The sequence below is a fragment of the Xenopus tropicalis genome, chromosome 10 (assembly GCF_000004195.4).
Source record: "Xenopus tropicalis strain Nigerian chromosome 10, UCB_Xtro_10.0, whole genome shotgun sequence".
Classification (NCBI taxonomy): domain Eukaryota; kingdom Metazoa; phylum Chordata; class Amphibia; order Anura; family Pipidae; genus Xenopus; species Xenopus tropicalis.
Genome location: NC_030686.2, coordinates 18,688,866 through 18,795,753, shown reverse-complemented (window position 1 = coordinate 18,795,753; position 106,888 = coordinate 18,688,866). Strand labels below are relative to the sequence as shown.

The following is a 106,888-nucleotide window of genomic DNA, read 5'->3' as shown; positions in this document are numbered from 1 at the left end:
GGAAAAAAGGAGAAAAGGCACAGGTTACATAGCAGATAACAGATAAGTTCTGTAGAATACAATAGTGTTTTATCTGTTATCTGCTATGTGCCTGTGCCTTTTCTCCTTTGAATGTCTGCCCCCATGGCTACACAGCAGCTTATTTATATAAATTATAGTAGACTTTCTGAAGTAAACACACAACTTTTACCAGTGCAGGGCAGCAGCACATTATATTTTAGTTAGTTTTATAAACTTTCATTTTTTGGTGTTACTGTTCCTTTAATATTTACTGAGTCTGGGCTACAGAGATAAAATATAGTTGCTAGCCTAGAATAATCAACTTTCACTGACAGTATCTATGTTGGCTCATAAGGTGTTTTGGCAGTTTTAACATCCTGTTAACTGGCTCTGCCTTAACCACTGGGCCAGGAGAGCATCCAACCAGTTCTCATCTATTATTCACTCTCATTATTACCTTTTCACCTGGCGTTCCTATCTCAGCCCAACAGCTTTATGGGTCTGTGCCCTATATAAACCCATTTCCTGCATCACTTTCCTGCCTCAGCATTCTGTAAGGGATTTGGGGAACGTCACTGCTGGCAGGTCTATCAGGCAAGGGATGGTTATTGTTACCACACAGGAACAGGATGAAGCAGATGGAGAGACAGGACAAGGCAGGAGATGGACAGAGCAGAAGTAGAGACAGGACAACAAGAGATCTTCTGATCTATACACTTACATATATTAGTATAACAATTGCCTTGCCAAAAACTCATCCAAGCCCCACTTAAAGGCATTAACAGAATCTGCCATTACAACATTACTAGGAAGGGCATTCCAGAACCTCACTGTGAAAAACCTCCTACACTGCTTCAAATGACAGTTCCGTTCCTATAATCTATCGGGGTGGCTTCTGGTGCGCTGATCTTTTCTATGGGAAAAAAACACACCCCCTATCTGCCTATAATCCCCTGTAATGTAGTAATAATGAGAGTAGTCTCTCGCAAAAATCCTTAATTCCCACGGCCAGAGTCTGCGCAGTTCTCTTCTCACTCCCCTCTTCTAATCCCCTTCCCATAAGAATTCATTTAACTCACCCCCCCGCCCTTAGAAATGTGTAATCTGAGCTATAACGGCTATAACTACAGCAGGAAGCTATGAAGACCAAGCTAAAATGGCAGCTGCAATCTTAAACAAACAGAGAAAGCTTCTAGGGCAGTTGAAGTATTCAGGTATGGTAATACTTTCTGCAGAATAAATATAGCATTTTAGGTGGCACTAATAAGGTGAATCTATTGGCAGTAAAATTCAAAAATGACTTTCCTTCTCCTTTAAGGACTGGAGCCCAAAACTACACTGCATGCTCAAGGTGAGGCCTTAGCAGAAGTTTAGGGTTATGCTTCCGGTGTAATGGTTTTCATGTGAAAATACTTCCATAAATGTCACTTTTATTGGGTTCATAACGTTTTTGTTGAAACTGTGTCACAGAGGTGTAGCTTCACTTCTGTGGTAATTTGTACCATCTGTTTGTTTATCCTCAGATACAATAATGTCTCCACCTACAACCCACTGGTGTGTTTTTAACTTGTAACTATTGGTGAGCAAATTTTTTTCTTCTGCATTTTGCCATTGGCAAATTGGCTCGCGAAACTTCCGTGAAAATTCTTCCCAGAAAAATTTGCTGCGCGTAAAAAAAATTTGTTGCGTGTCAAATTGCCCACGGTCACATCAAAAAAGGGCACGGTCGAGTCAAAATTGGGTGCGGGCGTTAAATAAAAAAGGTGCAGGCATTTTCCAGTGAATTTGTAAGCTTAGCAATGAATGAAAAGATGTAACCATTCCCCCACCCCAACTGGCACAGATTGTCAAGTGCTTTCTCTCAGTTGGCCATGTCAGTTCTCTTGGACTTCCCTCATTGAGGATTTTAAATGGTGCTACAAGAGTTCTAGGGTTATATCAGACCTCAGTGGAAGTTAAAGGGGACATATTGGTTAAATGGGAAAAACCCTAATTTTGTAGGCAATTATGAATAATATATGGTGCTGGTTTCCCTTTGTGTTAAAAATTAATCCTCTCTGTAAAAATTGCCCCTTTATTGGAGCTCCCTATAGATCCTATCACTTCTCCATCCAGTGTGAAATGGAGAGTGGGCATGTCCTAACGGTCCCTGCCAGAAGCACAGTAGGAGGGGGAAAGCCAATCACAGCCCTGCACTCACACAAGCACAGACAGGCTTCAGTTCCCTATCAGGTCAGCCTAGCTGCTGATTGGTTCCTATCCTACAGCGCAGTGTATGGAGGGCCGCCGGCTCCCCAGCTCATGCAGAGAATTCAGCCAGCAGGAAGTGGAACGGATGGGCGGGGCTAGTGGGGTTTTTGTGGAATTTCACAACTTTTTAAGCACAATCCTTCTATATCTAGAAGAGTATAATTCACTGGTACATTCATAATTTTTATAGGATATGTCTCCTTTAAGGAAGAGGGATCCTAAGAAAGAGGACTAGCTGGTTGTAGGCTAGATCCTAGGGTTTGGGTTAGCTGGTGGAACAGCCTGAGGTTCCACCAAGGAGAATGCTTCATTAACTTATTTACTCCTTGCTGTTTTATAACAATTCCCATTTCCAGCCATGAAACTTGAAAACTTAGCACCTGCCTCAATGAGATTCATGGTTTCAGATAAGAACCCCCATAATACTTTCAAAGGAGCCATTGTAATTGGCTGGTGAATGTACTACCCCCAAGGGTTTTAAACACTGGAGAATTTCCTACCCCACAGTTGAACTGAAGAAGCCACTCAGATGAGTGGTGAAATGTTTCCTAGAATACTCAGTAAGTCCGGTTGCTTTAGACCTATCACTGCTACATAACACTCTCATATATTCTGGAGCTCAGTAATGCAAAATTGCTCCCACTACCCCCACCCCCAACCCAGCTAGGGAAATTTTTCTAGCTACACCTGTCTAGTGCTATCAGTGACCAGCTTAACCCATTTGTGTCTTGTGACACCCACACTAATATTCTATATTGTTGAGCATAGTGACCCTGCCCCACATCAAAAAATTATAGTCAAAAACCTGAAGTGTGTTTCATCCATTACTGCTAGGCAATCCTTTCTCCATTTTTCTTACTTCAGAGTAAGTGATTACTTTAGTCTGTCACTAAGTCGTTTTGTAAGACAATGCAACATCCTAAAATAAATTATCTATGTGACAGTAAACAGCCTGGGTATAAAATGAGCAAAAGTCCTGAGTAATCTGTTTTAATATGAAGCTTGCCAGGTGGGTATGTGACCAAACTAGTTTTAAGGTTTCTATGCAGCTGTTTCCCTGTTTGAGGGCACTGTGCCATTAATTGGATTTGTCATCAGATTCTACAGGAAAAAAATGTTGCCTTTTAATTGTGAATCCAGACCCAGAATTCCCTCAAACTTATCCTGAAAAGGAGTGATTCCCCTGGAGCAAGTGTGTGAGAGTATCAAGCCCACCTATATATCTTCCAAACCAGCCTACGGTGGCACAATTTCAGGGGTGGCATGCCACCCAACCACATCTCCTGCCTAATTTCTACATACCCTGAGGAATGGGCAATCATCTCCGGCTCACAGTGCAAATCACATTGACTCCCGGTACTACTACAGGAGCCATCGCAGGCAGGATAAGACCCTGCAGAATGTGCAGCCTAAACCGGAGAATAAGCACGTACTGCCTTACAGGGTCTGGCCTTGTTCCTAACCTCAAGGGAGCTTGCTTAGCAACATCCTAAAGAAGTACTGTTGTTCAGCTATGGTACTATACTACGGATCATAGAGCTACAGGGCAGGAGTATCACTCTGCAATATTAGAACTTGATGAGAAGTTCTAATGTGATCCTATAAACTAATAAAAGTGATGAGCTTCATCCCTCCAGGCAACTTTACTGCCATAATTCCCATGAGTCAGAATTTGGCATGGCATCTGCACTAAAAATCTCTAAATCTTGTGTGTGTAGTGAGTAGACAATTTAGAATAGCTGCAGTTGTTTTGAAAAGGAATATGATACTTATTGACTTGAGAATATACTAATGATGCCATTATTGCATAATTATCTACCAGTGCAATTCTGGGACAAGTTGGAACTTAGAGAACCATGCCTGGAGCTGTTTGGTGGAGAAGTACTGTATAATGAAGAATAGAAACTGTTGCTGTTATAAAGTCCCTTGTGATAGTTGGGGGGGTGAGGGCAAATTCATTACCATGGTTATGAAAACAAATGCCAACAATGCCATAGTTACAGAGAACTATATGCAGTCAAGGTTGTAGGGCACTGATGCAGTTCAATACAGTAGACAGAGTAGATATTTAAAGACAGATGACCAAAGGGCTTGACATTTAGTCCTATGGCACACTAGACATTATTACTGCTACAGTTATGAAGAACAGCCATGTCACAACAGTTTTCCCTGCCCCGCATTGTTTTCCATTTAAAACAAGCTAAAAAGTTCCAGGGTGATCCCAACTGAGAAGGATCTGGGGTTTTTTGTAGATAACAAGTTGTCTAATTCCAGGCAATATCATCCGGTGGCTACTAAAGCAAATAAAGTGCTGTCTTGTATAAAAAAGGGCATTGACTCAAGGGATGAAAATATAATTTTGCCTCCTTATAGGTCCCTGGTAAGGCCTCACCTTGAGTATGCGGTGCAGTTTTGGGCTCCAGTCCTTAAGGATATTAATGAGCTGGAGAGAGTGCAGAGACGTGCAACTAAACTGGTAAAGGGGATGGAAGATTTAAGCTATGAGGTTGTGGAATGCCCTTCCTAGTGATGTGGTAATGGCAGATTCTGTTAATGCCTTTAAGAGGGGCCTGGATGAGTTCTTGAACAATCAGAATATCCAAGGCTATTGTGATACTAATATCTACAGTTAGTATTAATGTTTGTATATATAGTTTATGTATGTGAGTGTATAGATACAGTAGGTCAGTATAGGTTTGTGGGTGCTGGGTTTACTTTGAAGGGTTGAACTTGATGGACTCTGGTCTTTTTTCAACTCTATCACATTCACATACTATTTGAAATTTTATCAGGAGAAGCTTAAAGGGGTGGTTCACATTCAGGTTAACTCTTAGTATATTATAGAATGGCCTATTCTTAGCCATGAAGTTTTCAATTGATCTTTGTTTTTTATTGTTTTTGAATATTTTGCCTTTCTTATCTGACTCTTTCCATCTTTCAAATGGAGGTCACTGACCCCAGAAGACAAAAACCTATTCCTCTGTGAGACTACAATGTTATTGTTATTTTGTATTACTTATCTTTCTATTTAGGCCCTCCTCTATATATATTCCTGAACCCTGGCAACCGGATAGCTGCTGAAATTCCAAAATGGAGAGCTGCTGAACAAAAAGTTAAATACTTCAAAAACTGCAAATCATTTTAATGCAAATTGTCTCAGGATAGTGCTCTCCACATCATACTAACAGTTAATTTAAAGGTAAACAACCCCTTTAACTGCACTCACTGCACTAGCAATGTGCCCCCCCAACCCCTAAAAAAATAATCCCAGACAGGTGGTTTTCGAATGGTTGCTCATTAGTTAGAACTGCAGGTTGCAGAATTGTTATTCTGGTTGTTTTAATCATGACCAAGGAGTATATGGACATTTGTTCTTCTTGTGGGTTCTCTTCTACAGTTCAAAAGTGTCGACTACATGGAACGAATGACAACACTGCAAACAAAGCAATTTGCCGATGTTATACAAAACATTTAACACCACAAAATAGAGGTTAACCTTGATAAAATCCAATACATATCCATAACCCAATATCATAAAATCCAATACATTATATATAATCCAATACATACATAATCCAATGTCATAAAATCCAATACATAATGTATTGTCATAAAATCATAATAATCTGCTGTAAAAGTTGCTGATTAATTTGGCCATAAGCATGTGAATACGTGTGCTCACGTGTGAAATAAGCTCCAGTGGGCCAGGGATGAATGTAAATGATTGACTTCCCTTCAAAGCACTCCCCTATTGCTGGTGCTGTATAGAGGGCAGATGAAATAGCTAACTATACATTTTACCTACTCACCTATAACCTACCCTAACATTACAAGTAGCTGAGAAGGTGCCATAAAGATTTTGCATTTTTTTTGTTCAGAGAGTAATTCAGTTGCGCACGTAGAAACTGCATGCCTGAAAATAGACATGGTAAATACTCTAACTCACACACATTAAAGGGGAACGCCACCAAAACACAACTTACACTTTTTGAGAAGTGCAGACAGTGGTGTACAGTACATACATGGCACCGGGCCCCCCGCAGAAAGATCCTTTTAGAGATGGCTGCCTGTTCTAGAAAATGTGAAGTAATTGTGACTGAGTAAATATTTGATTAGGTGAGCCAAAAGTGTGGCGTTTTTACTAAACAATAGGAGGACTATTGGGCAGTATGCTTTTTAAATTTTGACTTGCATTCTCCTTTAAGGTAGGAGAGTGGCTGGGGAGGGGAAATTTCTATAGCCATAGAGGAAGCTTCCTAATAGTTCCACTGAATGTGCAGAATTGAAAGATTCACTCAAAAAGATCAGAGTTTTTAGTAATATCACTGATATGTCCCTATAAATGGAAGGTATGCTGATTTTATATTTATCTGGAGATGCCCATTATAATATTTTGCCCCCCCAGGGAATCACTTATTCTAGGTCTGGCCTGGAAAACAACCCATAATATAGCAGTGCTTTACTGGAATACATAATCAGGTGAAAATTCCATTGTGGGAAATATAAACATCAAGCCACCTACAACAAAATCTCTATTTGCCAATGGAGCACAGACGTATTACCCCACCAAATGATCACACTATGACTACCACTTCCTTTTAATCTTAAACGGGTGACTCACCTTTAAGTTAACATTTAGTATTTTATAGAATGGCTGATTCTTAGCAACCTTTTAACTGGTCTTCATTTCTTATTTTTTAAATATTTGCCTATTTCTTCTAACTCTTTCCAGCAGCCAAAAATGATTGCTATTTAAGGCTATAATTTTATTGGTATTGTTACTTATTAATTATCTTTCAGTTCAGGCCCTCTCCTATTCATATTCCAGTCTCTCATTCAAACCACTGCCTGGTTGCTAGGGTAATTAGAGTCTAGCAACAGATACATGCTGACCAATTGCAAATTGTCTCAAGCTCAATGTCATACTAAAAGTAAATTTTATGGTGAACAACCCCTTTAAGTCACTCCTAAGTTTGGTCTGAAAGCGTTCCCATGATAAAAAAGCTCCAAAGTCAGCAAACCAGTTATAAACTCAGAAATCAGGTTATGTCGACTCCTGTTGCTCCACCTTGTTTTGTTTTACACATTTTTTATCCAGCCGGTAAGGAAGCTGACAGCCACCTAGAAATCTGCTTGCGGAAAGCCATAAATTCCAAAAACAAACAAGACATCGAAAGGATAAAAACAGCAGCGAGAGAGGAAGCGCAGGGTGCAAGGAAAGGAAGCCGAGCAAGCAAGGACAGGAGGAAGAGGAGGCAAGGATAAAGGCAGAAAGAAGAGCCGAGGCAGGTAGAGCAACATACGATGACTGCAGGTTTGTATTGCACTGTAGGCAGAAATGAGAAACAACAGCAATAACCCACTCTCCTGGGCCAATTACTTATGTTACAATAGAGCAATAGAGAATGTGATATCTCTTACAGACAGGTGGATAACTTCAGCATGTTATATCAGCGACCATGCTTAACAATAGCAAGCCTTGGCAGATGTATCTAAGTGGTTAGGGGAATCATTTTCTTGGCTAGTTACTTCTCTTAACAATGAAGTTAACTTTTAGTATGTTATAGAATGGTCAGTTCTAAGTAACTTTTCAACTGGGTTTTTTTTTTTTTTAATTATTTGCTTTCCTCTTCCGGCTCTTTTCGGCTTTCAAAACAAGAGGGTCAGAAGACTATTGCTCTGTGAGACTACAATTTCATAATTATTATTACTTTTTATTATTGATCTTTTTTATTTAGGCCCTCTCCTAGTCATATTCCAGTTTCTCATTCAAAGCACTGCCTGGTTGCTAGGGTAATTTGGACCCTAGCAACAATCTGGCTGCTAAAATTCCAAGCTGAAAAGTTTACTGAAAAAATAGCAAAATAATTTAAAAAAACAGAAATAATAAAAAATGAAAATCATTTGAAAATTGTATTAGAATAGCACTCAGGTTAAAGGTTGATTTAAATGTGAACAACCCCTTTAAGGATCTATGGATCCAAAGCATCGAAAAAGAGTATAAGGAGTATAGGCAGGCATAAGTAAAGCATTCAGCAGACAGGCAAAATTATTTTTCCACTGAAATAAAATGATGCCCACGTGCACCATGGACATTATTTGGTTGAACAGCAAATTCAACTAAATACTAGAACTAAGTACGGGGCTTATATTGGTCTACATGTGCGCAGTGGGCCCTGACTGCAGCCTAAAGGAGGCAGTAAAAATGTAAAAAATTGACCTAGGAAGCAAACTACTTATTTTCACAGTAAATCTCAGTGTAAGAGACTTCAGAACTTCTGTAATGCCACCTTAAAGGGGAACTCCACCTAAACACAACTTAAGCTTTTTGATGTCAACAAGGAAAGGAACATCACAGTGAAATGCATTGTGGGTTATATAGTATCTGCATGCTGCCTGTAAGCTGTGGAGAAGTTGTTACAATTTGTAAAATTAAAGTTTTAGTCCCTCCTCCCCTTCCAAGATTTCAAATTATGCAGAAAGAGAAAAACTGTTTTACCGCTGGATTTCAGCAAACAAAAATGGTATTTTTTCATACTTTTTGAAGGAACAGATTACAGTGATTGGTATATTGGGGGTTTCAGTGTTGTATGGGGCTCTTTAATAAATTTTTGTATGGATGCCGGAGTCCCCTTAAATTCAGATCTTTCAGCTCATCTTTACTATCTAGCCATGAGTCTAGGTCACTTTAAATTGAAAAGTGCTTGTCGTTTTATTAATTTTGTAATAATTACGTGGGAGCGGGCAAAAGACCAAGAACCAGTACAGTATGCCCTGGTATGCCCAGGCTAGCCCTATCTATCTCTGCAAGGTGACTTGCTACTACTACTTGTGAGAAAGAGACTCCACACTTGATAAAAAGTGTCACAAATAATTTTCCTAGCCTTTCATCAGGGGAGGAAATAAATAGCATCTACACATTTATAAACCTGTTGCTTGCAGCAAAGTAGGTAACCGTAGAACAGAGTATAAATATGGGATACGTTATCTGGAAACTCCTTATCCAGAAAGTTCAGAAATAAGGCCATGTCTCATACACTCCATTATAAGCTATCATTAATTCTTATTGGAGGCAAACCAATCCTATTGGGTTTAATTAATGTATAAACATTATTTTAGTAGACTTATGGTATGGAGATCCAAATTACAGAAAGATCCTGTATCCAGAAAACCCCAGGTCCCAAGTATTCTGGATAACAGACCCAATACCTGTACAACAGAGTGAGAGTACAGAAGAATACAGTAGAACAGCAAGGACTACATTATATAGAGTATAATAGGGTGTAGTACTGTGGAGCAGTTACAAGTAGGGCAAAAAAAGAACACATAAGAGTACAGTAAAGAAGCAAAGAGTAGAAAGAGTACAACATTACTACATCCAATATTCCCCATTGAATGAAACAGAGAATAGTCCTTGGAGGAGCAATTAGATATACTAAACAGCTTCTTACCTCCCAAATGGTGAAAAACAACTACGTTCTAGTAATACATGCATTACAGCTATTGCTGTTAGAATGAGCTGCTCTGGACAGCAGTGTACTGAGAAAGAGCGGGAAAGTATTTGGAGGAGCTTTCACCCCCCCCCCCCCCCCCCCAACTGCTTATACATTTTTCCAAATTGGGAAAACCGGGCAGGTAGTTTTGACCCTGACAGCCCTACCGAAAACCGGACTGTCCGGGTCAAAACTGGACAGCTGGCACAGTCACTGTTTATTGGGCTGGAGGGGGGCTGTTTGGGCCTCTGTGTACTTGAAATGCCTTCCCCGGGCCCCGCATCCCGTTCATGGGAGCTGCTTTCCCTACATTTATGCCACCAGCTCTGGGAGTCTTGCGTGCCTAGAAAGGCCTATTTGTTAACGAATGCATGATATAATGAGATGCCGGAACTTGATACAACAATAACCATGACCGACTTTCTTTTTGGTTTCTCTTGCAAAATAACAGAGATTGCATATTCAGATTTTCAAATCAAAAGAAATAATAAAGCCCACCATACAGATGAAACTGGGGACAGACGCCTATTTATTAGAAGAGGACAACCGTTTTTTATCACCGTTCACTTCAAAACAAGGGGCTTTCAGCCAGGACAGGACAATGTCATTTTCCTTGTGGAAACAGGCAAGTTAATGCAATTAAAATTTCCAGGGATTCACTCAAAATGCTTGCTAAATCTTGAAATGTATAGACTAAGGTTGCCACCTCTCCTGCCCAGCAACTCCGAGCAGGGAGGACGTGACGTCACGTCACCTGCTTCTGTATTGCCTGTATATACCCAAGGGCCAATAATCATATGCAAAATATATGCCTAAAGCAGTGCTTAATTACATAATTAGTTGGGGCCGATTCACTAAAGGTCGATAAAACGAGCACTATTTATAGCATGCGGTAAAAATGTTATCACTTCTTATTTTTTGCGACTTAATGCTCACTAAAAGGACACTTGTCATAACTAAAGCTGGCCATACACGTGGCGATCCGACGATGTTTCGTACGACCATCGGTCGCACGAAACATCGTCAGATCCGCCACACACCATTCAGGGCTGAATCGGCAGGTAAGGAGGTAGAAACAATAGGATTTCTACCTCCTTCTGCCGATTCAGCTCTGAAGGGAGAATTTTGGTCAGGCGCCTTCTATGGCGCCCGATCAAAATTTTCTAACTTGGCCGATCAGCGAGCCGACCGATTTCAGCAGCTTCCTGCGATATCGGTCGGCTCGCTGACATGCCATACACGCACCGATTATCGTACGAAACGAGGTTTCGTACGATAATATCGGTGCGTGTATGGCCACCTTTAGAAGCAATGTTGTTTGCGTTATTTAACTTGCGATGTGCGATTTTCTTGCGTTATTTCTGCCGCGTGCGTTATTTGCCGCCACACACGATATATTTCGGCACGTACAATATTTAGCGCACGATATTACGCACGTAACCATTACTTTCTGAAAACTACTGTTCTGAAAATGACCATTTCCCTGAAAACTGGCGGCTGCATCACTCTAGGGCCAACACATACTTGAAAAAATCCCACTGCAAACTCCATGTTGTGTTGCCAAAACCATAGGAACTGCAATGTTGTTTAAGTACCGCCTGCCCCAAGTAGGTGTTAATATTCGCATAGATTAAAGTAATATTTTGCGCGTTTAACGCTTCATATGTGTTTGCGAATCATGAGTTAGTACTATTTCTATTCGCTAATTAACGCAATGCGTTAGAAATAACACTTGTGCGTTTTTTTGTGCATGCGATATGCGTCTTAACGCATGCGAAATTACTTTGATGAATCGGTACTTATTTATCGCATGCTTTTTTAAAAAAAGCATGCGATAAGCATTATCGACTTTAAGTGAATCAGCCCCATTAAGTCATTGAGAAGTTGTCTTCTCTTCATTTCAAAGGTTTGAACTCTGATTTAAAGACTTACCCCTTTATGTAATAAAATACACTAACAGGGTTGGACTGGGCCGCCGGGACTCCAGGAAAAATCCTGGTGGGCCCCGGCGGCCCAGACATGACCCTTGCTGGCACTCCCCCTGCCTGACTGCTCCTCCCCTGACGCGTTAAATTTACACGTCCTGGGGGGAGGATGTCAGGTGCGGGGCCCTGCGAGGGGGGTTAGGGGGGCCCCTCGGGGGGGAGTTAGGGGACGCGCCAGGCGAGGGGCCCCGGTGGGCCCTTCACCCCCCAGTCCGACCCTGTACACTAAGGGGCTGATTTACTAATCCACGAATCCAAATCCCGAATGGGAAAAAATCAGATTGGAAACGAACATTTTACGACTTTTCCGTATTTTTTGTGTTTTTTTCGTCGCCGCCACGACTTTTTCGTGAATTGACGCAACTTTTTCGTAGCCGTTACGACTTGCGCGCATTGTCGTGACTTTTTCGTAGCCGTTACGACTTGCGCGAATTGTCGTGACTTTTTTGTATTGAGCGGTAGTAAACGGCTGGCAAACCTTTCCGATTTTTTCGTGACGGCTACAAAAAAGTTGCGACAATTCGCACAAGTCGTAACGGCTATAAAAAAGTCACGACGGCGACGAAAAAAACGCATTTGGACGCTTTCGATCCGTTCGTGGATTAGTAAATCGGCCCCTAAGTTTGCCCAGGAGCAGTAATCCATAGCAAACAATAAGATGCTTGCTTTTAAACAGGTGACCAGAAAATGCTCCCTGCTGATTGATTGCTATGTCTTTTATTACATTACCCCATATTTGCTTTACCTCTAGATAGGGTTGCAGCTTCCCTACGTTAATGTTATGGGAAGGGAAATCTTTTAACACCTGTACTGAACTTTACCTAATATTTTGTCAATGCTTTTGTAATGCAAGGACCCTGGCCTGACGAATCCTCTGGAACAAAAGCCATATTCCCTTTATCAAAGGCTTTAAACAAAACAATGTGGAGTGCCACACTGGAGAACAATGGAGCCAACTCTATGGTCCTTGCCATGCTTTCTCCCCATACTGCTATCATTGGACAGTATCAACTAAAGATGCAAATTAGCAGTGGGACAAAAACCACCAACTACAATCTGGGGACATTTGTGTTACTGTTCAACCCTTGGTGTGCAGGTACATTTTTTATTCATTCATTAATTGACTCTGATAAAATTGTTGTTGAGCAGAAAGAGGTCATTAAAGGGAAACTCCATCCAAACACTATTTAAGTTCTTAGAAAAGTAAACATTATTTCAAGCAACTTGCGCCTTTTTTTATGATTTAATGTAATAATATTGTTTGGAACAGTTCCCTAAGCCTGGCCCCCTGTTCTCCTGCTGATCTGGCTGACTACTTTGAGACTCAATAAAATGTAACAGTAGTCGGCTATTCTCAGCCTGCCTTTAGCCTGCGTCCTCCAAATCCCACAATTACCTGCACACATGATGTCAATAAGGAAAGGAACATCACAGTGCAGTGCATTGTGGGTTATGTACTGTAGTTCCTGCATACTGTTTGTTACAGTTAGTAACATCAAGGTTTTAGTCCCTCCTCCTCTGCCAGGATTTCAAATTATGCAGATAGAGAAGAACTGTTTTGCAGATAGATTTCAGCATATAAAAATGGCATTTTTTCGGATTACAGTGATGGGTATATTAGGAGTTTCTGTGTTGTGTGGGACTCTTTAACAAATTTTGGTTCAGAAACTGGAGTTCCCCTTTAATGTTGTTTTAACGAAAAGGAATCTGCATGCTACTGTATTGTATATTATGTTTGGGATTCAACACATAACCTTGTTTCCAGAAAGCAATGCAAATCTCTGCTCACAGCAAGGGAAGCATGCAGAATTTCAGAAAAGATAAATACTCTTTACATTCTTACAAAACATGCAGTATTTACATTTTATTTTTCTCGTCGCACCTACTATTTGCAATTTCCATTTGTTTATTCAAACACCAGTCAGGGAAGAGATTTTTGCACATTTAATAACCCAAAAGCATAACTTGTTAAACAGCAAAATACATTCGCTAAGCAAATTTCTAAGCGATCAGACACACAGTCCCAAACTAGAAATATGGAGGTATGATTTTCCTGTATGATGTAATCTGCCTGTAATATTGATTCTATGCATGCATCATACTGGGCTTAGGGGCAGTTCAGAGAACCAATAAGTGAGAGCTTGCACTGTGCCCATTGTGGTGGCCAACACTAGCAGGTATAGATAGTCTAAGGCAGGGGTCCCCAAACTTTATTATCCATATGCAACATTTAAATATACAAAAAAAAGGTGGGGTGCAATGCAAGTGTGAAAAAGTTGCTAGGGGGTGACCAATAAGGACTGTGATTGGTTATTTGGCAGCCCAATGTGGACTGGCACACTACAGAAGAATCTGTTTATATATATCTGTAATATAACTACTGACGCGTGGGTCACTCGGGAGAAGATTCAAAAGAGACTTGAAAATGTAAAGGTAAATAAAGGTCCAGGACCAGATGGGATTCATCCCAGGGTATTAAATGAGCTGAGCGCTGTGATTGCCAAACCTCTTCATTTAATTTTTCAGGATTCGTTGAGGTCTGGCATGGTGCCGAGAGACTGGCGGATTGCTAATGTGGTGCCGTTATTTAAAAAGGGTTACCGTTCTCAGCCTGAAAACTATAGGCCTGTTAGTCTGTCATCAGTAGTAGGAAAGCTTTTGGAAGGGGTAATAAGGGATAGGGTACTTGAATACATTGCAAATTCAAATATTATAAGCATGGTTTTATGCGTAACAGATTTTGCCAGACGAATTAAGTCGCCTTTTATGAGGAGGTGAGCAGGAACCGCGATGCTGGAATGGCAGTTGATGTCATCTATAGATTTTGCTAAAGCGTTTGATACAGAACCTCACAGAAGGTTAATGATCAAATTGAGGAATATTGGCCTAGAACATAATATTTGTAATTGGATAGAGAACTGGCTGAAGGATAGATTACAAAGAGTGGTGGTAAATGGAACATTTTCTAATTGGGTCAGTGTTTTTAGTGGAGTACTGCAGGGGTCAGTCCTTGGTCCTTTTCTTTTTAACTTGTTTATTAATGACCTGGAGGGGGGTATAGAAAGTAGTGTTTCTATTTTTGCACTAAATTGTGCAAAACTATAAGTTCCATGCAGGATGCTGCCGCTTTGCAGAGAGATTTGACAAAATTGGAAAACTGGGCAGCAAATTGGAAAATGAGGTTCAGTGTTGATAAGTGCAAAGTTATGCACTTTGGTAGAAATAATATAAACGCGAACTATCTACTAAATGGTAGTGTGTTGGGGGTAGTTTGTCTGTAAAAAAGGCGCTTGTGAGGGGACATGATTACTCTATACATAGAGGGGATTATAGGCAGATAGGGGATGTTCTTTTTTTCCCCATAAAAACGATCAACGCACCAGAGGCCCCCCCTTTAGATTAGAGGAACAGAGTCTCCATTTGAAGCAGCGTAGGTGGTTTTTCACGGTGAGGGCAGTGAGGTTGGGGAATGCCCTTCCTAGTGATGTAGTAATGGCAGATTCTGTTAATGCAGGGATGAGTTCTTGAACAAGCATAGTATCCAAGACTATTGTGATACTAATATCTATAGTTAGTATTGTTGTTGGTATATACAGTATAGTTTATGTATGTGAGTGTATAGATTGGTAAGTATAGGTTTGTGGGTGCTGGGTTTACTTGGAAGGGTTAAACTTGATGGAGTCTGGTCTTTTTTCAACCCTATGTAATTATGTAACTATATGTCAGAGCCAAACCACCATGGTCTCCTCTGCATTTCTGAAACCATGAGTTGGCCCTTTTCTTAGTAAATATGCCTGTTAATTCATTAGCTACATAAAATTGTGCTGTTTTCCCTTTCTGTCTCCCACCCTTTTTATAACAACCCTATTTGCTGATGAAAACAAAATTCCTTGGTAATAAAATGATTTCTCACTACCATTACTTGATTCATCTGTCCGCAAAAAGTTTTATACAGAAACTCTCTTGTCTCAACTTGATAGATGATGATGTGTTCATGGGAAATGAAGCAGAAAGGCAGGAGTATGTCATAAACGATTATGGATTTGTTTATCAAGGAAACCATAACTGGATAATCCCCTGCGCTTGGAACTTTGGACAGGTTAGTCTATTTCTAGGAATTAAAGAACTCCCTATTGTAAAATATAAGTATATAACACACACAAACCACGAATATCCTGTAAATGTGATGTAATCAGTTATAATCACTGCTTAGTGATGTAATATGTGTCACATGACTACATATATATAAATAATGTAGCCCCTGTTGCAAAATACAAGGATATTAGGAGCCCTTAATATGGTTATAGAACTCCGTGATGACTTGTATTTTACAATTATCATTAAGGCACCAGGATAAGTGATTTTGGTCATTGAAGGGTCTATATATACTAAATAAAGTAACCCCTATTTTAAAAAGTCAATGAAATGCATGGTAACTTCTAATTTCCTTTTATTATGCTATGGGGGGAAGTATATCATTTTTTATAATGTACAATGACACCAATCACAAAGCAGTGATAGCCAATGTATGGTGGCCAAATAATAAACATAAAAATAAAATAAATTGGTATAAATTCTCTCAAAGTGATCCTCTGCACACTTGTGCTGTTTACATTAATATTCTATTTTTACTGGTTTCTGATATGTTAGCAGTTTTATACTCCTGGGCAGGCTTTCAGCTTAACAGCTCTTTGAAGGCCCAGTGTATAAGCGACCTTATATATGCATTTTCTATGGACTTACTGTATTCAGTTAACCCTACTGTTGTTGACAAAAAAATAGCAGTCAAAAAACATTAAAAATGGAAAAAAAAACAAATGCGTGCTAGCACTTTTCCCCTGGTCATATTTTTCATAGACTGGCAGTGTTGGATTCGGATTCCAGGGGCTCACCAGAAAAACTCAGACCACAGGCCCACTTCCAGACAATTTTTCTTTCTCTCATCATTCAACCTTTTTATTCTCCTAATCTCTTTTTCTAATCTCTTTTTTTATATACTATAATCAATTCTTCCATCTATTTAGCCCCTTTGTTCCCATGCCGAAATAGGCAATGGCCATGAAATAGGCCAAATGGGTAGAAGCAGGAGGGCCCACTGACATGTGGGCCCATCAGGAGTTTTCCTGGTATCCTGGAGGGCCAGTCTGGCACTGTAGATTGGTACCTATCTGCCAAGTTGTTTTTTTTTCCTTGGAAAAAGTGCCCAAACCCAAGTGATTTGGTCCAACAGTCTAATTCTCCTTCAGATGTGGCTTTTTATTAGTAGATCAATACGTAGATCAAAAGAACTATAACGTTAAAAAGGACATGAGCAGAAATGCCCAGGAAGGCTGATTTAAAAAAAGCAGAATTTAAAAAAAGGCTGAATATGCCAACACTGTGTTTATAAAAATGTTCCCAAAATATCACACTAATAAATTAATTGTTTCGTTTTAGTTTGAAGATGACATTGTGGATATTAGCCTAAAGATTTTAGACAAGAATTTAAACTACATTCAAGATTCATTTAAAGATTTAAAAAATAGGAATAACCCTGTGTATATCAGCAGAGTCATCTGTGCTATGGTAAGTGCCCTGTTAAAGGAGAATAAATGTTTGATTGTGGCCAACTGTGGCCAGGTGGGTTGGACCTAAAGAGAATGGGGTTGGCATGATGAGAATATACTGACAGGCTTGCTTATCCAGGGAGTTGAATGAGCGGATCTCAAATGAAAAAGGAAGGGGTACCGGTTTCGTACAGGTTTAGTTGATGATCTTCTGCATGTTTAGCAACAGTAGACCATATTTTCCATTCAGACTGTGGTCTGTGGAAATCTGCCTTGTAGTGGTCCCAACATGGAGAGATTTCGGAGCAGGATTGAACATGTAGTTCCATAGGCAGTTTATGCATAAAAAAGAAACACTGCTTTATAAAAAAAAAGTAGCATGAAACAACATGTCAACAATGGCTCATTTCCTTCCACTAAGTGCAATTGTGGTCTCAAGGTTTTCCCACAACCAGTTGCGTGAAAGTCCTATTCATTTAATAAGAATTTTTGTCTCTTAAAGTTACCAGGAGCGGCTTTTCCCTGCCCCTGGTAATTTGCGAGCTGCCAACTGATGTGAGTTTCTCAACTTGCCTCATGGCTGCAGTGCCCCTGGGTACTTGCATCAAAAGGCGCTCCTTGCACTTCTGCATAGTTGCACCCTGCACTGCTCTGTTCATCCTGCCCCCTCTTGTGAATTGAGCACAGCGCCCATATTGATGCAGGGGAACTTTGAAGCTACCAACACTTCTGAAGGTGGCAATAGCTACAGGGTTTAAAGAGCAGCCTGCTTCAGTCGACACAGCACACTTGCAATCAAGACTTTTCACCCAATACGCTTTAAAGTGCAAGTGTAACGGTGCAATGGCTACTTTCCATGCAGAACATAACATTGATGCAGTACGTAAAGAGCACTTTCAGACACAATCAGTATGTTTTTTTACCCCCAATTAAGCATTTTTTTCCCCATAATTGTTTCAGTTGCAAGGGGATATTACACCAGACACAATTGCAGCCAATGCATTAATATTGACACCCTCTCAATTTGACACATCAGCAGATGGCATTTCCGTGTTCTGCGTGAGAGTGCTGTGTGCCCAGTTCTTCTGGTGCATCTGCTTTGGTCAGTGTGCGATCTGTGGGGCTACCACCTGAATTGGAGGTGGTGGTAGCCAGACTGGCAATCTGTGGATTTTGTCAAGAGCCAGAAGGGCTGCTGTAAGATGCCATAGGCAGTCACTATTTAGTGGGCTGGTGGGGGGCTGTTTGGGCTTCTGTGTACTTAAAATGCCAGGGCCTATTGTGACTCCCAGTCCAGATCTGGTGGTAGCTCCAGGGCTCCCCTGCATTAGTAAGTGCAGCAGCACTTGACTACAAAAGTGCAAGGAGTAGATGTTATGAAATGGGGATTTTACACAACTGACTGCCAGAAATTTGTGAGCCTGTGATCATAAATGACCCCTATGGTTTTTGCACACTGAGCTGGCACTACTTTGCTCAAGTTTCACCAAAAAAATCTGAAAAAGGAGGTACATTTTTTCATTTGATATTAGATATATATAATATACAGTTTGGTAATTTCCCTATATCCTTATAAACGGTGCTTGGTGACATCATGAGTTATAATCAGAGCTTAGTGATGTAATTTCTGTCACATGACTCAATAAAACTTGTATATTATAATAAAGTACCCCCTGTTGTAAAACATGAGGATATTAGAAGTCACTTTGGAGTTTTATGACCTGTATAAAACCCTGTATAGGGTTATCAAAACATACACATCAAACAAACCTGAGGTCTATACCGGCTTAAACTCTGTTTACCAAGGCCAAAGTTTACCCCTGGTCCAATAATCCCCAGCACCCAATCAGCAGGTAGCTTTTACTGTTCTGTTTCAGGTACAGTTCATTTCTGTGGATTACCTTGAACCTTGCCCCTGTTATACAATTCCTTAATAATTATTGCCCTGAAAATAAGGATTTGACATCACCATGGTTACTCAGCAACTTGGCATTAGGGTTTGCACACAAAATTCTTTCTGCCTTTATAGACCAATAAAAGGTTTAAAAAAAGACCTGAGCAGATTTTTCCTTTCCTTTGCCATGTGTTTGTTCTGCCCCGCACATTGCTAGCCAAGGCTGTAATGCTTCCACAGTATCATCTTCTGCTTATTATGGGCACGGGAAATGGAATAATAATTAAAGAGCTCACATCCATCTGTAATTTCATTTGAGCTAAAAGTGCAACCAATTTCCTAATGCAGAATCATTAGCACCACCATGTGTGTACAATGCTCTAAAGACCCCAAAAAAGTAACCCGAAAGAGCCTTTGGGGAAGCTTAAAACTCCAGGGTTCTTCTGAATGAAAAACAATGGCTCAGTTTGTTTGGCGACCTCCCTTAAATACAGTGGTTAAACTTTGACCCCAGGTTGGAGCTGGTCTTTACCAAAAAATACACTGGTTTGAGTATGGGATCGGTTATCCGAAAAACCCGTAATCCAGAAAGTTACAGGAAGGTAATCTCCCATTGACTCCATTATGAGCCAATAATTTTAACTTTTAAAAATGATTTCCTTTTTCCTCTGTAATAATAAAACACCTTGATCCCAACTAGATATAATTAATGCAATTAAGGAAGAAAGAAAGAAGATCAAAACACTGAACCACCCACAGCTGTATTAGTTCTTAGACTCAGACCAAGTTAAAACTTAACCTTTAATTAACCATGAAAATATATCAAATAGTTAAAAGTAAGGGGTACAGCTCGGTGACACACTGAGGTGCCCACACTAGCACTCTGTGCCTGGTTTAGGGAGAGGAGCGGGGGGAGAAGAGTAAATGTGGGATTAGCTATACCTGTGCTGGTTTGAACGACGCACCACCCACCAACATCGTTTAGGACCACCACGCACCCTTTACCAGACCATACCCTCTTCCCCTCTCCCACACCATCAACACCCACGGCGCTTCAACACCTGCCTACCCAGCTAGGTTAAAATAAGTGCCTGACGCACATTTTGCTCAGTAAGCCCAAGCTTTTTCAAAGGCATTAAAGTCAGGCGGATTATGGGGAAAATTAAATAGACAAAGGACTGCCCCCCTAGTTTGAACAGACCAATCATACTTGCCCCTGGGAACCCACCCCAGAAAGTATCATACTCAGTGCCACCCCCCCCCCCCCCCCCACCTCCTTTCCACTCTGTATGTGTATACTGAGTAGCATCTCCAGGGAGACGTTAAAAACAGGTGCGGCACTACAGGGTTTCCGGCCTCACGTCTTCCTAGCAACGCCTCTCCCAGCACGAGCGCTAAGCTCCTCTCAAGCAGGCGCGCCACTACAGGAGAACTAGCTTTGCGTCTCAATCGCAGCGCTTCTCCCCATGCAAGAGTTCTGCTCCCAATGTATAGTTATAATTACTTTTAATAAATCTAGACACAGGCATTAATTCAATATGGGAATTAAAAAGATTGTCTATATGGGATCATGGTATTGAGATAACCATTACTCTATATTTCAATATAAGCATCGTAAATTACAGGGAGTGCTATAGGGAAATATATCACAAGGCATAAGAGATTTAAATCATAGTCAGTCAGATACAGTATTTCCTTAGGCACAAGTTTCAGATAAAAACATTGGGGGTAATGCTCTCATTTAAGCCCCCAGATCCACGTGTGTTCATGAGAAAGATCCACTCACTCTCCTTTCTCAACAAAACTGTTTCTAAATCTCCGCCTCTAATCCCCATGGAGATATGTGATAAACCCATAGCTCTCAATTCCATACTGCTATTCATGATGGCATTCGTAAAAGTGTCTGCTGACAGGTGGTAGTTTTTTTTATGTGCCTTTACCAAATCAGAGGCATTGTCAGTACTAGAAATATGCTCCAGTACTCTCTGTTTAAAAGCCCGATAGGTCTTTCCTATATATATCTTATCACATGGGCACCTGAGCATATAAATGACTCCTTCAGTCCTACAGGTAAAGTGTTGTTTGATCTTATGTACAGCACCAAATCTGTCTGTTAACTGGCATAGATTAAACATGTATTTGCAGGCCCTACATTTGCCACAAGCATGTGTCCCATTCGGGGTCCTGTTAGTCGGTGGCTTGTTCCTACCCAAAAACTCCTGGCCAATGGCAGGAACTAGAGCTGGATCAGTCTGCAATACATGCCAGTGTCGAACGAGAATCTGTTGTATCGAATGCCATTGATTGTTGAAAGTTCCAATAAAGCGTATTTAAGGAGTGGATTCACCTTTGTTCGGTAGCAGATTAGTATGGGGTGTACAGATTGCACGGGAATATGCCCTATTGATCACGTTATGGCTATAGCCCCTATCCAACAACCGAGCTTTCAATTCACCTGCTCTCTGTTTGAATATATCTTGAGCAATTCCGCCGCAACCTTAAATATATAATTAACCCTTATTGGAGGCAAAACAATGCTATTGGCTTTATTTAATGTTTAAATGATTTTTTAGTAGACTTAAGGTATGGGGATCCAAATTACGGAAAGATCCCTTATCTGGAAAACCCCAGATCCTGAGCATTCTGGATAACAGGCCCTATACCTCTACTATTCAGTTGAGCATCATGATCTTTTGTCCTGATCTATGTGTGCTAGTCTACTCTGCATGCAAGTGGTGGGGGACACTGGATGCACTCAATGGGATAGTATCTTGAGCAAGTGTCAGCCCAGGGTTTGAGCTGCAGAGGCCCCTCACTCCTTGTCTCAAACCCCACCTCCCCCATGTGCCACCTCATCATGTACCTCCACTTGTTAAAACCTTCACCGCACACTGATCCACCCATTTTGGGCATGCAACTAGCCTGAGGCAACAGAGCTCATGATGACTGGAGCCTATGGGCTTTTCTCCCAATAAAGCCTTAGCCTAACAAGTTGGCACCCCCAGTGATTAACTTTATTTTGTCCTTTAAGTCTTAAGTACCAGAAATCACTGGAGTTTTAATATTTTAATATTGCAGTTAAAATTGGGATGGGATGCTTTTGGAAGTAATTTTTACTTGAAGTTCTTAAATCTGACTGTTTTGCCAACTTGACTGTCCCTTCTCAGCCTGTCAGATATAGCTTCTAATGCTAACGGACTGCTGCACAAATATGGCAGCCCCCTCATAGAGAAACTTGGGTGACCAGATAGGTAATGTAAAAGCATCAGGCAACAGTTTAATTCTGTTGTCAGTATCTCTTGAAGGACTGGAGCCCAAAACTGCACAGCATACTCAAGGTGAGGTCTAGCCATGCAGCCAGTGTATCGGTCACTTGGGCGTTTCTGGTGTCTACTACATGACCATAAGCACGGTGGGATATTCACCTTTGCTTAAGAGTCACAGTATGCCATTTCCGAAAGTTGTATATGTCTATAATAAGATAACAGAAAAAACAGACACTTCCAGGACAAGTTTTGATTTTTGGATAAATGTTTTGGACTTATAGATGATTTATTAGCAACCAATTCAATTGTCATTTTATATCCATTATTAAGACAAGTATTAAGGACTAACGACCATATTGTATGTGGTCAACAGCAAACCCACAAATACATGAGGCTGCACCTCTGTGCTGTGATTCAGCCAGCTGGTTTGCATACAGTAGGTGAACCCTTTTATAGGGATGGCCCGGAGTAGTAGAAAATACTGTGAAAGATAGATTAGAATTGGACCAAGGAATATCATGAAAAACAAATTGCCAGATGTGTATTTACATTGGGATGCTACTCTTCATTCTGTTACTTTTCTGCTGCTGTTCATTCTCTATTTTATTATAGATCAACAGTAATGATGACAATGGGGTGTTACAAGGAAACTGGTCTGGGGACTATACAAATGGTGTCTCCCCATCTGCCTGGAATGGAAGCATACTCATTTTGAGACAATGGTATAAAAGTGACTGTCAACCTGTGAAATATGGACAGTGCTGGGTATTTGCCGCTGTTATGTGCACAGGTAAGTGAACTGTATTAAGACGGGGGGGTGTAGGAAATAACTCAGAATAGACCAATGGCGATATATTAATGATATGTTTTTAAAATGTCCCCAGTTTCTTGGGGCCACAGTATAAAGAACCATGTTTCAAGAGTTTCCCTACTCTTCTCTCTGTTCCTCTCACATTCCTAGTGATGAGATGTTTAGGAATCCCTGCCCGGGTTGTGACCAACTTTGACTCGGCTCACGACACCGACCAGAACCTGCTAATTGATGAATACTATGATACAACTGGAAAGAAATTAAGTAAAGAAACTAAAGACAGCATTTGGTGAGATATCAGTTTCCTAACAGGGTAAAATTAAAGTCTGTCCTGGGGAAATGCAGATCTATGAACAGTCATCACATGTTAATGGTTCTTGGCCCCTCATATCTTCATTTTTGTATTTTCTATTCATATAGGTCAGTCAGGTGACTTCAAATCTGCTTGCGCTGAACATATTTTATGCCTATTGTTTTAATCAAAAAAATATATGGTTGTTATTTCTTCAGCTAAACAGGGAAATAAAAGCTACTCCATGTAAGCATTTAAGAAATATAAGTCAGAGGGGACAGAAGCTGCATTAAATAAATATATACATTATAACAAGTGTTGTAAAATAGCAATCCGGAAGGCAAAGATAGAAAATGAGGAGTGCATTGTGGCAGACACCAAAACTAACACCAAAAAGTTTTTTAAGTATATTAATAGTAAAAAGATGCAGGTTGAGGGTGTGGCCCCATTGAGTTATAGTAACAATATGGTTACAGCAGATACAGAAAAGGCAAATGTACTAAACCAGTTCTTTTCTTCTGTGTATACAGTAGAGGAGCCAGAGTGCCAAGTCCCACCCAATAGCTTCACTGTTGCCTCAGCTCCAACTACACAGTGGTTGACACAGGATATGGTGCATAAAGGGTTACACAAGATTAATGTGAACAAGGCACCTGGGCCAGATGGAATACACCCTCGGGTACTGAGAGAGCTAGGGGCAGAATTACAGTGGCCTCTGTTTCTGATATTCCCAGACTTTTATCTGGTATGGTACCTATGGATTGAAGGAAAGCTAATGTAATTCCTATATTTAAAAACGGATTATGATCTCAGCCTGGCAATTATAGGCCAGATTGTAGATAATAAACTTGGCTGTAGCAAGCATGCCAGGAAGCAGCTGCAAGGGCAAACAAGATTTTGAGCTGTATTTGGTCCACAAAGGCCCCATCTAGAATATGCCATGCAGTTTTAGTCTCCATTTCTCAAACAGGACATTATTGAATTAGGGAGGTTACAGAGAAGGGTAACGAAGCTGGTAAAGGGTATGGAGAGTTTGGTTATGAAGAAAGACTGGCCAAATTAGTGTTGGTGTAGGAAATAACTCAGTGAAACAGTGCTCGCTGATACATTAGATAACTTTAAGAAGGGGTTGGATGGCTTTTTAGCAAATGAGGGAATACAGGGGTATGGGAGATAGCTCTCAGTACAAGTGAGGGAATACAGGGTTATGGGAGATAGCTCTCAGTACAAGTGAGGGAATACAGGGTTATGGGAGATAGCTCTTAGTACAAGTTGATCCTGGGACTGGTCTGATTGCCATCTTGAAGTCAGGAGGGAATTTTGTCCCCTCTGCTGCAAATTAAGGTGGCCATACACGCACCGATATTATCGTACGAAACCTCGTTTCGTACGATAATCGGTGCGTGTATGGCATGTCGGCGAGTTGACCGATATCGCAGGAAGCTGCCGATATCGGACGACTCGCCGATCGGACAAGTTTGAAAATTTTGATCGGGCGCCATAGAAGGCGCCTGACCAAAATTCTCCCTTCAGAGCTGAATCGGCAGAAGGAGGTAGAAATCCTATTGTTTCTACCTCCTTACCTGCCGATTCAGTCCTGAATGGTGTGTGGCGGATCGCCACGTGTATGGCCACCTTTAGAGAGGCTTCAGATGGGGTTTTTTGCCTTCCTCTGGATCAACTAGAAGTTAGGCAGGTTATTTATGGGCATCAGTGTTGGACTTGATTGATGTCTTTTATCAACCTAACTTACTACGTTACTATGTATGTTTGGTCCTTGTAAGGTAGATAATTAGATTCCAATAATAAACTCCTTCTAACAAACAGTCACATCAAAGAGGGACTGGAGGGAGGGGGTATATACTGGTAATCTGTTTATCTACCTTGCAAGATAAACATGGGGGCAGGTTTATCAAAATGAGAGTTTAGAGGATAATACATTAAAACTCACACACATTCTCTTCATTCCTATGGGATTTTGAGAAGCATATTTATGATTTGTTGAACTCTATTACCCATTGATAAACACACTTTTAAAAATCCCATAGGAATAAATAGAACGTTTTTATGTTAGGCTCTAAACTCACATTTTGAAAAATTAGCCCCATGGAGTAGATTTAGGTTCCCGGTTTGCCCTGTTTAGCTCAAGGAGTTCTAAAAACATTGATTTTTCCTGATTTAAACATTAGGCAAAAAGTATGTTCCACACAAACCCTATTCATTTAACTCATGTTGGACAAGAGGGTATACTGCCCCTTTAACTATCATTGTTATAAATCATTGTTGCTTAAAGTTACCTTCTACCTGGCAGAAAGTCAGGACTTTTCTAGTAACCACTATGGGAAGTAAAATGGAACCACAATATACAGATCAGTCCATCTTTGACATCGTCGGCCTGCCATACTGACCCTCTGACCTGTTTTGGCTACATGATAACATCCTGGTGGTCTGCCCTGCCTCTGAACCAGACTCTAAAAAAAGTTTTATAACCATTTTTTTCCCAGAACTGCCACTTCTGTTTTAGAGACACCCTCAAAATTTAGAAAAAAAAATGATTATCAGATGTTCATTTTCCTGTAAACAAAGGAGAGTGATACATACATGTTTTCTATACCACACGTATTCCCAGTAGACCACAGGATTACACAATCCCAGGTACCTTCTCTACCTGTGCCACCTCCCGTGTGGTCTACATAATAATGTGCACTAAGGGGGAGATTTACTAATCCACGAACGGTCCGTAGGCGTCCGAATGCTTTTTTTGTGTAATGATTGGTTGCGACTTTTTCGTAGGTTCCGCGACTTTTTCGTCGCCGTCGCAACTTTTTCGTATATTTTCTGCGACTCTTTCGTCGCCGTTGCGAAAAAATCGGATTGGTTTTTCCACCGTTTACAATTGCTCAATACGAAAAAATCGCGACGGCGACGAAATAGTCACGCAAAATACGATAAAGTTGCGGCGGCAACGAAAAAGTCGCGACAAATACGAATTTCTTTTGTGCAAAGAATGATATACTAGTATAGGTTTCTGTACAATATATATATTAGTATTTTCCACTTGATTTTGATAAAAGGGAGTTCAGAGTCCAGAAATCTTATTACAGGTATAGGATCCCTTATCAGGAAACCCGTTATCCAGAAAGCTCCGAATTACGGAGAGCCTGTCTCCCATAGACTCCATTTTAATCAAATAGTTCAGAATTTTAAAACTGATTTCCTTTTTCTCTGTAGAAATAAAACAGCATCTTGTACTTGATCCCATCTAAGATATAAATAATCCTTATTAGAGCCAAAACAATCCTATTGTGTTTAATTACTGTTTTATTGATTTTTTTAGTAGACTTAAGGTATGAAGATCCAAAGTACAGAAAGACCCCTTATCCGGAATACCCTCGATCCCGAGCATTCTGGATAACGGGTCCTATACCTGTATTAATAGATATTTTGACATTAAAGGTAATTTCATTAATTTTGTTTTTGGGTTTTCTCTCTAATTAAAATGACCACTGACGGTTCATATTTCTTATCTGGACACCCTTTTAACCCCTCACTTGTAACTGCTTTAAAATGTATGACTCCCTCAGTCTATTTTCTTTTGTGGAAACAATGATATACTAGTACAGTATAGGTTTAGTATTTTCCACTTGATTTTGATAAAAGGGAGTTCAGAGTCCAGAAATCTTATTATTAATAGATATTTTGACATTAAAGGTAACACATATATGAGACTTTCATTCATTTTGTTTTTGGTTTTTTTGAGGGCAAAAATACATGATATATAATTTATCATAAAGAAACCTTAATTTGTCTTTTAGGAACTTCCATGTGTGGTGTGAATGTTGGATGGCACGTAGAGACTTACCTCCAGGATACGGAGGGTGGCAGGTGCTTGACCCCACTCCACAGGAGGCAAGCAATGGTAAGGGTCAGAGAAAACTATAAGTTCCTCAAAAACATTTAATTTATGGGTACCTCTTGGACTGTTGCCAATCCCCACTTACCCCCCAGCATGAACATATCTTTTCCTGCTATACCAGAGAGAGTTACACTTGATGTGATCCAAATCATTCTCCATTCCCTTAGGGATCTTTGTCTGTGGTCCTGCTTCAGTTAAAGCTATCCGAGAGGGAGACATACACCTCAACTATGATGCTCCATTTGTCTTTGCCATGGTGAATGCAGACTGTGTGTCCTGGATAGTCAGCACAAAAGGAAAAGAGAAGTATCACTGTGATCCGCATTTAGTTGGAACCCAAATTAGCACAAAACGTGCCGGCAGTGATGAGCGTGAAGATCTGACCCATCAATATAAGTATGAAGAAGGTATTAATGGCTAACTGAGCTGGATTACTCAGTGTAGAAAGGAGTTGCCACTTCCTGTGTCAGATACATAAATTACAGCATACCCCACTAGTTAATGAATACCTCCCAGCAATTTAGGTAATGCCCTGTTATCTGCCCTTTTTATGTCCCTCTTTGCCACCAGCATGTCAAAGACTCGGTTCTTTCCAGTTATCCAAACTCTATTGGTCCTCCAGTTCAGGTCTGTCCCAGAGTAGTCAAGACAAGTGAGATGTATTCAAGTGGCACCAGATGGCAAATGTCCTGGGAGAGCACACTTCCTGGTCATGCGTTTTTATTTAAAACACAAAATCTGGAGGAACAGCAACATGACAGAACTGATCAATTAATTGCCCTTTAAGGCTGCTTGGTATTAGGATGTTGCGTGCAACTCTCAGCCCCTTGTAATCCAATATCTTGGTTTGATGGAAAGCTGCTTGTGGTATGTGACCCACATAGAAAACACTGCCATAAAGATACCTTGCATGGTGTACCTATATTTATTAATCTAGAGTATATTCCTAGGAGATCATAGTTCCCTGTTTATAAAACATTGACTATTTTTTACTCTTCTCGACTCTTGACAACAAGAATTCTCCATGTCCCTTCAAATTTAGAAACAGCTGAAGAAAGGAAAGCGTTTGAGAAGGCCATCAGCCGACTGCACAAGGGAGGTGCGATTCCAAACATCAATGAGAGTGAGCATATGAATGGAGCTAATGGAACATCAGCCAATGGTATCACTCCTTCCCCTGATGAATCTTCTAGATACACACCTCAAAATGAAAATTCAAATCTTAATAGCCCCCTGAGAGAGGCTTTACTGTTGTTAAAGTTTAAATTGACCGAATCTCCCCAGCTTGGAGAAACCATCAGTTTGGTGTTACTGGCTGGAAATATGGTCTCCACTGCCAAAACCTTAAAGTTGTCCTTGAGTGCCCAGGCTATGAAACATGATGGCAAACCAGCTCAGCAGTTCTGGAGGGACTCTATGTATGTGGAACTTGGGCCACATGAAGGTAAACTGATGTGTTTTATTTGTTTCTTTCAAATTACTATTATAATATTGACAGTTTATAACGTTGACAATTTATTCTCAGCACAAACTAACAGCCTTTGGATAGTCATAGAACTGCCAAAGTCTCTATGTAAGGTCACCATTCCATTTATTCCCTTTCAGCTGACTCAGGAGAATGAAGTAGGTGGAGTTAAGAGGTTGAGAGCTCCTCCCACCAGCTCTACATAGCCTGTGCTATGTGACAAAATAAAAAGGAGGGAAATGTAAAGAACTGGATTGAAGATTAAGATCAAAACATACTTTTCACTCCCACAGTGATGTACCATTACCTCACATTAGGTATATACATACACAAGAGAAATAGAATCCATTTGTCGATGAGTTGGACTTATCTTGATATTAGAATATTGTTTTTTACGGTGTGTCTACAGACATTATTTTGATATTATTATCAAAATATTTGATATAAAAAATATTTGATATTGATATTTCTTCCCACTGTATTCAAATGGCAAGGCTAACTAAGGTTCTCTTTATTTTTAAAAATTCACATTGTTTCACAGACCCATGAGTGTACATTGAACACATAACTTATAATTTATTGCAGCCCAGCACAATAGTCATGGATCTCTTGTACACAAACGCAGGTGCCACTTAAATATGGCAGACCAATGTATTACATTTTGGGTGGTGTCCCCCCAAACCCCATTACATGTCTTAATACCCAAAGAACTTTCTTGGGGTCATTCACAAAAGAAATTAGCACAATGGAGATCACTTGACATAGTCCATCTAAGCATCCATGCTCCTGTGCTTCCATATGAGAGCAAATTGAGTCCATCCTGAAGGTGTGCAAGTGACCCTTGGGAATCCTGAAGCTACCATGACCCTGGAGAAAGCAACAGCTCCAGGGTTCCCACAGTAGGTTAGCTCAATAGGTTAATCATTCTCATACCCGCTAAATTGGATGCAAGCACCCTTTTCAACACATGCTTCATAAGTGATGCAACCTTAAGTCTGAAAATGTTTGATGCATCTTAACCCTACTCTTTGGAGTAGGAAGTAAAGTTGGAAGTGACCCTTTCTTTCTCTACTCTTCAGCCAATGTTTAATCATATTGTAGTGGGAAATGCATAAAAATGTGAGACTGGTATTGTTAAAGAGCTGTAGGAAGGTAATTTGTCTCCAATGTTCTTTTATACAGAGAAATGGCTTTTGTTCAAAATCCCTTATGCAAAATATGGACCCTCCCTAGAAGACAACCATTTGATCCGATTTATTGCCGTTGGAGAACAAAACATTACCTGGGAGAAGGTTCTAGTGGAAAAAGATGTTAACTTGGCTTTACCTGCAGTGGTTATTAATGTAAGTTTTTGTTGTTGTGTTGTCATATATCTACTGCTCCTGAAGGGACTGATCCACAAAATAATGAGATAATTGCATGATATAAAGTGAAATCAGACTAGAAAGATTTCTGATTGTAGAACTGGGGGTTCTTGCTATGTGTCATATTACAAAAAATTAATTCAAATATGATATCACCTCAAGTCAAAGGAGGATTTCCTTGCTTTTTGCATCAGGTGTATTTAAAATAGAAAATTAAGGTCACCAACAGTATTGTGAACATGTTGTTCCCAACCCCTTTGATGTTGCTTCCAGTGGCCTCAAAGTAGGCAGCCATTTTTAAATCTCTGGCTTGAAGGCACGTTTTGGAAGCACGCAGATACAGTTTTAAACTAAGCAAAGCTCACAAGTGCTCACAAGTTATATTAGGTGAACCTTGTATTTGCACAACTTTGGTGATCCATGTGCAGCCCAGGAAGCCATGGAAGAATGTGTAAGTCCTGGCCCAAAAAAACTTTTACTGGATGTAAAGCATCCTATTAGCAGACACAGTTCATTCTACCTAAAGTCTGCTTGAAGGATTTTATGTTAAATAATAAAGCAAAAAATGCCAACTAAAGAGAACACCAATAAATTCCATGCAAATGTTCAAGGTATTGTAGTAGGTTAAGAAGCATGGAGGAAACTTAAGATGAAGTAACTGTGCACCCTTGGCTGAGTTGGTGGGTTAGATGTATGGGGGTAACTGATCTAATCTGTGGCTCTGATACCAGCATCAGCTTGCTTGGAGTTTTTTGGACTTTTAGACTGCCCCGTTTGCAGTCCAACATTTGACTGGGCTCCCATTTTGCCTCATGACAAGGTTACAGGTACAGTATATGAAAACTTTCTATGAGTGGGCCCGTGCATAGGGTCGCATCTATATGGAACCTATATGTTAGAGAGAATAAATATCTAAAATAAATTCCCCAGCTCACTGCCAGATACTTGCTGCTAAATTCAGCGGCAGAGCTGGTGCCTGCGCAGGACAATAGGTGCATGTACAGGACAAATGTGCCATCTGTGCGTATTGTGTGGAAAAAGGGGTACAATGAGGTCTGTTGCCTAGGAAAGCACTGGACCTAAATACAGCCCTGGTATTAGGGAGTATCCATAGCAGCAAATCAGCATGAACCTCTAATATAAATTATGGTCTGGGGCCTCCTAACTTTTGTATGGAACCTCCCTAGGGCATTTAGCCTCACAGTTTAGAACCCTCTACCCTAGAGCCAGTGGTATAACTATATGTTACCCAGCAAATTCATTTTAGAGACCCCCCCAAACTATATACAGTATATAGATATTTTGAAATTGGTTTGCTTTGCTTGGCAGCCCTGCAGCCTCAAGGTCTGCTTCTCCTATATTTAAGACTCTGCCTTAAGGTGGCCACACACATGGTGATTTCTTTCCAATCTTTCGTGCGACCATCGGTCCACACTCCACAGATGTTCAGGGCTGAATCGTCAGATATGGAGGTAGAAACAATAGGATTTCTACCTCCTTCTGCCGATTCAGAAGTAGATTTTGCTCAGGCGTCTTCAATGGTGCCTGATCAAAATCTTTTAACCTGCCTGATCAGCGAGTCGACCGATATCTGCAGTCTTCTGCGATATCGGTCACCTCGAGGTTTTGTACGATATCATTGGTGCGTGTATGGCCAGCTTTAGAGCCATTAGCAAAGTTCAGACGAGAACTATTGTTATGGTCTGTAATCTAAAATATATTACTTTTATTACCATGTAAATAATTCTATTGTGTTATAATCCAAATTCAGGATATATAAGCACCCAGTGGTAACAACAGATTCTATGGTTCCAAATCTCAATTTGATCTTTGCCACTCAATGTGGTTACCGGCAGCATATTGCACAGTGAGATCAAACCGAAATTACACTAAGAGGGTTAAATATAAAAGAGATAATTTTTCCTTTTTACAGTTTGCACATATTTTCAAGATGGTTCCAATTTACAAATGATTCCCAGATTTAAAAACATACAATTGAAATACTAGAACAGCAAGCTAAATTGGCAATAACAAGTGCATTGTTGAAAAATTAAAATTAACCTACCTAACATTTTGCCAGAACTGTAAATATAACCAGCAGCAATGAGGTCAAAATTACCTAGCGCCACCAGGTGGTTTAACATGTGAAAGGCATGCAGGCGTGTGTTCAGAGGTTTTTTTTTTTGTTAACAACAGAGATATAAAAAATTTTTGGCAGTCGGTGTCAGTGACTCCTATTTGAGACCTATTGAAAACTTGCTAAGAATAGGACATTCTATAACATACTAAAAGTGAATTCGAAGGTGAACCACCCTTTAAGTGACACTTCTGTATTGATCTGTGAGGCTACAATTTTATTAATAGTGGTGCTTTTTCTTACTTCTCTTTCTCTTCAGTCCCCCTTTTATTTATATTTCAGTCTCTCATAAAAGCCAGTGCCTGGTTGCTAGGGTAAATTGGATATTGTCCATAAGGGTCAAGAAGGGAGCATGCAAGGGGGTGGGCAGAGGCTGAATGTGGGTGGAGCAGGGTCAAGGCATGACCAAAATGCCCCAGATTGCTTTGGATCCAGGTTAGCATATCTGGATAATCCGCTTTCTATCAGCAGTTCTAACTAGAAGCTTGCAGAAAACAAGGCCTAGTTACCCAAGTGGCAATTACATCACTATGGGTATGACCAAACAGGTGAAAACTGGATATAGATAATGCAGTTTCCTAATACCTGTATAGATAACAGTTAACAGTTAACCTAGGTATAACCCCCTGTAAGTGCAATTCAAACATAAAGACATAAGCACAATGAGCCTCTCATTCTCCTTATATTTCTAGTTTCTTGAACTTGCTGTTGTGGACAAGACATGTAAAGCGGAGCTCTCCTTTTCTAACCCCATTAATGAGGCGATACATGACTGTCAGATCCTGATTCAGGGCAGCGGATTGCTGAAAAAACAAGTAAAATTAAAGTAAGTGCACATTACTAATAAGGCAACATAGAGCTCACAGTATTCATATTAATGAAATATAGTTATACTGAACTTGGGGTTCCAAAAATTCCTGGATCCAGTTTGAAGTAGAACATGGGGTTAGTTTTAGACCCCTTACACATATGCAGGGCCTCACCTAGGTACAGTAGGTGGAGGGTGGTGCATCGGGCTTTGTGGTGCAAACTAAACAACTATATGGTGGTTCTTGTTGGTACTAAGACTGATCTAAAAGCCTTTGGCTCCAAAAGCAATCCAACATAGGTTGTAGCCCTGCTACCTTACCCCGTTATAAATAAATATTCACCCTCAAGCCCAAAGATGAGCCAAGAGACTAAATAATAATAAATGCACTCCTTTTTGTGCCTTGAAACTCAAGGGTCACATAGTCTCTTAGTCTTAAGACTTTGCCATAGATGACAGTAGCTCAGGACTAAGGCTACCTACATTTCTCCCCCAACCAGGGCACAAAAACTTTGTATTTTTGAAAACATTTTTTACATCTTTATTCAGTAGTTAACACAACATTTTAAATAGGGCCCTGTTAGTTAATTCTACAGTGAATCCAACTCAACTTCTTCAGTGAGGTTTGTCCTCTATTGTTTTATTGTTTGACATTTAGCATGGGCACCATGAAGCCAGGACAGAAGGCAGTGGTGGCGTTTGAGTTTGTTCCATGGAAAGTGGGCTACAAGCAGCTACAGGTGAACATCAGCAGCAACCGCTTCAAGGGACTCAAAGGTTTTAAGAGTGTGGTGGTTAAACCTTGAGCCTGGGCATCATGAACTTTTTGAAGGAACCATGATGGAGGTCTAAATGAAGATACTGAAGTGTAAGCAACTGAACACATTAAAGGAAACAAATGTCTTGGCGGAAGGAATTCATGAATACTACATACATGTGTCTATCTTTACAAGGAGGGAAACTTCTCAGTAAGAAGCTGGAAAACCAATGGGAATGTAACCAACATTTTAAGGTGTTAACAAGACTGTTGTTGACTCGACTCCGGATATTTCATTTGGGCTTTACCTCCTTAGCTCCTGTACATCTCTACACAGTTTTATGGGGGGGGGGGGGGTTATTGTAAAGATATGGGGCCACTTATCCAGACTCCTCATGGGGCCATTTGTCCAGACTCCTCATGGGGCCAATTGTCCAGAAGCCTCATGGGGCCACTTGTCCAGAAGCCTCATGATTTGACGCCTACTAGATAAGAGGTTTTCCTGGATTTTGGAGTCTGTTTAACATACTATTTAACTGGCACACCAGGCAGGGCAGCAACCGTCCACTGCTTCCACCTCACTTTAGTCTTTTGTCAAAAGGGGGAGAGAACTTGCAATCTACTCCCAGATTTTTCTGGATTAGGGAGCCCTTCCAATCCCAGGACACCGGATAAAGGTCCCATACCTGTATTAATCATTTTATGTAAGTAGATTAAATGTTACTAGAAAAAGTTGATTGAACTGATTTCTTTAAATGTACTCATTTTTAAATTAAAACATTTTTAAAAGAATGTCAGAGTTGTGTGTATATATATATATAAGCAGGTGACATACAGGGAAAGAGAAATGTCAGCCAGCTTCTGAACCAAAATTTGTTAAAGAGCCCCACACGACACAGAAACCCCTAATATACAGTATATACCTGTCACTATAATCTGTTCCTTCAAAATGTTTAAATAAAAATCAATTTTACATGTGAAATCCAGTTGCAAAACAGTTCTTTACTCTCTGAATTTGAAATCCCAATGTTGTAATGGCAGATTCTGTTAGTGCCTATAAGAGGGGCCTGGATGAGTTCTTGAACAAGCATAGTATCCAAGGCTATTGTGATATTGATATCTACAGTTAGTATTAATGTTGGTATATATAGTTTATGTATGTGAGTGTATAGATAGGTCAGTATAGGTTTATGTGTTCTGGGTTTGAAGGGTTGAACTTGATGGACTCTGGTCTATTTTCAGCTCTATGTAACTATATGTATGGAAGGGGAGGAGGGACTAAAACATTGATATTAGAAATTGTAACAACTTCTCTACAGCTTATAGACAGCATGCAGGAAATACATAACCCACAACTCATTGCACTGTGATGTTCCTTACCTTATTGACATCATGTGTGCAAGGAATTGTGGGATTTGGTTGAAGGAGGACTACTGTTACATTTTATTTGAGTCTCAAAGTAGTCAGCCAGATCAGCAGAACAGGGGGCCAGCAAAAATGCCAGTGCCCCGGTAGGCTAGTTTCACTTGGTTCTCTGCTTCTGGATTCCATGCAGATAATGGGTCACCTGTTTGTACAGCTATGAATCTGCTTTTGTATATGGGGTAGGGGACACTCTTCTGGTGAACCATTATGACTGATGAAGACTTCAGGCAGAGAATGCTTGAAAGGTTTATTTTCAGGAATATACTGTAAATCAGCCTTATCTATATGGCATATTTTCCCTTGAAATAGATGTAAGTGGTACTGCAATACAAATAATAGAGCTCTTGATAACAAACCTGCTTAGTTCTTCACATATAATTAGTCATCTTTAGAATTCATAAGAGAGCATTTAAGAGAATCCCCTGTGACACAGTTTTTTTTCAAAACGGCACTCCCGCCAGTTTCTCGCTCGGAGGGACGCAGGCCCAAAGGGAGGACTCCTTTTTTAAAGATAACAGGGTGTGAGTAACAGATAAGGGATTCTCTGAAGGCATCATAGTTTGTCAGGGAACAAGCACAGAAGCTACTAACGGACAGGGAAGGAAGGTCATTTCACTGATCGAGTTTACAGAATGGGGATTATAAATATGCATGGTAAGTACAATATCCTGATGCATTTGAAGTTCAGTTACATGGCTGGTTATTGCCTGCACATATTTACTTCTTATAAGGGTTATATTTAGCTGGAGGGTGCGCCAGGGTGCACCAGAATGTTTTTGGCTCCATTATCTATATTAAGTAGGAACATCTAGTTAGTTGTTTTCAGCTGTTCTTGACCTACACCCCATGGCACCCTCATTATCTTTCATCTGTCATGTCACCCCCTCTGTATTTGCTCACTCACGTTCCAAGAGGCTCTAATTCCAACTACTACTATAGCCACCAACGCTCTCTCCCTACAATGCCTGCTATCCCACAGCCACAGTCCCTTCCCAGAGGCTATTATCCGACTGCTACTATAGGCACCATCTCTCCCTACTATAGCTGCTATCCCACAGCCACAGTCCCTTCCCAGAGGCTATTATCCCCCCACTGCTACTATAGGCACCATCTATCCCTACTATACCTGCTATCCCACAGCCACAGTCCCTTCCCAGAGGCTATTATCCCCCCACTGCTACTATAGGCACCATCTCTCCCTACTATACCTACTATCCCACAGCCACAGTCCCTTCCCAGAGGCTATTATCCCACTACTACTATAGGCACCATCTCTCCCTACTATACCTGCTATCTCACAGCCACAGTCCCTTCCCAGAGGCTATTATCCCCCCACTGCTAATATAGGCTTCATCTCTCCCTACTATACCTGCTATCCCACAGCCCCAGTCCCTTCCCAGAGGCTATTATCCCCCCACTGCTACTATAGGAACCATCTCTCCCTACTATACCTGCTATCCCACAGCCACAGTCCCTTCCCAGAGGCTATTATCCCCCCACTGCTACTATAGGCTTCATCTCTCCCTACTATACCTGCTATCCCACAGCCACAGTCCCTTCCCAGAGGCTATTATCCCCCCACTGCTACTATAGGAACCATCTCTCCCTACTATACCTGCTATCCCACAGCCACAGTCCCTTCCCAGAGGCTATTATCCCCCCACTGCTACTATAGGCTTCATCTCTCCCTACTATACCTGCTATCCCACAGCCACAGTCCCTTCCCAGAGGATATTATCCCCCCACTGCTACTATAGGAACCATCTCTCCCTACTATACCTACTATCCCACAGCCACAGTCCCTTCCCAGAGGCTATTATCCCACTACTACTATAGGCACCATCTCTCCCTACTATACCTGCTATCCCACAGCCAGTTCCTTCCCAGAGGCTATTATCCCACTACTACTATAGGCACCATCTCTCCCTACTATACCTGCTATCCCACAGCCACAATCTCTTCCCAGAGGCTATTATCCCACTGCTACTATAGGCACCATCTCTCCCTACTATACCTACTATCCCACAGCCACAGTCCCTTCCCAGAGGCTATTATCCCCCAACTGCTACTATAGGCACCATCTCTCCCTACTATACCTGCTATCCCAAAGCCACAGTCCCTTCCCAGAGGCTATTATCCCACTGCTACTATAGGCACCATCTCTCCCTACTATACCTGCTATCCCACAGCCGCAGTCCCTTCCCAGAGGCTATTATCCCACTGCTACTATAGGCACCATCTCTCCCTACTATACCTGCTATCCCACAGCCGCAGTCCCTTCCCAGAGGCTATTATCCCACTGCTACTATAGGCACCATCTCTCCCTACTATACCTGCTATCCCACAGCCACAGTCCCTTCCCAGAGGCTATTATTCCACTGCTACTATAGGTACCATCTCTCCCTACTATACCTGCTATCCCACAGCCACTGTCCCTTCCCAGAGGCTATTATCCCACTGCTACTATAGGCACCATCTCTCCCTACTATACCTGCTATCCCACAGCCACAGTCCCTTCCCAGAGGCTATTATCCCCCCACTGCTACTATAGGCACCATCTCTCCCTACTATACCTGCTATCCCACAGCCACAGTCCCTTCCCAGAGGCTATTATCCCCCCACTGCTACTATAGGCACCATCTCTCCCTACTATACCTGCTATCCCACAGCCACAGTCCCTTCCCAGAGGCTATTATCCCACTGCTACTATAGGTACCATCTCTCCCTACTATACCTGCTATCCCACAGCCACTGTCCCTTCCCAGAGGCTATTATCCCCCACTGCTACTATATGTACCATCTCTCCCTACTATACCTGCTATCCCACAGCCACAGTCCCTTCCCAGAGGCTATTATCCCACTGCTACTATAGGTACCATCTCTCCCTACTATACCTGCTATCCCACAGCCACTGTCCCTTCCCAGAGGCTATTATCCCCCACTGCTACTATAGGTACCATCTCTCCCTACTATACCTGCTATCCCACAGCCACAGTCCCTTCCCAGAGGCTATTATCCCAACCCCTAGAGTGTACTATTACAGGTGCTGTACCTATCACTGTGTAAATACCTAATTCATAGGGTCCCTTTCCGCAACTTTTACTAAAGGAATGGTTTCTTTAGGATATACTCCTTTGTGCCCCAGACACCACAAAAGTATCCACCCTGTTCAGCAGATGAAGGCTGAAGCGGATTTGTTACGCGCTCCAATTTATTTTATTAAAGGGAAACACCAGCTTCTTTTTCTCCAAAATTTGTTATAGGGCCCCACATAACACAGAAATCCCTAATGTACCTATCACTGTAATCTGTTCCTTCAAAAAGTAGGAATAAACACCATTTTATTTGCTGAAATCCAGCTGCAAAACAGTTCTTCTCTTTCTGCATCATTTGACAGACAGAATACAGACAGAATAAAGGAACTACATAACCCACAATGCATTGCACTATGATGTTCCTTTCCTTATTGACATCACGTGTGCAGGGGATTGTGGGATTTAGAGGATGCAGGCTAAGGGCAGGCTGAGGATAGTCAACTACTGTTTTTATTTTTTCAAATTAAAAATCATGAAAATACTGCATATTTTTTAATTGATGTATATTGCAAAGTTGTTTAAAATTATGTTTACTTTTCAAAAAGTATAAGGTGTGTTTGGGTGGAGTTCTACGTTAAAACACAAACCAGGAAAAGACACATTCTCATCAAGTTCAACCTTTATGTCTAAATTAAACCTGCTTAACTGCTAGTTCTAATCCTGAGAATCCTAAAAACCCATATAAAGGCTTTCCAATTGGCTTCAAAGGGGGAACATTAAAAAAGACTTATTTTCAGTAGCCCTATATCTTCCAATCGCTTCTTAAAACATCTTAAAGATTTAGTATATCTGCCCCTACAACCGCTACAAGGAGAAGGCCACAACTTCACAGCGCTTACTGGAAAAAACCCTTTTCATATTAAGATGGAACCTCCTTTCTTCAAATATGAATGGATGCCCTTATGTCTGCTGGAAGGACCTACTGGTGAGTAAAGCATCAGAGATTTATTGTATCATCCCCTTATCTATATTTATACATAGTTATCATATATCCACTTAAGCTCCCCTTTTCAGTGTAAACAACCCCAACTTGGCCAGTGTTTCCTCATAAATAGACTTTCAACTTCCTTAGTTCAAAGGGAACTCCACCCAAACACAACTTAAGCTTTTTGAAAAATTAACATAATTTTAAGCAACTTTGTTATATACACAATAAATATGCAGTCTTCTCATGATTTTAAATGTAATAATATGGTTTGGAACAGTTACCTAAGCCCCTGTTCTCCTGCTGATCTGGCTGACTACTTTGAGACTCAAAAATAAATGTTACAGTAGTCAACTGTCCTTCAGCCTGCATCCTCCAAATCCAACAATTCTCTGTGCACTTGATGTTAATAAGGAAAGGAACATTACAGTGCAATGCATTGTGGGTTATGTAGTTCCTGCATTCTGTCTATAAGCCATGGAGAAGTTGTTACAATTAGTAACATTAATGTTTTAGTCCCTCCTCCCCTGCCAGGATTTCAAATGATGCAGAAAGAGAAGAACTGTTTTGCAGCTGGATTTCAGCATATAAAATGGTATTTATTCCTACATTTTGAAGGAACAGACTACAATAATAGGTATATTAGGGGTTTGTGTGCTGTGTTGGGCTCTTTAACAAATTTTGGTTTTAAACCTGGAGTTCCCCTTTAAATAAAAAAACTGCATGCAGGGGATCAGGGTAAAACAAATCAGGAAAGATTTTTTCCCCCTCTAAAGGTCCCCATACACGGGCCGATAGTAGCTGCCGATATCGGTCCCTTGGACCGATTCGGCAGCTAATCGGCCCGTGTATGGGCAGAACCGAGCGGCCTGGCCGACCGATATCTGGCCTGAAATTGGCCAGATCTCGATCGCCCAGGTTAGAAAATCCAGTCAGATCAGGGACCGCATCGGGTCGTTGATGCGGTCCCTGAACCGACTGCCCCATGGCCGCAAATGTGATCCCCAGGGCCAAACGACATCGCCAAGCGAGTGGATCTTATAGTGTATGGAGACCGTAAGACCTAAGGCAAACTGAAAAGGCTTCAGATCTGGACCAGCTAATGGTAAAGCAGGTTTCACTTATACACAAATTTGAATCTGACAGATGTGTGTCAGGAAGGTTGCCTAATTCATTGCAGGAAGGTTGCCTGATTCATTTTCTTGCACTGGGACCTTTCAGTGCAGTATTTTGATTTGTAAAAGACACTTCCTTTTAATCATGATATATTGGGATATGTGGACTGCAACTGGAATACAATGTAATAGTGATCATTATATCAGAAAGGCTCATATTTTAGTGATATCATATAATATACCATATTAGTCAATCTCTTGAATCTTTTTTTGCCTTAAAGATCTGCCGTTTGTAACATGTGACCTTCAAGTGTCAAAAAACAACAAGAACCACCATACTATTGATTTGAGCAAAGAAAATCATCTTTTCCTTAGAAGAGGGCAGGAATTCACCATAACCCTGAGATTCCACAGTCCAACACGGCTCCACTATAAGCAGCTGGAAGGGATCACCCTCACTACAAAGACAGGTGAGACAAAACAGATAATAGCAAGACATTAGGGTGATTTTTGAGAGTTCAGGAGATATAGTAAAACTATGGTTGACACCTGTCCAGACAATTTTTGGAAGGGCAGGACTCTCCAAAAATTGACGAGGCAATCGGTCAATCCCTAATCACCACATCACAGCCCTGTGATGTCACCAACCCACCCCATGACATCCCCGCTTGGATTTACGCCCACTGAAAGGTGGCAACCCTAATTAAAACATTCACAATCACGTGGACGCACGGTGGCATTCACTTTCAATGGCTCACTTACTATGAGTACTGGTGCAAGCGTTGGATGAACAACCATGCCTGGCTGAGATGTGCAGGGCGACATAGTACAGACAAAACATTTTTGGGTTATAGTTCAGCACAAATAATCAGAAGTATACAGCTGCGGATTCCAGGTGTCTGTGAGCCACCCCAACAGTGACACTTGAGAAAGGGCTCTGCCGGAAACATGTAGTGTGCTGACACTGCCATTAAATTCACTGCAGTTTTCAAATGCTGCCTGGAGCTGTTTGATTCCTTTTTGCCTTTTGATCAGGGCTACATAGTGCCTTGTGTTTTCTGGGGTTCCTTTCTTGCTCCTCTTAAGTTAATTGAAAGGAAGTAGAATGCCATGTGTTGCCTCACCTGTATACAACAATGGAAGCAGATTCCAGAGATGGGTGCAACACCTTGCATCTGTTAGGGGCATTGTAGTCAAAAGCAGGGCAATTTGTGAGTGTTCTTTTGCACATTTGCGCTTCTTGCCCACCAGTAGTTCTCCCATTGCACCTTACATCCACATCAAGATAGATGCTCACAATGAGTCTCTTCTTAAAAATGTTTCTAGAATGCACCATTTTTTTGTGTCCTGTATATAAGTAATTAGCAAATAATGTACATAAACATATAAACATAAACATTTACAACAAATTACCTGTTGTTACTGTAGGACCCAACCCATCCAAGAAAAATGGAACCAAGAACAGTTTTCCAATATCCAGCCTTAGCGATAATAAATTTTGGAGTGCAAAGGTTGTTGATGCTCAGCAGGGATTATGGACACTATCCATCACCACTCCTGCAAGTGCCATCATTGGAAATTATACTCTTTCACTTAAATCTAAAAAGCCAACTTCACTTTCTCAAGATTTAGGAAGATTCATGCTTCTTTTCAACCCTTGGTGTAAAGGTAAGTGCTTCTGTGTCAGGGACTGGGCAGTAAACAGACCAAGCACACTAAAACTCTATGTATATGATAGACAAACACACAGTGCAAACCATAGTTTACACAGTCTTGTTGCTCATAAGCTGTCCTACTAAGTTTTTGCATGCATGCCATTATATTGTCTATGTTTAGTTTACATAACTAAACCTGTGACCCCATATTTGCTGCTTTATGTCCCTGTAAACATTATGATAGGACAACACATAAAATTCTCAGAACTGTGGGAACAACCTAGCTCAAAGGAAACAATGCATGATAAACAAGATCTACTTCATTAGATTTCTGACCCCACTTTGCTGCTTTATGTCCTTTTAGGGATTAGGATGGGATGCAAAATAAACAAAATGTCAGGATAGTGGGAAAAATCTAGGTCAAATGTAACAATTTGTAGTACCAGAGGTCTTACCTAGTCTATCTAGGTCTCCAGTCTTGGGTTGACTCATCTCTAACTACAAAGTTCTCTTTCTCTTTTGCTTTTTTTTTTGTTTACTACCATTAGATGATCCTGTGTTTCTACACAATGAAGGGCAGAGGCAGGAATATGTCCTCAATGAGGATGGCATCATCTATATGGGCACGGAGAGCTGCATTCAGCAACATCCCTGGCATTTTGGGCAGGTGGGATTTGCTTTCAGCATATGCATTTTTCATATTATGAGTAGTTTCGGACCACAATACCCAGACTAAGTCCCCATGAGTGCATAGACAACTCTCTTTATTCATTGGACAGTCTATCTCAGTTGCTACAACCTAGGATTATTGTTCTCCCTTGTCAATAGAACATTACAAATCTAAATCTATAATTTACAACATTGCTGACCTCACCATTGGCTTTTGTCTTCCTCTCCCAAATCCCATTGGCACCATCATTCATAAATTTACAAAGGTACTAGATTTAAAAGTCAATTTATCAGCTGACACTGATGAAAATACCTAAAAACAGGTAATTAACAAGATGACCCTCTTAAACAATAACAAAAAGTCTGGATTCATCTCCAGCATGAAAATATCATCTTAGTACATCTGTTTTATTGTGCAGTTTGAATATGAAATTGCTGATGTCTGCATCAAACTTCTGGACATGAACCCAAAATACCAGAAGGTTCCAAAGAATGAATATCTTAACAGGAATGATCCCATTTATGTGAGCAGGGTTCTTGGTGACATGGTAAGAAAGAAAGAACTTGTATGTTTGTAGTTCTGGTCTGTGTTGGAGACATTTTATAGCTGTGTCTCCAATCCGCAGATAAGTAGAAAAGATGAGGAGGACCGAGTAGCCTTCATGGTAGAGAACAGAAGACCTTCCTATGGCTTGATAAGCAGTGTTCCAATCCTACAGAAGTGGTTCCAGAATGAATTCAAAACTGTCTATGGTCACCACTGGGTGTTTGCTGCAGTGCTGTGCACAGGTAAGTCTTTAGCTGTATAGAATGCGCATACATGAGTTTCCATTGGGGTCGGAAAATAAGGGCATATTTACAGTAATTAAAGCACAATAACTCCTAGGCCTTTTTACATTCGAACAGCAAGAGGGCCATTTACTAACAGTCAGATTTTCTTTTTTTATCCGGTTTTATAACAATAAAAGTTGCCGAAAAAATATCTTGACTTCGAGATTTACTATGTGACAAAACTGCAACAATTCTGTATCCAAAATTACACCATCTAAAACTTGTCGAGCTCATGTAGAAGTCAATGGCAGATGTCCCCCCAATTGGAAGATCTGTCTATGCTAAACAACTTTAGAGGTTTGGGGATTTTTGACATTTGTCTTTGTGTGACAATACAAAAAAATTGCAGTTATCATGCGACAAGTTGAAAAAGTTTCGTTTTTTGTGACTTTTCCATGACTTCTTCACCACACATGCTTTTCCAGTTTAGATTTTTTGATGAATGTCAGGCATGTGTTATAAACATGCACCCAAATTGTAGGGAATGTCAGGTACCACTATGAGTCAGACAGTAACTAGCCTCCCCTGCGCTTCCCACTGAACCCCAACACTGGATATAGGTACAGTAACAGGCCCAGCTGAAGAATAGCAGGAGTGCTGTAAATACCTATGTATAGGAGTCTTTTACTACAGGTAGGTACGCAATAGCAGGAAACTGGATATAGAAAAAGGAAGCCAAAGGATAAACTGAAGAATAGTCAGGAAACAAGCCGTAATCAGAAGTCCAAGGATCAGATGTTCAGAAACACTCAGTGTCAATCAAAGACGATCACCTCGCACTGGAGTGTAGGCCTCGGCATCTCTTTACACTAGATGCGCATGCGTCCGAAACCGCACGAGTGCGTGCGTACGCATGCTCAAACGTGGGCTTGCGTTGGAACGTGCTCACGTGAACACTTACGCGTGTGAGTATTAACATGCAGGCACTTAATAGCGAACTTGTGAGAGCGTGATTTAACACGCATGCGCCAAGCCTTGGCCGAAGACGAACTCTGACAGGGAATGCTTTTGACAGAATTTTTTTTTATAATTCCTGAGATATAAATGGTTTCATAGTCTTTATGGAATTATCCACTTAGAGTAGGGGAAAATCTGTCAGTGACTCACAGCATGAGAGGGTTGGTTGCAGCTGGAAAAAAGTTAGGTTGAAGAATTCTGAATACATAGCTAAAAGCAAACATAAAAATAAAAACTATTTGTGAAACTGATTTAATTAAGATCTACTACGGTTAGTGGATATTTTATACAACATTTCTACAGATTTATCAGATTGTTGCTTTCAAATAGCTGACCAGGAAATGCTATATTCTGATTGGTTGTTGTGAGTTACTAGACACCCAGCAAACTTGTCACTCTTCATTACACTGCCCTGTTCAGAATATTTTCATGACTTTTTAAAGGGGAACTCCATCTAAACACAACTTTGAAGAGTAAACATAATTTCAAGCAATATACATCAATTAAAAAAATATGCAGCCTTTTAATAATTTTTAATGTAATAATATGGTTTGGAACAATTACCTAAGCCTGGTCCCCTGTTCCCCTGCTGATCTGGCTGACTACTTTGAGACTGAAAAATATAATGTAACAGTAGTAAAATGTCCTCAGCCTGCCTTCAGCCTGCATCCTCCAAATCCATCCCCTGCACACATGATGTCAATAAGGAAAGGAACATTGTAGTGCAATGCATTGGGGGTTAAGTTATTCCTGCATGCTGTTTGTAAGCTGCAAAGAAATTGTTACAATTAGTAACATCAGTGTTTTAGTCCCATCTCCCCTGCCAGGATTTCAAATGATGCAGAAAGAGAAGAACTTTTACAGCTGGATTTCAGCATATAAAAATAGTATTTATGCACTTTTTGAACAGATTACAGTTATTGGTATATTAGGTGTCTCTGTTTTAACAAATGTTGGTTTGGAAGCTAGAGTTCCCCTTTAATGAGTAGATTATATGTGATTTGTTTAAAAGTGCTCCGTTGCCTTGGAATTCCCACTCGACTCGTTACGAATTATAACTCAGCCTACGACACAAATAGGACCTTGCAAAAGGAAATCTACTACGATGAGAAAGGAGCACGCATTCACAGAGCAAGGAGTGATAGCATCTGGTAATGTGCAAAAGTGAACTACTGCTGCGGTTTAATCTTGTTTTAGATTATCTGGTTTTACTGGTGGTGGGGTTCTGAGCTAAAAAAGACTTAGGGAACGGTCATTATTCAGGGTACTATTGTGCAACCTATGGCCCAATAGTAGCTGTTGAACAAGAACTCCAAATACCCACGACATACTTCAGCAGTCAAGGTGGGCACCAGTATGCCTCACTTTCGTGTTCTAATATACCTGCAGTGTTGTGAGAGCCTTTTACATGTCTAGCATATTTCACCCTCCTGCAAGCTCAACTAATGGACTCTAATAATGAAGGTGCCTTTACTAAGAAAGCACGCTCTGGTGAGCCTAGAACTTTCATAGACAACATCCCACTTCAGCTTCACTGGGTATAAGAATGTTACGACCTGAACCTGCATTCTGCCACCCCAGTCCACCTTAGTGTTGTCTTTTATTCACCCTAGAAGTTATAATAGCTCATTCTAGTATGATACCCAGCCCATTGCCATGGGTAGACCGGTTAATGAAGCAAATATTGTTATCCTACAGGAACTTCCACGTGTGGAATGAATGTTGGATGGAAAGGAGGGATCTGTCCCCAGAATACAATGGATGGCAAGTCCTTGATGCCACAGCACAGCTGAAATCCAGTGGTAATATTTTCTGTAAAGCCTTAATAACTATATTAGTCAGTATAAAATGAGGTGGCTGTGATCTACACGTTGTATAAAACATGTTCTATGTTTATGTTTCATGAGAAGGCCATTAATAATGTGAGTTCTTCCTGCACACTATTCTATTTTTAGAGGCACTGTGTGTCAGCGGTCCAGCCCCCATGAGAGCTATTAAAGAAGGTCACGTGGATCTGAATTATAACGTAGACCTGATCTTCTCTAAGTTAGTAACAGACAACATGGTGTGGGTGCGGAACCCAAAATGTTTCAGTAAGGTGCTCTGTTGGGCCAGACATGTGGGAGACAGCATCAGCACCAAAAGTGTTGGGAGTGACATGCAAGAGGACCTTGTCCATCATTATAAATACCCAAAAGGTATGTGACTAATTTGAACCAGGTCCGAATTTCCCCCATATAAAATACAGTTGCTGACATCCTTAGCAGCCTATATCTCCAGCCACTGGTTCTCCAGTGGTTTTGGACTTGGACACCTCCTAAAATTTCCCAAAAGTTCTGCAATAAGAGCAGTGGTTGAAAGGATGGCAAATCCATACTTGAACAGTGGAGACATTAGATGTCTTTATCAAAAACTACCTTGCACTATTAATGTGTGATTGCTCTTCTCATTGACAGGTTCAGCAGAAGAAACAGAAGTGTTGAGAATTGTCACACAGACAATGCTAAAAAACCACCAGGTCAAAGACAGCAAAGAGACTTCCCTTAGTCCTGCCACAGTGTCCATATCCTCACAGAACCTCCAGATGTATGGAGAAGACATTCACTTTAAGGTGACAGTGGCCAATGTGAGTTGGGAGGAGAGGGACTTCAAGATGTTAGTGGGAGCCCAGCCTGTGCATGATCATGGCTTCACTCAAGCACAATTCTGGAAAGAAGAGTTCGCTTTTCACTTCAAACCATATGAAGGTAAAGGCAGAAAAAAAACACCAAACATAAAGTGGCCACAGGCATTGTATGTAAGGAGTCATCTAAATAGAGACATAGAGAGAGAGGTAATAGTACAAGTTTCATTACCAATGAATTTACCACAGACTTTTAATCTAGTCATTGAAACCTATAATTGAAAATCCAGTAAGAACCAAATTGCACAGATTTAGCTGTGAAACCCTAAATGTGATGATGTCACAACCAGAATTCCAGCTTTTGTCTATGTGCGCATGGGGTACCTGACAACAGATCTATTATACACATTATTGTATTTCCACCAGAGCAGTCTTTCCCCTTAGTGGGTGCAATAACCCATAGCAACCAATACGATTTTGTGATGTTCATGAGGTGACCAGCCAGTGCTTCCTGCTGATTGGTTGCTATTGGTAATAAGACCAGTAGAAAACTGTGTACCTTTCATTACAATTGCACATCAATGATACTGAATCATCGTCTTTCCAGTATAGTGGGGTCCACATGGTCATCATGAGGCACTTACACTACAGAAAAGTTGCTTTGATTGCTCCATTTTTATCAAATGTCTTAAATTTGCCATAACAGTCCCAACAAGTAGAATGAAAAAGAAATGGGGTTTACAGGATAATTGGGTGGTGAGTAGATAATGCTATAATTGGGCAGGGTCAGGTTAGATCATGGACATGGCCTACAGTATATGGCATGGCAAATATACATTCTTCCTGTTGACAAGGACATATTATATTGTTATAATATTGTTGTTATTATATATATATATATATTATATATAACATGTTCCAGGTTGCTTTACAAAAATGATTCTTCATTCGCATCATTCCTTGTCAGTGGAGCTTACAGTTCAAGTCTCACTTTCACACCAATTGTGGTCAATTTTTTAACATGCCAGTATGTTTTAGGAGCATGGAAGTTAGAGACCACCTGTGTCCATACCCACCTACCCGCATACTTATACCCAACCCACCCCCAATGTAAGCAGCACATAAACCATATGTAACAGCACATAAACTGTTAGTGACGTAATGTGACCAGGATCACGCTCACTGCATGCAAAGCCTGTTGCTGTATATTTTGTATGGTCACCCACTGAACAATTACATTATTTTGCCTTATAATTCCTTGAAAGGCATGCATAATGGTGACTAACTTTGCCTTTAGCTGAATAAAATTGCAAATGAAACATTGATGTGGCTCATAAATGATTCTTCTTCTATTGTTATATGGAGAACAGAGACCACAAAAAAAGGATCTGGGCCTTTAAATGCCACACAATTTAAGGCAATTCATAATCATTGCTATATTCTCCTTTCAGGATGTAATCTTTCCATCCATTTGGACCACTCTTCCTACGAGGCCTGCCTCCTAGACAATAACCTGCTTCGGATCACTGCTTTGGTTAAGGATCCCACTTGTGAGAATGATAATGTGGCTTTGGCAGAGCAAGATATGACCATCTGCAAGCCCTGCCTGTCTGTTCAGGTGAGAAACTGCAATCACAAAACCTGTAAGGGAAGGGAGTGAGGGTCCCTCTCTTGCTGATCTGGCTGACTACTTTAAGAAGCAAATAAAATGTAACAGTAGTCGCAAGTAGACTGTCCTCAGCCTGCATTCTCCAAATCCCACAATTCCCTGCACACATGAATTCAATAAGGGAAGGAACAGCACAGTGCATTATGGGTTATGCAGTTTCTACATGCTGTCTGTAAGCTGTGGAGAAGTTGTTACAATTTGTAACATCAATCAGGGGGCGGTGCTGCCATGAGGCGAGTTGAGACACTCGCCTCAGGCGGCAGCACCGGACAAGTTACCGGCGGAGACCAATAGCCACTCCTGGTAACTTAAAGAAATTACGATTTTTGAATCAGAATTTTGGCTGTTCTAGTGCAGAGAGCCCTATTGTGCTCTCTGCACTAGTGATGTGGCCCCCCTCTGACACAGCAAAGCTATGTGCCATGTTAGCGAGGTGAAGGCGTCACTAACTTCACTGTTTCAGGCGGCAAGGACCCCTGAGGCAGCTCTTACATCAATGTTTTAGTCCCTCCTCCCCTGCCAGGATTTCAAATGAGGCAGAAAGAGAAAAAACGTTTTGCAGCTGGATTTCAGCATATAAAATTGGTATTTATTCATACTTTTGAAGGAACAGATTACAAAGATATGTATATTAGGGGTTTCTGTGTTGTGTGGGGCTCTTTAACAAATTTTGTTCAGAAGTCAGAGTTCCCCTTCAATAGTTTACTTTTTTTCAACACACTTCCATATTGCCAAATAAATACTACTGAACGGACCTTTAACTCTGTAGGTCAAATAAGTATTTTCTCTTCTACCTAATCTCCCTCCCTCCCTCCCTATGACCTATGTAAAATGCAACGCATGTATAGTCTGCCTGCTTTTAAATTAGCTAAGTTTTAGTATTCCCAAAAGAATCACACAGAACCTCATTTACTCATTGGATGGGTGAAAAACAAGAATTAACCCTTACCAGTGCTAGAAGAAACCTTAACAAAACCTGACCTTTGGTTAAAAAAAGTTTTTACTCTACACAATATGGCCAAAAGTATCCAGATTCCTGCCCACCCAACGTGTCATTTCCAAGGTGGCCCTCTCTTTTGCTCTTTGGTGGAACATTGTTGGTGGGATTTGTTTCCATTCACGTGAGGTTGGGCCCTCATGGCAATCAGGCCTGGCACACAGTAGGGTTGCCACTTGTCTTGGTTTTTACCCGGACAGTATGATTTTTGGCTGTCGAAGTGAAAACTGCCTGCCCGGATTTTAAAATTAGGAAATCGGAAGTAGGACTTTTAAGTGAATGCTGCAGCTTTCAGCCAATCACTGATTGGCACATCATAACCCCGCCCCTTGATGTCATGATCTTGCACTGAAACATAATCTGCCCAGTTCCTTGCTCTGACTCCAGAGTCACAAATGCTGGCAACCCTAGCACGCAGTCACAGTCATTCTAATTCATTATTATTATTATTATTATTATTAACATTAATTTATAAGGTGCCAAGATATTCCGCAGCGCTGTACAACAGGTGGGTTACATACATTGGACATACAGAGTAACATATAAAGCAACCAATAACCGATACAGGAGGCAAGAGAGCCCTGCCCAAAAGAGCTTACAATCTACAAGGAGAAAGGGTTGAGACACAAGGTGTGGGAATGGGCAAGATCGGAGTTAAACAATATGAGATATGTGGCACGAGTTATTGCTTTTATCAGTACACTGAGGTTTTGTTAAACTAATTAGGGTAAGCTTCTCTAAATAAATGTGTTTGTAGAGATCTTTTGAAGGCAGAGAGATTGGTAGAAAGTCTGACAGTTTGTGGGAGCAAATTCCAGAGAAGGGGGGCAGCCCTTGCAAAGTCTTGAATGCGAGTGTGTGAGGAGGGAATGAGAGAGGAGTTGAGGAGCAGGTCAGTAAAGGAGCGTAACAAGCGGGTTGGATGGTACCTAGAGATAAGTTCAGAGATGTAGGGTGGGGCAGAGTTATGGGCTGCTTTGAATGTAAAAGTCATAAGTTTGAATTTTATCCTGGATGGTAGGGGAAGCCAATGCAGGGATTGGCAGAGTGGCACAGCAGAGGAGGAGCGGTTGGAGAGGTGTATGAGCCTGGCAGCAGTATTCATTATGGATTGGAGAGAGGGCAGTCTTTGGAGGGGAAGGCCAATTAGCAGCGATTTACAGTAGTCCAGGTGAGATATGATAAGAGAGTGAATACAAATTTTGGCAGCATCTTGGGTGATAAATGATCGTATTTTGGAAATATTTCTTAGGTGAAAATGACATGATTTGATAAGTGATTGGATATGAGGATTGAGAAGAACAGGGCAGAATCAAGGGGGGGATAACCTTGGGGGATAACCCCAAGGCACCGGGCCTGGGAAGATGGGGTGATGGTAGAGGTGTTGACAGTAATAGATACATCGGGAGCAATGTGGGTGTTGGATGGGGGAAAGAGAACCAATTCAGTCTTAGAGAGGTTTTATTTAAGGTAACGTTGGGACATCCAAGTGGAGAGGCAGGAAGAGACACGAGCTAAAAGCTCTGGGTTGAGATTAGGAGAGGAAATATAGATCTGAGTATCATCAGCACAGAGGTGGTACTGAAAGCCAAAAGAATTGATTAGTTTGCCAAGTAAGGAAGTGTAGATAAAAAATAGTAAGGGGCCCAGGACAGAGCCTTGAGGAACCCCGATGGAAAGAAGCAAGGGAGAAGACGATGCTCCATTGTAAGAGACTCTGAAGGATCGATCTGAGAGATAAGACGAAAACCAGGATAAGGCAGTGTCACGAAGGCCAAGAGAGCGGAGAGACTGGAGGAGAAAAGGGTGATCCACAGTGTCAAAATCAGCTGAGAGACCGAGAAGTATAAGTAGCGAGTAGTGGTTTTTGGCTTTAGCTGATAAGAGGTCATTAGTTAGTCAGGTTAAAGCAGTTTCGGTGGAGGATCCAGCAGGTTATTGTCAGAGAGGAATAGCGCCAGTCGGTTGTAAACTAGTTGTAAACAAGTAGTGTGGAGATGAATGGGAGCAGAGAGATAGGTCGTGGTTACTAAGATTGGAGGGGTCAAGGGAGGGTTTTTTCAGAATAGAAATTACATGCGCATGTTTCAGTTGGGAGGGAAAGATTTCAGTAGAGAGCGAGAGATTAAATAGATGAGTTAAGGCTTTGATAAGACTGGGGTTGGCATTGCATAGAAGTTTGGAAGGAATGGGATCAAGTGGGCAGGTAGTAAGGTGAGAGGAAGCCAGTGCAAGTTTTTTTAAAGAGGGAGTTAATGAGTGCAGTAGTTTTTTTTAGCTTGGAGGAGGGTGGTATTGTAGGAGACTAGAGCAGATTTGTAGTTTCAGAAATCTGATTCTGACCTGGATTTGCGCCAGCGGCGCTCAAATGGACGTGACTGTCTTTGGAGGGCTTTGGTATGAGCAGTGTGCCAGGGTTAGAGTGGTTTGGGCCTCGTTCGTTTAGTCTTGGCAGGAACAAGCTCATGAAGGGCAGTGGTGAAAACTGATTCTCTTTGGACCTTGCTTTGTCCATGGGGGGGGGGGGCGTTATTAAACTGAATGACAAGAAAGCTTTTCCCGAATTGTTGCCACAAAGTAGGAAGCACAAAATAGTCAATAATGTTATTTTACTGTAGCCTTAAGAATTGCTTTTTAATACCAAGGGACCAGGTCACAACCATAACAGCCCTAGACTATTATTCATCCTCCAACAATGGAAGCATCATGCATTTAGGCAGGTAGTGTTCTCTTGGCATTGGCAGTGGGATGAAGCAACTGGTGGTCAGTGTGGATATGAGAATTTGGAGGCAATGCGCAGAGGGACCTGTACCAAATATTGAACCGAGGTCTAAATACATCCCAGGAGTCTGCAGCTACATTGTACAGAACACTATGGGTCAGACAGGATTTGGGCTAGTCTGTAAGTAAGTTCTTAATTGCTCTTTAGAAGGAAGTTGGTGCCTGAATGATAAGCTGGTGAACTCTCCTGGACAACAGTAACATCGGAGAAGACCTCCCAGATTATGGATGTCCACTGGCAAGGGCATTCTGAATAAATTGACTCTCAAGAGCATTCATTTAGTTAAGTGATTTTGCTTCTCCCTCTTCAGGCCCCAAGAGTCAGCTTGCAGTACCAACCCATGACGGCCATGATCCATTTCACAAATCCTTCAGAAAAGACACTGTTGGAATGTGTGTTAAGAGCATCAGGGAAAGGGCTCCTGCACAGTGAGAGACAGTATCGGTAAGTAGGAAATACTTAACCTCTGCCTTTATCTCTGCCAAGGGAATATGCATGTTTCTAACTCTACATAAGCATTTGAAGCTGCAGAATGTTCCAGGGGAAGAACAAGACATTGGTGACCCCACGTTTTTAGCACCATGGGCCACGACTGGTGGCTCACAGATGTGACAATGTGGACCCCATTCTACTTGTCAGCAGGGCCAACCAGGGGATCCAAGTGACTGTTGGGCTAATAACTGTGAGCCACAGGTGGTAGAGCCTGGCTTAGTAGTTTGGAGCACCCTGATTACTAATGGTGGCCCTGTACACAATGAAAATATCTTTTTTGCTTGCAGGTGTGGGAATGTGGCACCAAGAGGAACATTGCGTTATCCAATCACATTCACCCCAACGCAGGTTGGGCCCAGGAGACTGTACGTTCAGCTAGAGTGCAGCATATTCAGAAATATAATCGGCTTTCATCAGTTTGAGGTCCTTCCAGCCAACATCCAAGAATGTCAGTAAAGTGTTATGACTCTTGTTGCTAAATGACTAATTAGCAAGTATTAGGCCAAAACTAGTATCTTCTAAATCTTCCTATACATATTTGCTATACCATATAGTATAGTCTGTATACCTATTATACACTAATTGCAAATTGTAATTGATTCTGAGATTGAAAACTGTTTAAAATGATTTCTAACGCAGTGATTTTATTTTTGGTAGGGTCCAACGAGCACTGGCAGGTATTCCAGAAGGCTTCTGAAAGCACTCGTGCCGTTGGCCATATGGATCCCGTTCTCTCACTCGACATCCAATTAGAAGAGTCGGTCTTCTATGGGCAAGATGTCACCATTAAAGTGCAATTATCCAATCACAGCAAGACCAAGAAAGACATATGCCTCATTCTGTATGCTCAGTATGTGCACAGAAATGGGAACTTCTGCCCCAACTTTTGGAAACAAGAACATACTATTTCCCTACAAGCACACGAGGGTAAGAACATACTGTACAGGTTATTTATTGTAAGTATGACTAGAACTAGAATAAATAATACACATCTAACCTTCCCTCACTATTGTTTGGTCCAGAAAAAACAGTCTTTACCTGTATTATACCCTCGGAGTATGGAGAATTCCAGTGGGAGAGCAACCTAATCAGACTCACTGGCTTAGCAAAGGATGTGACCAGCATGATCTCGGCCAGCAGGCACGTGACTTTGTACAAACCCAACCTTTGCATTCAGGTAAGCAGTGGTAGTCACATGATATAAGGGCATTGTCCCATGCATATTCAAATAACATCAAGGTAAATGCAATTCTAGCAATCTCCATGTTTTATAACCAGAATGTGATTTTTCCGTTAATGCCAGTGTCAGTGCAGTCTCCAGGGGGAGTTGCATTGAAATTGACAGTTGCGCTGGTACTTTTAGCACTCAAAAAAAAAAGTGGTTTTAGGTGCGACTGACTGCGGGGAAAAGCACATTGCATTGGTGGACATAAATGAGCCATTTTATCTTCTTGTTATTTTTATCTGTAGATGCAGACGGAGGCACTGCAATACCAACAGATCACATCCATAATCAGCATCACAAACCCAATACAGGAGACTTTAGAGGACTGTGTGCTGACAGTGTCTGGGGAAAGCCTTATATACAGGGAAAGACTATACAGGTGGGTTATTCTCCTCCCAGTCAGAGCTCTAAAATTCAACTGTCAGAATTGTTCCTTTTTAAACCTAAATGCTTGTTCTTTCAACAGGCAGTTTGGGCTTTAAATAGAACGTAAATGCCTGAGTGGATGATGGGTTGCAGAATTTACAATGCTGAAGAATTTCTGTTTTGTGGGGCTATTAAATATAATTACTGGGGAAGAGCACAAGGTGCCATTGGCTGAAAAACCCCATTTAATGCAAATGACTTCCTATATTGGAACATCCTATTCTATCAATGGGAAAACATGGTACACTAGCATAATGCAGCTATACTGGACCCAACTACCTCTTGGCCTAAACCAATTAGTAAGTGCATTGAAGTCTGTAGTACAGACAAGCTCAACAGATTAGCTTTTTGGACTAGTACTAGAAGTATGTAGGACACAACATAGGAATATGTCCCAGAGCAGTAACAATAGAAACCATTTAGCCCTTTGCTTTTATCATTATATTTGAACAAGACTGTTCCAAGCTAAATCCTGATTGGTCATTGCTATGGGTTACTATACTGCTGCAGATTTACAAATGGATGCTTGTAACAATAAAACCATGAACATCTTCTTTTGACTACAGCTGCAAAAACATTGACCCGGGCAGCACAGAGGCTTTCAAAATCCGATTTGCTCCGACGCAAACTGGGCCCCTGAAATTTCAAGTAAGATTTGACTGCAAACAGTTCTGTGATGTGAGGAGGAGCCAAGAAGTGGGGGTCCTGCCTTGTACAAATCCATTTTTAAGTGGGTAGTGTTGCCCACAGTATTGCCATATTACAGACCAGATCACTTGAAAATTCAGGAACACATCTTATAAATACTTTGAAAATAAACTGCAATCCATTCAGTCCTGCTAGCTGGATTTTTTTAGACATGTCCCTGTATTTTAAAGTGATCTGGTCACTCTATATCTAACTGCTGTTAAAGTGCTGCGCCTATACTTCATCAACTAGAAAGCTTGCCTGTGCTGTTTTTCTTTTTATAACTGCATCATTTATGTTTTTAACGTGGTTGTATATTTTATATGTGATACTTATTTCTCTGTGTGCCTACCTTTACTGCACTGCTGTACACAATGTTCTGCAAACTGGCAGCATTGCCTATGGCTAAAGCCCCGATTACCAAGAAATAAAGCAGCTTTTGATTCATTCCACAACTATATTTTTAGTATTACATTTTTTTCAATTGCAGCTTTTTTAAGTCTGGCCACCTTTTATTTCTTTTAATACCGGCCTATGGGTCAGAGGTGTAGGCAGGATGTAACATGGGGTGGGGCAATGTCACAGGGCAGGAAAATTGGTAGAGTGGGCAGGGGAAATGGCAGAGTGGGTGGGATATAGGCAAGTCTGTACTTATAAAGAGTATATAGCTGAAAGCGTCAGGGGATTTGTACGGCATTACACCAGCTGGATTAGTACTAGTTCTGGCGCTCTCCTGCTCATCTTCCGGTCATTTACACCCTACTGCCTGGTTGCTAGGGTCAGTGGCTAGCAAACTAAGAAACTGAGAGTTGCAGAACAAAATCCAAAAAAGTTTTAGAAAAACTGCAAACAAACAATCCTTACAGTAACATTGCCTACATCATGTGTAAACTTACTCCCATTTTATGATGACACAGACCATCACTTCTTAGCAGGATTATTATAGGTTACAGGATAGTGCTAACCCCAGTAATGTGACTTTATCTGGAAGCCTATTTCTTTAGATTATGGTTCACCACACCCAGACTTGTATTATCCATACACATCCTATTTACTTTGTCACAAATATCTATATGTGCATTACAATAGACAATAACCCCCCCTCCCTTGAAGGGCAGTTTCTACTTTATTACTGAAACAAAATGAATGTGTGCTCACAACCAGCCGGACACACCTACAGTGCAGTGCCACTACACAGTAAGATTTGCTTGTTTGGTGAGGTCGCCAAACGAGCAAATCTTTCCCTCGATGTGCTATGTGGGTGGGCGATAAATTGGAGTGAGTGCGACATCAATGAGCTGATGCGGTCCCTGATCCAATGAAAATTCAAGCCTGTCTGATTGACATTTGGCCAATTTTAGGCCAGATATCTGTTGGGGAAGCCTGTTGAAGGGCCCCAAAAGATGGACAGATAAGCTGCTGAGTCTTAAAATCCTAAATCAGCAGCTGAAATCTATGGCAACCTTAAGACCTGTACCTTACTAACATATCCTTTTCAAGAGAATGTCAACATGTTTCCATTAGAGTCACATTTCTGCTTTTTTCAGGTTTCTCATTTATTGCAGTATATTTGCCCAGATGCTTTCTACATGCAAGAATCACTCAAGTGATATATACACAAACACTCGCCCATACACTCACATCCACCATGCATAAGATTTATGGCTTGCGCCAACAAGCTGATGATTTTACATTTTTCATTGAATTTTAGGGTGACCTGTCCCCTAGTGTGAAATAAACTAGGGTTTCCCCAAGTCCCAGATTTAGCCAAATCCACGCCTTTTATTTATTTAAAAAAAAAAAAACTATATAAAGTAAAAAATGAAGACCAGTTGAAAAGTTGCTAAGAATAGACTATTCTGTAACATATTAAAAGGTAACCTAAAGGTGAGCCACCCCTTTAACAGTAGTACCAAAAAATGAAAAATGTTTTAAAATAATTCAAATATAATGTACTGTCTCCCTGCACTGGTAAACGTGTTTGCTTCCAAAATCCTTCAATAGTTTATTATATAAAGGAGAAAAGAGATAAGATGTATAGATTCCCATTGTATTTTATAGAACCAATTTATTATCAGCTATATAAACTGTGCTTTTTCTCCTTTTTTCAATTTGAGTAGCTTCCCCCATAGCTACACAACAGCTTTGTTTATATAAACTATAGAAGGACTTTTGAATCAAACACAACTTTTTACAAGTGCAGGGCAATAGTTCATTATATTTTAATTACTTTAAACCAGTGCTGTTTTCTGGCCTACATGGTGGAGGGCCAATAATAGAATCCAGTTTGGACCACTCCCCTTCCTTAAACAGCACCTATTTCAAACCATACCAATGTTATCACAAGAGCTTTTAAGAATATACCCACATTAATATTGGTAACGCAGAAAAATCAAAATGATTGGTGCTCACTATAGGGATATCACCTATCATTAATATGTGAAAGAATGGATGTCATATTATGACACACACTTAAATCCATATACCTCCTCCTCCCCTGTGGATAGCATAGCAACCCCCAACACATAATTAGGGACCATATAATGGGTAGGACAGGCAGAGCATGGCACACACAGGCAGAGCCCCATACTAGACCTGCCCTACCCTGCCTGTGTGCCATACTAGACCTGCCCTACCCTGCCTGTGTGCCATACTAGACCTGCCCTACCCAGCCTGTGTGTGCCATACTAGGCCTGTCCTACCCAGCCTATGTGTTCCATACTATGCTTGCCCTATCCTGCCTATGTGTGCCATACTCTGCCTGCCCTATGCTGCCTGTGTGTGTCATACACACAGGCAGCATAGGCAGGCAGTACATACAGTGACACTGCTCCTAAAGTTTGTGACGGTGTGAATAGGTGAACAATCTGAGCCTAAGGTGTGAACAATTCAGGGGGTGATCAATGCAGAGAGACGTGTGAACAGTACAGGGGATTACATGTTTAAACAATACAGGGGATTACAGCCTGAATCTGAGGTGTAGACAATGCAGGGGGCCAGTTAACCTCAATACTGCTACCATTTAAAGATTACACAAAGGTAAGCAGTCACAGCAACCAGACAGGTTGCGGTTGGATAGCACTGCTTTAAATCATTTTAATTTTTTGGTGTTTAGCAGACAGACTTGGCTTGCATGTATGAAGCCCATAAAAACTTTAACTTCTACCCCACCCTCCCAAAGAAAGGTAGAGTTTCTAGACACAGCACACAGTAAAGCTGGAAAATATAAAGCTATAATTCTGAGTCATATATGATAAAGCCCAAGCCACCTCGGCATGAACCCTCCTAGCAGGTTCTTTGGCAAATACAGAATGTTCAGTTTCTCTGCCGTACATGAGAACCCTGGCCTTCTGTTTTGCTCTACTATTCATGTCATTGCATATAAGGCAAACAAACTGGATTGCATTGATTGGAACTAGAGACCATTCCATCGGGCACCATGACTAATATTCAAGCAGGGAAGCTTTATAGGTTTAGCTGATCCATCATTAAATTCTAAAGTCATTTCTGCCAGTCAGTAGTTCTTGTTCCCTAAGAAGGTAGGGCACATGTATATTTGTTCCTTTCGCAGCAGTAAATGTTCACTTTACATCAGGACCACAAAGCAACAAATCCAGACGGCAATGTAAGTGTATCACTTAAAAAGTACATTTAAATGTTTCAGAGGGCTCCCTGCGTCAAGTTCTTTGTCTTCTCCATATTGTGGTCAACAGCGCTATCAAGGAACTGAACCCAGGCTGACTCTGTGTCAGGACAAACATGGCTGGACCTGAAGGACAGACATATGAATCATCATTATTTAGATTTTCCTATACCTCATTAAACTCTGGCTGCCTTAAACTCATCTCTGTCACCATAATCTATACCCTTACTCTGATTGGCCTTTTCTCAGTACAATACTAATCACTGGTGAAGCTGAAGGAGTGCATGGCGATTTCTCAAGTATCAGGGGCTGCAGCAGCTCTGGTCACATATAACAGCGATATGAACCCAAAGACCTTCCATAGTAAAATGTACATGTAACAGCAAACTATCATGCCGCGCTTGTACCATATTTTCAGTGCCCTATTTTCTTCTACTTACTATGTCCACTTATCAGAGTTACATATTTCTAACTACAGGGGTTTAGTTTTCTTTCCGTTTTCTTTTGTTTTGTTTTTGGGTATGACACAAAAAAACACTGCAAAAACTCAAATAATTTGGTATTTACCAATAACCATAATAAGGTGCAATATGAGGCATCTCCATTTTGTTTGGTTGCAAAAAACAAATGGACAATCTGCCACAGACAGTAACTATTTATTGGGCTGGAGGGGTCTGTTTGGGCCTCTGTGTACTAGAAATGCCAAAGCCTAACTTGAATCCCAGGCCTGGCACCTGTCCATGGTGCAACCATTTTGTGGAAAAAGGGAAGGGTTACACTTGCAGAAAATGTTCATCAGCAGCTTTGTGGCTCACCTTTTCCTTCCCAACTTTATATCTGTCTGCCATTAAAGGAGAAGGAAAGGCTAAGTCACTTGGGGGGTGCCAATATGTTAGGCACCCCCAAGTGACTTTAATCGCTTACCTTTTACCCGGGGCTGGTGCCCCTGTTAGAAGAAAAACGCACCAGCCCAGGGTAGCTGCAAGCGTGCTCTCCTCTTCCTTCTTCACACGCATGCACAGTAGAGTGAAAAGCCGAACTTTAACAAAAAAAGTCGGCTTTTCACTCTACTACACATGCGTCAGCCCAGGGATTTTGACACAGAAGGAAGCGCTCACTGCAGGTGATTAAAGTGATTAAAGTCACTTGGGGGTGCACATTTTGGCACCCCCCAAGTGACTTAGCCTTTCCTTCTCCTTTAACTTTGCCAGGCAGCAAGTAATAGTGTAGTAGTGCAACAGAGGAGTAAGTGCACAGATTGCACACTCTTGCCTTTAGATAGCAAACTCCTTGCCCTAACTCTGTAAAGCTACAACTCTATTACAGCCAATTCAACTTGGCTGTAAAGCTACAACTAAATTCCAGCCCACTTAGTTCTCCACCCTCACTCATATCTGTTGATTTAACTTACTTGTTGGTTATGTTCTGCCAGATTTTCCCAAAATTGCTTTCCCCATGCCACCCCATTCTGTACATGCTTTGCTAAAAAAAAGGGATTCCATCTGTTGATTACACAAACCTTGTGATGCTGAAAACTTTTTTCAGTACAGAAGATAACTTTGCAGCCTGTCAAAATACAATAGACAAAAGCAAATGAAATATGTTGAAAAAGACAGATTTAGAACATAAAAGAAAAGCCAAAAGTGGACTTACATTAAGGCGTACAGTTGCATGGTTCATTGGAGGGTACAAGCTCAGTGCCAGCTCATCAACACTGTAAGGAAAATCCATAGAGGATGAGAAACAGTAACTGCCAGCAGTGGGTTTTAGGAAACAGATGAACATAAGCTCCAAAGCCTCTAGTCAGATGCCATATAACGGACTATAAATTGTACAGTCTTTTAAAATGGAATTCAATAGGCTTACTCTATATGACAGATAGTCATATAGTTGAATTGAAATTGTACATTCTTTTAAAACTGAATTCAATTGGCTTACTAAGAAAGAAAGAAAATTAATATCTCAAAACACCTAAAGGAGTGGTTTCACCTTTAAGTTAATTTTTAGTATGTTTTAGAAAGGTCCATTCTAAGCAACTTTTCAATTGGTCTTCATTATTTATTTGTTATAGTTTTTTAATTATTTGCATTATTTTTCTAACTCTTTGCAGCTTTTAAATGGGGGTCATTGACCCTGGCAGCCAGAAAACTATTGTTGCGTGAGGCTACAGTTTTACTGTTATTGTTTCTTTTTATAACTGTTTTTTTGTATTCAGGTCCTCTCCAATTCACATACCAGTCTCTCATTCAAACCACTCCCTGGTTGCTAAGGTAATTTGGACCATAGCAACCAGAAAGCTACTAAACCCCCAAACTGGAGAGCTACCAAACAAAAATTGAAATAATTAAAAAACTACACATAATAAAAAATGAAGACTAATTGCAAAATGTCTCAGATTAGCACTAAATCATACTAAAAGCTAACTCAAATGTGAAAAACCCCTTTAAGGGGTTATGTAATAAAAGGCACTAAGTTTGCTCAGGAGCAGTAACCTATAGCTATGGGTTACTGGGTAAACTAGGAAACAAATATGGGTAGAAATGTTATATTTTATATACTGAACTTACTGCACCAGCCTAAAGTTTAAGAAACTCTGCTACAGTAATGATTCAGGCCTTCAAAGTTGTGCAAAGGGAGTAATTATGTTGGATTCTATTACGAGTGTCAGTGACACTGCACATACTCAGTGTGCTCTGGGCAGCTGTTGCGAAGCTAAGCATAGGGGTTGTCACAAATCATGCAGCAGAAAAGGAGGTTTGATGTCTTAGACACTGATACAGCTGGGCTGATTATTAATAATGGTATATTGTGAATGATAGCAGCACAGAGCATGTGCTGTGAATCAGTAGAAAAGAAGAAGGGGAGCTACTGAAGGCATCATCAAATTTACAGATTGTCTGCTAAAGGGATTCCGTTGCCTTTGGCTGGTAAAGAACACCATAACATAATGTACAGTATTTCTAGTCTATTCTTGGTTAAGCTTTAGTTCTCCTTTAAAGCCTATTCCATTTATATTCATCTATATGGTAACAGTTGCTAGTCACTGAATGTTGTTTAATGGACCCATAATGATGATACTGGATACTGAAATGCCTAGCAAAATATCTGATTATCTATATCACATGTGACTTTGTTTAAGATACTATAAACAGAATGGTATGTGAAGCCAGTTGTTACCTAGGGCTGACCTCCAGAGTGACATCCACCAGGTCATCTAGCTGGGCCACATGCTCTGCTGTGTCGGCTTTCCCATGAGCTTTTATGGCCCCAAGAATTTTTTTCAGGCAGGCTTTGGATGCTTTCATGAGGCCAAGGCAGGGAGCCATGAGCCTACGATCTTCCTCTGACCAATATGTGTCCTGATTTCCACGTGCACCAACCTCATCATCCTCTGGGATATCGCTGAATGGATCCTCCCCATCTGCTTGAGCCTGAGTAGGCACACAGGGAATGTGGGATAAGAAAGAGGATAGAGACATAATTAAAATATGTAAGATTACCAAAAATCACAAGGATTTAGAGATTTTCCTGAACTAAAGTCTATTACTACAATCAACCATCACTGAATTTATACCATTACACAAGGCTGCTATATGTGCCATAATATTACCAAGTAGGAAAAATGCTTGCAGAAGAGGGGACTGTATTACCTGTTCCACTTCCTCTATGGCATCCTTAACAACATCTAGGTACCCTGATACTGTCACCTGCACTGCAGCAAGGTTATCTGTAAAACAGAAAGGAGCACATTAACAAGAGCTTTTGCTCCTTTCAGTGAATAAAAGTTGTGAAGAATTGGTGTACTATGAGGTGCTTAAGCGCCTGAGTTTTTGTACTGACTGTAGTTGGTAAAAGGGGAAGCTTTTGCCAGATCTACCCTGCAGTCACCTCTAAGCTGGTTAACTGTTGTGCCACCTGAAGGCAACATGCTCTCACTGCATGCTTACAAACACCTAGCAGTGAAAAAATTAGGGGACACAGTGCCAATTGGCTTTAAACCTTTTACAGCATGACAATGTAGGACATGACAAAGTAGTCCATTAAAGTTCTAGTCCCTTACAATGAGGCCCAATACAATATTGCTGATTATCAGTGCATATCATGGCACTTAGAATCGCTGTGCTGTACTCTTGCTCATGAGGTGGATCAACAGTCCTCGATTAATAGACACTGAAAGAATACAGATGGAAAGGTGAAAAGATATTTCTATATATGATGGCAAACCTTTAGGAAGTTTTTCCCACTGGTCACATGCCTCCCATACACTGCCTGTGGATACCAGCTGTGCCTGTGACAGACTGAGAGGATATCAGGAGTCAGAAAGAGAAGAGACAGTGAATAGAAACAAATGTAAAATAAAATACAAATGTATGGGTATGGGAAGCATTATGAATACAAAATTAAAATAGTGGTACCTCTGAATACGGGAGCTTAGGATGACTTCTGCAAGTTGGATGGTACCCTCTATAATGTCTGCCACGGCCTCTCGCACTGTTTTACGCAAGGTGATACCTAGACAAGAGTAAAGATTTAGGGTTCAATGATGGACCATTTGCTCTGTGGGCAGTGTGGTTAGGGAATGCCCTTTGTGAGTAATGTGATCGCAGATTCTGGGATACTACAATCTACAATTAGTTTTGATGTTGGTATATATATATATATATATCCTGATGACGATCCTGTGGTGATCGAAACGTGTATATGGTATGCTGAAATAAATCACTGACCTGATTGATGCTGTAGCTGTGAGTGCTTTCTACTGTTGAGTTTGATATATATATATATATATACACACACACAAAGTGCAGAATGGAGAGCACACCAAACAAGTTTTTTACAATACCTGGGTGCCAGAGCAGCAGTAGTAGAATAGCAATAGAAAGTGTCAGCACTCTTCAGGATTTCCACAATCGTTTTTTAAGGACAGCAATGGGTTTATGTGTATGTATGCACATCATTATTTATAAAGCACTACTTATGTACGCAGTGCTGTACAGCAGAATAGATTAATACAGGGGGTTATTAAAATAATAGAATCAAAGAGACAAGAGGATGGAGGTCCCTGCCCCGTAGAGCTTACAAACTAAATGTGTGCTGGGGTTTGCTTTGAAGGGTTAAATTGATGGACTTTGGTCTTTTTTCAACCCAACTGAACTATGAAAAACTCCATACAAATTACCAAAGAATGGCTGATAAACCTTGAATATACGGACTGCTGAGAAATCACACCGTACCAGATACTAGTCCAGGACACTGCTTCTCACCTTGTTCCTTTGGGAGAGAATAGTACACAGTGGCATCTGCTAAGATAGCATTGAGAAGTCCATCACATAGCTTCTGGCTGCCCTGGGGTAAGGGAAATAGGGTGAAATAAGTTATGTGTTATCCTGAATAAAGATTTCACATAGACCGTTTGTCTGTATGGGATATCACTTACCTCTTCTGAAGGCAGAGGTGGTTTCAAAAAAGCCAAACTCAGCTTTGTCGCTTCTTGAGATGTTGCTTTAATTGAATGTCCTATGAAAAATATAGGAAATAACTGTAAGAGACACAAATAATATGTATATAGCAATTTCCTCACTTCTATACTTTGGGGGACTCAAAGATCTTGAAGAATAAGAGTATAAGAATATTAAAAAAATAAGTGGTGCTTTTTTTAAGCACTTTTGCAATTTACATTAATTATTTCTTTCTTTCAGTTTCAGAAGTTTTTATTACCTACCAATATAATGAATTTTGTAACAGCAGCACCACCTGCTGGTCAGTTCCTGTAACTGTAAGTCAAGGAGATTTTCCTGTACAGTTACAGGAACTTTTTGCATTTTTTTTTTTTTAAGGCTCACAAACCCTTAAAGAGGATTTCCAACAAGTTCGCCTTCCCAGGTGCATGCCAGGAGATCAAGGGGACATTTAATTCATCTTTTTTGACCAGAATGACCCCGCCACCCACCCGACCCCTTCCCCCAAGCACGTGTAAATTAAACTTACTTTCAGTGCAATAAGTAATGACCTTGTCATTTGCATTATCTGCAGCGATTCCCTAAGCACTGGAAAATATATCATAATGTGTATTTTTTTTTTGTGTAAGACACTTGTGGAATGTGTCAGTGTTTACAGGGAATAAATGTTGAACAGATGTTCTGGAGATGATACAGAACCACACCTCGCAGCCTACTGCTGATAGCAGAAGGCTCCTACAGACAGTCAATGACAGAGGCAGTAGATATATAATTCTGCTGCCTTTCTAGAGTGCAGTGCCCTCTGTACACAAAAGAAAAAGCATTTACTCTCTCTATAAACTTAAACTAAAGCAGAAGGCGCATCCCTGTGTCACACTGTACAAAGCTACTTCAACCAATCATGTACAGGCACTACATAACAAATGGAAAATTCCTAGCAGACAATTTCTGTTTTTTATTCCATCATAACGTTACAAGCCTTGTGTCAGTTACTTACCCAGTGTTCCCCAGAAATGCTGTGCATTGAATTTCTCACTCTCTCTGGGTTCTCCATCTACAGAAACAAGGCAAGAGCACTCAGTCTCACTCTTAGGGGCACATTTACTAATCCACGAACGTCCGAAAAGCGTCCGAATGCGTTTGTTTCGTAATGATCGGTATTTTGCGACTTTTTTGAGCGCTCAATACGAAGTCGTAATGGCTATGAAAAAGTCGCGACAATTCACGAAAGTCGTAATGGCTATGAAAAAGTCGCAACAATTCACAAAAGTCATAATGGCTATGAAAAAGTCGCGATAATTCAAAAAAGTCATAATGGCTATGAAAAAGTTGCGACAATTCACGAAAGTCATAATGGCTATGAAAAAGTCGCGACAATTCACGAAAGTCATAATGGCTATGAAAAAGGCGCAATAATTCACAAAAGTCATAATGGCTATGAAAAAGTCGCGACAATTCACGAAAGTCATAATGGCTATGAAAAAGTCGCGATAATTCACAAAAGTCGTAACGGCTACGAAAAAGTCGCAAAAAATACGAAAAAGTCGCAAAAAATATGAAAAAGCCGCAAAATGTTTGTTTTCCAATCCAAATTTTTCGGATACGTGGATTAGTAAATCAGCCCCTTAGTCTGGACCTGAGATCTATCCTTATATTCACCATAGGCTCATACATCATATATTCCCAACAAAACAGACATATTCATTAAAGAGAATCTAAATTCAATATCTAACTGCCCCCATGAAATTCTGGCTGTCCCTTAAGGGATTATTATTATTATAATATCATAATTAGCCTCTTTTATAATTAAACCAGGATTTTGCATAAGCTTGAATAGAGTTTTGGTATTTTTACCCGGTCAGATCAGATGGATCGAGTTCATTTACAGCCCTTGCCATACATACAACATAGGTCATGAAATGAATTCCTGAAGAAAAATGACCAATTCAACCCCTCCAACTTTACTATTTGGACAGTGTGTTTCTAACGTCCCTATATGTTGTTAGACTACAATTCTCAGAATATAATTAAGGGTTAATACACTCTATAAGCGTTAATCCCTTTTAATTCAGATATATAGTGCTACCAATGCCGCCTCCAGCATATATACATCGGAACAATATGCCAAGGTGAAAATGTACTTAATATTTGGTTTCAATGTTGACATCCCTTATATATGTGAATACACTCCCTCAACTAGGGAAGCCAATCTTTCTGCTCTGCTTCATAATTGACTCCGGCTGCGCAATGTAATGCTGTCGACCTACAACTCCCACTTTCATATAACGCAGCAACAAGTAAAACCCAGCTGGTGTCACACTGTCGAGACCTTAAAAGTGTACAGGTGAGTGACTGTCTTTGTAATCACCTCGAAGCTTCCCCAGCACTACTCTTAGATTTTCCGCCAGGTTCCTGATCGACTCCATTTTCGGCGGACCCAACACCGCGAGTCTGCTGTAGCAGGACGAGACTGTGACAGCGTTGCACCAGAGCGCCACTTCCGGTAAGGAAAAGCTTGTAAACTTCCGGCACAGTTACATCGCTTTCTCTTCTCCGGTTGTATAAGCAGAAACTAAGCTCTGAAGCGAAGCGCATAATAAAAAAAACATTGAAACTAAAATGACGCATCTTTTGCTTGACTTCTAATAGATAAAACTAAGAATATGCATTTTTTCGAAGAAAAAGACGCCGAACATAGTCCCCTTTGCAGTAAAAATGAAGCTTGGTGCTAATTTTAATTGAGGTTAATAAAGTGATAAAGATAATTACCAGTCACTAGTTATTAGTGCAGACTTGGCCCTGGCAGCATGCCAACCTCGGGCCTGAGCCTTCCCACAAATCTAGGTCTTAAACTACATGATTGCCTTTTATCCTATACAAATTATGAATGTACCAGTGAATTATACTCCTCTAGATATAGAAGGATTATGCTTAAAAATGTTGTGTTTCTGACTGATTTATTGAGAAATTCCACAAAAACCCCACTGGCCCCGCCCATCTGCATACCTCCCAACATTTGAAAAACGAAAAGAGGGACAAAAAGATTTGGCGCACGCAGCGCGGCAATTTTGTGGCCACGTCCCAATTAACACACCCCATGTTTTTCTAAAAATACTCCTTTGTGCTATACCCTTATACTGTACTACCTAAGGAAAACAAAATAGCAACTCCTACATATAAAATACAAATATAGAGAGAAGGCAGTCAGTTATAAGTGAGTTATAACTATCTACCAGTTTTGCCCCCCCACACAGGGGAGACAGTACCCCCCATACACAGTGCCCCCCAGGTCCCCCATAGACAGTACCCCCCATAGAAAGTGCCCCCACTTTACCCCATAGACAGTGCCTCCAATTTCCCCCAGACAGTACCCCTCATACACAGAGCCCCCCATACACAGTACCCTTTATACACAGAGCCCCCCCATACACAGTGCCCTTCATACACAGTGCCCTTCATACACAGAGCCCCCCATACACAGTGACCCCATACACAGTACCCTTTATACACAGTGCCCTTCATACACAGAACCCCCCATACACAGTTCCCCCCATACACAGTACCCTTTATACACAGAGCCCCCCATACACAGTGCCCCCCCATACACAGTGCCCCCCATACACAGTACCCTTCATACACAAAGCCCCCCATACACAGTGCCCTTCATACACAGAGCCCCCCATACACAGAGCCCCCCATACACAGTGCCCTTCATACACAGTCGGAGCGCTCAGCTTAAGCCCTCTCATCCCGCTATCGCGGATCGCTCTATGAATGTCCCGCATTTCCGTAATCTATTACGGAATTGCGGGACATTCAGGGAACTATCCGGGACAGCGGGATGCGCTATAAAAAGCGGGACTGTCCCGCTCAAAGCGGGACAGTTGGGGGGTATGCATCTGTTCCACTTCCTGCTGGCTGAATTCTCTGGATGTGCAGGGGAGCCGGCGGCCCTCCATACACTGCGCTGTAGGATAGGAACCAATCAGCAGCTAGGCTGACCTGATAGGGAACTGAAGCCGGTCTTTGCTTGTGTGAGTGCAGGGCTATGATTGGCTATCCCCCTCCTACTGTGCTTCTGGCAGGGACCATTAGGACACGCCCACTCTTCATTTCAGACTGGAAGGAGAAGTGATAGGATCTATAGGGAGCTCCAATAAAGGGGCCATTGTTACAGATAGGGTTAATGTTTAGCCCAAAGTGAAACCAGCACCATATATTATTCATAATTGCCTACTAAATTAGCGTTTTTTCCCATTTATCCAATATGTCTCCTTTAAAGAATCTTCATTATAGTGTGGCAATAAAGAGATCTGAATATTTCTTACAGTTTACTGGGGAATTATAAAAATGAACACAAATCAAACAAATCCAAAAGTAATCAGTTTTATTTGCTCACAGAACATGTACAGTAAAATCAATAAGAAAACATTAATGGCTTTAAAAAATTTGCCTTACTTAAAGTGCCTGCCATGGACTGGCTATTGGTTAAAATCAGGTTCTGATAGAATTAACTTTGCAAGGTGCATAGACGCAAAATGCAGAGTCTGCAATATATTAATGTTCTTTATGCTATACAAATCCTAAAATCAACATACCGTAGCAACCAATAACCAACCCTTAAAAACCAACTCGGCGGTTATGATTAAATAAGTCATGGTTAGCTTGAATCACAATTTTTATTTGGTGGCTGTTACTTATTAAGGTTTTCATTCGGAAATTTAGCTTCAGCTGAAAAGCTTAAAAGATAAGGTTGTGTTCTATGAAACAGTTTATTAGATAGATGCACCCGAGACGATAGTATAAGAGACATCATTGCACTTTAGAGGAGGACTAAATCAAATATTGCTAGCAATGCTGTACTTTATATAGTGCACTTGCTGCACCAGCCCACAGCACAGATTCCACATCTCTATAACAGTAATCATCCAGGCCTTCAAAGTTGTGTACAGGAGCTCCCCATTTTGGATTCTGTTAGTTCAATGACCTGTATGGGAATCCTCTGTGATTTTACAATAGGGGGTACATTATTCACTTTATACACTCACCTAAAGGATTATTAGGAACACCATACTAATACCCTTCTCTGACCTCTAGCATCAACAAGGCATTTTCGCCCACAGGACTGCCGCATACTGGATGTTTTTCCCTTTTTACACCATTCTTTGTAAACATTAGAAATGGTTGTGCGTGAAAATCCCAGTAACTGAGCAGATTGTGAAATACTCAGACCGGCCCGTCTGGCACTAACAACCATGCCACGCTCAAAATTGCTTAAATCACCTTTCTTTCCCATTCTGACATTCAGTTTGGAGTTCAGGAGATTTTCTTGACCAGGACCACACCCCTAAATGCATTGAAGCAACTGCCATGTGATTGGTTGATTAGATAATTGCATTAATGAGAAATTGAACAGGTGTTCCTAATAAACCTTTAGGTGAGCGTATATGTGTGTCATCTATCTATATATATATATATATATATATTATATATTCTTTTTGTAAACAGGTACTTAGGGTAACTGACTTCCTTTCCCAAAAAAATCCATCATTACTGGGGAAAGAGTCTGCTCAGTTCTCTCCTCTCTCCCTCCCTTAAGAATACATAAATCTCACTCCCCCCACCCTTAGAAATGTGTGATCAGAGCTACAAAGGCTAGACTGCAAACAGCAAGCCATGAACACCAAGCTAAAATGGTAGCTGCAATCAGAGAAAGATCCCTCGGCTCTTTAATCAGGTATGATAAAGTCTTGTGCAGAATAAATATAGTGTTCTAGGTGGTACTAATATGGCAACTCTATTATCAAAATGACTTTCCTTCAAAAGGGTAAAATGTGGATAATGGATAAGGCTCAAGCTTATTGATTATTTACTGAGCAGAACCTACTTAAGGTAAGGATTACACAAACTGAGAAGGTACAAATAATGTAAGAATGTAAGAGATCCCACCAAAAAGTCCTTATTTAATCAATAATTTCATAATTTTTATTCCATACCTTTTAACGGTCCTGGTTTAGGTTGATCAGGGCGGGGGAAGTTTTTCTGGGATTGTTTTCCTCATAATCTAGCTGTTTTAACAATACACATTTTTATACTATCTAAAATGGATACTTTAACCCAAATGTAACATTTTGCATTATGAAAGCAAAGCTAATTCTAAGCAAATTTCAAACATACATTTACAGAATAGTCTCAGTGATATTAAAGTTACTTTTAAATGAACTCCTATTAAAAACACTATCTTTCCCTTGTTATTCTCTCCCCTGCTTATCCTGACTACAAGTACTATTGAAACACTGTTTAAGTAGCCTGGTCCCATGTAACCAAGACTCCAAAGTTGGAGGACAAATTACTACAGGTATGGGACTTGTTATCCAGAATGCTTGGGACCCAAGGTCTTCTGTAATTTGGATCTCCATACTACTAAAAAGACATTTAAACCCTATAGGAATAATTATACCTTAGTTGGGATCAAGTACAAGGTACTGTTTTATTATCACAGAGAAAAGGACATAATTTCTGAAAATTATAATTATTTGTTTAAAATAGAGTCTATGGGAGATGGCCTTCCTGTAATGGGATAATGAGTTTTCTAGATAACAGGTCTTGTACCTGTATTTTGATTCAATATTACCAGCCCTGCAAAGAGTAACAACTCTGATTTAAATAGGAATCACAGGTTGCCTGGTGCATTTTATTACTTATTCTAATGCAATCTATCGTTAAATCGGTTCTTTAGCTGTTCCTATCTGTTCCAAATTAATCCAAGTAACTACAAATACAGTCCAGTCAAAATATTTCAGCCAGCACAACAAGCAAAGTGCAAGCAGGGCTTAGCCCTTGCGTGTTTATTCAAAATTCAACGTTTCGGGGGCGTACCCCTTCGTCAGGCATGACGAAGGGGTACGCCCCCGAAACGTTGCATTTTGAATAAACATGCAAGGGCTAAGCCCTGCTTGCACTTTACTTGTTGTGCTGGCTGAAATATTTTGACCGGACTGTGTGGAGAGTGCCGACTCTCTAGGCTGTGCACCAAGTAGTAATTCTCTGGAGGAGGTAAGGGTGTGCTGGTGTAAATATTTTTCCTATTTTAACTACAAATACAGGCCAGTAGGAATTTATTTTTCTTAGTTACGGTATCTTATTATTCAGTAGTCTTGCATTTGGCTGTTGAACTTTCAGTTCAGTTCCAAGTTGTCCAGTTCTCTTTGCAATTCTTCGAAATTCATCATGTTATTTGCAGTATCAGACCAAGCTGCATGACGTGCTCCATCCATTTCAGGGGCCAGACGGTTTGTACGGTGAAGGTTATGCTGTGTGCCACCTATGATCTCCTTACATTCGGGACATTTAGACTGCTCCATTGCTCCTCCACATTCTGTTATGACATACACATGGTTATTGGGACATTTGAACCAGTGACCTTGCTGCAGTCCAATAGCCTTTACAATCATAATCCGCTCATCCTCGCTTATCCCAAGACCAGAGCATGGAAGGTTCTTCTCCAGCTCCTTCAGCTTACCCTTTACTAACTGCTCATCCTCCTGGGTGAACCTTTTGTTTCCTTCTAAAATTTTCCTTAAAAGCTCTATTTCATTTTGATTTTCAGGGCTAATTCTCCAGGCTGACTTGCATCTGGCAAGCAGTTCCAAGAGGAAAGTGAAACGTCTGAGTTCGTTTTGCAGGTCCAAGACCTCTTGTTTGGTGAAGGAGGATCTGGTTCTCCCCACCCAGCCCTTAATTTCTAGCAGACGATTTTTAAGTTGGGCTTTCTCTTTCTCATCTACTTTATGTATGTTAGAAAAGAGTTCTGCTAACTTTTTATAAAACCAAGAAGTGTTCTCCAGTTTGAACAGTTCCCTAAGCGATATGTCTGAGTTTTCCAAAGCCAGCTTCAGATCAAGATATTCCACAGAAAGTGTTCTCCTAAACTGAACCATCTGTTGCAAAGAATCTTTTAGTCTTTGCTGAGTTTCTGCCCTTTCATATTCTGGACCCTGTATTTTTTTCTTGACTTGCTCGATCTCATCCAGAGTTCTGTTAATAAATGTGCCATATCGCAGATTTTTTCTGATAGGGACCTGACATTTAGGGCACACCTTAAGCTTGATATTGATTCCTTCTTGGGACAAATTATTTGTTGTCATATAGTGATCCATGCCCGATCTTTCAAAGATATGACCACAGTCTTCTAGTTGTATGAAACAAGCATTAGGCTCTTCCTCAGTACCAAAGAAGATTTGTGTTATCTCTTCCGTATCGCATGCACGACATTTTGAAGGGCATGGCTCTCCACATAGTCCAATACAGGTGTGTCCACACTTTAGTTTCTTAGCACAGGCAACATCACAGGGTGGGCGATCACATGGCTCGGAGCATAGTTTTCCACACGTGTAGTGCTCACATTTCCAATCGCAGGGCTCCATGCACGGGGTGCATCTTTCTCCACATTTCTTTTTGCATTGACTGTGAATGCAACGGTTCCGACACACCCTGTTGCAGGGAGGACACTCATTTGTGCATGGCTCCTGGCATGGATGCGAGCAGATTAGAAGACGCTTGCATGGGTGACGGCAGGTAACATGGAACCGTCCCTGAGTACATGAGTGACAGTTACCAGGACATTTGTGTCCACAGCTCAGTGTTGCATGGCAAGGTTTTCTGCATTGCACTGGCATTCCAAATTCTATATCACGTTTTTTCCAGCACTTAATTTTCTGAATGTGCCCACATTTTAGTTCTGCTTCGACATCCTGTATGCAGTGGTCTTCACATTCTTCTCCACAGAGTTTGCCACACTGATGACCACAACTCAGGAACTTGGTACAGGGTATTTCACAGCAGAAGGTTCTAACTGGGATGCTACATGGCACCATTTGCACATGCCCACACAATGGCATATTCTTTGGTACCAACTCCATGCATGGCCCACAGGGTTTAAAGCATGTTTTTTTGCACCGGTGTCCCTCCTCACAGAGTATCTTTTGGCAAGGCTTATTGCATTGATACTCTTTGTGCTCAGGGTCATAGGGGTGGCACACGCGGGTGCAAACATGTCCACAGTCCAGCCTGAATTCACACTTCTTAGTGCAGCCCCCTTCAGGCACCTTTTTGAAGTCATCAGCAGTTCTAACTGGGGTGCGCACATCTGGGTGGTTCTGGCAACAAAGCATAAGGCAATCACCGATTTGATTCCTTTGTCGCAAAGTAAGGTTGATGCAGCTCCATAAATTCACTTTTCCCAGCATTCCCATGTTGCCAATACAGAAAAGTCCTTTCTTTGCCCTGGAGAGTGCCACACAAATTCGATTAGAGATTTGAAGAAAGCCAACTCTTCCCTCTTTATTGCTGCGTACCAGCGAAAGGAGGATTATATCATTCTCTTCACCTTGGTACTTGTCCACCACATGCACCTTCACACCAGAGAACTTTTTGGCAGGCATAAGCTTGCGGAGGCAGAAGAGCTGGCCTGTGTATGTGGTGAGGATGGTGATCTGAGATGGCTTATACTCCTGGCAGAGAAAGTACTTGCAGAGTTCAACTATGAATTTAGCCTCGTGCATGTTTTGATGACTTTTTCCATCTTTTATTTCTTGCTCTAAAAAGTTGTGTTCCACAAAGAAAAGATTGGTGGAGACTCCCTGAAAAACAGAGAGGAATGTTATTATCTAGAGAATCTACCTGGTTCCATTTAAGCAACCCACATTCACCCAGCCCCAAACATGACCAAATATTCTGTCAAGTTTTTCTAAAGCATTATTATTTTGTAATTCCTTTCTGTGCTTTTCTTCAGTACCAGCTTTTAAAAGAGTCCCTCTATTACTTTTACATCCATCCCTGCAAGTATATGGCTTCAGTTCCCTATCATGTCAGCACTGCACATCCAAAGAATTCAGCCAGCAGGAAGTGGAACAGATGGGTGGGACTATTAGGGTTTCTGGAGAAGTTTTCAATAAATAAGTCTAAAACACAACTTTTTTAAGCACAATTTCCATTGAAATGACAAAACTTGAACTTTTTGAAAAGTAAACATAATTTCAAGAAACCTTGCAATATATGTCAATTAAAAAAGATGCAGTCTTTTCATAATTTTTAATGTAATAATATGATTTGGAACAGTAACTTAAGCCTGATCCCTTGTTCTCCTGCTGATCTGGCTGACTACTTTGAGACTCAAAAAAAATTTAACAGTAGTCGATTGTCCTCCATTGGCCTGCATCCTCCAATTCCCCGCGCATGTGATGTCAATAAGGAAAGCAGCATCACAGTACAATACATTGTGGGTTATGTAGTTCCTGCATGCTGTCTATAAACTGTGGAGAAGTTATTACAATCTGTAAAATCACAGGATTTTAAATGCTGTAGCTGGATTTAAGAATATAAAATTAGTATTTATTCATACTCTTTGAAGGAACAGATTACAGTGATAGGTATATTAGGGGTTTCTGTGTTGTGTGGGGCTCTTTAACATATTATTGTTTGGAAGCCAGAGTTCCAGGGTATAATGCACAAGCACATTCTGGTTTTTTACAAAATTTGCCTACTGCCCAATTTAAATTAAAAGTGATGTTTCCCTTGGTGGGAATGTTTCTCACCTTGATGCTTTCATAATTGAGCACAGATGGGTGATTGTCCAGTTCTTTGTAGATGTGAGGAGTGAGGAGCCGAGCGATCTCAGGCCGCATGCGATGCTGGAGGGACATAAAGGGTTCATTGTTGGTACTAATCCTTAAACAAAGACATAGAACCAGGGAGACGAGAGGTTCCTGAATATGCAGGCCCTCAATTGAAGAGTGAATTTTATAAACCATGCATGTCAATCTGAAGCACTTGAACTAAAATTCCTAGTAACAACCCTATGTATATGCTGAAAATATCTAACAACTGTTACAAAATATATGTTCTTTGTACTTTTTAACTATGTTCCCCCTCTAACTCATCCATCCAGGGGCCATTTCTGCTCTACCAAAAAACTTACCCTGACAAAGCTAGAGGGAAGAATGTTAACCCATCAATAAAAACAATTGCTCGGTATGACAGTTTTCTTATTCTTCACCTGATAGTTTAGACGGACAAATGGCAGGTTGGATCTGATGAGACGCTCAAACAGCGACACCTCCAGGTTAAAGTTCTTTGCCAAATCATAAACATTCGCACTGGGCCTCAGCTGAAATAGACAGGCAAGAATCATATATAGGCAATTAGGATACAAATAGCCACTAACTTGTGATTTAGTGCAGGAGAATCCATATCCATGGTATAGTAAAAATAAGTCTCTGTACAGCAGGGGCCCCCAACCTTTCTTACTTGTGAGCCACAGTCAAATGGAAAAAGAGGTGGTTCATGGAGGTGCCAAATAAAGGCTAAGATTGGCTATTAGGTAGCCTCTATGCATACTATCAGCTTACAGGAGGCTTTATTTGGTAGTAAATCTTGTTTTTATTCAACCAAAACTTGCCACCAAGTCAGGAATTCAAAAATAACTACCTGGTTTGGGGGCACTGAGAGCAACATCCAAGGGGATGGTGAGCAACATGTTGTGGATCACTGCTGTACAGGCTATATGAGAACTTATATTTCCTTTTTATTCCATTCCGAGGGTATTCCACTTACTGGCCTTGGTCTTCTTGCCAGGCCTCCAAATGACATTGGATTTCATGCCCAGTTATATAACCCTAAAGGAGTAAAGATCAGTCTGTGGTGGGGGACACAGGTAAAGTAATACCAAGGAAATGCAACATGTTGCTTCCAATGAGGGATGCTGGAGATTACTATCCAGAAATAGCCATAAGGCTTATCCACCATACTGCTGAATTTACGAGTATATATATGGGAGTATTTTATTTCCATACCACCATATGGTAGCACATTGCCAAAGTGGTTATTATTGGCAGGTCAAAGCAGCATCTTTGCAGACTTTATATGTTCTCCCTGAATTTGTGTTTGTGTGTGGGGGTTCCTATTAGCCCTATGGTTTGCTCCAGCATTCTAGAAGCACGTGTTTAAACTGACCCTAGGACAGGAAGTAAATCCCTTTTCTGGGACAAAATATAAGGTGGCACGGTGTAATAATATAATTATTAATAGCGCAAAATCCAAATATATGCTCCCCACACCAGATACCTTGTGTCCCAGGTCCTTTTTTAATTGTGTTTATCTCTGGACTGCCCTCTTCTGTCTTTAGATGTAACATATGAGGTCTTAAGAGGTGAAAAAGAACAACAAAATAAATAAATTTAAAAAATAGCATGATAATGTTTAAAAATATGCTTGTTATATTTTACTATCACTTTGTAGTTATCACACCAAGTACCAAGTACCAAGTTACTATATCATAACACCCAAATCCAACACCGAGTCCAATGAGACCACTTCTGAGGATTTGCAGATTTTTCATTCCCCTCACTTTTACACATCAGATAGTATCAAGAACCATTTTTAAACAACTAATATCCAGTTAGAACACTTGATGTTAAGCCAGCAACTCCTCTGTTTCCTTCTCCACTATAATAACGTAACAATGATAGACAAGCATATTTTTAAACAGTATCATGCAATTTTTTGTATATTTATTTTTTCCTTATTTCTCACCTCGTAAGACCTCATCTGTTAGGTCTAAAGACAGAAGAGGGCGCTCCAGAGATAGACACAATTAAAACTGTGTAATAATAAATAAGGCGGAGCAGCTATGTGCTCTGGGTCTATTTTGTGTAGAAACCCACCTGTGAAAGCAGGTGGGATTACAGTGGATCCTAGGTTTAAGTGTAGGCCTAGATTAATATGGATATATTCTTAGGTCACACTATGTGCGACTGGTAGTTAGAGCTAGCTAGAAGAGCTGTTCTAGCAGTTGTAGTGGAATCCCCGTTATACAGTTGCCCAGTAGTAAGGATTGGTCTTACCCAGTAGTAAGTATACAGACTTAGGGCTAGATAGAGAATTGCCTGGGTTGCACTTGGGAGAGAATTCCCAAGTTGGGAGTAACCCATTGTTACCCTGCAGGGATAGAGTCATATTGACCAAGTATTGTGAGTATGTACCTAATCTGTGCTATAAGTGAATCCTGCATTGTTACTTGTTATTACTCCTATGTGGATTAAGTTAAATAAAAAAGTTCACGGTTAAGTTCAAGAACCACTGGACCCTTCTTTGTGAGAATCACAGTTGCACTACACCTTGGGCCTCCATCATATGTGAGGGTTCACGCCAGGGAGTAATAGTCTTATCCAGCAAAAGTATAGGTGTAGCTTACGGTTGTACCTGTTTACCATAGGCTTGCACCACAATGTGTGGGGTGTGTGTGGTAGATTTGGAAGATGTCACATTTGTAAAAGAGAAATCTGTGGGCAGTATCTTAGTAATTAGGAGCAGTTGGAGGTATACCTGTTGATGATCCCCAATGAGGATCAGATGCTGGCATGCAGAGCTGAGGGTGGTTATGATATGGGCTTCCAGAACTTCTGCTGCTTCTTCCACAATGACAATTCGCGGCTTCACTTCCTGCAGTATTTTACGATATTTGGCAGCTCCTGGTAAAGAAAAAAGACAGAGATAGGAAATGAAGACTAGAGTATCACCTCACATTGAACAACCTGATACACTCTCGCCGAGTGAGAACTGCCTACTCACCTGTGGTTGTCATGCCAATGACCTGGGCATGTTTTAGGATAACTAAATCTTCTTGTACCCTCAACTCTGCCAACCGATCGGCATGTTCCTGGTACTTCTCCTCGTGGGATAGGATTTTCTGGCGTATTCCTAACTGGTAACAGTGTAACCAGAATCTGTAAATTCATAAAAAACATATGTAAAGAAATACTGTCATGGGAAAACATTTTTTTTCAAAATGCATCAGTTAATAGAGCTTCTCCTGCAGAATCCTGCATTCAATATGGGGCTAGTCATATTCTTAATTTCCCAGGGTGTCTAGTGCTCTGATAAACTTCAGTTACACTTTAGGGCAGTGACACATGGGGAAACTAGTTGCCATGCGACAAATCCTCGTTGTTGCGGACATCGCGTATGCCATCCCACCGATGTTTTAAATTCTAGCCGGTGGGATGGCATTACGGGGAGAGTCGCCCACGACAGCGAAGATTAGTCGCACGGTGACTAAACTCCCGTGTGTCATTGCCCTTAATGCTGAGCTGCAAGTTGGAGTGATAGTACCCCCTCCCCCCCCCAGCAGCTGATCAGCAGAACAATGGGAAGGTAGCAAGATAGGTAATCGACGAAAAAGCCTCGCGAGGCAACTTCGGAGATTTGCGAGAAATCGCACCGCCGAGTGTGCGATCCCACCGGCGACTTACATTTTCGCCGGTGGGATGGCAGGTGAAGGCAACTCGGGGAGATTAGTCGCCCGCGAACAAGGAGTTTTGTCGCGGGCGACTAATCTCCCCGTGTGCCAGAGCCCTTAGGGCTGTGGCAGACGGAGAGATTAGTCGCCCTCGACAAATCTCCCTTGTCACGGGTGACTAATCTCCCCGATATGCCATCCCACCGGCTTGAATGTAAATCGCCGGTGGGATGGCATATGTGGCGCTGCGATTTCCCGAAATTGCGGAAGTTTCCTCTCAAGGGGATTTACATTCAAGCCGGTGGGATGGCATATCGGGGAGATTAGTCGCCCGTGACAAGGGAGATTTGTCGAGGGTGACTAATCTCCCCGTCTGCCATGGCCCTTAAGGTCCTGTGTTTGCCCTGGATAATATCCCATACAGTGTCAACATTATAAAGGGATGTGTTTTTACAATTTGCCTAAAAATTTTATTAAACTAATAAATGGTTACAAAATGTATCAGTGATTCATTAGTATTTGGTTCCCCGAGTCATCATCATATTGGGGCCACGCCAGACGCCAGACTTGTGTAGGTATCAATTTTAGGGGTATTATAGACTGGGGTAGATGATACTGAATCATGGCGTGCGAGTCCTACCCGAAGTCATGGGCTCCGATGCTCATGTGTCGCCAATGAACAGCATGTGTGGGTAGATCCACCGTCGCCAAAGCTAGTGTGAGACCCACCAGGCTTTGGCCAGGGGTCAAGCCCAGAGGACTATGACACCCATCCAGGATGCACAAATCAAACACAAAAAAGGTGCTGCAGTGTGCGAGTGCAATGCCATTGATTGCCTTGGTAAGGCTCCAGCTGGCGGCCGGAATGAAAAAAGTTAAATACCTCCCGTCTGCCTAATGGCTCGGGCAAAGGAAGTGAAGCATTATTAGGCAGAAGGTGCATGTGCAAAGCCCCCGACTAAAAATACCCCAGCAGCTCTCCCTTATGGGAACACAGCTCATTCGCTTTCATCAAGCTTCCGCTTGGCAGCCTAAAGGCCAAAGGACCAAGTGTTTTTCATTTCGATACTACACTTGTAAGGCTAAATTATACCTGCCCTGAAACCTACTGGCAGCCAATAAGATGTGCTTCTATAATTATAACTGCACTACATAAGGGCTGTTCTATGTGATGTATTTTTGGAGACCTACCATGTTTATGGTAGGGTTTTAGGCATATATCATATGTAAATGAAACTATGGATGGCTTTTTGATGTGAATACACTCTCCTGTCTTACCTGTAAAGCCTCCAGCGTGACCTAATGTTCAGATGCCAAATATCTGTCACCTGGTCAGCCTCTTCTGCTGTCATTGAATCAAGTTTCCTCAATTCATTCTTCACCTTTTTCTTGCTCTTCTTCTTTTGCTTCCTAGTGAACTTGACATAGAAAACAATTTTTTTTTTAGAACTGAGGGCTGGTCTTCCCTTATGATCCCCAACCAGCGGCTCATGAGCAACATGTTGCTCACCAACCCCTTGGATGTTGCGCCCAGTGGCCTCAAAGCAGGTGCTTATTTTTGAATTTCTAGTTAGGAGGCAAGTTTTAATTGCATAAAAAACCAGTGTAATTGCCAAACAGAGACTTCTGTAGGCTTCCAGCCAACACAGGGGCTATTAAATAGCCAATTATAGCTCTCATTGGCACCCCAGGAACATTTTTCATGTGTGTGTTGCTCTCCAAAACCTTTACCATTTGATTGTGGCTCATGGTTATAAAAGGTTGGGGATCCCTGCCTTATGCCTTTGTAACATAGGAACAATATGGAGTATATTTATCATGCTGTGTAAAAAGCGAAGTAAAACATTATCGGTGATGTTACTCATAGCAGTCAATCAGATGCTTTGCTTTGTTTTTCTAACTGTTGAAATCTAATTGCTGATTGGTTGCCCTGGGCAACATCACCAGTAATGCTTCACACCACTTTTTACACAGCATGATAAATATACCCCATAGTCTCAGAGGAGAAAATAATTTCTCCCTGACTCTAACAGTGCAGTTGAACCAGTCCAACCCTCTCTCTTGTATCTGGTTCTTACCTCCCATTCGCCCGTCTCCACAGCATTTTCACTTTGCTCCTTGTTTTCCAAGGACATTGCAAGCAATAAATCTGCCAGTTCTCTAACATCATTCGTGTCTTTCCTCTTTGGTCTTGCTGCCTCCTCATCACCATCAAGCACACGCTCTGCCTGAATGATGTCTGCTTCCTCTGGAATCTCAATCAGCTCATCCTCCTCATCTTCTACTTCTTCCTCTTCTTCTTCTTGGAGATCCTGGGGCTGTGCCCCTAGAAGACAAATCAGTGAATCATTGCAATTAACAGAATGCATGATATAGACCAGTGATCCCCAACCAGTGGCTTGTGAGCAACTTGTTCTCACCAATCCCATTGATGGGGCTCCTAGTGGCCTTAAAGGAGGTGTTTATTTTTGAATTCCTGGCTTGGAGGCATGTTTTGAAGGCATAAAAAACAGGGGTACTGACAAATAGAGCCTCCTTTAACCAATGACAAACAATGACATTAAACAACTTGTATTTTTGGAATTACTTTTGTTCTGTAGTTGTGGGCCTTGGACTATATTGCTGATTGATCCCAGAAAATAGATATATGTTTAAATGTTGAAATGATAATAGGAAAGTGATTATACAGAAAAACTGGTAAAAATAAACATTTTAGGTATTCTTCTTTATCATTGCCAGGTTCAAGAACCCTAGCAACCAAAAACCAGGAACCACCTCTGGCAGAACCATAAATGTATAAAGAATTGGAAACCAACCTCCTAGATAGTTATCCCCAACCAGTTGGCCTCAAAGTAGGTGCCCCTTTTAAATTTCTGCCATGGAGGCAAATTTTGCAAGCAAAGAGATGCAATTTTACTCCAAGCAGAGCCTCCTGCAGGCAAGCAGTTCACAATGGGCTACCAAATAGCCAATCCCGAATTTTTTCCATGCTTGTGAGGCTCACAGCTAATAAAAAGGTTGGGGATCCCTGCCCTAGATCATCTCCTAACAACATCTATATTGTTACCTGCTCCATTGAGGTCTGGGGTACGAGCATATGGGGTGACACCCAAAGCTAGCCACTCCACGATCGCAGACGGTTTCCCACGGCTATTCTGGAAACAGAAATCGTCATCCTCCTTTGGAGAAATAAAGGATTTTAACAAGGTTAGTTGTATAATATTTCCAAGAAGAAGTTATGTTATCATGTGTCTCCTAAAAAAGAATAAAAATTGCACCCCCTCACAAATAAAAGGCTTTGGAAGTTTCTAATGTGTAAAAATGCTGATGAACCCCAATACTCTGCTGGATGCACTAGACGAGGGAGTATAACACCCTTGAGTTCAATCAATAGGTCTTGCGTTCGATTTATATATATATTTATATAGAATTTTTTTTAGATTATTTTATAAGCTAAATAGGGAAATTGAAGTTCCTCCATGTTTGGTCCTTGTGAGGTAATTAGAAATCCAGTGCACAGATAATCCCCCCTGCATAATGGACTCCTGCTAATAAAACACAACAAAGGGCAAAGTAAGTCACTGACATAATTTTGTACATGGGGGTATACGAAACCTTTAAAGTTCTGGGTTAATTGTATAGTTTACATAGGCACAGTGCAGCTGGCAGTAGAAACCATTTAGCAATTGTTCTGCAGCCGTATCTAATAGCATCTGATGGATATTGATGGATACATTTAAGTATTTCAGTGTTCATTGTGTGAGTTTAATTTATGCTGTTGCTAAAGTATTCTGAACAGCACTGATCCACCTGGCCCCCCTGCTGTAATGGATCAATACATATATACAGAAATGGTAACTCTGACCTCAATGCTCAGAAGACTGTCCCAATGCTCTGCTTTCATGTAATTTTCCAGGAATCTCTCGTGGATTATACCAGACACAGAGCACTGCAGGAGTTGCGCCCCCTCCTGAAGCTTTTGCTCAGACTCCTTCATACTCTGCTTGATCTACAATGGCAAGGATAAACATGTAAATGGAAGAATAAAGAAGGAAACAAGGGAAGAAATGGAATTAAAATGAACTGGGGCTGACAAACTGAGTGCCTCTTACTGATGGATTCTCCATAGACTGTGATCCCCAACCAGTGGCTTGAGGGCAACATGTTGCTCACCACCCCCTTTGATGTTGCTCCCAGTAGCCCCAAGGTAGCTATCGGTTCACATGGGATACCTAATAGCCAATTACAGTCCTTATTTGGCCCAAAGAACTTTTTTATGCTTTTGTGGCTCACCAACACTTTTTACATCTGAGTGTGTTTTTCCCCAGAAATCATGTTTTTTTTTTGGTCAGAAAACTTAGTTGCCATGAAAGTCACATTTTTCAGTTCATTGTTAAAAATTTGACTTTAAAGAAAAAAAAAAAAAACAACATATACATAAAGACTTGAGTACAAATATATATCTTTATATATATTTACTTTTATGGGAGTTTTGGCTGCCAAATGTTTTGAATGATAAATCTCAAAACTTTGTAAAACTTGAATTGGAAAATATTCAATAGTAAAGTTTCCTTCCACACTATAAAAGAATATTGGTAGCTTAATTGCCTCCTGGTGAAAATGACCCTAGAGTTTGTTGTATGAATGTGATAGGGAACTTATGCTAGCCGTACACATACTGATAAACTGAATTATGTGATACCTGTATTCTGGCTGGATATGGACTGATAGCTTTGTACCTTGGATGTTGGTGGTAACATCAACAGGTTTGAAGATTTCACTTGCTAACGCATCATGCTGTCCAGTGCATGGTACTTCAGAAAATGATAATTTTAAGAGAAGCCATCTTCTGTTCCGAGGGTTCAGGCTGTTGGTCTGAAAGAACCGAAAGGTGGCCATACCGCATATGGGCACCTTACCCATAAGATCAGATTCTTGCTTGACCAGTTATAATGAGATTTATGGTGGACATTTGTTCTGCTTTAACTTAATGATTGATATAGCAATGTGTTCATGGCCTAAGGTAGGGGGTCCCCAAACTTTTTTTTTATCTGTAAGCCACATTTAAATATTTAAAATTTGGGGAGCAACACAAACATGAAAAAGTTCCTAGGGGGTAACCAATAAGGGCTGTGATTGGTTATTTGGAAGTCCCTATGTGGACTGGCAAGCTACAGTAGGCTCTGTTTGGCAGTACAACTGGTTTTATGCCTCCAAAACATGTATCCAATCAAAGATTCAAAAACAAGGGGTTGATGAGCAACATGTTACCCATGAGCCCCTGGTTGGGGATCACTGACCTAACGCAAGAAGTTCTTCAATCAATATTGGACAACAAACAGGATGCCCTGAAGACAACATACTTGAAACCCACTGCTTTATTCTGAGAAATAAATGGACTTCTCTTACTGACTTTAAAGGCAGTATAATAAACATTAGGTTCATGATAGCATAAGAACACTTACTTCAAAATAACCCCTACGAAGATGAGGGGGGACATTTCTGTGGAAGTCTGGACTGGCTCTTAGCTGCCGAAGAGTGAATTGCTTTAGAACCTCACTGTTGCTTCTTCCACCCACTCGCACTATTCCCTTGCCCAGGAAGTGTTGGATTCCTAAAGGGGAAAGGCAGAGACCCAAAACAGTTTGATATTTATACATAGCAAGTCAAGGAGAATACTTCCTGTAGCCAATGCCAAAGTTACAGAATAGGTTCTTAGGCATAAGGAGAAGGCTGGGATTTCAAATGAAGGCAACATTTGGGATGTCCAAACCGTGACACTGCAGCAAGTGGTTGAGCTAAACCTCCCAAAATCCTGACTGGCTGTCAGGATGCTGGACTCTATAATGTAACCCCTATCTGGACATCCAAAGTAGGAATAGAAGTGATCCCCATAATGTGAATGTGTGGGAGGTGTGGCAGAGGGAATTGGAGATATGGATGCCAGTTTAGAAATCAGTGACCTTCTTCCCCTGTTTGAAGTCTAAACAACTTTACAGTATACCAAACCTACCCTCTAGGAACTGATCGAGTGCATGATTTGTGTAGCACACAACAAGCACAGGGTAGCAGCGGCCTTCAAACTGCCAAGCATCTGAGTTAGAAAGAAGGGTTCTTGCAATTTTCAGTCCAACATACGTCTTCCCTAAAAGTAAAAACATGAATGGAATCAGTCACTGTAGACAAGACAAATACTTAATTGAATTATATTAAAAGACCACAGTCAGCTGCTTGTTGACATCACACAAATTTGCAATATCCATGGAAAAGTAAAAAGATGTTAACTGTTAAACAAAACCAGGATCATTAAAGGTTTGTGTGTTTTTCTTTGAATATTTCTACATTGCAAGGAAAAGTTATCATCAGAATTAACCGTTTGAATTAAAAAGGGGTCATCTGGTTCCTGAGTCCTACATTCCAGGTATTGGTTTGAATGACCAACTGGAAGGTGATTAGGAGAGGGCATAAATAGAATAAACAATCTAAAAATCTAAAATCTAAAATCTGAAGCAACAATACAAAAAATCTAGACTTAAAATGATTCTTCACTTATTCTTCAAAACTTGACTTTGGAGAAATACAGGGAAGACGACAGTCTAGGAAGTACATAGTTGCTCAACCCCTCCAAATGAACCCCATTGAACATATATACACACGCATAAACAGACCTAACTATACTAGTACATATTATAAAGTGATACCTATACAAACTAACTATACAACTTCTTAAGATCACAATTACCTTGGATATTATCCTTGTTCAAAAAGTTATACAACCCAATCTTAAAGGCATTAACAGAATTTGCCATCACAACCTCACTGAATACCTATGCTGTTTCAAAGTTCCGTGTCTCATGTCAAAAGTGGGGGGCCTCTGATTCGTTGAACCTCTTTGTGGGAAAAAAAAGACACCCCCCATCCGTCTATAATGTTCTCTAATGTACTTGTAAAAAATAATCATGTCCCCTAGCAAGTGCATTTTCTTTAGAGAAAATAACCCCAACCCTGACAGTATGAGGCCCTCAGACAGGCCTACCCTAGCTGAAAATCGGGCACATGTTGATTGCGCAGGTTTAAAAAATACCATCAGTATGAGGAACGCAACGGTGCATTGATATTTTTCTCGTCCCGACAGCCTCTATCCTGGCAATGTGATGAGATCGTCTGACCCAGCAGCTGAATGATCATATCAATCCAATATCGCCCACCTCAAGGTAAGCATATCGGGGAAAGATCCACTCCTTTAGGGCAATGTCAGAAGGGACTCTGCAGCAGATCACCTCTCCAGCAGTGAGGCAGCATCCAAAATACCTTTTAATCCAGAAGAAGAATCATCGCATGTGAAACACTTTATGCCACATTTTCATTATGATTAAGTGGTATTGGAAGCTCCATGTCTGACATTGCCCTTAAACTACAAATCCCTCTCTCCCTTAGCGAAAAAGTTAATGACGATGTACTGTAGGCACATTGCATATTTTCCACCATTTCTTTGCTACAAAGGATCTGCACAATGATGTAAGAACTGGGAATTTCAGTTAGTGAAAAGGAAGTCTGTATTCATGGCATTATTAACCTTATAATTAGTCTGACATACTAATATTCAAATTCTCACCTGTGCCTGGAGGCCCCTGGATGATAGCCAACTCCTTCGTCAGTGCTAGCTGTACAGCCTCCATCTGAGATTCATCAAAGCCAAGAACATCCATGGAAGGCCACTCTCTGGACTCCAGGATGTTAATGTTCTTCCTTATCCTGGCTTTATCACTGTTTTCAGCAATCAGGCAAGAGAGATCATATGAAATTCCCATGTCAAGATACAGAGGAGACCTCACTTGATTCTGGCAATCTACAATGTATTTTTGAAATGGGACATCCTGATCATCTATTTCTTGCAACCCTTCTAAGACGTGGCGATAGGCCTCAAAATACGCTGTGGTCTCCACCATAAGGAAGGAGTCATTTGGCTGAGTTTGTGCAAGAAGAGCTCGGCTCAGCTCACTGAATTGCAACTGTACCTCCCCATTGGCAAGCTCTGCAGCATCACGATTGGATACTGTGGCAAAGAGAAAGGTTTCAAAGTTGTCCTTGGAAAGGCAGACCAGAGATCCATATAGCAGCCTTTTAGAGTTTTGCCATCGCACCATCTTTAATGGAGTGGTGTCGAAGTGCACCTTGTATGCAATACCTAATGATGTGCACAGAGGAGAAATAATTCTTGTGTCAAAGTAAATCCGAATGTCATCAAACTTCCTCTTGTGGGAGGCATTATCATCATGGTACATAAGGAGCTCTTGGATCCCATCCCTCAAAGGGCGCACAAAGTCTTCACGCAAGAGACGAAAGTGAGTGTCCAAGTAGAGGGCGGTGCTTTCATATTTACAGTTAAGTGTATTTGGCCGGAGAAAAGGCTTTTCACCTTGATGAATCTCATTAAAGCTGGGGTACACACTCATTGTTCTGTAATTCCCAGCAGGGATCTCTGTGCCAATAGTTATATGTGTGTCCACACGCAATGTTCCCTCCCTCTTTTTATCTTGCAAGTGTCTGCCTAAATCAGATACCCTTTCCAGGCTTTGTTCAATTTCCGCTCCAATTTCAACTCCAGATGAACGTAGAGCATTAATAGAGCCAGGGAGAAGGGATAACAACATTGATGTCTCCACAACAGTACTTGCTGGGAAGATGCTCATCAGTTCTTGCAAGAGTCTAAGTATATTGGAAATGTGCTCTGGGTAGCGGTTACGTCTCTCCTGAACATGATCTGTCATCATTTCAACCACATATTTTGGCAGGCAGATATTTAGGAAGTGAGAGGACTTGACCTGCCCCAGAAGGTGCTGGATGCTCAGGCGATCTAGCTTTGAGCTGCAAGCTCTACAAAAAACTTTGCAGAGCAGCTCTACAAAGTTTGGCTTCAGATTTGTGAGTGAAAGCAGTTCTCCAAGGCCAGAGTGTGATGCTAGTGTGATGACTACTTCTGAGGGCTCCTTATCTAACAAGGCCTCTACAGCTTTATAGCCCAGACGCCTAACATTCTGCTGCTGGTTGTCTCTATGATTCTGCCTTGCATCTTGATTCTCATTTCTTCTTCTCCAGTTTTCTTGGTGGCCCCCAGCTCCATTTCCCTGTCGTCCTTGATTTCTCTGCTGCTGCTGGGGGTTCTGGTTTCGAAAAGGACCATTGTTTCCATCTCTACCTCCTTGACAGAAATAAGAAAAGAGGCAATATAAGTCTAGGAAACAAAGATTCTTGAAGATTCAAGAATGAGGGCTTGGAATATAACACAATTCTGAAAGGGACCGTTAACGTACTCTCAGAGGAGGAGCTGATCAGTTCCTGCAAGTGAGAAATGGACAATGGCAGGCATTGTATGCATGATTGTTCACCACTCCATTCCAAAGTGGAAGGAAACTGACCTACAAAGGGAGGAACCTGCACTAGAATTTCAGAGCAAGACTAATATGATCATTTATTGGGAAGGCTTCTTATCTAACAATGACTTTACAGATTTCTAACCTGCTGCTCTGTTTGCCCCTGGCCTTTGTTGGTTGGCTCTGTGATTTTGCCCTGCTTCTTGATTCTGGTTTCTTCTTCTCTGGTTTTCCTGATGGGCCCCAGCTTCATGACCATGATGGTCCCTTTCATTTCTCCAAGGCTGATTGTTTCTACCACCTCCTTAAAGAAAACAAAAGCGAAGTATTACTATTAGACTAAATCTGTAATGTAATAATAAGCACAAAAGGCATCAGCCCATGGTAAAAAGTAAGCAATTTTATTTGGTGGGGGTGACTAACAAATTAGAACCTTTTCATCAATCAATTTCACTTTTCTTTTTGTTCTTAAAGCAAATGATGTGCCTTTTATTACAGTCCACCAGATTTCTAGATATCTAATAAAGAGAGCCTGGAGTATATTGCCTTCCTCTAAAGGCTTTAGATTTCAGGTATTTTCCCACCATGTTTCTGAGCTATTCTAGTGATCATTACCTCTTCTGTTTTGCTGATGGGGTTCCATGAACAGCCAATGGAAGCCTGCAAGAGAAATGTTCCATTATCCATAATACCAAATACAGAGAAGAACCATCATGAGCAAAGATAGGACTATTGCCTTCTACAGTTCTGTGCAAAGTAGGGAAATACAAACACATGATATAACGGATACATCCATTGTCTTTGGCTTGTTGGCTGCAAACTTCTTTTTTTTTTATTTGTGGCTTTTGAATTTTTTAGCTTTTTGTTCAGCTCTCCAGTTTGGAATTTCTGCAGCTATGTTGTAGCCAGGGTCCAATTTAACCAGTGGTTTAAAAAAAAAAAAAAAAATAGAGGCAGTGTTGGACTGGGCTGCCGGGGCACTGGGATAAAACCTGGTGGGCCCTGGTGGCCCAGACCTGACCCCCCAGGGCTCTCCTGCAATCCTTCAGTCTCCCTCCCCCAATGCGCTGCAAGTAAGTTTAATTTAGGCGCAAACGGGGAAGGTGGTCGGAGGGTGTTGGGGTGCTGGTGTTCTAGCCTTACAGTATATGTAAACCTTGATAAAAATGAATGTAAAATTGCTCTGGGTGCACTTCTATGCACTTTTGCAATATTGATATATATTTTTACTTCCAAAGCCATGAAGTTGTTTACAAACTGCTTATATAATACATTTTGTATTTGATCAGGAGATTTGCAGCGAATTTCGTGTCAAAAAAAGTTGTGGTGGCGACAAAAAAAAAAATTATGCGACAAACACGTTTCGCAGATTTTGTGCCGAATTTTGCTGTCATTTTGCAAATCTTTTGGAAAAGCAAAATGGGACAGATTTGTTCATCACTACTTAACAGTTCCCTATTTTCCTTCGGAACTCGGAACATTTTCTCCTTGACTATACAGTAAGAAGAACTGACCACCAAGTGGCACTGTTGTTACAGAATTTATTATATTAGCTTTGGATTAAAAAAAAAAAAAGTAAAAGAAATTGCAAACATGCTTTTTAAAGTTTTACTTATCCTTTAATCAGGAACTTAGTGTATCTTAGTGTGCTGCACCTGCCAGTTTAGATGCTCGCAATTGCACTTACTGAATAGCTTGCTGCTAAATGTCTTGTCCCTTTACAAGGAGGGAATCTTGCCCCCAAATGTAATATTCACTTGTGATGTACTAATAGAATGAAGCAGGGCTGAAACTAGGGGTAGGCAGAAGAGGCACCTGCCTAGGGTGCAACAATTGGGGGGCGCCAGGCAGGAACCTCTCCTGCCTACCCCTAGCCCACGCTCCCTTCTAATTGCCCCACTTGAATAAATGAGCCCTATAACTCTAGTACAGGAATAGGATCCATTTTAATTAGATAATTCTAATTTGTAAAAACGGTTTATTTTTTCTCCGAAGTAACAAAACAATAACATTTACTGGATTCCAACTAAGATATAATTAGTTGTGTTGTAACTGTTGTGTTGGGTTTAAATAATGGTTAAAAATAAGGGGATTTTCTGGGCTTTCCCTGCGGCTGCTCTGAGTCACACAAAAGGACTGATTTGTCAACAAGCTGCACCCAGCTCACCTGCAGTGGGGGAAGAGGAGATGGTGAGGGCTGAAGTTTAACAACACCTTTGGCATCTCAAGGTGGATGTATAGTGAATAATGAACACCCTATTTCAAAATATAAGGATATTATAGGTCACCGAGGAGATCCAAGGCCGAATGCTTTTTTTCTTCACGGAACTCTGAAGTGACTTCTAATATCCTCATATTTTACAGCAGGGCGTACTTTATTTATTATCCTATTCAAGTTTTAGTGAGTCATGTGACAGAAATTACATCACAGCTCCGATTATAACTGATAAAATAACTAAGCACCGTTTGTTCCCAAAGGGAAATGACCAAACTGTATATTATATTATTGTTATTATTTTATTAACATGTATTGTACAATAAATAGGTGTATAGATTAAGCATACAAGAAAACAATTCTGAATATAACTTTTATTCAATCCATCCCTGCCGCAAAAAGCCCTCAAGTGACTTCTCCTTTCTGACATCCATTATCATGCTGTAATTGTCCAGAGGGCACTGCTTCACCAGCTTTTGCTGGTTCTGCCACCTCTCTCCTTCCTAATTTTATAGGGCAAGTAAATACTTCAGTTGTCAGAAAATGCTGACAGCTGTCCTGTAACTAGCGTGTACCCTAGTCTCCTGATGTCATTACTTACTTTCAGTGTCTCAGTGTCTGTCCTTATAACCTGCCACTCTCTATATATATATATTGGGACCAGTATATTTACAAACTCCCTATCATCAGGGAGATGGTGTTCCAGGTCTGGAAGGTTAGAACCTTATTCGCCATTGCCATTGGGTATAAAGTAGAATAAGGAAGGTGTATGATTATCCTCCCTGATGTGTGCCCTTACCACAGTATTGTATGCAGATAAAGTGTATCGTTCTAATACAGTCTTTTCCTGTGTTTATATAGTCATATCCCCAAACCGTCACTTTACCTTTAGTTGCTCTGAGGGTGGGTGTCTTGCTTGCTTGCTCCTTTCTGCCACTGTCTCTTGTTTCTCGTGAATCAGCTGCTGTTTAAAGTCTAGAGTGCTGGACCCTCCCACAGGCTGGTTTCTGTTTCCTTTCCTGCAGCTGAAAGCAGGAAAGACCAGGGGAAGGGAGGAGTGTGATGATAACGCTGTGTAAGAGCAAAGGAGAATTGAAACAGAAAGGGTGCCAATATTTCCATGCCATGAGACAGTTATCAGCTTTATTACTGGTATGGGATCAGTTATCCTGAAAATCTGTTATCAAGAAAGTTCCAAATTATGGAAAGACCATCTTCTATAGACTCCATTTTAATCAAATAATTCAAAATTTTAAAACATATTTTCTTTTCCTCTGTAATAATACAACAGTAGTTTGTACTTAGTCCCAACTAAGATATAATTATCCCTTATTGGGGGCAGAACAGCCCTATTGGGTTTATTTAATGGTTAAATGATTCCCTTTTCTCTGTAATAATAAAACAGTACCTGTACTTGATCCCAACTAAGATATAATTACCCCTTATTGGGGGCAGAACAGCCCTATTGGGTTTATTTAATGGTTAAATGATTCCCTTTTCTCTGTAATAATAAAACAGTACCTGTACTTGATCCCAACTAAGATATAATTACCCCTTATTGGGGCAGAACAGCCCTATTGGGTTTATTTAATGGTTAAATGATTCCCTTTTCTCTGTAATAATAAAACAGTACCTGTACTTGATCCCAACTAAGATATAATTACGCCTTATTGGGGGCAAAACAGCCCTATTGGGTTTATTTAATGGTTAAATGATTCCATTTTCTCTGTAATAATACAACAGTACCTGTACTTGATCCCAACTAAGATATAATTAATGCTTATTGGAGGCAAAACAATAATATTGGGTTTATTTAATGTTTAAATTATTTTTAACACACATAAGCACAAAGTAAGGATGTATCCTTTATCCAGAAAACCCCAGGTCCCGAGCATTCTGGATAATAGGTAGGGATGCACCGAATCCACAATTTTAGGATCAAGCCGAACCCCCAAATCCTTTGTAAAAGATTCTTCCGAAATGTTGCATATGCAAATTAGGATAAGGACGGGTTAAAGAGAACAGTGTGTTAGTGTGGGGGGGAAATTTGAAACTTCTGTGTTTACATGACAAAAAGTCACATGATTTTAAGTATTCAGATTCGGTTACGCCAGAGACGTGGATTTGGCCGAATCCCACACCAAATCCTGGATTCGGTGCATCCCTAATAAAGGTCCCATACCTTTTTTGGGTTTGACCGAACCCCCGAATCCATTATAAGGAATTCAGCTGAATACCGAACCAAATTCAAATCCTGATTAGCATATGGACGGGCTAAATGTCACCATGCTGCACTAATAGCAAAAAATTCAAATTCCGTGTTCACGCAGCAACATTTAACCCTTCCAGCATACGCTAATTAGGATTCGGTTCAGCCAGGACCGTGGATTCGACCAAATCCTGGCTGAATACCGAACTGAATCCTGGACTCTGTGCATCCCTAGTTACGAGTGCTATGAGACTGGCACACGCTCTTACCTACAGGCTCGACTTGCTTGTTGTGCATTAGCGCGCTCTTGCTGTCAAATTCAAGTGTAAATAGCTCGCTTTTGTTGCACAAGCTGGCTCTGAGTATCCAGACCTTAGCTAAGCCTTGTTTTTGGTGCTGAATCTTCACTGCCTGCCCTTGACCCTTTGTCTGACTCTAACGTTGTCCCCATCTTTCCCACAGCAGAAAGCCTGAGGTACAAAATATGCATCTGTGAGAACTGGGGTTGCCAGGGTTCTTTTATTTTACTTAAAAAGTTGTTACAAGCAGTCTACCGGCTTCCTCATAATACAGTCCGTAACATATTAGCTTGGGCCAACATGGAGGCCTCAGGCTGCCACTGCGGCAGAATAATAGAAATTGAAGCGGAGCACCGGGTAGCAAGTTCAATAAAAAACACGTATTTATTTCATTACTTTAAAAACATGAAAAGAACGTCCTCACCCATCCAGCTTGACGCGTTTCGTGGCTAGCATGCCACTTCCTCAGAAGCTGAACTTAAGCCCATACCACCACCAGTACTTATTCACTTAACCCCACGAGGGAACACACCCACCAATCAACCATTAACCCCATGGATACCTAAAACCAGAGTATGCATGATTAAAAACATAAAGAAAAACACATAACTCCCCACTCTGCCACTGCGGCGGGAAAGACTAGGATTCTACACACTGTGCCACAACACACAAATACTCATTACACCTGGAGACAATAGAAATCTCTAAGAAGGCTTGTCTCCTGCTGGACAGCCCAGAGTTAGCAGTGGCCAGGCCAGTCTAGACTGCAGCTCTCCAGCTGTAGTTCAGCTACAATGACCAGAAAATGGTGGTCCGACAGTGGCATGCTGGAAATTGTAGTTCTTGTCACTTGTGCTTTTATAACAGACATTTCATGGTCAAGAGAGCTGAAGCTTGTTTCTTTCATACTGTAAGTTATACAAAAGGGTGCCTTCCTAATAGTTTTTTTTTTAACCTTTTGTTGTCCTTAAATATGTTTTAGGGGTTTGTTGTTCCTATTCTATTGCTGTTCCAAGAAACAGGCTGTACCTCCTGCTGAGACTGTGTGTGGGGGTATTGCATGGAAACCTATTTCAAACACATGAACTAGAGCCTCTCAGGTTGGTTCCCTAACTTTATTTCCTTTATCCCACTCTGTAAAGTGAATCCGTTACAACTATGGATGCACTGAATCAAAGATTCAGTTCAGAATTCTGCCGAATTGAATACTTAAAATCATCTGACTTTTTGTCACATAAACAAGGAAGTTGAAAATGTTTCTCTTACCTACATTTGCCTACAATGTATATCGACTGAACACGTCTGCCCCACCCAAATGGCATTATTTGTACTGCATATATATCCTCCATTTGCTTAGCACCATCAAATTTTCCTAAAACAAATTGCAGCTTTCACCAGGTGACCATTTCTTCTCTGATGCATCATCAGATACATATAAATCTGCAAACCGCATACACACACAGACCCTTATTCAGCATACATTTCATCAAGAATACAGGCTCACACAGGCAGAACTGTCTGATAAAAGTTCTGCTTTGTTTGAGCAGAGTTCAGGAGAGTTGGTTGGAAGAAAAAATTTGAAGCAGACAGCTAGAGCTGAGTTTCTATGGGAACCAGCAGTGCCATCTCTTTACTGGCTGCTAGACTGAAGGGCATGTTTAGTATTCTGACTTTAGAACAACTGAGCATGTCTGGCAAGCCAGAAATCAAAGCAAATTCCTGAGGGGGGGGGGCAAGTGGTTACAGGAGGAGAAGGAAATCTTAGTGATTAAGGAGATGTTGCAGCCTTACTATTAACCTCTGGACAACAAGTGTGGCAGGTATTGAGAGGTAATTAAGGTTTCAAAGAGGCTGTTCACTGATTACATTTGTGTGAGATTTAAATGTCCTTTAATTTACATTAGCAAATTCAGATTTGGTTCTGTATTTGACCAAAACCTTTACAAAAGGATAGAGGGGTTAGTCTGAACCCAAAAATAGTGGATTCCTTGTAACAGCCCCATCTTTTTGCTTCCTTATAGCATATATTCCATACCCAGCATCCTTATTTTGACTGTCTGATAGCATCAATAGCATTCCTTTCTCCAATACTGTTAAGACACATTGACCCTTTGAAACACTAAAATCTTCAGAAATATTGGATTTGTGATGTTTGTGCCCTCTCTACCCCATTGTCCCATTACACAGGCAGTTTAAAGTGGTTGTTCAAGGGCCTGGACACAGATTATTCATCCCCACAACTAACCTCCTCGAGCACAGGCAGCTAATCTTCTACAAATGATTTTCCTCACCTAGAGAGAAAACTTGGGAAAGCAATTAGGTGGTTTCTCCGTTATCTTTGTTCCAGCAGCCTTCCAGTTTGGTATTTCGGCAGCAGTCTGGTTGCTAGGGTCTTATTGCCCCTATGAACCAGGTAGTAATTTGGGTGAGAAACTATAGAGAAAGTATAGAATAGAGAAAGTATAGAATGGGGACTAATTATCAATGTATATTGTAGCCTCAGAGCAAGTTTTTTGGCTGCCAGGGCCAGTAACCCCCATGCTTGAAAGAAAGGACTAGTTAAAAAAAAAAAAAAAAAAAACACAACTGCAAAGTTGCTAGGAATAGGACATTTTATAACATACTAAAAATTATCAAAGCATGCGCAAATAGATATTCTGGTGGCAATGGTTATTGCAGCTCCAGTTTTGGACATTGACACATGCTCTTGAGAAAGTACTGTAAAAGGAGGAATGTGCAGTCTTCACTGCAGGAAAAGCAGTTATGTTTACACATAGAAGCAAACTTAGGCCCTGGCATTTGCCAGTCCACACCTAGACAAGTAAGCTAATGTCTTTGTGACCAACCTTGATAGTTTGAAAGTGTAAATGAATTAACTTAAGTTCCAGGTCTGTACCAATGCAGCTTCAGGGCTTACTTTGCACCCTGGTTTTTACACATTTGATGATTAGGAGGGGAAGCTGTTGTCAGAAAACAGCTTAGAGTAATAACCTAAGGGACAATTAAAAACCCCTACACAGAATTAGTTGCAGATTTCCATGGAAATACATTAATAGTTGCTAACTTTAGAGAGCCGTGGGCCTTTTATGCAGCAGTATCTGCTGCATAAAAGGGAGAACTTGTCAAAAGAGAAAGCCTAGGATAAAAAAAAAATTGTACATCACCGAGCCACAGTTGATGAAGTCAACCTACCAGTGCCATCTTTAGAATCTACAGTTTGGCTACTATTTAATAATTAATGTCTGGACAGTTTGCCATTGTTTTGGTTTGGGCAACTTCAGCAGCATAACTTGCCAGTGGGAATGCATTTTCAAGAGACTGCTCTACAGTGGGCATCCAATATCCATTTATGCCATCACCCTTTAATGTTTATTTAGAATGTAAAGGTGGGTTGGTAGACCAGGCCCTTTAACACCTTCAAATAAAAACCTGCACCTACATCAAAAATGGTGTTTATTTAAAAACTGCTTCATTTACAATATAAAACAAACAAGAACCAGAACAGTCCAGTGAGTCAACAGAAAAGTCAGGAGTTGAACACAAGATGTGCCTTGAGGTTTTATGGCCGAGTGGGTCGCATTCCAGGTGGTGGAGGTCCTGTAAGCAAGAGGCATTTCAATAAGTAAAACAAACTGCTAGAATATAAAGAATTTACAAAACATTATACAAAAGGAGATATGTAAATTACAGTAGTTACAGTTCTGCTCCTACATTTACAATTCTGACTAAAGTCAGCCAGTGGATTCATTACAATGACCAAACCCAGTTCTCTTATCAGTGCAGCCAGGCATGTATATAGATTGGCAGAAGCTGTTGAAGTCAAAAGCAGAACACACTTTAACTCTGGGTTGTGTTGAGGTGCAGACTGATTTTAAGGGTCCACTTGCCACTACATTATCTATATGATCTACTCAGTTATCAGCACTCCTAATACTAATCTGACCTGTGACCCTAACCTAGTTTACACACCTTCCTTTTCAGCCTTCCCCAAAATATGTATGCCACAACCAAGATGCCACAGTTTTGGCATGTGGATGAATTGCCATTTTAGATACCAATATATTTAATGGTCATTTCCCCTCCACACTATTTCTCCCTCATACCGGGTGGAGGTGGTCTCATCCCTGGAGGTGGCATTCCCATAGGTCCTCCTCTGCCTGGAGGCATTCCCATTGGTGGACCCATTGGTGGTCTCATACCAGGGGGTGGTCCCATCATGCCTGCGAAACAAAATACAAGTCACTGAGTGATGAGCAGGGAAGACAGATAACGTAATTACACACATTTTGATCTCAGGGTAATCCTGCTTAATGTGTGCTCATCAGCATTATCAGATAAGCCAATTCTCATCACAGATCCCAAAAGGACACATTTACATTATCTTTAATTCCATACCTGGCGGAGGTGCTCCTCTGCCCATTGGTGGGGGTGGTCCGCCACGACCTGCTGCATACGGTGTTGGAGCTCCAGCAATGCTTGCTGTAGCAGCTGCAGCAGCTGCTGCCACATTACCACGACCCTGGGGGGTCATAACCTAAAGGAGAATACACATTTTTAAATTCAAGAAGTTTGCTTCTAGCTTAGAGATCCAGTGGGGCATATTTACCAAATATCTTTGTAAAGGGAAGAAACACCAATATGCTGGCAATGCCTTTAACTCATTTATTGCAGAAACAAATGGCACAAGCTTTTGGGGATAAGTCCATTCTTCAGGTGCAGTACCGCTGCACCTGAAGGGGCTATCCCCCAAAAGCTTGTGCTATTAGTTTCTGCAATAAATGAGTTAAAGGCATTGCCAGCATATTGGTGTGCTTCTCCCCTTTACAAAGATACATGGAAAAGGCTTGGGAGCAGCCGAGGAAGTGAAGCACCCTCTGAGTGTATGTATGTGGTGTGCTGAAGACTTCTCTTTGCATATTTACCAAAGTCTCTCCATGGTTCAGAGAGAAACTCCAACAAGTAGATATCCAGAGTTCAGTGAACTATGGCTTACAGTGTGTCCACCATTAAATATATATTCCCCAATGGGTGAGCTTTGAGGTGGGCTGTGGCCATCCCAGTTAAGATTTGAAAACAAAGCTGCAGGCTGACCCAGAGCTGCTGGACCAGTTGGACAATATCCCAGGCAATTTACCATAAGACTAACTGCAAAGCAACTAGGCAAATAATTTGCGTAGGAACTGCTGTAAACCTAAACAATGGAATCACATGCCTGGGACAATAGTAATGTTCAACTAGCAAGATAGTTTATATTCTACACTTGTATATGGGGCAACAGTATTGTTTTAACCTCTTCTCTGAAATTAATTTCACTGCCACCTTATGTACAGGTTACCTTCCAAAGGTTGGCATCAGGTTTTTTGTAAAAGCCCTACAGAAGGCTGGCATTTACATGCTTCTAATGGAACACTAAAGTGTTATACAGTGTCATCCAAAAGATTTTTACCTGCTGAGAAGGTCCTCCAACACCACGTACTGGTCCTGCCAGTCCAGCAGGAGCCTGTGGCATAGGTGCGCCAGCAGGTACACCTCTGCCAGCTGCCCTTCCTACTCCAGGTCCTCCTGCAGCTCCTGCCAATGGAACCCTGGCAATGCCAGTCTGCAATATAATGAATTTAGAGTCAGAACAATGTTTTCACCAGTTAGGCAGGAATGGAAAATTTTACAGATAGAAAAACGTGGTTACTTAAAATTTATTATACATTACTCTCCCCAGCCAGAAAGCCTCCTAACATTTCCTCTACCTTTTCAGTATCAAGTGTGCAGAGCTATTATGTTATACATAGATTCAACAGGCACAAAAAATATCAGCCTATTAGGTACCCTGTCCCATAACACTTCCATGGTCAATTTATTATATTTTGCTTTATATGCAATACATCCCCCACCAGTGTTCCAGACATTTTGGTATAGGTTCAGGTAGGTAATCCAATTGCTGCAAAGCTATTCAATTCAAGCACTCTCTGAAGAAATTAAAATATGGAAGCACAGCTAGCCATTGGCAGGGATAACGGATTATAGAAAGTCAGCCCATTATGCTGTACTCACATCTTTGGGAGGTGGGCCTTCAACAGTCATTGACACCAAGTTCTCCCCTCGAAGCAACACCAGACCAAGTACTCTCTTTTCTTCTCGTTCTGGCTGTTTTGAGTTCTTTGGCCTAGTGGGGAAAATAAACTAAAATTAAAACCATAAAGGAAAGCAGGGTACAAGAAGGAAAGCCTATAGAAGACAGAAAGCCCACAATAGCATGGCATTCCCCTAACATCCCTGCCCTGCTTTGAGCCTTACTTAATCTTTCTAAACTCATCACAGTCGCATAAGATGAGATTCATGTGTTTGTCAAATGCCTTGAATGTTCCAATAAAGATCCGGCCATCTTGCAGGATACAGCGCATTCTGTAGTCAATGTGCTGCAGCATTTTGCTGCTTTTTCCCACCGTCTGAAAAATATAAAATGTATAAAATAAAGTTATACATACATTTCACTAGAGTCTCCTCCTACAGGCACAACAAGAGCCTGTAAGACTGTAGAATCTGATCAGCATGGTGGAGTATAGGTGAAGGGGGAGGAGAACCCCTGATTAAAACCATTGAAAACCACTAGGATACGCCCATGTTTACACACACACACTCTAACTGCTTGTTTATCCAGAGGAAGAAAAAATCCATCTGAAGCCTCAACTTTGGAGGGAAAAAAATGCCTCCTGACTCTGCAATCTGACTAGTCCCTGAATTAACTTGCACTATGAGCCATCTCCCATAACCCTGTAATCCCTCACTTGCCACACATGACTTGGAAATAGAGGGTTGTGCTGTAGGATCGAGGCAAGTCTGGTGGCACTCCTACATCAGAGGTACACCTATTACAGTTAACTGTATTTGTCCTTTAAACTCATCAATGTGGGCCACCAAAGTAGTGTGCCAAAAAACAAACGATTCATGCTTTAATGATACTAATATGGCTGCACATTTACATCTCCAGCAGTGTTAGGTGAAACCAAGTGGCATAAACACTAAGTGAAACATGCAGAGGGAAACTTTGAAATAACAGTTAACTCAATTTAATGCAACCTTGCTATTACCCAGAATGCTTGAGTGAAAGATCCTTAAAGGAACAGTAACACCAAAAAATGAAAGTGTATAAAAATAATTAAGATATTATGTACTGTTGCCCTGTGCTGGTACAGCTAGTGTGTTTGCCTCAGAAAGACTACTATAGTTTATATAAACAAAGCTGCTGTGTAGCCATGGGGGCAGCCATTCAAAGGAGAAAAGGCACAGGCACTTAGACAACAGATACCAGAATTATCTGTTATCTGCTATGTAACCTGTGCCTTTTCTCCAGGTTAAATGGCTGCCCCCATGGCTACACAGCAGCTTATTTATATAAACTATAGTACTGTTACTTTAGCAAATACACAACTTTACCTGTGCAGGGTAACAATACAGTATATTTTAAATACGTTAATACACTTTCATTTTTGGCATTACTGTTCCTATAAAGTGAAGCACCAGGCCTTAAAGGACAAGGAAAGGTCCCCCCCAAAAAAATGCACTAGCCCAAGCCCCCTGCATTCAGCCCCAGGTGAGCACAGTTTTTGCCCCATGCAAGCACAGAGGATACTGGGACACTGAAAGAGTATGGTGTTAATAGTAGTACCCCAAACCAGTGCATTTGTGGCAGATAAGTAAGCAATAACAATCAGAGGGAAAGGCCTTAAACATTCCCCCTCCCCCCTCCAGAGTTTGAACCTCTCATTTACCTTTAAAGCCATTAAACCAAAAAAAAAAAAACTCATTAAGGATAAATAAGTCACAAGCCGTAGGACCCCATGGAAAGTAGCAAATCCGTGCTTTGGACCTTTCTGGATTACAGGTTTCCAGATAACAGACCCCCTTATTGCTATACCCTTGTACAGAGAATTGAATGGTAACAAGTTTACACAATGCAGCGGTACAAGTGATGTTGAGGTAAAGCTTGGAGACAGTAACAACCCCAACAGAGCCGAGTATGTCTATCCTCCCCCCCAGCCGCTCTAATCCTGCACTCCCCTATGAAATATCCCCAAACACAGACAGATAACATGCACACAATAACAACTATTGGATTCTCACCATGATTGCACCGAGGATTCCGCCGATGCACGGCCGACAAAGGGAAGAAAAAAAATTGCGCCAAGGAGCCTCACTCCTACAGCAGCCTCTTATAGAGGAAGTCTAACCGTTTGCCCCGGAAGTCGTTCTCTCCACGCGTTCCATTGCGCAGTGCGTCCCTTTGTCATCGTTTTTAGCGTGTTCCGTAGTAAGAGCGCCCTGTATAGGGCGCCTGGGAATGAAACAAATACAGCATCATTTTGTAGATTGTATATTTAAATATCATGAACCAATATTTTCAAACAATAGGCAGTCTATTAAGATATTAAAAAATTCTCATTTGCAAAAAACATTTTTCACAGTAATATCCAGTCTACAGCTGATATTCTAATCAGTTCCTGCCTTCTAAAGATAATTAGCTAAAGATGTTAATTTTTTGTTGCACCTTTTCTGGAAAAAATCCCACCCTACATATGTTTTCAATTTTCTTCCCTATTAATAAAATTGACATAAAACATATTTTTTACCTGCCAGGTGGCAAACTTACCCACACAATTTTGTCATTTACAAGAGTGGGACTCAAAATAGCCCATGGCATTTCAAGTACACAGACGCCCAAATAGCACCCCACCAGCAATTAAATAGTGACTGTCCACCATAAACACTCTGACCACAATAAACACTTTTTTCACTTTGCAAATTGGAATGCTGCATTTCTTTCATTATATGACTAACAGCCATGGCAAGGGTTAAATGTCTTGAGCACCCATGAAACAAGGATTTCTTAAGGTGATTGTTGCTCTCTTTACCATTAAACCTCTGCTTTCCTGAGTGGGTGCTGCAAAGATTCTCTGGAATGTAAGGAGACCTAGGGGCACATTTACTAATCCACAAACGTCCGAAAAGCGTGCAAATGCGTTTTTTTCATAATGATCGGTATTTTGCGATTTTTTCGTAAATTTTTCGTAGCCATCACGCCGAGTACAAAAGTTTCAGATTCATTCAAGCTTCAGTATCGTGACTTTCCTTGGGCCAGGTTGGAGCTGCCATTGAGTCCTATGGGAGGCTTCCAAAATCATGCAAAGTCTGAAAGTTTTGCCCGCCGTTTACGAGCGCTCAATACGAAAAAGTTGCGACAATATACGAGCAAATCGGTAACTGCTACGAAAAAGTTGCGACTTTTCGCGCAAGTCGTAACGGCTACGAAAAAGTCGCGACAATTTACAAAAATGTTGTAACGGCGACGAAAAAAAAAAAAAGTCGCAAAATGTTTGTTTCCAATCAGAATTTTTCCCATTCGGATTCGTGGATTAGTAAATCAGCCCCTTAAAGTCCCAAAATCCATCATTTCACAATGAAACATGGTGAGTGAGGGGATGCATGACAGCGGTCCCTGCAGCACAGGGAGACCACTGGATTTTCCTATTAATCTGGCATGTGTGTGTAAAAAAAATGTATTTCTAGAAGTTCAGATAGCGTTTATGCACCTTTTCTACATAAGCAACTGAATGAGCTTATGAGAGTGGAATGCGACCCTTGATTTCTGCTGCCCCTAAAATGTATGCTTTCTTGGGACTGTAGCTTCTGTATAATCTGTGGAGCCTATTAGGAACCACTGACAACAGCTATAGAAGCAATCCTCAAGCTGAGAGCTTGCTAGTGACTGTAGAGATGGGATCAACACCTTGGTGACAGACAGAAAATACAACAGAGAGGATTACTAGAAACTAGTCTAAGACCTGTGGTAATCCCAGTACAAAACTGCTAACTAGAGTATTCTGAACTTGTTCAGAAATTGGGGCACCAAGAATCTTTTGTGGTGGATTTGGTATTCAGCTGAATCATACAATTCTGGACCCCTAAGGGCACATTTACTAATCCACGAACGTCCGAAAAGCATCCAAATGCGTTTTTTTCGTAATGATCGGTATTTTGCGATTTTTTCGTAAATTGTCTTGAATGAATCCGAATGAATGCTTGAATGAATCCGAAACTTTCATACTCGGCGCAACGGCTACGAAAAAGTCGCGACAATTTGCGCAAGTTGTAACGCTACGAAAAAGTCACAACAATTTACTAAAAAGTCGTAACGGCTACGAAAAAGTCGCGTTACAACTTGCGCGAATTGTGACTAGGGGCACATTTACTAATCCACGAACGTCCGAAAAGCGTGCGAATGCGTTTTTTTCATAATGATCGGTATTTTGCGATTTTTTCGTAGCCATCACGCCGACTACAAAAGTTTCGGATTCATTCAAGCTTCAGTATCGTGACTTTCCTTGGGCCAGGTTGGAGCTGCAGAGTGCCGTTGAGTCCTATGGGAGGCTTCCAAAATCATGCAAAGTCTGAAAGGTTTGCCCGCCGTTTACGAGCGCTCAATACGAAAAAGTTGCGACAATATACGAGCAAATCGTAACGGCTACGAAAAAGTCGCAACGGCGACTAAAAAATCACAAAAAATACGAAAATGTTGCAAAATGTTCGTTTCCAATCCGAATTTTTCCCATTTGGATTCGTGGATTAGTAAATGTGCCCCATAGGGTTGATATGCCCCTGTGGCTTTAAATCCTATACTTCCTTATCTACCCTGTTTCCCAAGGATATCATCAGATATAAAATATAGGCACAGATTCAACCAATCGCCATGGTACAAAAATTCAGAGCCCAGACACAGTCCTAAAAATTGTACAAACTGTCTTTTGTATGATTTTATCACACTAAATTATCACACTAAAGATGTATGGCCATCTTTAGTGAAGGGACCATAGTAGTCACAATGGTATCAGGCTGAGATTTTTTCTTCCTATTTCAGTTCTGCTGTATGGGATCTGGACCACTTAAAGAGGAGACCCTAACTACATTCTTTACTACCAATGCTACTTTCCACAGTGGTGCATCAGTGCTCTGTCTGTAATATTAGTTATGTATTGCACCATTTTGATCCAGGCGGACAATATTTCGTCCCACTGTGTACTTGTAAGTATATTGTTGGGAAGACAATAAAACTTACAACTTACTTACTTACTTACTTGACCACCCTTTGATTCTGACATTCTTTTGCTGTACATCTGCATTTTGAGTATTGATATATCTGTCCCTGTGGATTATTTTTCTTGGACAAATTCAATTCTGTTCCAGTTCTGTTGCTTCTGGCACCCTTATTTTTACTTTCACATTTACTTTAATACATCTGGCAGTGGAAGGTGTAGCTCAACAACAGCATCCATACTAACTCTCCCACATAGCAAAAGCCCATTCTAAGAAAAAGAATCCAATGTACCCCATGCTCTAATCCATCCTAGCTGGATTTGTCTGTATTACAGCCAAAAAGCAGTTACAGTGACAAACAAGAGCTTGCTGTCTCTAAAGAGCTTGTTAGAAGGGTTCATTATGTTCAGTAGTCAGCATCATAGTAGTAGGAATTTAACCCAGGATCCTTCAATATTACCCTCTGCATAAAGGCATGCATATTCCAGGGGATGTTATGGATGAACTACGATTCACAGAGTTTATAGGAGGCCATCCATTTCCTAAATATATAGGCCTGCATAAAGGCATGCATATTCCAGGGGATGTTGTGGATGAACTACGATTCACAGAGTTTATAGGAGGCCATCCATTACCTAAATATATAGGCCTGTTAGGTTTGCCTATTAATACCTTTCCAAACCCCATGATGAATGTTTAATAAATAGATTAAGGACATCAGCAACATTCATCTGAGCAAATGTAGGCAGTAGATCCCCACATCTCCTGCAGTGTGCCCATATCCACCAAAAAATACACAGAAGGGCACATTTACTAATCCACGAATGTCCGAAAAGCGTCCGAATGCGTTTTTTTCGTAATGATCGGTATTCTGCAACTTTTTTCGCGACAATATACAAGCAAATCGTAACGGCTACGAAAAAGTCGCGACAATATACAAGCAAATCGTAACGGCTACTAAAAAGTCGCGACAATTCGCGAAAGTCGTAACGGCTACGAAAAAGTCGCAACAAATTACGAAAAAGTCATAACGGCGACGAAAAAGTCGCAAAAAATACGAAAAAGTCGCAAAATGTTCGTTTCCAATCCAAATTTTTCCCATTCGGATTTGTGGATTAGTAAATGTGCCCCAGAGAGTACTTGTGGCAGAATATGTGGGGGTCACAGGCTTTATTTACACCATAGAGGAAGTGATTGGTTGTCACAACCCTGGAGCTCATTCTTCATGTGACATCCTAGACCTAGAGAGGGCAGGAGGAAAATTAACAAACAGTTAGAAGGTCTGCCCAAATTTCTATTGTCTAGTCTTAAGAACTTTCTTATAAATAAACCCAACCCTTCTTCCACCCTCAGTCCACCTTTATTTTTATGCTGCTACCACTTTAGATTTACCCTCTTTATAAAGTACATTAAGAAATTACATCAAATCTCGAAACACATGTTTGCTCTTACCACATCACAGAATAGCTGCCACCTCTCCCATGGTCTTTTGTAGTTGGAAAGAGTTTTTCCTTCTGATACCAACCTTGCGCACAATTCTTCTAAGATGGGTTCACCAGCTGCCATAAAGTAACAGAGCAATTTTTGATGCATAAGCAGCAAGTTTAAAGAAAAGAAACCCCAAAGCCTATGCTGCCTAATGCATTGGTAAGTAGTCACATTATATTAACTTAACTCAAAACAATACCCAAAAGTGTACTTTATTGAATTTTGACAGTAACTTTAAATCTGCTTTTATGTTTTTTGTAACTCTAATTTTAAAGTCTAATTTTTAAATACTTTTTAAGCCTCCTATTAAAAATTCTGCTCATAGGAATTACTCTGCAGGCAAAATATAACAAACCTAGCAATGCCTGCATCACTTTTTGAGAAACCTTATTTGCTGTTAAAAGGTATGTGAACCTGTTATCCACAATTCTCAGGACCTGGGGGTTTCTATAATTTAGATCTTCATCCCTTGGGTCTTCTAAAAAATAATTTAACCATTACATAAACCTAATAGGATTGTTTTGCCTGAAATATGCATTAATTATATCTACAGAGAAAAAGGAAAATAATATTTAAAAATGTGAATTATTTGATTATGAAATGGAGTCTATGGGAAATAACCTTTATGTAATTTGGAACTTTCTGGATAATGGGTTTCCTGATTACAGTTCCCATATTATTATTTTATTTGTCTTGCTTCATTATCAACACTTTTTCCATGGGGAGCCTATGTTTTTTTTTGCCTGTTAATATGAATAGCTAAATGTATGAATTTGGTAGTTGGCTGTACTGTTTTTTCTTCTGCTACTGGCACTCCCAGTTGCTTTAGGATATGTAAAAAAGTTAGGGTTTGCTGACAGGATTCAGAATTAGCAGGACTGATTATTAAAAAATCATCTCGGCAGTGAGCTATATCTGTATTGCCTAATACTTTAGTCAGGAACCAAGCGATAAACATCTCAAAGTACAAACAAAGTATTGCACATTCCATAGGTAAGCAAAGATCGACATAGAAACTCCCCAAAAGTTTGTATCATCCTAACTTTCGGATATCTTTCTCTGGGACTACCCCTAGTGGCGATAAAAGATCTTTTATAGGGAGGTTCTTAAAATGACTTGACATTCTACCTGCTTTTATTTCTATCTAAATTTTTATTATAAAAAATGTCTGAATGATGTGTTGCTGATTTAAGATTTCAAAATTCTTGTTGTGAGGTGGCAACTTATAGGGGTCCATTCATGAAACCACAAATTTTGGATGGT

The 106,888-nt window shown here is 40.9% G+C and overlaps 5 protein-coding genes across 5 annotated transcripts; 2 read left to right on the top strand and 3 right to left on the bottom strand.

Moving 5' to 3' along the window:
* The first annotated feature begins 7,316 nt into the window (after positions 1-7,316).
* Positions 7,317-34,776, top strand: tgm5 (transglutaminase 5). Its single transcript, XM_031894770.1, has 13 exons — positions 7,317-7,564; positions 10,195-10,368; positions 12,582-12,824; positions 15,709-15,827; positions 17,165-17,293; positions 23,047-23,224; positions 23,396-23,534; positions 27,353-27,456; positions 27,621-27,860; positions 28,496-28,897; positions 30,101-30,261; positions 33,112-33,245; positions 33,886-34,776. Exons 1-13 carry the CDS (start codon positions 7,555-7,557, stop codon positions 34,031-34,033), a joined length of 2,181 nt encoding a protein of 726 aa, XP_031750630.1. The 5' UTR covers positions 7,317-7,554; the 3' UTR covers positions 34,034-34,776.
* A 1,183-nt stretch (positions 34,777-35,959) lies between these two features.
* epb42 (Erythrocyte Membrane Protein Band 4.2) lies at positions 35,960-56,015 on the top strand. The gene is made up of 17 exons (XM_002935541.5): positions 35,960-36,063; positions 40,826-41,014; positions 41,973-42,212; positions 42,748-42,866; positions 43,288-43,416; positions 43,495-43,657; positions 45,669-45,807; positions 46,355-46,458; positions 46,612-46,854; positions 47,113-47,403; positions 48,731-48,897; positions 53,038-53,171; positions 53,507-53,667; positions 53,877-54,146; positions 54,242-54,396; positions 54,690-54,823; positions 55,437-56,015. The coding sequence occupies exons 1-17, from the start codon at positions 36,042-36,044 to the stop codon at positions 55,606-55,608; spliced, it is 2,832 nt and encodes a 943-aa protein (XP_002935587.3). The 5' UTR covers positions 35,960-36,041; the 3' UTR covers positions 55,609-56,015.
* Positions 56,016-58,772: 2,757 nt separating this feature from the next.
* ccndbp1 (cyclin D-type binding-protein 1) lies at positions 58,773-67,167 on the bottom strand. The gene is made up of 11 exons (XM_002935553.5): positions 67,028-67,167; positions 65,657-65,713; positions 64,638-64,717; positions 64,465-64,546; positions 63,616-63,712; positions 63,425-63,498; positions 62,851-62,927; positions 62,378-62,631; positions 60,854-60,914; positions 60,720-60,766; positions 58,773-59,326 (listed from the first exon to the last, which is right to left on the bottom strand). Exons 1-11 carry the CDS (start codon positions 67,083-67,085, stop codon positions 59,218-59,220), a joined length of 996 nt encoding a protein of 331 aa, XP_002935599.2. The 5' UTR covers positions 67,086-67,167; the 3' UTR covers positions 58,773-59,217.
* A 4,629-nt stretch (positions 67,168-71,796) lies between these two features.
* On the bottom strand, positions 71,797-91,613 carry znfx1 (zinc finger NFX1-type containing 1). Its single transcript, XM_012952732.3, has 15 exons — positions 91,431-91,613; positions 88,945-88,989; positions 88,475-88,633; positions 86,571-88,157; positions 84,969-85,100; positions 84,421-84,569; positions 82,821-82,964; positions 82,023-82,134; positions 81,034-81,281; positions 80,234-80,373; positions 78,289-78,443; positions 78,043-78,188; positions 75,716-75,826; positions 75,255-75,350; positions 71,797-74,300 (listed from the first exon to the last, which is right to left on the bottom strand). Exons 2-15 carry the CDS (start codon positions 88,970-88,972, stop codon positions 71,838-71,840), a joined length of 5,670 nt encoding a protein of 1,889 aa, XP_012808186.2. The 5' UTR covers positions 88,973-88,989; positions 91,431-91,613; the 3' UTR covers positions 71,797-71,837.
* Positions 91,614-95,646: 4,033 nt separating this feature from the next.
* Positions 95,647-101,250, bottom strand: snrpb (small nuclear ribonucleoprotein polypeptides B and B1). The gene is made up of 7 exons (NM_001001198.1): positions 101,171-101,250; positions 99,344-99,495; positions 99,101-99,212; positions 98,499-98,651; positions 97,448-97,586; positions 97,156-97,272; positions 95,647-96,649 (listed from the first exon to the last, which is right to left on the bottom strand). The coding sequence occupies exons 1-7, from the start codon at positions 101,171-101,173 to the stop codon at positions 96,612-96,614; spliced, it is 714 nt and encodes a 237-aa protein (NP_001001198.1). The 5' UTR covers positions 101,174-101,250; the 3' UTR covers positions 95,647-96,611.
* Positions 101,251-106,888: the final 5,638 nt, after the last annotated feature.

What these genes read in the sequence shown, in the direction of transcription:
- znfx1 (XM_012952732.3), bottom strand. Translation starts at nt 88,972, where the DNA reads ATGGAACCCCATCAGCAAAACAGAAGAG. An exon ending in CCAGGGGCCTCCAGGCACAG is followed by an intron (nt 85,101 to 86,570) that starts GTGAGAATTTGA and finishes TTTTACTTTTAG; the next exon opens with GGAAGACGTATGTTGGACTG. An exon ending in ACAGTCTTCTGAGCATTGAG is followed by an intron (nt 82,135 to 82,820) that starts GTCAGAGTTACC and finishes ATTTCTCCAAAG; the next exon opens with GAGGATGACGATTTCTGTTT.
- snrpb (NM_001001198.1), bottom strand. An exon ending in GATGAGTTTAGAAAGATTAA is followed by an intron (nt 99,213 to 99,343) that starts GTAAGGCTCAAA and finishes TTTCCCCACTAG; the next exon opens with GCCAAAGAACTCAAAACAGC. An exon ending in GATGAGACCACCTCCACCCG is followed by an intron (nt 96,650 to 97,155) that starts GTATGAGGGAGA and finishes TCTTGCTTACAG; the next exon opens with GACCTCCACCACCTGGAATG.
- ccndbp1 (XM_002935553.5), bottom strand. Translation starts at nt 67,085, where the DNA reads ATGGAGTCGATCAGGAACCTGGCGGAAAATCTAAGAGTAGTGCTGGGG. An exon ending in TTCTCTCCCAAAGGAACAAG is followed by an intron (nt 63,713 to 64,464) that starts GTGAGAAGCAGT and finishes ACTCTTGTCTAG; the next exon opens with GTATCACCTTGCGTAAAACA. An exon ending in CTAAGCTCCCGTATTCAGAG is followed by an intron (nt 63,499 to 63,615) that starts GTACCACTATTT and finishes ATATCCTCTCAG; the next exon opens with TCTGTCACAGGCACAGCTGG.
- tgm5 (XM_031894770.1), top strand. An exon ending in TCAATATAAGTATGAAGAAG is followed by an intron (nt 27,861 to 28,495) that starts GTATTAATGGCT and finishes CTTCAAATTTAG; the next exon opens with AAACAGCTGAAGAAAGGAAA. An exon ending in TACCTGCAGTGGTTATTAAT is followed by an intron (nt 30,262 to 33,111) that starts GTAAGTTTTTGT and finishes TTATATTTCTAG; the next exon opens with TTTCTTGAACTTGCTGTTGT.
- epb42 (XM_002935541.5), top strand. Translation starts at nt 36,042, where the DNA reads ATGGGGATTATAAATATGCATG. An exon ending in CACAGTGAGAGACAGTATCG is followed by an intron (nt 53,172 to 53,506) that starts GTAAGTAGGAAA and finishes TTTTGCTTGCAG; the next exon opens with GTGTGGGAATGTGGCACCAA. An exon ending in TTCCCTACAAGCACACGAGG is followed by an intron (nt 54,147 to 54,241) that starts GTAAGAACATAC and finishes TGTTTGGTCCAG; the next exon opens with AAAAAACAGTCTTTACCTGT.